Raw genomic sequence first — 144,179 nt, forward strand, 5'->3', positions numbered from 1 at the left:
ATGAAGGATGGGTCACTTCCATTTATTTTGTTTTTACACGTTCCCCAACACTCCAAAGCAATTATATTAAAGACAGTCTATAACCTCAAGTAAGGTGTCCATCTGGGTCAAAAAAAAAAAAAAAAAAAAAGCTGTAATTAATTTTGAAATAATGAACGTTTTGCCCCTATGGCGCTCCATAATTAACATTCACTTTGCATATCTTAGTGTTTGCCAGCCAGCCACTTCAAGCGCTTCAAGCTCATGTCTGAGTCTTTCTCTCTCTCTCTCTCTCTCTGTGTGTGTGTGTGTGTGTGTGTGTGTGGAGCAGGGTTTATGATGTTCTTCCTGAGCTTTAGTGCAATTGTGTCTACGTCCACTTCTCCCAGTGAGAGCAGAGGGTCTGTGTGTCTCCTTCCCCTAAAAATCTGTCCAAGTGTCACAACCGCTCATCAGAACAAGCTCCACCAGACATGAAATCAGTCCAACCGATCATGGCTGGATCATGACTGTGACTGTGGGCTGTTCACCACATGTCAGCAAGAGATTGTTTTGGAAAGTCAAAGGGTTATTTTGGTATTCTTTAATCGAAAACCGCACTCAGTTATCAATCAGCCTAACAGTGAATTAGCAGAGTTGGCGATACCATATACCAGGGCTAGTTGTCACACTTTTTAAAGCGATAGTTCACCCAAAAATGAAAATTCTGTCATCATGTACTCACCCTCAAGTTGTTCCAAACCTGTATGAATTTCTTTCACAAAATAAGTTATTTTGAAGAATGTCAGTAACCAAACAGTTGATGGTAGCCATTGACTTTCAACTCAGTCAGTAAGAATCACCTGAGATATTTACCTCCAGCGATTTCTCCAAATTCCTGTATTCTTGTTATCTCGTCTGTTCTCCGGCTCCCGCCTCCCTCCAGTGTTCCCGCTATCCCTGTAAGACAAAGACATTGTTTGTTATCTAGTCACTCTAATGGCAACCAAAAAATGTGTGTGTGTGTGTGTGTGTGTGTGTGTGTGTGTGTGGATTTACTTACAGTCTTCAATCGTAACCTGCAATCCTAAGAACTGAAGCATTATACTTGCACTGCACATCGTTTGGGGTCTATACTCACCTGTTCAATAAAAGCTGTGCGTTGTTATTCATCCATCTCTCTCTCGAGTCTGATATCTCCTGGCAATATAAAAATATAAAACCGTTATTTTAAATTGTAACGATATTTCACAATGTTATTGGCTTTACTATATTTTTGAAATGCAGACTTAGTGAGAATAAGAGACTTAGAGATTTTATGAATAAAATCAATTGAGATGTAGCCAATACATTATGTAATAACTAGCCCGTCAGTGTCCCCCAATCTGCTACCAAAACAAAAAGAACACATGCTTTCTTCTTGTCTGCAAGAACACAGATCTAAACATGTGTATCATCTTGCTAAGTTCCATTAGTTACGTGGGAGTCATTAGCAGTCCATCAGTCTTGCATGCTATCTGCAGTCATAACAATTCCAAATAACCATTATCATTTTGAATATGATCTTTACATGATTATTCTCTAAATGACTGCCCCCCTTCCCCCCTCCTCCTCTGAAGCTTTTGGGATGACAATTCTACAAAAAGCAGCGCAAGTTATGAGAAATGTCACTCAATGCAAACGACACGCATAAACAAATAAATGGATCACAGTGAAAGGAAAACCTAATTTCAGTGCCAGTAGTGGTAATACAATACAACCGGTTAACAGGATATTATGGTTCTGGTGGGTGGGCTTAACAGGGGGGGGGGGGGGGTGAGAGAGAGAGAGAGAGAGAGACACGTTTGAAATTCTTTACTCAATCAAAAAAATATATATACATTACACTTAACAGTAATACAAAAAAATATTAAAAAATATTCACCAAAAAAATGATAAAGCGTCATCTTCACAAAACACAAACAAACCACTATTTACACACCATTTGTACATGAATTCAACCAACTTTTTTTATGGTGCAACCGACAGCTAATCACGTGCCTCATATTCACATGCTATGGACAGTCACAAAAACACCATCTATAAACAGTAGGCTATGTTTCATCTTTGTGAAATGTCATTTTATGAACACCCAGGATTAATTGTTAACCCCAGGTTAATTATGAGCAGTGTAAAACGTGAAGCAAGATAACCCTGGATTCTGTTTACTCAGGGTTAACTTTTTCAAGTGTGAAAAGCTGAGTATCTGAACGTGAAAGCGTGAAAGTGAAGAATCACCATTCTGCTGAACAGAGTGAGTAAGACCTCTGCTTGGCCTGTGGAGATAGGGAAATGACAGAGAGCAGGAGAGAGACAAAGAAATATGCTTGCCATTTTAACTGGCTTCACTGGTTTCATAAACAGTTTGATTGTGGAGGACAACCAATCCAATATGTACCTGCTGGGCTCTAGCCAGCTAATAGCGCATTACAGCTTCTAATATTAAGAAAACTCCTCTGCTTTATGAAACAAAGAGATACAAGAAACTATGAGAAAACTAAAGAAACATTTGTGGTTTTTCCTTCTATCCAAAGGCAAAGACGTCATTTTTTTTCACCGTTGATCAAATGGGAAGATTGCCCAAGCTGGAACATCATTAAAGCCCATCCGGCATTCCATTGATCATCAGGGGCCTGGGAAAAACAAAATGCAGACGATGTGTTCATTACCGAAAGACTTCCTCATTGCAAGAACGTTAGCGGGTGTGTGGCGATGGAGGTGGGGTTGGTTTGGGGAATGGGGTGGAAGCAAAATGACTGAAACCATTGATCTTTGATCCGTGACAATAATTAGCATACCATTAGCATGGAGTGTAAATATTAAACATGGCGGAATGTGCCATTTTCTTATCGTCAGTGCTCTAATGATAGTAATCCCGGCTACAAAACAAGCGAAACTCAACTCGTAAAAAATACAAATCAAAGTGCAGATAAATCAGAATTTCATTAGCCGGCTGCCAGACTCTTGCGTCATTCTAGAGCATGACGGACCTCAAGATTCGTAATTAAAAGAATGTGCTGTGTTGTGTTAACGACATGGACTAGTTAATCATACATTGCAGGCCAAAGTCATAATTCTTCAGCCTAAAGCAGAGTGTAAATAAAGTTGGGAGAATTACCTGTTAGAAAAATGGTTTTCATAAAAAACACAACTGGAGGCAGCCTGTCGGTTATGGTGGTTCTAAATAGTATCTAATTTTATTTTATTTTTTTATGTGACCCTGGACCACAAAACCAGTCTCATGGGTCAATTTTTGTAAATTGAGATGTATACATCATCTGAAAGCTGAATGTATAAGCTTTCCATTGATGTATAGTTTGTTATGATAGGACAATATTTGGACGAGAACTATTTTAAAATCTGGAATATTAGGGTGCAAAAAAATCTAAATATTGAGAAAATCGTCTTTAAAGTTGTCCATTTCTGTTAGCGATTTTGCTGCATCCACTCGATATGTTTATGGTAGGAAATTTACAAAATATCTTTATATCTTTACTTAATATCCTAATGATTTTTGGCATAAAAGAAAAATCGACAATTTTGACCCATACAATGTTTTGTTGGCTATTGTCACAAATATACCCATGCGACTTATGACTGGTTTTGTGGTCCAGGGTCACATATTACCTGTAGAACAGAGGCACATAAAACCAAAAGAGGATCAGGATTTGGGAAACACAATGTGTATTTCCACACTTTTACTGTGTATTTAAGCAAAATCACATGCGCAAGTGAGTTGTTTAAGGCATTTATAATAAAATGTTGGCCGATACCAATACACAGATAATTATTTTGTTTTATACATGTTCTATACCATTCTGTCTGAATAAACTTTAAAGGCTACAAGTGAACTTAATATAATATAATATAATATAATATAATATAATATAATATAATATAATATAATATAATATAATATAATATAATATAATATAATATAATATACTGATGTGAGTCAGAGAAGAAATAAAAAATAATGAGTGGCCATTAGACAATGAAAAATAAGGGAAATGAACTTGGTTTGAATCCAATAAAGTTCAATGAAACATGAATAATGAATATTAAAAAAATAATTAAAAATGATATCACGTCAGCACTTTTGGAACAACATTCAACCAATCAAATTCAAGGACTGGAACTAACTATTGTTACACTTTTTTGTGTCTTTGTTTATGCAAGCATATGCACCTGGACTTGGCAAGGTTATGATTGCCTCCTTTCTTTTGCGTACATGCTGTAAAGCAAATCAGCTGTGTCCTTCTCATCTGCATCTGTTATGGCCAGCAATCTGTTTCTACTACATGGATGGCTTGGCAACATCAACCAACAAGAGAGATTAACTCTAGGTTTGAAAATTATTTATCTCAAGCTGGGTTAACTAGGTGTTAACTGGGGTTGTGCTTGACACAATTTCAGTATGCTAAAAGACTGTATTCAATGCAGACATGCCAATTAAACAAAATCCATAAAATGTAATGTAAACACAATGCTGTGGTTCATGTAACATTTCATCTCGGACATAAGCGCCGTCCGGAATAAAATACCACTGTTTACTATACTATTTTTGTAAATAATATTTAAAACGATATCCAATAAAGACATTTTTCAAACATTAATGCCACAAGAATACATTATATTACATGTTAAATTCAGCAGGGGCTATCCAATTATGTATTTTTTATATATAAAATAACTTATTCCAAGCCTTTAAAAACAACTCATTATAAGTCACTCTCAAAATGGAAGTGCCTTGTGGGATACTGTATGCCACACAGTGTTCTCTCCAGTATGCTGTACATTTTGGAAAATGTCCTCAAGGTATACAGAACATTTGCATATGTGGCACAATATAACCATGATACATATTTCTAAAAGTGTATGAGTAGTCCTGTAAAAAGTGCTACAGCAGCAGAAAAAGCAGTGGACTGAACCAGGGTACCACAGCATGCTGACAGCATTCAGGTGCATGTGTTAAAGCAGAGAATATTAATGCCTGATTACTTTATGGACACAGACAGAAAGCCCATGTTCTGTCTTATATCTGTCATGCTTAGCATCTGCCTGTCACACCTCTGTGATTGACATAAATAGTATCCGCTGCTTTGATGCCTGCTTGCTGTTGCCACGGAAACATGTCAAGCTGTTCGGTTGGTTCTCAAGAGGTTTGTGAACTGTGGCGGATTGTGAGTGCAAAACTGGTGCTCAAGCTTTATTCTTCTACACATTTTCATCCCTTGTGTCTCTCTACCTTACTGCCTGGTTTTCCATCTGTCTTTGTTTCTGTATTCCTGCATTTTCTTTTGTTGCACCTGATATTAAGATTTGTTTTGAGTGATCCTGACAAGGTATAAACATGGTCCTAAACATTCTGTGACCAGTTCACTCAAACCACATTCGCTGAGATCGCATTGCATTTGTCATGTAAACTGTAAATCTATGCAATATGTCATTATGAAATCAATGACCCATCACTCTGAAATCCCATCAAAAGAGACACATTTGAGATGCATATTATGGATCAACTGAGGATTGTGTTATCTGGGGACATATGTGTACATGAAAATATTTTCCACATTATTTGTAAATATTAGTATTATTATTGGATTGTGCTGTATTTCATGATGTTTAAGTGAGGTTTTAAGTGTTTTCATATTCTGCCTCACAAGCCACGTCCACACTATTTTACTATTTTGAGATATTGTTTGCAATGGAAACTGATGATGACACTGATTATGAAACTGAAGTGACACGTAATCAACTGTTTTATTATTCTGCTTGTCCTTTACAGTTTAGGGGAAATTGAGGTATTGTACTTTCAGACCTTTCCGTCCCATAATTCATGTTGAATGCAGGGTCAACACACTCTTACAGAAGCATTTATGAAGAAAACTGCAAGTCATTCACATTGCATTCAAGTTCTTTGTGTTATCAGGTCATGCCTTCCCTGGGAATCGAACTCATGGCCAATTGCTAATGTCATACTTTACCTTTTGAGCTACATAAACTCCACATCAAATGAAGATTTTATTTTATGCATCACCCTACAGCTTTGGTCAAGTTTGAATAGTATGTAAATGCAAGTAAATGTCACTTTAAAATCACTTTCACTAAAAATCACAAAAAATCACTAAAATAAATAATCAGAATAATGAACACAGAGTGAATTTTTAAAATAAGGAAGAAAAAGAAAGAAAAATCTATGACAGCACTGTGGTGAAGATATAGGCCTATACATGACTGCAGAAAGTAATCTGGAAGGGTAAAAAAAAAATCACTTCAAAGGAAGTAGTGAGCAAATGGAGTAAAGCTTTCACTTTGAATTAAGTCCCCCGTTGCTTTAAGTCAATTGTTTCAGAAGAATCAAACAATGAAAAAATGAAAGAGGAACATGCCCTTGCGACATACTGTCACGTTAAGAGAGCCAAGAATAAAATGAAACAAAGAAAACAGAATATAGTAGTTTTCATTTGCCTCCAAAAGTCTATTTGACATTTGTACAGCTTGAAATATGGATTAAGTTCTCCTACCTCCCTACAATAAAATATTATATTAATAATAAAAGGTAAACATTGCATCCTTCTCTCTCTTGATTTGTTTAAGCCTTTCTTGTAAAAAAAAAACAAAAAAAAAAAAAACAGGAAATATATAGAACTACTGTATGTTGATATACACCTATACCATGATTGTAGACTGAATATTCACCATAAATTACAACAAGAGTTCAGCCAAATGAAAACTGTCATTATCTCACTCTTGCCGCTCCAACCCACACTAGGAGATCTTAGATGGAATATCCTTAAGATAACCTTCTCTTTCATGTAATGAAAGTGGTTGATGTTGATTTTAAATGCCAAACTGAAAAAAAAAAAAAAAGTAAATCATAAAAATAATCCATATTACTGATGAGCAATATTCCAAGTCTGAGCAATCTTCTGAAGCAATAGCCTACACCAGCTTTGCGTGTCAGGCCACCTGAAGTGTAAAACGTTATTTTCTGAAACTTTCATTACCAGTCAATTTCACTTAAAAAATGGTGCCTTTAGGTTACGACTTGAGCCACAGTAGATTTTAGGTTCCCCTGAAAATCCCATCCCTGTTTATCTAGACAACAATGATGGGACTGGACAAGAATCCAGTCTACAGTCTAATTCAGTCTATTCTTTGAAGTATTTTTTCTTTCTCCCAATGCATTAGCAGACAATATACAATATTGGCTGTCACGTGCCACCTGCAGAGAAAATTGTCTAAATCCTAACAAGCACTAATAACAAAACTTTTCTGTTGAACCACATCGTGCAGATTTGCACCAATTTGTTGCTCTTCTTTAAATTACATAGACAGCAGACATAAAAAACACACACCCACACAGACGTCCACAAAAAGCGTTTGTCTGTGTCTGTTTCGCAGCAATTGAAGACAGGGCACTATCATTAGTCATTCTGTAACAGCGATGTCATTTTCCACGGATGAGCAAGAGTTGTCACAGTATTCACAGTACAGAAGCCTATAAGAGTCAATGGACAGCTAACTTAACGGATACTGACAGTGCCGAGAGTCCTCAATCCACTCAGATTCCCAGTCTCTTTCTCCGTCTGCCTCTCAAAACCCCTTCCCCTAGAAAAAAAATAAAATAAATAAAACCGAATAAATGTCTTCCTTCGAAGCAGCATCACTTTAATTATTATTTGACTATTTTATAACCTCTTTTTTATGTCTCATTATGCTGCAGTGAACAGATGGTCTCTTGGGTGAATCTAGTAATTTACATGGCTCTGACTAATTATTGGGAATCCATGGAAGCCATAAATTCTCAAGAGTGAAGGCCACGGTTTTGTGAGGCCCTTTACATTACCGAAGCTGTTAAAAGTGAGCATTATTTTTTCTTGAACCCCTTTTTGTGTAGTGAGTCAGTCTTTAGGTCACGCAAAGGGTTCTGGCTTCCTTAAAGACAGCAGAGAGTGTTTTACTCGACTTCAAGCGAGCCATCTTTCCAATTAGCATGGCTTCTGAGAAGCATGTGGAATATGTATGTGTGTGTGTGCATGGGCACAGTCTGGTGAGTTCATCTCCCACCATGTGGAGGGTTAAAATTATCCAGAGCTTGTTAGCTAAAGTCTCCCAAGAGCTGGTTAATTATCACATAATACGAAGTGGGTTGGGCTTCCAGCCTTCCACCCACAGACTGCTATTTAAGAATAAAGTTCATTTGGGGTAGTTAGGGGGTATATGATGAGGCATTATGTAGCATGTAAGTCAATCTTAACTTTGATACCATCAGAGGGCTGCTGATAAGGTTATTGATTGCTGCTTTCGAAACTGGATATCCATGACTGCGACACACTGGCAGACCTAAGATGGTAGCACAACAACAATTTGAGTTTATTGTGATATATCAGTCAGAGTGAGGGGGAAAAACACGCAGAAATAAATTGTGTGTCACGTGACTTAATAAAACATAAAAATAATGTTCAATGTTTATTTTATTGAGAATATAGCATTATAAACATATCTAGTGTTTGCCTCATGTGACCTCATGCCTGGAGATGGAGACAAACAACATCTGCTTTAAGTGCATATTACCTGAATATCTCTATAGACCTTCCATTTCGCCATTAAAGACCTCCCATTGGATTTACATTACCATGTCTTTCCTTGGAAAATTGCTTCTCTCTATTCATTCATTCTCACCATTCCGTGTCACTAAAGCCAAATTTTTCTTGAAAAAGCTGCCTTTTGATTATCCACTGTTTAGTGATGGGTCACAATGGTTAAATAGTTGTCAATAACCAAGTTAATTCATCCTTGCTGAATATCAGTTTTTGTCATACTGATCCCAAACCATTACGTATATAACCACACTGTACATAATACATACAAAACAGTTTTGATACATTGAGTGGTGCTGCTCTAATTATCATGCTTTAATTGTTAGATAGTTTGCACCTTAGGAAAACTTCAAATTGTGTCTTAAAACTCATCCTTTAAAACTTAAACTTAATCCATACCATTGCACCATGTCTCTATTAGAAATGTGTGTCCGATTGGAGTCAGGTGAACCGAACCCAGTCATCCGATTTGCTTTATCTCTACCATTTATCATGTATTTCTATTTTCATATATGGTTATTCCATGTTTTTCCTTTGATTGGTTTGTTTAATTCTCTCTGTGTGATTTGATTTTTTTCAATATGTTGACTATCTGTGCACTTGCTCTCATAAGGAAAGAGCTACTAGTTGGCTCTGTATTCATTTCAGTAGGCTTAAAAACCAGATGGTATCTTTAACAGGGGCCTGCTCAATCGATAGAGCCGAATGTCAGGCATGAAAGCTAGGATTTCCATGGTTTTAACCTTTTGGCTCAGAATGTCAAAGACAGTGATCACAAAGCTTCCCAGGGGTCGTCAATCTCTTATTCATTAATCTATAACATAATGGGTAATACATTTAAATTGAGCAGAACAAAGCTTTTATGGACATGCGTGGACACATTGCATCATGATCACCCATAATGTACAGACACTTGTGAAAACACATGCAGCTTTACTCCAGTGACAATTTACCATAAATGCTTGTGAAACATATGACTGGGTCATGCCATGAAACAGAACAGTCATTGATTTTGAGCCGGGCTCATTGATTGTGTGTGTGGGTGGGTAAGGTTAGGTTCTCCAAGGCCTATTCCTTTGCACTTTCCCACTTATAAAACCTATTAGCACTTACTGTGACTTCAGAATGCCTTGGACACCCACGCCCCTGCAGTCTTTTCAATGACACCCCAAAAAACTGCACGAATAAATACAATTTATAACAATAATATAACAGCTTATGCACATATGATTCAGCTTTAGTATTTCCAGATCTTTTTAACTACGGCCAGACTGTCACCATTATGTTCTGTTATTAGACTTTCAGTTTGTTTTCATTTCTCACTTGTGTTTCCCTGTCTGTTTCCCGCCACTAATCTATACCATGTATACTGATCACCTTCCTCACAGCTGCCTGTCGTTTGCGTTAATCATCACTGTGTATTTAAGTTCTGCCTGTCTTCAGTTCAGTGTCCGGTATTGTTCGGATGGACTGACTTTGATGGACTGATGAATAAGCTAGTCCTATCCAGATCAATGCTATTGATTTAAAAATTTCTTTAGTGGATATGACATTTTCCAGTAAGATATTGGTTGTTCACTGGTAAGAGCACCTCTCCTTTGTTAGAAGACATGCAAGAAATCGATCAATCATCTATTCCTGGTCATTCCTTTTTCTATTCTATTTTTAGTTCATACGTTTCTGTACAGCCAGATCATAATTAATATGCTAGGTTAAGAATTTGCCAAGCAACATTAAAAATATTATTGCACTGTTGCAGTTATGTCTAGCTTGCCAAATGTTAGATTAATAATGTTAAGATAAAAGTTAAAGTGTAATAATATTTCACAATATTACTGTTTTTATTGTATTTTTGATCAAACAAATGCAGCCTTGTTGAGCATGAGAGACTTCTTTCAACCAACACCAAACTTTTGAAGATGAATGTATTCTTTCCATTTCTTCAAGAGTATGTATAATACTAAACATCACTGACAACAAATTGTGATTTTTAATTTTATAAACATCAACAAGTTCAAATGTAGCCCAAAGATCTTCTGTGCTATTACAGTAGTTATTAAGAAACTTATTTTAAATGGTTTTGATTCAAACGGCATCTTACTGCATAGCCACACTTACTGTATCATTTTCCCCAGGTATTCTCATTCAAACTTTCCTATGTACAGGAAATTTAGCAACATCTGATGATGTTTATTAATGACGTTGGCATGTGAAAGAATGTCCGGGATCTGTTAATGTTATGCAACACTAGAACACACTGCCCTGGCCCCTACACAAACAGAGAGTAGGCCACAAAGCAGCTGGCCGACTATCCATATTTATACCAGCCTGGCCAAAGGGCCTCAGTTCCATTTCAATGTTTGTTTTTTTTTAGTTTTTTTTGCTCTTTGTCATATCCTGTCTTGAAATGTCTGTACATCTCTAGATAGCACTGTGTACATGGAACTGTACAGATATAGACATACAGATGTCTTACTGGGGACATTTTATGGCTCATTTTACATCCAACTCCCCCTTTCTGGTGGCTTTTATTATTATTATTATTATTATTATTAGTTTCAATGGAAAATAGTTCTAGAGCAAACATCCAGAATGCAATTGTTGTGATTTCATTTTACAGAAAGTTTTATGATATTTGTTTCCAAATTGGTCTATTGTAACTTGTTTATTTTATCTATTTATAACATATAATTTATTTGTTTTTTGTTTTGTTTTTCTGATTGGTATGACCACTGTCTCTATTATAAAAGCTAAAATAAATTATAAAAACTTTCATTCAATCATTGTACATCAGGAGATTTTGCCATTATTCTTTGGAAATATAATTTAAAACTGATTAAAAAGTGAAAATTATAGCTGTGTGTTATTGCGTGAAAATGAAGATGAAGGAACAGTAATTGGATATTTTCATGTATATCAAACAAGTACTTGTCTAAATTATATTATCGCTTCAGGTAGCTATATCACCCACAATATGGTTCAAGACTCTTGCTATAGACACAAATATCAAAGCACTGAACTGATACTGTACCTAATTTGCATATCTTTTTTTTAATATATTGGCCAATTACAAATACAAGTTTAGCCTCCAGGAACAAATCCTATTTTCTTTCTATTTATGTTTTATCTTTAACATGCAATGAAGATTTAACATAAGGAGGGTTACATTCAAATTAAACACCTATAATCCTTTTTAATTCTTTCCAGGCAAATTGTGTGTACAGTTGCTGGATTTTTACTATGGATTTCTGCCATGAAATTTGATCTAGTCTGTCACAACAATGCACAAACAATGACACTTTTTCATGTCTGTATTGAAAACTCTGTGTAAACATTCACAGTTCAAGGCGTGAAAAGTTTGTAAACTTGTGGTTTGATAACTGGTTGACCATTTATAACCTTCACCAAACATTTTCTGTTATTGCAGATTAGACCCAACGCTATCTCACGACCAATTCGTACGAATTCGTACGAATGATAAAAAGTTGGCTAATTCGTACTAATTCGTACGACCTCACTCGTACGAATTTGTACGATTTGTCTAAACCCACGTGATGGGTAGGTTTAGGGGCGGGGTCAGGGGTAGGTCATTCGTATGAATTCATACGAATTGGCCAATTCGTAAAATATGTACGATTTTGCAAAAAACGTACTAATTCGTACGAGTCAGGTCGTATGAATTCGTACGAATAAGCCACCTCGTAGAATTTGTACGTTTTCCCGTGAGATCGGGCTCATTAGACCTGCACAATAGTCAGGAAGAATGCACCATTCCTCTTTACAAAACAACAATATTCTCTGGTCATGTGGTGTGAATCACTCTGTTAAGGTCTTGCCAAAGCATTTCAATCAGGTTGAGGTCATAACTCTGACAGGGCCACTCCAGAAGGTGTGTTTTCTCCTGCTGAAGTCATTGTTGGTTTACTTTTTGCATCTCCAATTTCTATTGAGCTTCAATTTACGGACATATGTTCTTACATTCTCCTGACAAATCTTATTATAAACCTGATTCAAGGTTCACTGCAAAATCAGTGAGTGTTTTTATAGGGAAGGACCAACTCTAAGCAATGTTGAAGTCTCCAATGCTGTCTCTTTGATTCGACTCCAGGTTAGCTGATTCCTGATTCTTGTTAGCTTTGGAGAAGTCATTCACCTAAGGGTTCATATACTTTTTCCACCTTAGACTGTCAGTGTTTACTTGGCATGCTCAATAAATGCATTTGTAGCAGTATGAGTTAACTCATAACGAGCTGGCGTTCTTTTTACCAATTACTGCCACAGGCTCCCCCTATAAATACAGGTAGTAGTCCTTCTGACTGCCCTCTTGCTCGCGGGTGACGGAAGTGCGTCATACTTCCGAGTCACTCACTCCGGGTGTTGCTCTGCTGTAGGTAAAGTAGCGGCTTTGTTGTCTTTGCCCTTATTCCATTGGTATCGGCTGCCGTTATGTTTACTATGCATTGAATGCTTATAGATCTCCGGTTGGCGGGCCAGCCCTTTGTTCCGTCGTTCAACGCATTTAAAAGCGGATGTTACTGAAAGCTGCCTGTACTGTTTGTACCCTTTGAGCTGCCTCCTCCTGGGTGATACAAAACGCTGCTTGATCGGTATGTAGAATACATGATGTAGGATTTATTTGTTTGATTTGGGGTTAATTCACTTTTATTTTATAAATAACAGGAACTGGGCTGGTTCAACTGGAGATTGACGTCAGCCGCAGAGTATTTATTCACTAGCTGCTGTTTTGCCTGGATTGCTGTTTGTTTAACGCACATTTTGAATATTGTACAATCAACTTTAACGTCATCTGATTTCTGCACGTCCGTCCTGGAGTGTTGCTTGTTAACGAGTATATTTTGAATATTGTATCATCAACTCTACTTGATCGCTGCATGCCAGCCCTGGACAGCTGTTAATGTGTACGCTTTGAACATTCATACCAGCACTTGTACGCGATCGCGCTACCTGCTCGTCCTGGACAGCTGTGTTCTTGTGTGTTTTGAACATTACGTACCAGAAATTCTAACGTCACTCGATCACTGTACAGCTGTCTTTTTAATGCAGATTTTGAACATTGCATCATCAACTCTACTCGATCGCTGCCCGCCCGTTCTGCCTTCACGGCTACTGGGCAATCACGGCCACTGGACTCTCACGGGCCACGGCCGTACGTTTGACTGTGCGAGCCTCTAGTTTGACGTTGGGCCAGTGTTTTAACTGTTTGGATGCAGTTGAAGGGGTTGGCTCTTTACAGTTATAATTTGAGTTAAGTGTTTATATTTCTTTTCTATTACTTTGTTTTCAATTTAGTTAATTTGCTTTTTTTTTCTATTTTGTTTCTTTATCAGTGATTTTAGTTTATCTCATTAGATAAACTAATCCAGTTAATGTTTATTTATATTTTGTCTTATTCTGTTTTATTGTTGAATTTGTCTTCCTTGGCCAAGGTTTCATTGTACTTTATTCAATATTATATTGACTTTTCTTTTTTTCTGTTGAGTGAATCCCCCTTGATCGTGTGTGTCTGTTTCAGTGGCTGAGAGCCGAAGGTGGGGGTATTGGTGTCCGGGTGGTGGTTTCCCCTTCCTGCGTGCTGTGTCGTCTATTCTGTTTTACTTTGCTGTGTCCACTGTTGTGTTTTTTTAGTGTTTGTGTGTTCACGTGGTGACCTTTCCTGGGATTTCTTCGTGCCGTTGTGACTCCTTTCTCCTCCACCGGTAGGCCTTGCAGCAAGTATGAATGTGTTTCGAATTGTGTTTTAAATTATTGAATAAAATTTGTTATCTCTTTTAAAATTGAACCTCGTCTCTGGCTGAATTGTTTACTTACCTGTGTGTCCTTAAGTGAATCAATAGTATTGCAATTAGGAAATAAAGAAGAATCATTCTCTGGGTGAAATTCCCAGGGTGGCGTAGTCGGTGTTTTTGGGGCAGGTTCCACTTAGACTATAACCTCCTCAGTACTGTTTGGCTCTCTGTATCGCCACATTTTGGCGTATAGTCGGCAGGGTTTACAATTTAAAGCCGAGACGTGTTCAATTTTGTTGCATTTGGTTATTTCTGCTCCTTTGTGGTCCTGGGTGCATTTTGATTTGTCCAAGAGTGTTCACATTTTCTTTGTTCTGTGTTACAGGCAAAACAGCAGCTGGTGTTCTTTCTCCGCTTTCCTATCTCCTAACGGTAGAGTTTCCCCTTTATTGGGCAGGATAAGTATGGAGGGAGAGTTACAGGAGTTGAGGGACTTAGTTGAGCAGTTAAGAGCAGATAATGAGAGGCTGCGACTGGAACAGGCTGCAGCCGTGCCTGGACCTAGTTCTACACCCCCTAATGTGTTACCTACTGCTCTACCCATGACTAGAGCCCCTACAATTGAGATTGGTTTTTGTGCCCTGTGACCGAAAATGTCTTATGTTTAGGGGAAGATCAGGCATAGGGTTAACAGAATGGATTGATGGGTAGCCGTCATAGCAAGAGGACTTGTACCAAGTATCTCTCTTGTTTCTTGTTTAGTCATCATGTGAAGAGGACTTGTACCAAGTATCTCTAGTGTTTGTTGTAGCCGTCATGGCAAGAGGACTTGTACCAAGTATCTCTAGTGTTTGTTGTAGCCGTCATGGCAAGAGGACTTGTACCAAGTATCTCTAGTGTTTGTTGTGGCCGTCATGGCAAGAGGACTTGTACCAAGTGTCTCTAGTGTTTGTTGTAGCCGTCATGGCAAGAGGACTTGTACCAAGTATCTCTAGTGTTTGTTGTAGCCGTCATGGCAAGAGGACTTGTACCAAGTATCTCTAGTGTTTGTTGTGGCCGTCATGGCAAGAGGACTTGCACCAAGTATCTCTAGTGTTTGTTGTAGCCGTCATGGCAAGAGGACTTGCACCAAGTATCTCTAGTGTGTTGTAGCCGTCATGGCAAGAGGACTTGTACCAAGTATCTCTAGTGTTTGTTGTAGCCGTCATGGCAGAGCATTTGTAACAAGTGTTTCTTGTGTAGCCATTATGGTAAGAAGACTTGTAACAAGGGTCTCCCTCAGTGTTTGCTTTACTAGCGTCCCAAGATAGAGGTGAGTGTCTTGGAGCTAGTATATGGTATTCTTAATTTTATTGATTCATCGTCGGGGCGACAATCCAAAAGGTGGGGTAGATTGTAGCAGTATGAGTTAACTCATAACGAGCTGGCGTTCTTTTTACCAATTACTGCCACAGGCTCCCCCTATAAATACAGGTAGTAGTCCTTCTGACTGCCCTCTTGCTCGCGGGTGACGGAAGTGCGTCATACTTCCGAGTCACTCACTCCGGGTGTTGCTCTGCTGTAGGTAAAGTAGCGGCTTTGTTGTCTTTGCCCTTATTCCATTGGTATCGGCTGCCGTTATGTTTACTATGCATTGAATGCTTATAGATCTCCGGTTGGCGGGCCAGCCCTTTGTTCCGTCGTTCAACGCATTTAAAAGCGGATGTTACTGAAAGCTGCCTGTACTGTTTGTACCCTTTGAGCTGCCTCCTCCTGGGTGATACAAAACGCTGCTTGATCGGTATGTAGAATACATGATGTAGGATTTATTTGTTTGATTTGGGGTTAATTCACTTTTATTTTATAAATAACAGGAACTGGGCTGGTTCAACTGGAGATTGACGTCAGCCGCAGAGTATTTATTCACTAGCTGCTGTTTTGCCTGGATTGCTGTTTGTTTAACGCACATTTTGAATATTGTACAATCAACTTTAACGTCATCTGATTTCTGCACGTCCGTCCTGGAGTGTTGCTTGTTAACGAGTATATTTTGAATATTGTATCATCAACTCTACTTGATCGCTGCATGCCAGCCCTGGACAGCTGTTAATGTGTACGCTTTGAACATTCATACCAGCACTTGTACGCGATCGCGCTACCTGCTCGTCCTGGACAGCTGTGTTCTTGTGTGTTTTGAACATTACGTACCAGAAATTCTAACGTCACTCGATCACTGTACAGCTGTCTTTTTAATGCAGATTTTGAACATTGCATCATCAACTCTACTCGATCGCTGCCCGCCCGTTCTGCCTTCACGGCTACTGGGCAATCACGGCCACTGGACTCTCACGGGCCACGGCCGTACGTTTGACTGTGCGAGCCTCTAGTTTGACGTTGGGCCAGTGTTTTAACTGTTTGGATGCAGTTGAAGGGGTTGGCTCTTTACAGTTATAATTTGAGTTAAGTGTTTATATTTCTTTTCTATTACTTTGTTTTCAATTTAGTTAATTTGCTTTTTTTTTCTATTTTGTTTCTTTATCAGTGATTTTAGTTTATCTCATTAGATAAACTAATCCAGTTAATGTTTATTTATATTTTGTCTTATTCTGTTTTATTGTTGAATTTGTCTTCCTTGGCCAAGGTTTCATTGTACTTTATTCAATATTATATTGACTTTTCTTTTTTTCTGTTGAGTGAATCCCCCTTGATCGTGTGTGTCTGTTTCAGTGGCTGAGAGCCGAAGGTGGGGGTATTGGTGTCCGGGTGGTGGTTTCCCCTTCCTGCGTGCTGTGTCGTCTATTCTGTTTTACTTTGCTGTGTCCACTGTTGTGTTTTTTTAGTGTTTGTGTGTTCACGTGGTGACCTTTCCTGGGATTTCTTCGTGCCGTTGTGACTCCTTTCTCCTCCACCGGTAGGCCTTGCAGCAAGTATGAATGTGTTTCGAATTGTGTTTTAAATTATTGAATAAAATTTGTTATCTCTTTTAAAATTGAACCTCGTCTCTGGCTGAATTGTTTACTTACCTGTGTGTCCTTAAGTGAATCAATAGTATTGCAATTAGGAAATAAAGAAGAATCATTCTCTGGGTGAAATTCCCAGGGTGGCGTAGTCGGTGTTTTTGGGGCAGGTTCCACTTAGACTATAACCTCCTCAGTACTGTTTGGCTCTCTGTATCGCCACACATTGAATACAAGAAAACATGAGTTATGTGTTTACCCATTGGAAAAATGCACTGCTCAGTGGTTGCTTTTACTAAGGTCCACGAGCCGGGACTCGAATTTGGGTCTCCCGAGCACAACAGCACTACATGTCAGCGCACTTGCCCACGAGGCACAGTTAAAATATACCTAAAATATATTTTTAGAAAATATACAAAAGTACAATTATTTTAAAGTGTAAGTTGCATTTTTGTTAGTATATTTGCAATGTATTGAAAAAGGGAATATATTTCAAATACAATAAAGTATAACTTTTTTTTTTTTTTTTGCTAGAGTCTCCAGCTTCTCAGACTTGTCTCCTGAGAGAGAAAAAAATAAAAATAATATCGAACACTCACAATGGTCTCCTTTAAACCTTGACTACCTTTAGACCTTAACAACATCACACACTGTGCTCAGATTTTAATCGTTAACTAAAGATTCCAGTGGTTTCATATTTGTCGCCTCCAAAGTTTTAGAAGAGACCTCAACATCACACACTGTGTTCAGATGTGTCTCCTTAGAGATGCTGCAGCTCTCATATTTTAGTCTCCTCTAAAGTTTACAGATATCTCAACAACTTTCCAAAGTATGCACCAAGCCAAGTACTTGAAAGGCACTAAATGAAGTTAAAAAAAGTATATAAATTCAGAGCCTTAAGAGTGAAATGGTGTATAATTACTCTTAATTGTTGACAAGCTAAGGAGAAAATTCTAGCGTGTGATGTTCTTGAGATCTTGTCTGAAACTTTAGAGGAGACAAACATGAGACCACCAGAATCTTTAGTTTAGTAGAAAAATCTGAGCACCGTGTGTGATGTTGTAGAGATCTCTACTGAAACTTTAGAGGAGACAAACGTGGGAGCTCCAGGGTCTTTAGTTTAGGAGAAACATCTGAGCACAGTGTGTGATGATGTTGAGGTCTCTTCTACATTTTTAAAGGAGACAAATTTTTGAGTTACAGTGTCTCAAGCGAAGGTGTCAGAAGAAACAGAGGATCCAAGTGCAAAGGCAAGTTCTTGCAATAGTTTTTAATGAAGAATTAATGTAGGCAGTCTGTCATGCAACGACACAGAACTGGAAATAACTCAAAGTTAGTGTACAGAAGGTCAGCAAAAAACGGAAGACTCCTGTCTTGGTAATAGTTTGCAGAGCTGGTCATTCACGTGGCAGTAACACAGTCCTTGTAAGTGGCCTCAAAGCCAGAGAGAGAGAGAGAGAGAGAGGAGAGAGAGAGAGAGAGAGAGAGAGAGAGAGAGAGAGAGAGAGAGAGAGAGAGAGAGAGAGAGACTTTACAACTCTTTATTAAAACATATACTAAAACGCTAAAATATCATATATTTCACCCTTACAGACATACTGTTACAATATGCACATGCGGAAAAAGATTCCAAAATAAAAATAGAAACCTAAATAAGAAAAAATGAAAAAAGAAAAATGAAATTGACCATTAAACATCACCAATTAAACACTATAGTTTCATCTTCACATATTGACAATAAAGCACCATTCACACACCATTTAGACTCAAATTCAAGTACATTTTTTGTAATTTGATAGAATTCATATTCCAATCTGATTCTTGATTCAACCAAGGCAGTAAACATTTTCAGCGCACTCATATTTCTCCCTTCAGCAACCATTCTGCAAGTCTTCCAAATGGCTAGTTTAGCTTGTCCAACTGCAAAATTTGCTAAGGTACACTGTTCTCTGTGCGTTTTTGAATACTTGCATCCATAGATAAAGAATGTATTGTTAAAACAAAAACCTAGGCTTCCAAGTATTCTTTCCAACAAGGTAAACAGTGGTACTAGCCTTGGACATTCAACAAAAACATGGAACACAGTCTCTGGATTAGTACAAAAATTACAGAAAGTTAAAACAGCCGTATTAAACTTAGAAACAAAGCTATTGGTAGGTAACACACAGTGCAATATTCTCCACTGTAAATCCCCAGATCGTTTCGGAAGGGGACCTTTATACAAGAGCCTCCAAGAGGGAGCAAGATCATCAGAGTCCATAAAGTATTCCCTCCATTTTGTATCACATCTCTGATTAATATTCCCAAAATAATCAGTCTTTACACATATCTGGTAAAACTCTCTTTTTCCAACAGCTTGAAAATCAAGCTCCTGTAGCCCCTTAACTTTCAATAACTTCCCCTCTTGGTCATCCTCTGTACAAACCCTTGGAGACACAAATAACTTCGGGAAAGAGCATTGCATCGAATCACCAGACAGGAAACAATTTACAAAGTGGAGGAATTGGGAGGGAAAAACAGCTTTCAGATTGTTTATGAAATGTTCCACCATTCTCACAGACCTGAATCCCACCTGTTCACAAATTTCGGCTGCTGGTCTCCATTTTCTGGAAACAATATCAATCAGATGAGCAACTGTGGTCAAACCTTTGTCTATAAATGTTTTAACAATGATATTAGACATGCAAACATTGCCACCAAGAAAAGAGTTATAAAACAGTGGCTCATTCAGGCCAAAATGGTCATTTTCTCGTCCAGATTCCTTAAAAACGGTCCAGGAATTTAAAACTGTCACATAGAATCTTACATCAGATAGGCCTATAAAATTTCTACTATGCAAAGACATCAAAAACAATTGTCTATCAAGGGAAAAGCCGCCAAAAGTTCTGAGCAAAGCCAGGGCAAATGACACCCATGGTGTTGTAGAATAAAGCAAAGTCTGAGCAACTTTTAGCCTCATAGCTTTAACTTTAGCAGCCACATCAATTAACCCTTGACCTCCTTCAGTAACTGGCAAGTAGAGAACTGCAGGGGGAAGCCAGTGATGACCGTCCCAAAAAAAAATCAACAAAAATCTTCTGCAAACGTTGCAATAGACATTTTGGTGGATCAAGTACATTTAAACGATGCCACAGCATAGATGCAGCCAAGTTATTGATTATGAGTACTCTACCCCTATAGGACAAATGAGGGAGAATCCACTTCCACCTTTGTAGACGGCCAGACACTTTATCAAATATACCTTCCCAATTATTCTCCATATATTTGTCAACCCCCATAAAAGCCCCAAGTACTTTAAACCCTTCCAAGCTCCAAGAGCAGAGCTGAGGAAGTACTGGAGGGCCTCCATTCTCCCATTTGCCCAGCAAAAAGGAAACACTCTTTTGCCAATTTATTTTTGAGGAAGATGCTCTTTGATAGACATCCAAAGATTCAACCAATTTCTTAACATCTTCATCTGACCTTATTACCACTGTAACATCATCAGCATATGCACTTAGTTTAGCTGTTACCAAATCTGTACTATAAGGACACATTGTAGAAATCCCACTTAACTGACGTCTCAGAACTGCCAAAAGTGGTTCGATAACAATAGCATATAAAATACCTGAGAGGCCACACCCTTGTAGGATACCTCTGCCAACCAAAAATGGCCTCAAAAGGGTGCCATTTATTTTTAATATGCTATAAACATCTGTATACAGCAGCTTAACATAAGAAATAAATGATGAACCAAAACCAAAGGCATTAAGACATTTAAAAAGAAAGCCATGATCAACTCGATCAAAGGCTTTCTCTTGGTCCAGAGAAACCAAGCCTACATCAAGTTTATGCACTTTAGCAAAGGAAATCAAGTCTCGAACCAAAAAAAGATTATCAAAAATGGATCGATTCGGAATGCAATAAGATTGATCTGCATGAATCACTGAAGATATACAAAATTTAAGTCTATTAGTCAAAGTTTTGGAAAGTATCTTGTAGTCAACTCCTAGCAATGACACAGGGCGCCAATTTTTGATGTCTCCAAGATCACCCTTCTTAGGCAGTAAAGTTATCACGGCCCTCCGAAGGCTCACAGGTAACGTGCCTCTTTCCAGACACTCCAGGTAGACAGCAAACAGGTCCTTTCCGATCACAGACCAAAATGTTTTGTAAAATTCAGCATTCAGTCCATCCAATCCTGGAACTTTACCTGAAGAGAGTTCCTGAACGGCTACAGTCAGTTCATCAAATGTCAAAGCCTGATCAAGTCTAGATTTCTCCTCTTCTGCAAGTTGAGGTAAATCTTGAAGAAGAAAGTCAGCCAGTTCATCATCACAGGTTTCAGCCTTATAAAGATCCTCGTAAAAAGATGAAGCATAGGACATGATTCCACGATCGTCAGTCACTTTTCGTCCTCCTGGAAGTTTCAAATGACATAGAATCTTCCTATTTGCAGTCTTTTTCTCCAGACTAAAAAAGGATGATGTCGAAGCATCCATATTGTTAAAGGTGGTAAACCTTGCTCGGACAAGTGTCTCTTGGGCCCTTTTTTTCTAAAAGATTCCGTAAGAGAAATGTATTCCGTTCAAGGACTTCAGCAGTGTCCACACCATCCGCTTTATCATCAGTGTAAAGGATGTCTTGTTCAAGCTGTTTCAATGTACTTTCCAGAATGCTTTTATTATAGGCAATATAGTTCTGACAAAAAAGTTTAATTTGTGTTTTGCCAATATCCCACCATTGACTTAGGGATTTACATAGCATTTTACTCTCTCTCCAAGTCTCCCAAACAAAGGTGAAAGAGTGCACAAAGTTGTGATCTTGCAACAATCGACTATTAAACTTCCAAAGTGAGTGCTTAAGAGTGCTCTGTGTGGTAGAAACGTCAACAGCCATATACTGATGATCAGATAAAGCAGTGGGAATAATACAACTATTAAAAAAAAATTACCCCTAACATTTTTCTGCACATATATTCTATCAAGTCTGGCTCCGGATATCATGTTAGAATTTACTTTCAACCAGGTATATTGTTTGGTCTGAGGGAAAGCTTCTCTCCAAACATCTACAAGACAATGATAAGTTATCAATGTTTTAAGCTCTTCTGACGACTGCTTATGTGGTTCTTCATGGTTCCTATCTATAATATGATTTATGGTACAATTAAAATCCCCAGCCAGGACAACCATTCTATCCTGCAAAACATCACTTAAAGCAGTCTTCAGTTTTGTAAAGAAGAGAGTTCGCTCTGAACCTACATTTGGGGCGTACACATTAAATAGCGAAAAATTAATTCCATGAATCGTTACGTCCACACGCAACATTCGACCAGGAACCAACTCAAAAACACTCACAGGATGCTCCTTATACTCCGGCCCAAAGAGAATTGCAACACCTGCGCTAACACTAGAACCATGACTTAAAATCGCCTGCCCCTTCCATTCACTCAACCATTGTACTTGATTATTTGAGTCTGTATGAGTTTCTTGCAGAAAAACTATACTAGCCCTCTTTATCATAATAAAGTCAAAAAGACTAAACCTTTTAATAGCATCACGACAACCGTTGATATTTAAAGTGCCAAATCTCAAGGATGCCATGAAGAGAAAGAAGAGAAGATACCAAAAAAATTGCATGATAGCCATATCACCTTTTGCCTGGTAAGTGCAGTATACTTCTTACATTACTCAGGAGCTTTTGGTCTGTCTAGCTCATCAAAGGTTGCCTTCCGCATAGCCACAGTACAAGATACCAGGAAAAGTTTTAAATCCGGAAAGTACGACTCAATACTGGGCTTGCGAAGCCCCTTTGTATTGTCAAGAAAGGTGTTTATCTGTTGTAATGAGTAGAGTTTAGTCCTACCTTCAGAAGTATTCTCCAAGTCCATTACGTCACTCCCATATAGTTCCTCATCGTCCTTATCGAAATCCACTTCTTGTGAAACATTATCTCCTTGACCTTGACTCTGATCGAATGACTCATCATTGCTTATTTTAATCACACTTACTTCAGGTTGTGTTTGTTGTTGTTGTTCATCCTCGAGTGAGTCGGCCTCATGCGCGTCTTTTGCATTTATCTGATCCGAACTCAACTCTGACTGTGTGACTATGGGCATAACATCAGCTACCTGGGCAACCTCCGCTATCTCCACAGCACTATTGCTGGAGTTAGCCGACAGGGATCTTTCCCCATGCTCCTCGAGCGAGCCACTCGGCGCTGACTCCGCGTCGGCTTGTGGATGTAGTAGCCTAACGGCGCAGCGTCCACAACTTCAGAGCCTCGCGCCCTACCATCAACAATATTATCAGCCGAAACCTCATTAACGCCATTATTCCTATTGCGATTCGGGCAAGTCTGTCGAACGTGTCCGAAATCGCCACAAATGAAGCACTTCATGGACTCAGAACTAATGAAAATAGTATAATCCTTCCCTTCGATGGTTAGTTTCGCCGACAAGTTCAAAGGATCGCTCTGAGAATTCAAAATCATAAAAACCTGGCGCCGAAAAGACATTACATGCTTAAGTTGGGGATTTTTGCATCCAAGCGTGATCATCTTAATGGGACTCACTAATTTGCCATATCGCAATAGTATTTCCTCTAGCTTCTCATTTTTAACAAATGGAGGTACGTTTGACAAAACAATCTTCTTTGATGGGCTCGACAGAGGCAAAACGGGCACAAACATTTCATTTATTGTTAATCCGCTCTCAATTAAATCATTAACCATTTGGCTTTGACTCAAAAAAATTACTATTGCCTTACTCATGCGAGAGGCTGATCTGATGTTTACGCCGCCGACTGCAGCACTCACCCCCAATTTCCACCGGCTGCGTTACGGCTCCGGCACGGCGGCGGAGTCAATAGGTTTCCATTAAAGTCAATGAGTGTATTTCCACTGAATGCGGTACAGCTGCGTTCCGACTCCGGCGATCCGCAGCCCTCCGGAGCAGATACTTACCCCCAATTTCCACCAGATGCGGAACGGCTGCGGAACGGCTCCGCTGCGTGACAGCTCCGTGTTCCGTCGTCCGTCAATACCCACCAGGTCCGGATTTGTTGCGGAACGGCTGCGGTCATGACTGACAGCTGAAGTCACAAGGACCCACGAGATCTCGCAAATTCACGTATGATCGCGCGATATAAGTGCTGAATTGCTGCGGAGCTCTCCGGCATCCGGCAAAAATAGAAGCTCTGCGTATCTGCTCCGGAGGGCTGCGGATCGCCGGAGTCGGAACGCAGCTGTACCGCATTCAGTGGAAATACACTCATTGACTTTAATGGAAACCTATTGACTCCGCCGCCGTGCCGGAGCCGTAACGCAGCCGGTGGAAATTGGGGGTCAGAGCTTCTATTTTTGCCGGATGCCGGAGAGCTCCGCAGCAATTCAGCACTTATATCGCGCGATCATACGTGAATTTGCGAGATCTCGTGGGTCCTTGTGACTTCAGCTGTCAGTCATGACCGCAGCCGTTCCGCAACAAATCCGGACCTGGTGGGTATTGACGGACGACGGAACACGGAGCTGTCACGCAGCGGAGCCGTTACGCAGCCGTTACGCATCTGGTGGAAATTGGGGGTCACGGCCACCAGGCAATCCTCTACTGACACAGACGCATCAGGCATACATTTGCAACCGTGTCTGATAGTCAGTTGCGAGAAATCACCCGCATTTGTCCCCATTTCCCCACTCGCTGACCGAAGTCAGCCCAAAAAATCCTACCACTTAATAAAACTAGAAACAAGAAAAGAAGAAAAAAAAGAAAAAAGAAAAAAACTACAGATCAACAACACCTCTCACCCACGCCAAACTCCGTTCACTCGCTCCCAGCATGCAACACACACACACAGAGAGAGAGACCGACCCAGCTCATGACAGAAGGAAGCAGATATGAGCACAGTGTGTGATGTTGTTGAGATCTCTTCTGAAACTTTAGAGGAGACAAATTTAAGACCACCAGAGTCTCTAAGGAGAAAAATCTGACCATATTGTCTGATGTTGTAGAGATCTCTTCTGAAACTATAAAGGAGACAAATATGAGACTACTTGAGTCTTTGGTTCAGGAGTAAAATCTGAGCACAGTTTGTGATGTTGTTGAGGTCTCTTCTAATACTTTAGAGGAGAGATGTGAGAATTTTAGAGTTTTTGTCTCATATGACAAGTGAAAGAAGCAGGATGCTCCATTTAATGTTAAAGTAACTTCATTTCTGTCAAGGAGAAACATTTGAGATGTTAAAGATCTCATTTTTGATTTTTCTTTCCCCTGGGTAAGAACACAATGGCTGCATCTGAAAGCTTAGGCATGCTGACTTATTGCCTTGCTGCTCTATTAGGCAATGACTTCGTTTATGCACAAAAGTACCTCAACAAAACTGATTTCGGCCAGACTTCTAAGGCAGCGTAACGGTTTAATGATCTACAGCAAAATAGAGACACCCTGATGAAGGCTCATTATCTGATATGTGGTTATCTGTTACCTGTTTTTAATTTCCTAAGCCATTATTGAGTAAAGCCTTTATATATTTCCTTAAAATCTCGAGTGCCTTGGCTTAAAATGTTTTTATGAGCTGAACTATCCCTACACCCAAAGAGCACTGGGATATGGATTCTACACCCCGCACAGCCCTTTTTGCATTACTTGTTTTACAAAATAGAGTGATAACTTTGGTGATAACTATGTGAATATCTAATTACTATGACAGTCAGTTTTTTTTTTTTGGATTGTGGAAAATCAAAAGGCAGCAAGGATAAATCTATGCTGCCTTCAAAAATGTATCAGATGAAGGTATCTCAGGAGACAGGAAGTGAAGCTAACATTGGATTCGAACATGACCTTCCCACCTCGGTATGCATCCTCTGAAGGCAGCATTTTTTTAAGGATTGTTAGGATTGTTAGGATCAGATAAAATTTTAGGGCCATGCTACACTGAAATCCATTTCACATAATTTTTCTTGCAACTGTACATAACCTATGAAGGAAATGTAAAAAAAAAAAAAATCTAGTGGGATAAGGTATACATACCTGTAGACTTCTCAGCAGTGCCATTTCTTTACACAACACCACAGGAGAGTCTCTCATGTCACCGCTACAGCAGTATCACCTCATTATCAGTGACAGCAGTGACAAATAACAGTAGAAGAAAGAAAGAAAATGTGTAAAACAGGATAACTATAATTGAATGAATACGTTTTTTTTTTTTTATCAAAATTACTTGACACTGACTACTTCAGTTATTGCTTGCTCTACACATTGCTTTGACTTTGGAAAATGTTCTGAAATATTCAAAGGTGTTTGATTTTTCTGGGTTTATGTTTAATCTCAGAATGCTAAAGTAGTCCATATGTTCTTGTGGTTGTGCATCTACATGTTATCTGGGGTCAAACTATGTTTTGCATCAAATATAGAGGGTATGCATTTCATTTTGTAAACCTACTGACTGTTAATTCATTGATATTTGGTTTGCTTTTTTCCTGATCATTCATATTCTAGACATTCTCCTTTATGGTATTTGAAGCATCTGTACTTCTACTGTTTATAAGTGCACTCTTGGGTACATTTTACACTCTCTAATTGCCTATATTTTGTGGCACTGAAAAACAAAGTTTATTTTAGATGTGCATAGTGTGTATATATATATATATATATATATATAAATTATGCAAAATTATATTTAAAAAAAACTTGGAGCTGTGGTTGCCAGAAATTCAGTGAAAAATAAAGTGACAACTTTTAGAGCATTATTAGATGACATTTTATTTGTATATTTTGATATACTGATATTTCATCTATATCTTATTAATTGGTATAATGATCATATTTCAACCTATATTTAAAACAATTGATTTGTACTGGTTGAGTAATGGGTGTGTTTTGGGCGTAACGTGAAATAAACCAACCATAGTCTCATCTCCCATTCCCTTTAAAAGCCAGTTGTGCTCGTGCCATGGCGGATTCGCTATTTACATGGCGAAATCTGCAAGTGGAAAGACTGAACGCGTATCCAGTGCGCAAACGGATCTGCTCGTGCGCGAGGTTAAAACGCATAAGCAGACAATCTATGGGACATGCCAGATTTCACCATATCTTTATACACAATATACATTTTTTACATTGTATTCCTTTTAATTTTTAATATTTTACTAGTTTGTGGCAGACCAGGTTTTAGTTGGTCAATGGCACAGTTTATTTCTGTTGCCTCAAAATACCAATGCGCCAACAATGCGCCTGAACACACCTCGTTTTAGACCAGCACGCCCCTGAAACAATTCCTATTTAAACAACGTGGGGCAGGACGTGAAAATGATAAACTAGCAAAACACACTTGCGCCGCGCTTGGCGCTGCATTGCACTGGATGTATGATAGGGCCCTTCGACTTCATCGAAGTTCATAAAATTTGACCAGACAAAGACAAAACACCATCAGCTAAAACATGTGAAACCGAAATTAATAATAAACTGGAAAATAAAATGTTATTGATAACTAAAATTGCTGTAAATTCTATATAATGTTACTATTTAAATGAAGCTATTTATAATTATGATGTGTTGATATATTGTCTTGTTACTCTTTCGCTGTAAATTATAAGGTAGTTAATACTTACTAAACAAAAACAAAAAACAAATGCAGTATTGACCTGCAAAATTGCAGCATTGTTCTGTTAAGTCTAATAAAAACCCAAAAGATCACCAAGTAACATGTTTTTTTTTTTTTACTTTAGAGCTGCATTACTCAATTTTAGGTAAGAAAAAATATTATGACAAGATGGCAGGTCACAAAGGGCTACATATTGTGCTGAGACTCAAATAACCATGGAGACTAAACAGAAGCTGAACATATTGTCTTTGCAAACAAGAAAAAAAAAAAAAAAAACATGCATAAGTTATAGTTGCAGGTCATGAAAACCTGTTGCCCTTCTGTAAGCCTCCTGAAGATGTTATTTCTGTGCATCAACAGACATGAGCAACAACAACAAACTAACTTATGGAACATAACTTTTCTGACCTAACTTAGATAAATGGAAATTAAACAGGTGGTTGAATACAAAAGTAAATCTATGTCTTGAAACAAATATGTAGATGTTTTCTTAGATCATAATGAGCTACACAGCTCCAACAGATAAATATTATGTTTCTATTTGTTCTACTTTTGTTCCAGTAGATGCACCCATGGCAGAGGGTTAGGACTGATGAATACTGGGTCATAAAAGCAGGGCGGGTCTTCATGTACAGTGCAGCACCATCCTTAACCCACACGCTCCTTTTCCCATAATGAGGCCCACAGGCTGGTAAAATGTAAATACAGCAATTACAACATAGGAGCTCTGGCCAAAGGGGTTGCCCTTTACACAGAGCGCTGAAAGCTGGGTGAGTGTAAGAGTGACTCTGAAACCTCTGACCTCACAGAGGGTGTCAACTAGTCACGGTTAACGGGGTCAGAGGTTGGAGGCGAACTTTAGACATAGCTGTTTTTTCAGTGCTTTAGTATGTATAACTTAATTTTATTTTGTTCTAGTTGCACTTTACCTTTTATATTAGACTATAATATTTGCCCATGCACTTAAAGGTACACTGCATAGGAATTTCTCCCATCTAGCGATGAAATTGTATTTTGCATTCAAACGAATAGTGCTCTCTAGCGCCTCGCTTTTTAAAATGCGTGTTGCAACTACGGTAGCCGTTATGTACCAAGAAGCTATGACAACATCTCTTCCAAGAGCACTTCATCGAGTTTTCTTTCGGGTGATGAGGTTCGATATTTCGCTTTTTTGGCGATGAGGATTCCTTCTCCTGTGGCTTGGCATGAGTATGATCCTGCATTATGAAGTACCGTGCAGTGCAGCCTTTCAAATTTGCTGGGGCAGTGACAAGCGCCTCTCACTGATCTCCTTGTCCGTTTCAGCTGGTTTCAGTGTGACGAGTCTCCGGTTGTTCCTGCTGTTGTCGACCGGTGGGTCTGGCTGGGAGACTCATCAGGAGAATGATGTACACCTGTGCAGGGTCATCGGGAGACTGATGTGCACCTGTATATAAGCTTAGGCTTTGAGAATGTTGAGTGTTTCAGAGAGCTCCAGAGCTGAAAGACACTGAGACTTGTTTGCTCCCGTTCGTTTTGGTTTCGGTTTTGTTTGTTTATGTTCTCCTTTGTATTAACTTTGAGCATTGTTCTGTCTGACACTTTAACATTGTTTGTCAGACAGAAATTGTTAGTTATTTTGTAATTGATTTCTCGTTTTACATATTTTTCTACTTATGTTAATAAATATTTGTTGCAACTTTACCAACCTTTATGTTGCCCCCTGGAGGGGCGATGGCAGTGCTGACTACGCCACCCCTTGGACAAGACTGGTGAGAGCAAGGGGACTCTATTTTATAAAGAAGCACGCACAGGCTTGGTTTAGCAAAGTAAAAAGATACAATCTTTATTTTATCTTAGGTAAAAATGAGTCGCTTTAGGTTGTCAATAAAAAACACACAAATCCATCATTTAACATAGGGATAAGCCATAGTTGGGTGGGCCACCGGAATATAAGCTTAACCAGGCCTAGGTTTCGATACCACACGCGAGCTAAGGCACACCACTTTAGAGTAGAACGAACTCTACAAACTCAGCTTACACACCACGGCAACCATGCTCTTTGAGCTATTACAAAAGATGCACACTTCACAGCATTACACTGCACACATCGGTTCCAAATGGGTGAAACACTCTAAGGAAACCAAGCTAGAACCCGGTGGGCTAATCTATCCTATGGGCCCAATCCACACCAAGGCTATTAATAGGGAAGGGGGGAAGACAAACACAAAGAAGAAACCGCTAGCCAGTGGCCATAATCAGTTCACTAACACAAATCTCTTACAGCCCGCCGGCTAGTGGTAAAATAAAAATAAATAAATCAATAAACAAAACGAAAAAGTGTCTAAAAAGCAGCACCTACACATACATACACATTCAAACACATTCAAGAGAACAGCAGCCGACAATCGGATTGGCTGTAGCCTCTATAGAAAAAAAACAAGAAACAAGAGACCCAGTTGAGTGCTCTGTGCGCCTAAGATTCATAATCAGTCAGTCTATTTACATATAGCTACTAAACACACGCGCACACACGCCGAACACAAGACCCATAAATTAAATACTGTTAGGTCCTAACCAGACGTGAGCCGGTAGAATTACTGAGAGAAAAAAACCCTCTACCATTGCTTCTTTCAGCGAAGACAATGAAGCACATAACTTTGTTACAGGTTTTGCTTTTTACCAAACACATTATAATCAAAGCCATAACATACCTTTTTGCAGTCTAGCGATTGGGTGAGTAGACAGTGTTCCGGCGCTTCACGCATTCACCAGGGTCACTGAACGCTGGCGAACATAACAACGGAGCCTCATTACAACTAACGCAATAAACAAGCAGGGATACGCTAAAACAGATAGACTAAAAGTTTACCTCCTCTTTGCTTGTCACTCTAGGCATTCCAAACATGTTTTCGAAGCGTGCGCACACACACACACACACACACACAAACAGTAGCGCCGTTGGCAATCACTCGGTAACACCTTAGCCCATCAAGAAAACAATAAAACCTCCCTTGGTGCACTGAACCCAAGTAACCATTATAGTCATACAACAACAGATAGTTTGGACATACCTTGCGCTACAAACAGCACCCCAGAACACTGCTGCACTCCAGCGCGTTAGCAGCTAGCTACAGTGAATGGCTACCGGCATGAGGACCCCAGGTGCCTATACACCTGCCTGCTCTTAATTGCCAACCTCTCCCACCCACATTAGGTGACGTAGCAATACGGGGAAGAGTGAAAGTGAGCGAGAGGTGGAGAAAGAGGGAGAAGAGAGAGGGAAAAGAGAGCACCTCAAACCCACAGGCTACATTTACTATGTCCTCCACTTATTTGTCACGGCTTTGAGCCGGTCGTGACATCAATCACGTGACGCTGGCTCTGAACAAAAACGCAGGAAACGCGCTGAGGTAGGCTTGTGCTTTTAGTCCCCCTCTGTTATTATAGTTTTTCAAAATGGCGGAACAACATGGAAATCTCCTTGGACTACAAGGATAAGTCAGATCATTGGCAGAGGTAATTTTACACCAATGAGGACATATTTATGCATAAAGACATTGATTTTAGCTAATAAAATACTTAAACTACACAGTGTACCTTTAAGCTATGTTAGTAATAGTGTTAGGCAGTTGCATTGCTAAAAATAGTGAAGCTATTTGTCACTTTAATTTTTAGCTTTCACCACTATTGGCGGTAATTTCCATAATCTGTAAGAAAACGCTTCCCTGCCATAGATGGAATTTTCCAGCTTTCCTTGTTTTCACTGTTATAAGGTAAGGGGACGTGATTACACATCTTCTGAAAGAGTACTGAATCTCCTGATCAAAACACATTCGAAGAAGATGCAGAAACAAGTGATCTCATATGTAATCATGCATATTTAAAATAACACAATCAACAACATTAAACAGCATATAAATCAAAACTACCTAATGTTACCGAATTAAATGTCGACCCAGGATGAGATTTAGGGCTGTGCAAGCATTAGGGGTATTGATGGACTCAATCAACTCCATATACGTTTTGGTCATCGTTCTGAATTAGATCTAGATGTAGTCTGACAAAAACATGATTTTCTCAGCTTTTTGCTCAAAATGTTGTGTTTTTTTTTTTTTACTTACATTCAAGGGTTGATAAAAAAGAATGCATGTGTCATGAAGTGGCAGAACACAGACAGGTAGTATATACACAAAGGTTTATTAAAGAGCACAGAATCGACAATGATAGGTAAATAGTTGAATTGCAGATAGGTTGAATACTGATGGTAAATGGAAGTCTGACTGAGTCTCTTATCTGAACACAGGAATGAATGATGAACCGAAGAGACAGGATGATGACCAGACAGGAAGTTTAACCGGAGACAGAGTGAAGACCAGACAGGATGATCAACCAGGCGAGACGAGGAACCGGAGAGACTGGAAGGGGATCAGACGATGAACGGGTAGGTAGACAAGCTGGTAGAGTTCGGTTCAGGTTGCAGGTATCGACGAGTCCGGACAGTGAACTGATGGAAGTGCTGAACATAAGTAGTGCTTGAGATCATGGGTGCAGAGTGCAAACAGGTGGTGAAGGCAGGAGCAGACAATCAGAACTCAGGGGATTGTGAACGAGTGGGCGGAGTGAGGATGTCTGGTTCTGACAAGGGTGTATCCGTGCTGTACGTGTGCTGAGTCCCATACCCTCTCGCTCTCTTGGAACCAGTGATGGACTGCCGGGACATCAGAAGGCTCACCTGACCAGGGAAACAGGGGCGGTTGATAGCCGAGTATGCACTGAAACGGAGTTAGACCTGTAGTGGATTGTCGGAGAGAGTTTTGTGCATACTCGGCCCAGGGTAGGTATTGGCTCCAGCAGTCCTGTAGGTCGTGACAATATGACCGCAGGTACCTCCCGATATCCTGAATCTTCCTTTCGGTTTGGCCATTGGACTGGGGATGATATCCCGAGGTAAGACTCACAGTAACACCAAGGAGATTGAAGGACTTCCAGACACGAGAAATGAATTGAAGTCCTCGATCTGAAACTATGTCTTCGGGAATCCCGAAATGTCTGAAGATTTGATTGAAGAAGGTTTCAGCGGTCTCGAAGGCTGTGGGTAAACCAGGCAGAGGAATCAGCTTACAGGCTTTAGAGAAGGGATCTACAACCACCAAAACACATGTGGAGTCAGAGGAGGGAAGATCGGTAATGAAGTCCACCCCGAGGTGTGACCAAGGTCTGGTGGGTATTGGAAGTGGAACCAGTTTGCCTTCAGGAAGACGTCGAGGGACTTTGGCCATGGCACAGACTGGACAGCTTCTCACATATCAGGAGGTATCCTGGGTCATATTGGGCCACCAGTAGCGTTGTTGTAAGAGCGAGAGGGTTTGTTGGCTGCCTGGGTGTCCAGAGCCTGGAGATGTGTGTAATGAGTCCATGAGGGACAGACACAAGCGAGATGGTACATAGGTCCGTCCCTCAGGACCTCCCGGCGGGGCAGGTTCGGTTTGAGTGGCTTCGGCGATATGGTCATCCAGGCTCCAAAAAATGGGACTGACTATTACGGCTGGAGGGAGGATAGGTTCCGGATTCGAAGAGGTGGATTCTGGTTGATACAACCGAGAGAGGGAATCAGCCTTGATGTTCTTGGAACCTGGTCGATAGGAAACTGTGAAGTTGAATCGAGTGAAAAAAGTGACCAGCGGGCTTGACGGGTGTTGAGTCGCTTAGCATCTCGAAGGTACTCCAGGTTATGATGATCGGTGATGACTTCAAATGGGTATTTCGCTCCCTCCAGCCAGTGTCTCCATTCTTCCAAGGCCAGTTTGATAGCCAGTAATTCCCGGTTGCCGATGTCATAATTCTGCTCCGCCGGGGACAGCTTTTTGGTGAAGGCACATGGATGGAGTTTGGGAGGCTTCCCCTGCCGCTGCGAAAGAACCGCTCCTACCCCCGTGGTAGAAGCGTCCACCTTGACGAGAAATGGAAGATCTGGATCAGGATGACTGAGGGTAGGAGCGGAACAGAAGGAATCTTTGAGCTTTTCAAAAGCATTGGTGGCTTCAGTGGTCCAGGACAGAGACATGGCCCCTTTCTTTAACAGAGAGGTGATGGGTGCGCTGATTTTGCTGAAACCTACAGCTGATGATCGCGTATCCATTGAAGAACCATCTACACATGGCGGACGTGTTCAGACAGACTGGACGAGTAGATGAGCATGTCATCGATGTAGACGATGATGAACCGCTGAGATAATCTCTGAAAATCTCGTTCATGAAACCTTGAAAGACGGCAGGAGCGTTGGACAAACTGAAGGGCATGACCCTGTACTCATAGTGCCCAGAAGGGGTGATGAACGCCGTCTTCCACTCATCCCCCTTATGGATACGTATCAGATTGTATGCACTGCGAAGGTCTAATTTAGAGAAGATCCGTGCATCACGTAGTTGCTCCAAGGCGGCTGGAACCAGAGGAAGGGGGTACGGAACTTGACAGTAGAAGTGTTGAGGGTTCGATAATCAGTACAGGGGCGCAAGCCTCCATCCTTTTTACTTATGAAGAAAAAAACTGGAAGCGGCAAGGGAACGTAAATGGTTGGATGTATTCCTGACGAAGAGCCTCCTCGATGTACTCCTCCATGGCCTTCTGTTCCGGGATGGACAGCGGGTAGATCTTACCGCGAGGTGGAGTCGCCCCAGCCAGCAGGTCGATCGCACAGTCCCATGGCCGATGAGGTGGAAGTTTAGTAGCCAGTTGCTTACTGAATACATCCTGGAACGCCCGGTAGTAGATTGGGATCTCAGATTCGGTGTCAGTGGCTGGACTTTCGATGGTAGTTGAACCGATAGACAGATTGGAAACCGAAGTAGATGAGGAAGAGGAAACCTTCTTGACAGGATGTAGACAATGAGAAAAACAGTTCTCCCCACTGACAAACTTCTCCAGTAGACCAGCAAATATCCAGGGAATGGAGTTCCAGCCACAGGCGTCCCATGATGATGTTGGCCGTTGAGCCCTCCAGTACCAGAAAGGATAATTCCTCTTCATGCAAGCATCCGATTTTGACGGAGAGGATGGGACTGCAGTACCGGACGTTACCACGACCAAGCGGTTTTCCCAGGATTGATTGTACATGCAAAGGTTGATTTATGGATTTCCAGTGAGCTTGAAGTCTTTGAAGTGTAGAGAGAGATGAAATTGCCAGCGGAGCCGGAATCGATCAATGATTTCGCTGGAAAAGATCGGAGATATGTAAGCCAGACTGGAGTATATTTAATGGATGAAATGAAAAAGGGAAGATCAACTGTACTCACCGTAGATCGTGGTGGACGAATTGGACATGCGATGCGGAGATGACCAGTGGTTCCACAGTAAAGACAGATTATTGAGAATGCGATGTTGCCGTTCTGCTGAAGTTAAATGGGTTGAATCCACTTCCATGGGTTCTGGTACTGGAGGGTTGACTGTTGATATTGGGTGAGGAGGAGGCAGTGCAGGGTTATCATATAAGCAGGCAGTGCGACGCTGGGCTACTCGAATGGAGCATTGAATGAGACCTTCCACTCCTATATTGTCATCGTAGATTGCCAGTTGTAAGCAAATGTCTCGATTGAGACCCTGATGATAAGCGGTAATCAAGGACGTCTCATTCCATCCACTGTTAGCTGCCAGAGTGCGAAACTGCAATGCATATTCTGAAACAGAGGAATGTCCTTGCCGCAGACGAAATAACTGATCGTGAACAGACAGAGCGTTAAGAGTTTGAGCAAAAACTTCTCGGAAATGACCAATGAAATTCGTAAAAGACTGAGTGTCAGTACCGTTTGCAACCCATAGTGCTCGAGCCCAGAGAAGTGAGAAGAGAGATGATAAAAGCGATTTTTGCTCTTTCCGTGGGGAACTGTGAAGCTTGCATTTCCAGATACAGTTCGCACTGAAGCAAAAAACCACTGCACGCCCCCTCCTCGCCAGAGTAAGTCGCTGGTCGGGCCATGGGACTGACAGAGGCAGACGAAGAAGAATTAGTGACTGGTGGATGTAATTAGTGACTGGTGGATGGAATTAGTGACTGGTGGATGAAGAGCTTGACGAATCTCCTGCAAAACAGCGTTTACAGGAATCTGAGGCGAAGCTTCTTCATCGATATGATCCGTTGGCTCTTGCATGTTGGTCCGGTCTTCTGTCATGAAGTGGCAGAACACAGACAGGTAGTATATACACAAAGGTTTATTAAAGAGAAAAGGATCAACAATGATAGGTAAATAGCTGAATTGCAGATAGGTTGAATACTGATGGTAAATGGAAGTCTGACTGAGTCTCTTATCTGAACACAGGAATGAATGATAAACCGGAGAGACAGGATGATGACCAGACAGGAAGGCGAACCGGAGAGACAGAGTGAAGACCAGACAGGATGATCAACCAGGCGAGACAAGGAACTGGAGAGACTGGAAGGGGATCAGACGATGAAAAGGTAAGTTAGACAAGCTGGTAGAGTTCGGTTCAGGCTGTATCTTAATACTAGTTTTACTCGATCTTAGCGCTGCGTTCGACACTATAGATCACAAAATACTCTTAGATCGACTACAAAACTACACTGGTGTTCATGGACAGGCATTAAACTGGTTTAGATCGTACTTATCAGACCGCAACCATTTTGTCTGTTTAAATGGGGAAAAATCAAAGATAACATCAGTAAACTATGGAGTGCCGCAAGGATCTGTGTTAGGCCCTCTGCTATTCTCAATATATATGCTGCCACTTGGTAATATTATAAGAAAACATGGAATTAATTTTCACTGTTATGCTGATGACACTCAATTATATATTTCATCACAACCAGATGAAAACACTAAATTATCTAAATTGACAGAGTGTGTTAAAGATAAAATACTGGATGACGTGTAATTTTCTGCTATTAAATTCAGATAAAACGGAGGTATTACTTATTGGTCCAAAAAACTGCCTACAAAACCTCTTACAATACAATTTTAATTTAGAAGGATATCCTGTTACTTTATCCACTACAGTAAGAGACCTGGGTGTTATACTAGACCGCAACTTGTCTTTCGAAAATCATATTTCATGTTACAAGAACAGCCTTTTTCCACCTTAGAAACATTGCTAAGCTACGTAACATGCTATCTGTTTCTGATGCAGAAAAGTTAGTTCATGCATTCATGACCTCAAGACTAGATTACTGTAATGCTTTATTAGCTGGTTGTCCTGCATCCTCAATAAACAAGCTACAGTTAGTCCAAAATGCAGCTGCTAGAGTTCTTCCTAGGTCAAGAAAATATGATCATATAACACCAATTCTATCATCGCTACACTGGTTACCTATTAAGTTCCGTATCAATTACAAAGTATTGCTACTGACCTATAAAGCCCTAAATGGTTTAGCTCCTGGGTATTTAACGGAACTTCTATCGCCCTACAATCCATCGCACTCTTTAAGATCACTAAAATCGAGGCTTCTGGTCATTCCTAGGATATCTAAGTCCACTAAATACTTACCTTTTATACTACAGTTGAATCAGATCGAATGCATTAATATTATGAACAGCAGCTATGCTAATTATTTCCCATCTGCTTTTCTGTTGTTATCTCGGGACGCTAGTCGCTAGTCCCGAGGTAAATAGAGTTCGTCAGCTCCAGTTTGTATCCAGCCTCTCATGGAAACTTCAGATGCCCCAACACCTGTGAAGATACGACTCGACGCCTGTGAAGAGACGACTCAACGCTGCCGATATGTTATGCCCTAAATTAATACATGATTAACTAACTGTATTTTTCTATGTACATTTCTGAAATGCACTTTCTGTAAAGCTGCTTTGAAACAATGTGTATTGTGAAAAGCGCTATACAAATAAATTTGAATTGAATTCAGGTTGCGGGTAGAGTCGTGTAAGTCAGTGTGGTATCAACAAGACCAGACAGTGAACTGATGGAAGTGCTGAACATAAGTAGTGCTTGAGATCATGGGTGCAGAGTGCAAACAGGTAGTGAAGGCAGGTGCAGACAATCAGAACTCAGGGGATTGTGAACGAGTGAGCGGAGTGAGGATGTCTGGTGCTGACAAGGGTGTATCCGTGACAGCATGAAGCTAGAATAAAAGTTTTTTTTTCTTTGTTTGTTTTTTTTAAGGCAGAGGCTCTATTCTTTCTATTTACATATGCATGCATGTTGAGATATTCATACAAACAAATATTCTGCGGGCCATGAACTATTCGTGAAATTGATCAAATACACTGACACTGGTTGGCAACTTTTTCTTTTAAACTCAGGCGGTGAAAGAGTTAAATAATGTAGCCATTGCCATTTTCTTCTCCCTGATAATTTTTCAGTATATTGGCAATTAAGTCAGTGCTGTGCAGAATCAGATCAATGCACTCTTCAAAGTGATTCATTTGCCAATGTGAACAAATCAATGAATTGGTCAAAAGGGTTAGCAGTATAGTCTGAATCAGTTTGATTCATTCTGAATCATTTGGACAGATCACTGAATCTGTTCAACTTCAGAATAAAAAAAAAAAGATAACTGAAGGTAAGTTCCAAAATAATCAAAAGACTATCAAAACACTAACAAAGACTTTTACCAAAATGTAAAGTTATTTTAAAAAGTGCCATTATCTTAGTTTTCTTCCCTGAAAAGATGGGTCTCAGTCCGCTTCCAAGTGAACTCGGGTGCGATTCGACTGATAAATGAACACAACACGGACCAAACATATGTAAACTAACCAAAAAAAAGCCTAAAGGGGACAGAATGCTGAAGCATACCTGTTTTTTTGTTTTTGTTTTTTTCGTCATAGTAGCTACGTTGCCAATTACAGTTCGGTCTCCTTGCAGCAGATCTTCATTTGTGTTAAACGGAGGAATTCCTGCTGCTGTTTTGGGTCCTTTACACATTTGATAAACTCCTCATGAATTCTCAGCTGGTCAAAATACCATCACATGTATGCAGACAATGAGCGGATTTAGCCACACGCAACACGCGCAACACGGACCAAAGACATAAACGAACCAAAAACAGGTCAGAATGCTCAAGCATGGTTTTTCTCATCATACACTGTAAAAATAAAAGGTGCCTGGAGGAACCTTTTGGGGTTCTTCACTTTGCCACACCAGCAGAACCGTCTGTAGATCCTCTAGGCACCCTTTAAAAAGGGGCGGTTCTCTGAGGAACCACACAGGTTTCCTGAGGAACTCTTATATTAGGCACTGTGTGGAACCACTTTGGGTGCCTCCAGGAATCAAATTAATTTTTTTTTTTTTTATATTTAATTTCATGTTGTTACTATAGTTACCTTTGACTTCTATTATAATAAACAAATTGAACCAAATACAAAATAAGAATTGTTATTACATATTTGATATTCATTTTTATACATACACTTCCATGCACATGGGAAAAAAAGCTAACTATAGATTAATATCAATGAATACACAAAAAAAAAATAGAATAATACATAAGCAACATGAATAATCAACCATGTACTGTATATACAATAGATAAACAAGAAAAGACATCTCAACAAAATGCATGGAAACACATATGTTCCACTAAATAAATCAATGTAAAAAAAAATTACATTTTGACTAATTAAAAATGTCCATCTTTACTTAACTTTAAAACATTTGTGTTTCAGTCCGATGGTAAGTCTGACATCACTGTTTCCAAGTCCAAAAGCTCTATCAGATGCCAAAAACAAACAACAAACAGTGCTAATATACACTCATTGTGCTGTAATATTCCTGAAAATTATGATCCTAACCTTTATCTCTATACCGAAATCTCTGATGGTTAGTTATTCAGCTATTTTGAATCATAAAATGTTGAAGTCTGGGATGCCGTGAGACTGGAGACTGTAATGTACACTATGGCTTTTGAAAAGCTTAAATGTGTGACTTGAATCAACAGTGTTCATAAATGGTTGTTGAGTATTCTCATGAAACAAGACAGAGGAAGTAGAGGCTTCGACCTGGAAACAGTATTAAGGTGCAGTACAATTATCTGTTGTTCTGTGAATGTTCACTGGTGAATTCCAGTCATTTCAATAAGAATCCACACGATCAGCAATGTCGTTTGTGGTCAAAAATGTCACTATGGGACCAAGTTGGTGTGAGGTTGTACAGCAGATTCGTTTTCCGTTTGTTTTTTCTCTTTTCTGGTGGATGGTCCAGGCACTTCAATGATTTTCAGGTCTACAGGAGGATTCTTATTCTTGTTCAAACTTGTATTTCAGCTTACAGAGATCCCTGCAAAGTACAAAATGTACTGTTAGTAAGGTTATTAAAGTGATAGTTGTGAAATTTAAATAATTTCCTCAGCCTAGTGACGTTCCAAACCTGTTTGACTTTCTGTCTGCTGAACCCAAAAGCAGATCTCAGGCATAATGCAACCCCAGCCATTCAATTTCACTGCATGAAACACAAGCAGAAAAAAATTGTGTAATTCATTCATCAGGTTTTCGTAAAAAACATTCTACGGAAACTGCACTGGTGAAGGTTTCAAGTGATATTTTGATGTCAGCTGATTCTGGGAAGCATACAGTGTTAGTTTTACTGGACCTTACATCTGCCTTTGACACTATTGATCACAATATTATGCTTAATAAACTTCAGTATCTATTAGGGATATCTGGATCAGTTTTAAAATGGTTTTCATCTTACCTTACCGGTAGAAGTTTTAGTGTTTTTATTAATCAGATCATGTCAGATACTGCAGGTTTATCGAGTGGTGTTCCTCAGGGTTCTGTCCTGGGACCGATTATTTTCCTTCTGTATATACTTCCTCTAGGACAGATAATCAGCCAGTTTCAGGATGTCTCTTATCACTTGTATGCAGATGACATTCAGTTATACTGTTCTTTTAAGCCTACTGAGTTATATAGACTGTCATCTTTAATCAACTGCTTGAGTAAGATCAAGCAGTGGCTAAATGATAACTTTTTAATACTGAACTCAGCCAAGACTGAAACTTTAATCATCGCCCCTGAGCAGAGCATCCCTCAGATAAAACAACATATCGGTGCCTTAGGTTCGTCTGTTCAGCCGAGTCTCAGGAGCTTAGGTGTTGTTTTTGATGCGGCCATGTCTCTGGAGAAACACTCGAAGCAACTTATTCAAAACTGTTTCTTTCAATTAAGGAACATTTCTAAGATTAGAGCCTTGGTGTCAAAGGCCGAGTTGGAGATGATCATTCATGCTTTTATTTCGTCTCGTTTAGACTATTGTAACAGTCTTTTTACTTGCCTTAATAAGAAGGATCTTTGTCGTCTCCAGATTGTCCAAAATTCTGCTGCTAGGCTTTTAACCCACACGCGTAAAAGGGCACATATTACTCCTATTTTAGCTTCACTTCATTGGCTACCAGTGAAATTTAGAATGCACTTTAAAATTTTGGTTCTAACTTTTAGAGCCCTACAAGGACAGGCGCCCCCATACATCTCTGACCTGATACAGCTGCGTACGTCCTCACGTAGTCTGAGATCAACAGGCCAGAGATTTTTAGTTGCCCCCCTTACACATTTTAAAACCAGAGGGGACCGTTCGTTTCAAGTTGTGGCACCTCGGTTGTGGAACGCTTTGCCTCCTTCCATACGCTGCTTGGATTGTGTGGAAAATTTTAAAACCCAGTTGAAAACTCTTCTTTTTAAAGAGGCTTTTAACTAGACTGTAGGGTGGTTAGGCTGGTCTTATGTGTACTTCTGTTTATTTTGATTATGGGCTGTAATGTATTTATTTATAAGTGTTGTGTATTCTTCCTTTTGTTGTGAAGCACTTTGTGATTTTTATCTGTGAAATGTGCTATACAAATAAATTTTACTTACTTACTTACTTACTTACTTCATGAAACCATTCTTATGTACACATGTCTAGCTCAATTCAATGCAACAATTTATGTAAAAATGGTTAAGCTCCAAAAATGTCCCAGAAAAGATCCTAAAAATAATCAATGAGTTCACAACTCATGTGTTACGGGTTGTGTTGTAAGTCTTCTGAAGCCATACAATAGCTTTTTCCTTCTTTTTCTTTTTTGTCGAAAAAGACTAAACTTGAAGTTATAATTCAGAGTTAAAATGTATAGCCTATATTCAATATATTCAAATGCAAATGATAAAGATATAAGAAAAAATGCATAGCATTATTTGTGAACCAAACCTGTGATATTATTTTTCTGAGTAACATGAATGAGATTTGAGAGCATGAGGGAAGATTTTCAGAGAATAACTGATAAAAAACACAAGTACACAGTCAAAAAACACAATTTCACACAGAGAAAGTTCATAGTAATAAAGTACTTGCATGTGGTGCAACTTACTGTAATATAATGTTGCCACTGAAATGTTCAGATTATTTTAGAAATGTAATGGTTGTTCTGGGGAAACAAAAGAACAAAGCTGATTATTCACAACATAATATTTATTGACCAGTAAATGGCTTTAAAATGGTATGTGAGAGAATGAGGGAACATGTAAGTTAGGCTAGTAAGTAAAGTTAGGCTAAACAAAAACAGACCAAACTATATTAACCTGCTTTTGTTATTCATTACAAACGCCAATGACGACAGCAGGAATCAGCTAAATTAGTTAGGCTATATGTGACCCCTATCCTAACAAACCATACTTCAATGGAAAGATTATGTATTCAGCTTTCAGATGATGTATAAATCTCAATTTAAAAAAAAATACACATAAGACTGGTTTTGTGGTCCAGGGTCACATATCAGCAATTTGAAGACACAGTTGTACAGAATATGTTGAATTGAATGACTAAATCAATCTAAGACAGTAAGTCAATAATTTCCATTTGTTCATTAACATTAGATCAACGTAACATTTGTGAGCATCGCGGCTAAAACCTTCATACCAGATACTGTGCAATAAACGAGTGGTAAACACTGTAAAAACGTAGTAATGTATAATACATTTAGATTATATATGTGTGTGTTTGAATATATAGTGAGTAGACTCTGTATTTATATTTATTTGGCGAGTTTACAAACCTTGTAATGGAGAGCCGAACAAACGGCGAAGCTTTGATGAGGGGAGCCTTTACTTTCAAACCCGATGACGTCGATCAGCTGAGCTTTGTTGCGTGCGAAGCCGCGAGCACCGCGAGCATCACTGAAGCGATGATAGCAGAGGAATAGCAGCAGTTTTGTGACAGAATAAAACTTTTCTCCTCCTGGTTCTTCTTCTTCATATTATTCATATTATTATTATTTAGTGTTGTTGTTTAAGGTTTAAATTACTTAATAAAATAGGCTTATACTAAATAAATGTAAGCTACCCAAGTGAAAAAGACGTAGGCTACTGTTAAATGTATTAAAAATGCATTAAAGTATATTTGTATTGTCGGTCTACTAAAAACACACTCAAGTACATTTTTAATACATTTAATAGTACGTCTTTTTCACCTGGGTATGTATAGGCCTACTGAATCAAACTTAAGTAGCCTATAATAATAATAATAGTATAATAATAATCTTATTCTGGCCTCACTGAACCATTGGGTTCCTCCAGATGCTGGCTTTAACATAAGAGATCTTCCAGGAACCACTTAAATGTTAAAAGATCTTCCAATAACCCTTTTATCGCATTCAAGTTCCTCTATTTTCCCCCAAAGCACTTCGAGGTCTCATGGTAATGAAAAGGTGACTCCAGAACCTCTGAACTAAATACAAAGTGCTTATATAACCCTACTATAGGGGAAATAGCTTTAAGGCACCTAAATTACATTTTGAAGTTCCTTGAGTATCCGACAGGATATTTGAGGCTCCTTTAGTTTTTACAGTGTAGTCGCGATATTGTCCATTACAGTTCAGTACATGCGTCGAAATCATGACTTCTTGCAGCAGATCGTTTGTGTGTGTAACAAATTCCTGGCACTGTTTTTGACTCCTTTACGAATTTTATAAGATCTTCATGAGTTCTCAGGTAGTAAAAATACCATAGTATGTACGCACATACAACAAGCGCATCTGGCCATAGTTTTGGATGTTCGGTAAGTTCCGTCGCAAAATATACGTCATAGAGGCATTTTTGTATCATTAGGTTTGGTGTTAAAAAAGACGTGTGGAGTTAAGCGAACCAAGACTAAATTTATCTTTTTCCAAAAGAACCAAACTATAAGTTTGAACACCCATTTTATTTTCTGCTCTCATAGACACCACGGGCCCTATTTTAACGATAAACCAATCAGAGCATCATCTCACATTCCCTTTAAGAGCAGGCGCGCTTGTTCTCATTTTTTCACATCTTCATGGACACCACAATGATTTCCCTCGTGTGGAATATTTTTCCTTGTAATTATGTATGGTTTGCAAAAATGTCAACTGTGTGTAGATGAGAGAAGCAAAGTGTATGCACGTTGTGCACACGCTACATTATGGCCAAGCATGTGCCCTTAAAATAGCATCTGAACGCGCCACTGACTTTAGACTAGGTTTTTCCTGCATGGTCTGTGGCGGAATTGTTTTCTGGAACTGCAAAATAGCACCAGGGAACGTTTGCGCCGGAACACGCCTCCTCTTTTAGCTGAACCGCCCCTGGGAGCGCAAGTTCATTCCCTAATTTACTGATGTGCGTCTGTGGAGGGAAAAGTCCGCTGTGCGTCGGGTGCGAAATAGGAATGATACACGCGTTGATGTACAAAGTCAAATGCACTGGGTGCAAGACAGGACCCTAAGTGGTAATTTATTACAGTCATTTTAATAGTTTGTTTATTTAAAAAAAATAAAAAAATAATTAAACACCTTCAAAGTACGAAGATACTTTTGCTGTGTAGCTTGTGCAAACTGCTTCTTTCTCTGCTTCCATTTTATCTTGCCTAATTGTTGGTGGCTTAGCTACATTTTAGTAGCTCTCCCAACACTGATCATAGGCTATATCATTGGGAAATTTGTTGCTGCAATTTACAAGAATAAATCATATAAATTAGCAACAGGCACCTAAATCAAACTGCATCTCATAGATCAAGTCGCTTTTGTTTAAATGAACTGACGTTTGTTTGTGGCTTAAACTCATGTACGCACACAAATGTAAGGTGACAGTTCCACTGTACTCATATCTGTGGATGTTAGTGCCCTAATTGTGCCTAAACTACGCATGTTCACTGTCAGATTCTACGTGCTTTTAGACCACATAGCATTCTGCCCACGGGAAACCGAGGTGGATGTGGCATCACCACACCATAACTGAGCCGACTGACATTAAGTGCCCAAAACTCGTACCCACGGGGCAGTGGCCCAGCCTCAAACACATGCTGATGTATTATTTAGTCCAGGCGAAGTGCTTATTTGCATGCTGACGGACGTATGAGACTACTGATATGTGGCATGTCTAGTGCTCTGGGGAAAAGTCTTCTGATATGTGAAGAGTCCATAGGCCTTCCCTTTTCCTCTTGCCTGTCACAGCCTGTCCCATTCCTGATCATCAGGACTAGTGTCACAGCATAGGCACAAAATAATAAGAAATGCTAGATGGAGAAATCAAGTGAATGCACTACAATTCATGAACCCTGGAGCTGCTTTATTAAAAGTCTGAACATTTGTTTTTCTTTCCCTTGCAAAATGCAGTGAGGGCGTCAACACCTTGTCAGTGAGTAATAATATGTGATGTTAAGGTGCATTATTATATTTGCTTAAATAACACACATTACTGTTTTAAACTGACATGAATGTGCTGAAACATGCATTTAATCTGTGATTCTCAAATATTTTCATAGCCACTACCATGCAATTTGAGGTGTTTTCATAACCACTGTCTGTTCTCTTCAGTGACAGCTACATCGTTGAAGTTTTTGAACACACTTTATACCCATTAAAAGCAGTTTGAATTCACTGCACGCAGTCTAGAACTATACTTTCCTCTGCCCCCGCTTAGCTTTGATAACACACCTCCATTCACACACACATGCACACAAACATCAGTCCTTCTGCAGCCTGTCACTGACCCATGTCACCTAGTCCTCTGTGAGGCTGTCGATATTCTCTCTAAGCTGAGCCACTGGGCTCTGGGACTGCTGTAGTTGGGCTGCCAGCACTGCACCTCACGCCCTTTCGTACCCAGCATCCTGCCAGCCAGTCTTGCCTGCCCTAGACCGATAGCACCAGTTCTCTTCTCTTCTCCCCATATCTGCTCTCAGCTTTTGCAGCAACACCTCCCCTTCACGCTCTTCACCATCACTGCCACATTAAACTCTGGGACTGCAAACAGCTGTTGCTGTGGTTTAAACTTTCCTCAAGCATACATCCATCTACAGTTGCTTTTAGTGCTTCAATTCACAGTGAAGGATTGGAGCTGAAAATAGATAGATAGATAGATAGATAGATAGATAGATAGATAGATAGATAGATAGATAGATAGATAGATAGATAGATGAAAAAATCTCATTTTTTTGTTCAACGGAAACCTAATTTTATGTTTAAGGATAAACGATGAAGGGGATGAGCACTTCCTGTGAGCTGTGAATCTCTGCTACCGGATCATTAAATCGGTTAACAAAATCAGTGAATGAACGGTTATTTTGAGCCTGTTCTTTAAAATGAACCACTTAATCAATTTCTTTACAAATCAGACTGATTCATTCTCAATATAACTTTCTGATCCATTGAGTTGACTCAGCTCAACTCACTGATCACTGATGAGTTGAGTCAGTGTTCTGGTGGTCACTACAACTATTTACTGCTGAATCACTGAATCAGTGAGTTGACCTTGAGGAGCTGATTAGTGAATGAATCATTATTTTGAGCTGTTTCTTTTCAATTAACCAGTTGTAGCGTATGGACAATCTCACGGTGACTTGTCATTTTTAAGATTCAGAAAAAGCTTTTAACCGTTAACCCTTAAGTGTAAATCACAGCTTAGCGCCTAAGAGTCTGAATCAAATGACCCTTTTTGACACGCTTATTGCCTCAAAACTCAAAGAGACAGCTTCAAAGACTTTTGTTATCAGTCAAAACCCCCTCTCTCTGCAAGAGAGAAATCCAGGTGGCCTCTGACACACACACACACACACACAAACTCCTTTGTATCTAACACAGAATATAAATAATTCTGAAATGTATATGACATATTCTGTATGCATGCATGTTTCCCCCTTTTTATTGACTGTAATGGTTCCCTAGTTGTGTGAATTGAAACTCTAAGTCTAACTTATTTTAAAGAATGTATCTCTAACAGAACGCGGTCCTGTTACAGGACCCATTTTAGACTGATAAGAGTTTTACGACCCCAAAAGGAATCTGCAGAGAGCTGCTACAGCTTACTCCAGTTCTTTTTGAGGATTTTATATAAACCATGTTAATTATATATCCACTTGAGGAATATATCTAAACATGTCTCTCATTTTCTCATCTAATGATTTTCCTTCTATGTGGTTTGGTTGTTGTGTTCTTGTAAACTTTTGGATTAATGTTTTAGGCCTGTTTACATACTATGGTTTATATAAATCATATTTGTGGCATGTTTGGTCTCTTTAAACTCCAATCTTCGTTCCCCATTTGTTAATTCACATCACATTTTGTTAACTTTATGACGCATTAGGATTATAAGCATCTAAAAGATTTGTGTGTTAAACATCCAGTCAAATTACATGATTCAGAGGTCTGCCCGAACAATGGGTCATAAAAACGTTCCCGACAAAGGAAAACGGTTCTTATTGGTTTGCATACGCCTAGAGGTGTGTTCATTTCACACTTTAAATGTTACGGATCACAAGATCCGAATGCTTGTATGAGTCTCGTCTCGTCTTCTCTCCATTTTGTTTTGTGTTTTACTTTACTTTTTATAGTAGTCGTATCTCCGAGTTCTTGCCTTGTTTAGTCTCGTGTTCATTCATTTCTACCTACGAGTGAAACAAACTTTAAACTAAGTTTCTAGCAACTCTTACAAGTAGACCGTTTGAACTTCCCGCGAACTGCACGAGCTCCGGAAGAACCGCAAGAACATTTCCAGCTAAATGGACACATAGAGAAAGGACACGCACACGCACACATTTCTGTTCAGCCACAACGACCAATGCAAGTATTCTTTTACCAAGATTTAAATGCTTAAGATTATCCACCCCTTCTTAAGGTGATTCTGTTTCTTGCTGGTTCGCCAAGGTTCATTGTCTGTCATTTGTTTGCCACGCTGTAATCTGCTCTTTCTTCCTTTATTTACTTTCATTATACTTCATATATGTATTCTTCGTTAGATGTAGTTGTACGTTTATAGTTTAATTTATTAAAACCCTATTATACACTTGATTGTTTCTGTTTGCTGCTCACGGAACAAAGCCTCTTAAATGTGTAAGATCTTTAGCTACAAGCTGTATTTGTGATCAGACAACAAGTTAATAATTTTGTAAAACAAGAAAGTTCTTCCTCATGGCCAGAGGAATAGCCTTTCTTGAAAGTTTATAAGAAGAATCCTCCTTGAGAGTCGATAAGAAATCGCATGATGCAAACGAATTATTCGATGTAATATTAACTTTGTAGGAATTCACAAATTTGATATATAGCCCATCTGTATTTCCATAATTAATTGTAATTCGTTGTGGTTAATTGTTTATATATAGAGATACAAATATATGGGCTTTGTATTCCCTTTTTGGGCGATTTAAAGTGTGTAAGTGATAGCCAGTATGATTAGTTATTGATATTGATTATTAATAATTGATCATTAATAATCAATAATTGTACATTCCCCTCATTTGAGCTGGTGTCGCTACACAGTTTATTCAGTTTATAATTAGAAGTGAATGACTCATTCACAAGTCATCACACTTTCTTCAGAATAAATAAACATCAAGCGTAGCGTTAGTTCTGGCAGGTCACGTAAGTCAAGCTCGCATCAGCTGACCCTCAGCTGATCCACATCTACCTATAGGAATACGACACCTATCACCGTATACATATATAAGCTCCTTCAGTATTATCAGCAGCTATCGCGTTTCTCAGGAGCTAATTACCCTCCTCCATCCCCAGCTCCTCCTCTCGCCCAGTCAGGATTTGACATTCTGATTCCCCTTGAATCAGAATAATTATCGAATAATGCTGTACTTAAAATCTTGAATTAAATATATTTGCAAATTTTCATGTTGGTTCTGTTCTGTTTACCCCTAGGGGGATTATTGCTGCTCTCCCTGCTCTTATCCATGCTAGGCTGCATGGATGCGCAGGGAGTTCTCGCCCAGAACGGAACCATACCGCCAATCCAAACTGTAGGCTAATTGTCAATCATATTTGACGGTAGTGGTCCTGACAGAAAATAAAATTATTCAAAATATCCAAAGTTTACCCAAAGCATTGTTTTGTGTGTGAACTATTCGTTGAAGGACAAATGATGTCGCCAGTGAGCAGTTACATATGAGCGGGCGGGTGCCGTTATAACAAGCTGTCCCTCCTTATCTGGCATCCCTTTTCTCTTGCTCTGTTGGCAGTGGAGTAATTACCTAAGCCAATTCACTCAGAAGTGTGAGGGCGACCCAGGCGGCACACATAAATTGTAGAGGTGGCAGCAGATTGCCACTGTGCATTTGAGTGGGCATTGGCAAACTAGAGAGTAGATACAAATGGCAAGCGGCCCCAGCACCTTCCTACAGTGAAATCGATGAATGGAGATCAATAGCATAGGTTCATTTTCAGGTGTATGGAAATACTGATGTGGTAGGACAACATGTCACCGTTTAGGGCAACAGTATACTAATATTGGTAATGTGTCAGACTCTAAAAGTCAGTAATTGGCTCATTTGTTGTTTGCTCTTGTTTATTTCGCTGGTTAAACTCTCCATTCCTCCATCCTTAAAGGGCAGTTAGTCTTTTATTTGCTTCCTACTTGAGCTTTTTTCAGCCTTTGCAGTCTTCTAGCCCAGCTCGATGCATTCGTGTTCATTTTCATTTCCCCTTTCATTTTCTTCCCTCAACCTCCCTTTCTGTTTCATTCCTTGGCAAGCTCATTCTCTGCCACCCTCCATATACGTCCCGGTCTTGTTTATATCCTCTGTGTAAATGTCACATAAAAGGGCACCACCAATCCGGCACAACCTCTGGGAAACGTCTGTTTAAATGCACTCAGACTTTATCATACGCCATCATCACGGTGTGCAGGTGGCCAATGAAAAACATTCCCAGAGTTTAATGAAAGCTGAGGTTTTGAAAGGTACCCCATGAGAAGTACTATTTAAGCTGTAATTGCAAGCTATACGATTTCTGCACTACCCGTGCCTATGGTCATGTAGTCTCTGACTAGGAAATACATGGCATTTTCTATTTACACATAATAAATAACTCCATTCCTCCTTTTCAGTCTGACATGTTAGACAGAAAACACTTTTCAAATATCAGCACAGCAAAATGACTTTATGCAGCATGGGAAAAGATTGAGATTATTTGACACTAACATACGCTGCCAATGCTGTTGAAAGTTGTTGTGAAGCGGAAATTGGATGAAAGAAATTAAGAGAGAGAGAGAGAGAGAGAGAGAGAGAGATACGTGTGTTTTTCATTTTTTAATGGCTGTGCTTTTACACACATTTGTATTATTTAATGCTTAAATATTATTGTCAATAAAAAATGACAATAAAAACTGGACTGAGTGAGAAAAAGAGAGGGAGAATGAAAAAGCACTTACCGAACAGTTTTATGAGAAATCACAGCTGAGAAGGTCAAAGCTTTTCATTCCATCTTGCTGGAAAGTGACTCTCCCACACACTCAAACTGACTGTGAAACACAAAGCGCTGAAGCAACAGTGAGAGACTTTTAATCTTTCAAGGTTCTCTTTGAGTCAGTAAAGCTAAATACACCTTCACAACAAAAAACACATTTTCTATCTGTAAATATAAGTGACATTACACTTTGATATAATTGATATTGACAAAAAAAATAAATATATATATATATATATATATATATATGAGGAAAAAATGCACATCACCTGTAGCTAAAAAACAATAAAACTCTTACGTTTTAACATTTCCAAAATTGTATGTGGTTAGACCTCTTAGATAATAAAGCCCCACAAAGTACTTTATAAAAAAAAAAAAAAAAAAAAAGATACTCACTTTAATTGTAATCAATAATCCATACAGATAATGTTAATGTTTGGTTGATGGACATATTGCAATGTAGATATAACTTGGGAACAAATTCAGAAACATTAACAACATCTTTATCATAAAACAACTTACAAAGGCTGTTATGCAGGTTAAGCCAATATTCAATTAAATATAAACAGCATCCACTGAGTATTAAAACAGACATAAAAAACAAATCACTTTTTCCTCTTAATATATTTAACTTACTATTAATTTTGTCCTCTGGGGGCAACTAATCAGCCAAAAGGCTTTTTTGAAAAATGTAATTACTGTAGAATGAACTTTGTTCCTCTCTTGAGCCTTCCAGCTTTTCCAAGATCAACTGCTCAAGAGATTGAAAGTATCTGTCTAGCCTATTAACAATCATGGCCTGCTAAGTTCTGCCACCTCTAGTCCTCAACCAGCAACTTTTTGTTCTGATGGTAAAATACATTACAATCTCAACAGCAACAACTGGGCTTCCTCAAAGATTTTTCTCAACAGGAAAGTGATTGAATAGCTCAGCAACATGTGGACCATCTATCTTCTCTGCAGAAAATGATTCTGCAAGACAGAAACAGAGGAGAAAGCTCTTTAGTCATACAGGCTTAAAGGGTTAGTTCACCCAAAAATTAAAATTCTGTCAGTAATTACTCACCCTCATGTTGTTCCAACCGCGTAAGACCTTCGTTCATCTTCGGAACACAAATTAAGCTATTTTTGATGAAATTTGAGCCATGTCTCACTCCTCCATAGGCTTCTATGTGACCGAAACTTGCTGGCCCAGAAAAGTTATTAAAGAGATCGTTAATATAGTCCAAGTGACTCCAGTGGCTCAATCTTAAGTTTATCAAGCGACGAGAATACTTTTTGTGCGCAAAAACAAACAAAAATAACGACTTTATTCCACTATTCATTTCCTTCTCTCTGGACCTCTAGTTGGTTCGCGTAGTGTTTTTGCGCAGCGCGTCTGTGTTACACGTCACCACGTAGGCTCACTATTGGCCGACGCCGGTCATGTGTGTGATGCGTGATGACGTGCAACACAGACGCGCAGCGCAAAAACACTACGAGGCCCAGAGAGAAGGAAATGAAAAGTGGAATAAAGTCGTTATTTTTGTTTGTTTTTGCGCACAAAAAGTATTCTCGTCGCTTGATATACTTAAGATTGAGCCACTGGAGTCACTTGGACTATATTATCGATCTCTTTAATAACTTTTCTGGGCCAGCAAGTTTCGGTCACATAGAAGCCTATGGAGGAGTGAGACATGGCTCAGATTTCATCAAAAATATCTTAATTTGTGTTCCGAAGATGAACGAAGGTCTTACGCGGTTGGAACAACATGAGGGTGAGTAATTACTGACAGAACTTTCATTTTTGGGTGAACTAACCCTTTAATCATGCAACCTGCCAATCATGTTTTTCATAAAATCAATAGCCGTGTTTTAAATTGAATCTGGGCTGATGAAGAGAATCCAGAGCCATTTAGGCAAATTAACACAAATGTTTTGATAAACAAAAAGGGGGTTCTCCCATTAAAGATTTTTTGGTATTACAGTATATTTGGTTGTTTGTTTTTAATTCAAAGCATTGTGACCTGCCTTATGTCTCATTGCAAAAGGTGGAATTATTTTCTCTGTTGCCGAGTAAAAAAAAAAAAAAAAAAAATTGTATCTCATAGTAGTTTCTCCTCTTGCTCTCGCTTTACCACCCTCTAAAAGTACAGGAAAAAAAAAAAAAAAACACAAGCTTACTGCATATTCTTCAATTAGACACATCCAGGGAGAAACAGGAAAACCTTTTCTTTATAGAACGATTATTTTTTTTCCTAATAATAATAACCAATCAGATAAGCAAACATTTTATTAATTGAAATTTAAAATAAATTCTGATGTCTCAATGGCAACCACCATCTGACTGTAGAAGCTTATTTGAGCAGAACCACATCTACTTTGTGTCCAGAGAAGTGTGTCTGTCTAGCCAACTGAACTAAACCAAGTCTAGCCAACTTAGCTTAACTAAAAAGTTTGACTTTAGCAGGCAAAGTTCACTGTATTTGTGAAACTGAAAAGTGAAAAAAAAAAAAAAGAAGCATAGCCTTTTCTATATGCTTTTTTCATACACAAAAATAAATAAAATCCAGGACCTGCCTTGCCTTGTCAGGCATCCTGTCAGTTCTCCATTTAAGGGGAGGGCGTATCCCATTTTTGGTGGTGCTTTTAGTCCAAGCAACTGCACAGTCATCTGGAAATTAGGCTACCTATTGAGAGCCAAATCCAATTAGATAATTGAGGCAAGATGTCTGATCTTCTTTCACTTCTCTTCCAAGCTCCTTACGTCAAATTGGCATATATCACCCCTTCCTCCTCCCCAGAGCAATTTCAAACTACATTTAATAGAACAATAACTTCCCTTATGTAATAACTCCCTTTTATTTTCTTACCAGTGAATATGCTGATCTAGTCTATTTCCATTATGTAATAGCCTTGTCTTTGAATAAATAATGCAATTAAAACATCCATTACATTTTTAACAACCTGGATGCAGCAAGCAAACATTCTCTTTCTTCTTGGTCTTGACCTCTCTATTTGCTTTTGCTCAGTTTCCATGAAACTGGAAATTATGCAGATGATTGTGCATTTGATATAGCCTAGCATGTGCTTTATTAATATTAAATATACAAATGTTCTATAGAGATATGCCAGACCCGTATCCCCATGCAGGGATGCACGCATTGCTGGCGTCAGTTCTGAGAATGATTGGGCCGCCTTGCGCCGAGGTCCTTGGGAAGATGAGTCCCTGGAGAAGCTGCCGCCCCTAGCGTCCTGGACCGAAGAGGAGAGTGCGTGCAGCCGCAGGGACCCTGCACCCTTTACCTGGACCAACCCATTTGAGAACTATACTTTTCGTATATCTTTATAATGATAAATGCATTTTACCATCTCTATCATGTGTTTGTGACCAAGAGAGAAAATAGACACATATTGCAAACCTTCCCTGTGTGGAAGGATTATGGCCTGGTTAATGTGCATATCTGCGCTTCACACTTAAAAACGAAATAAAGTTTTTTTTGTTTTGTTTTTTACTGGATAAATCCAGCCATAGACTAAAGGGGAAGTCTGACGCTTCAGAAAAAAAAAAAAAAAAAAAAAAACCTCCATGTCTCCAGGTGGACTCCTTTGTCTACGGCCTTCATTGTATGTTTCTGCACTTCATGTTTCATTGATTACCCTCATCTGTTTCCTCCAAATGTTTGAAGAGACCTCCTCAACTTTCCTCAGACACTTTCATTCCTAAACGTACCATGGGCTTTCCCATGATGGATGAAATCTTTGTTTTGTGCCATAGAGCTCATAACCACCTCAAAGGGGCTTTTAACATGGGGGTGGCTTGTCTGTGAGGACTATCTCTAGAGCAGATGCATGGCCTTGGGCTGGCTGCTCTGGCATGCTCCCTTGTTGTCCCAGTGTGGACGGGACTAGCTTGGGATCAGGTCCAGCGCTGGCTGAAAGGCCTGTATTGATCATGGAGGCCTTAGAGAGAAGGTCATATCCCTGCCCTGGAGGCAAGTCTGCACTCTGTACAGCCCAAATCCTACTTCTTAAGGGTTATTAAAGCCCTATGGAATGTCATCTGGCTTCATTTTCTCTTTCCCTTTACATTTTTACTTCTCGAAATACACTATAGTTATATTCTTCCGGCTGTTTTCATTGTTTTCCATGGAAGTAGGTGCCAAGAAACACTTTTATTTAGCAAGAATGCATTAAATTGTTCAAAACTGACAGTAGAGACATTTATAATGCTAGTAAAGATTTCCATTTAAAATAAATGCTTTCTTTTAAACTTTCTATTTATCAAATAATTCTTAAAAATGTGTACCGGTTTCCACTAAAATATTAAGCAGCTCAGTTGTTTTCAGTTTTGATAAAATGTTTCTCAATGAAATGTTTCTTGGAATAAATTACATTTTAAAATATTCAAATAGACAACAGTTGTTTTCAATTGTAACAATAAAAAAATATATATATAAAAAAATGAAACATTAAAAAAAATCTTATCAACCCCAAGCTTTTGAACAGTGCATGTAAATTCATGACAGACTCAGAGCTTGAGGGTTTTTTATTTAATGCATAAGATCTGTTGGTGGCGATTCTGAGAACTGAAGTAAAAAGACTCCAGATCTTCTGTGTCTTTGCCACATCATTCAAACTTGAACATAGCTCCTTTTTGAAAAAGTCAATAGCGATAACTGTTCCAACCAGACATATTCACCAAGCACTGTATTCACAAGCCAAGCAATGAATTAACACACAGCTTCTCTCTCAAACATCTAGTAGTCTCATCAATGCTTTTTGATGTTGTAATGTCTCCCAATTCAGTTAAGAAATCAATGCTATCCATTTTACACAAAGATCCCAGAATAAACATTTAGTAGCCTCTTGTGGCCCCCTGCCATCCCTCCCTTTGCAACAGACCTATAAGGAAAGGAAACACTCCGGCATGGCATCGTGTGCTGAAAAGATCTGTTTTCTAAAGTGAAGGGCAAGTGTGCTGCTTCTCATTCACCAAAGAAAACACTACATAATGCAGACAGATTGAATCTTGTCATGCATTATTTATGTTTTGAGCTTCTTTCTCCTCAGCGATTCAGAGTAAAATCATATAATTCTCAGTGCTTTTTAAATATACAAAAGTGCTCAAAATAGTTCAAGTTGCCTCAAGCTAGGATCAGCATTGGGCTGAATTAGTGACTGACTCTTAGAAGAGTTTTGATTAGTCTATGAAATCAGTTCTAATTCTGTGGTGAATCAAGTGAAATCACTAACAAAAACAAAGCAACCCGTTCAAAGAGACATAATTTTATTTTGTTACACACAATCTTAGCATATTTTAACAGTTAAATAAGGGCCAAAACAGAACTCTGTGTGCAGTGTGTATAGAGGGTTTTCACCGACGTCACGTTCTGGGCGGTAACCCCGATGCCCATTATGGAGGCACTCTGTGTAAACAACTGAACAACTGAGTACAATGGAGTATTGTGCGCTTTGGATACTTTAAGTGAATGTATAGCCATGTCTAAACAACAGAAAAGCTCGTCAAAATGTGTCCAAGATGCAAATGCATATAGGGAAGGACTTGGACCACAAGAAAAGGTGCGATATTTTGAGAAATTACGATTTATTGGCGGTGCAGAATCAGACAAGTCCATACTAGACTTCAGGATTCATATTGAGCATGTGATTGGTTGTGTGCGCCAGAAATATACTATTTTGGGGGGAATATTGCCAATTGATTTCAAGATTGTGATGGGTATTGTACCATAGATAAGATTGGACTTGTCTGTCCAAGCAATAATTGTTTTTACTATTTAAAAATATTATTATCATTGGAATACAACTGGAACGGATCGACGGACTGCATCCGCATGCAGTGTGAAAGCTCTAACCTGTTAACATGGGTACGGGAAAAAATACGCACTGCATACCCACTGCAAACGGAGTATGTGTGAAATGGGTGTAAGACACACTTTCACTAATTTATAATGGAAATGCATTTCTGTTGTAAATTTCTGAGGTGTTTTATAGCTTTTGATGCCATTTTAAAAAGGAGACATTTACAAAGCGGATCTGAACTTAATTGAAGTTTCAAACATACAATTGACAAAAACAGCTATCTCATACCTTTTCTCTTTTCTTTTCTTTTCTCATACCTTTAAACAAAATTTTAGCGGTGTCCTGGCTGAAGGTGGCGTTAACCGAACCGGACCCCTCAGCAGCATCGTGGCTGAAGGTGGCGTTGACAGAACCAGACCCCTCAGCAGCATCCAGGCTGAATGTGCGCTCTCAGAACCAGACCCTTCAGCGGTCAAAGAGGTCTGCAAACCCTTTCCTCCAGTTACTCTCCCAACATCACTAGAGAAGTCCAAGGAGCCATCTTCAACTGGGGAGCTGAATACTGAGAAACACAGATATAAAAAAAATTAAATAATGATAATAAAAAATAAGGACTTACCTTGCCATGCAAATGATAAAGAACCATCAAAACATTCATTTTAATCAAACCCATTCTATAACACAAACCAAGATACTAAGAACACCAATCTAACCATGCAAGCTAAAGTTTCAAACCAACCAGGGCTACGTTTCCCAAAAGAATAAAAGCCTAAGTTGATCATAGAACAATTGTCTCCAATAGTCTCTACGGTCAATTTAGGCTTATTATGCTTTTGGGAAACGCAGCCCAGGGGCCTATTTCAGAAAGGAGGTTAAGTGAAAACTCTGAGTATGGTAACCCTGAAATGAGGGAAACTCTGGGTTTTCCGTTTCAGAATGTGAGGTTTGTCAAACCCAATAAAGAAGTCCGTTTCTGAAAGAGAAGTAACTTATGCTCGGAGTCAGTTACCATGGTAACTTACTCTGGGAACCTAACCTGGTGTGCACCTGGTGTGGCATGCATCTTGATGTAAGAATTTTTAGATATTTTGACTGGAAACAACAAGACAAAAGGCTAAGTAAGAAAATAATTTCTGCAGTGCAGTACATTCATTTATTGTGCATATTTCTATATAACATCGGGGATGCAGAGCACATTAGTAAGACCACTGTATCAGAGCGGGAAGGAAAGTGTGCCTCGCTCTCAAGCTCTTTCTGAGAGTTTTTGTGTTGTTTCCTGGACACAAACCTGTGAGATCCATCAAAGAGGAGATTCACAGGACTGCAGGTTAGTGGTGGCAGTTTAAATGAGGTAATCTGATAAATGACGTTCACTTGATAACATCTTGCTGTGACCTCTGAAAGTAACCGAATAATTAGAATTTCCTTTAGGATTTCCATTGTAGTTGGATGCATTGATGACACATATTCCCATCATCGCTCCTGCCGAAAATGAAACATTACTGAATGGAATGGGAGGATGCCAGATGGAAGGGTAGAGATATATGCCATAATCACCACCACAGCTGTTAAATAAACACTGATTATTCACAATTTATTGGGTCATTTTTATTTCCTACAAATACAAAAGCAACAGTAATTATTTTTCCTGTTAGATTTTAATATTCTTCCAATATTGTGTATCTCTGCTTCATCTATCAGAGGTGGTGCAGGTCCTCTGCCTTCTTGCTATTGGCGGAGGAGAACTCACATGTTAATTTCATTAGCCTAATTAAAAAAATGTAACAGGTTGGATTAGAGAACATTTCATTATGTGAAAAGAGCGTTATACTACATGGAAACAGCTGCGGCACATTGACTTAGACACTGAATTATATTTATTTAATATGTCAAATGTTTGTAAAGTCATGTCACTATGTCACTATTACAACCATGAACCTTTTATGCTAATGATTTAACTGATTGAATTATGGTTTTATTGTTAAATTTTAGTTGCTGCCACATTTTTATTTTATTTTTTTACCATGAAATACCATGAAAATGAGTATTAGTTAAATAACTTACCTTTCTGCCAGTTTTCACCTATGATATTATAACAGTGATTAAGAATTATACTTGCGTATTGACTCGGAAGTATGCAGATGTCTTTTTGTCGGGTGCTGTTGCCATGGTGAATCATGATTTCAGAGCTCCATTGATCATGGCTTTTCACAGTCATGGTGCACATGCTTAACTCAGAGTTGATTGAACTAACTCAATTCAGCTGTTCTGAAACCGAAAACTCAGAGTTTCCCATCTCAGGGTAAATCAACTCAGAGTTCAAGTTTTAACTCAGAGTTGGTTGAACCTCCTTATTGAAACAGGCCCCTGGTCTTTTAAAGCCAAAACAGAAAACCATTTGTATCACCTGAATGATTCGTTAACTAATTACTGCGGCAAATCTGCTAATTAATGTGATCAATAATTAAATAATCATTAAGCATAGCTGATATCCCATATATCCCATAGAACTAAAGTTTCAATGTTTATCTCTCTTGCGATTCATTGAACTCCCTTGAATGAAAACGTACTCGGTTACTAACGTAACCTCGGTTCTCTCTAGAAGAGGGAACGAGTATTGCGTAAGTTGCTTACGCTATGGGTAAAGTCATCTTTTCTCGAGATATTGAAGCCAAAAATTATCCTTAATTTTGTATTTATTGTCAACGCGTTGCAGCAGCTAGCAGACCTAGAGCGGGCTTACTAGTGCGCCCATTGGCTGCCCTGCGGCAACTGCAGCAGCCTATCGCTGAGCCCTGCGTGACGTCGCGCCAATACTCAATACTCGTTCCCTCTTCTAGAGAGAACCGAGGTTACGTTAGTAACCGAGTACGTTCTCTTACGAGAGGTTCTCTCGTATTGTGTAAGTTGCTTACGCTACGGGAACCCCTTGTCAACGCCGTGCGCGCCAGCATCAACCACATATAGTCCCAAGGGGACACCCGGGGGACACAGATCAGTGGGAATAAGACGGCCAACCTGAGTGGGCCAGTACATGTACATAAGCACACAGTAACCTGTGGCAAAGAATACAGAGCGGCACAGCCGGTCCATACTGACACGTGGATAACAATCCTCACAGTGTAGTTCAGCCAGGGGAGCTAATATTAGCGTGAGAGCAGCCTGCGCGTGATCGAACCTGAGCAGAACATACTCACAACTTAGACTGACAGAAGTCTAGCCTGCAGGGCGGGGACTTCTAGGTTGTAGAACCTAACAAATGTAGAGGGGGAGGCCCAGCCTGCCGCCGTACAAATGTCGTGAATAGAAATCCCGCTGGACCAAGACCACAAAGAGGCCATGCCTCTAGTGGAATGAGCCCTAACGCCCAAAGGGCACTGCGTGTCTTTAGACGCATATGCTGCCGCAACAGCGTCAACAATCCACCTGGACAGACTCTGTTTCGAGGTGGCGAGACCCTTAGTGCGTCCACCGAACGAAACAAATAACTGCTCCGAGCGCCTGAAGGCGGCGGAGCGTGTGATGTAAATCCTCAGCTCTCTGACAGGGCAGAGGAGGTTAACATCGACTTCGCTACCGGACCCCGGCAGGGCCGATAACGTAATAACCTGCGCTCTGAAAGGAGTGCCGAGCACTTTGGGGACATAACCATGTCTCGGCTTGAGGATGACTTTAGAGTCATTAGGCCCAAACTCGAGACACACGGCGTTAACAGATAACGCGTGCAAGTCACCCACGCGCTTAACTGATGACAGGGCTATCAGAAAAGCGGTTTTGAGCGAAAGGTATTTCAGATCCACGGTCTGTAACGGTTCAAAGGGATGTGCTTTCATGGCCTCCAGGACCACAGAAAGATCCCAAATCGGAACCGATGGGGGTCGCGGGGGATTCATCCTCCTGGCTCCTCTAAGGAAGCGGATGACGAATTTGTTCCTTCCTATTGCCTGGCCGCACGTCGACTCAGCGAACGCCGCAATGGCCGCAACGTAAACTTTGAGTGTGGAAGGGGACCTGCCCTTTTCCAGCAGGTCTCTGAAGAAAAACAAGTACCTCAGAGACCCCACAGGTTTGTGGGTCCAGGTCTTTCCCTGCTCTAGTCTGCGTGATCGTGTTCACCACCCCTTCTGGCAGGACAACGGGTACCCATTGATTATCCATGCATGCAGAGACCAGCGCTCTGGATGAGGATGCCAAATTGAACCGCCGGCTTGAGAGAGGAGATCCCTTCTCACCGGGATTGGCCATGGGGCTAGATCAGTCAGCTGCATCAGCTCTGGGAACCAGACTTGGTTCTCCCATCACGAGGCCACGAGGAGCACCGCATGGCCCGCCTCCCTGACTCTCCTGATTAGCTAAGGTAACAGCGAGATCGGGGGAAAAGCGTACAGCGGGCAGCTGGGCCACACTTGTTCTTTGAAAAGAACCGTGGGCAATGAGCGTTGTCTTTTGACGCAAATAGGTTGGCTTTCGCTTTGCCGAAAACGGCGCCACAGCAGCTGGACTGTCTGAGGATGCAGGGACCATTCTCCCGTGGGAACATTGTCCCTGGACAGTCTGTCTGGACCATCGTTTAGGCGTCCAGGCACATGCGCGGCTCTCAGCGAGAGCAGGGAGTGCTGAGCCCAAACGAGAAGGCGTTCCGCCAGAGCATTGAGATTTCTGGATCTGACACCGCCCTGGAGGTTTACGTAGGCTACCACTGACATATTGTCTGTGCGGACTAGCACATGGTAGCCCCGTAGGTGTGGGAGGAAGTGCCTCGGCGCATTCTCAACCGCCATCATCTCCAGACAGTTTATGTGAAGGCATTTCTCCTGGTCTGACCACTGGCCAAAGACCGGTCTGCCCTCGAACAGGGCACCCCAACCTAGGTTGGAGGCGTCTGTCGAGATAACCTTTCGGTACGAGATGACTCCCATCGTCACCCCCGACTGGTACCACTCGGCCGCTGTCCAGGGCTCCAGAGCTGAAACACAGCTCTGAGTCACTCTGATACACAGACCACCGGAAGCCCAAGCTTGGTGTGGTACTCGTGCACTCAGCCAGCACTGTAGCGGGCGCATACGTAGCAAACCCAGCTGAAGCACCGCTGCGGCTGAAGCCATGCAGCCTAGCATTCTCTGAAAAATTTTCAGGGGAACAAAGCTGCCCGTCCGGAATGAAGCGGCTAGGTGTCAAACGCAGGTGGGCCGTCATAGACACAGAGTCCAGATCTATCCCCAGAAAAGAGGTCGTCTGGCTGGGCAGTAATGAGCTCTTGGTCCAGTTGACCGTGAGACCCAAAACTTTCCAGGTGGCTGAGAAGCCACGTTCTGTGAGATATCAATTCTATCTCCGACTGCGCTAGAATCAGCCAATCGTCCAAATAATTCAATATTCGCATGCCCTGACTTCTGAGGGGAGCGAGAGCCGCGTCCATGCACTTCGTAAATGTACGGGGTGCTAGGGACAGGCCAAACGGGAGGACGGTGTAGTGATATACCTGACCGTCAAAGGCGAATCTCAAGAATGGCCTGTGACGGGGCATTATCTGAATCTGAAAATATGCGTCTTTCAGATCGAGAGATATAAACCAGTCCCTCGGGCGAATTTGCGCGAGGATTTGTCTGGTCGTAATCATTTTGAACGGTCACCTCATGAGGGCTTTGTTCAGGTGTCTCAGATCTAAAATGGGTCTGAGAGTCCCATCCTTCTTTGAAACGAGGAAATAGCTTCTCTAGAAGCCTGACTCGCTCTGAGAGGGTGGTACTGGTTCTACAGCCCCTTTGCATAGCAGTTTCGCTATTTCTGTGCGAAGTAGGTGTGCTACTTCTAGATTCACTTTCGTTTCGGTCCAGGCTCAGAAGCGCGGGGGACAACGAGCGAATTGCAGCGAATAGCCTTGCTTCACTGTATTTTGCCTCTGCGTGCATGGCTAGGGGTAGAATGGTCTCTTGGTCCCGATCACCGCACAGTGTGGGCTCGTGAACCTGAATTCATACCCTGGGGCATTATGTGTGTGTGTAACACAGATACTGTTGTGTTCATAGGCAGGGGTGAGCACTGTACAGTGGGCACATTTCCTACACTTAAAACATGAACGGCATGAGCCGGTTTGACTGACATAGACCCCGGGGTGGTGTGAGACACTGCATGGGTGATGCCTATGTGTAGGGGTGAACACTGGGTAGTAGGCACTCTTTCTACACTTAGCGGTCGAGCGGCATGAGCAAGCTTTATTGTTTTCGACCTTGGATGACACACAGAGAGGGTAGTGTTTACGTGTAGGGGTGGGCACTGGGTAGTGGCACATTTTCTACATTCAGAACACCTTCGGCCTGAGCCGGAATATGACCAGACATAATGCTCTTTTGAGATTTATGTGGGTAGCCGTGAGAACGGCGTTTGTGTGCAGGCGAGCGAGTTAAGAGACCGGCTCGTTGGCTGCTGAATACACTCTTCGAATCACCTCTGCTGAGGGGACTGAGAGAGCGAGTTGTGCCGATTTCGATGATGGTCCGGCCGCAGCGGGACTTAGCCTTCGGCGCCTTCCTAGGGGGGCTAGGAAGATTTATTAAGTAGTATAATTTATATCTGCCGCCAGAGCCGGGATAGAACACGGGTCTCTGGTGCGAAAGCCTAGATTTCGCCACAGGGGAGAAATGACGTAAGCTTTCAATTAGCTTGAGCAGATAAGAGAGCGTCATATGAGTCATGCGGAGAGCACCGGCGTGGGCTCATATGTTTAAAAACGCTCATAATACTCGAGCTCTGCCATTTGACCGGGAGGGCGCGAGGGGCGGGCTCGCTTTCTTACGTAAGAAAACTGGCCGCGAGCTCAAGGAGAACACATAATTTATCTGCCGCCAGAGCCGGGAATCGAACAGGCGTGTTCCGGCGCAAACGTTCCCAGATGCTAGTTTGCAGTTCCAGAAAACAATTCCGCCACAGACCAGGAAAAACCTAGTTTCAAGTCAGTGACGCGTTTTCAGTGGCACGTTCAGATGCTATTTTAAGGGTGCATGCTTGGCCATAATGAAGCATGTGCACAACGCGCATACACTTTGCTTCTCTCATCTACACACAGACATTTTTGCAAACTATTACAAGGGAAAAATATTCCACATGAGGGAAATCATTGTTGTGTCCATGAAGATGTGAAAAAATAGGCATAAAGCTAGCTTACACATTTACCCAAATTATTATACACCTGTTTAACCTAAGCTAATTTGGGTGGGTTTCTCCCATCCCCATACAGTGTCACTTCTCTGTCTTTTACGGCCCTGACGAGAACGTCGGTCTCCTCGTCTGTGAACCGCTCCTGGCGTGCGCCTGGTAAATCCGCCGTTATAATAGCAATTCGCCATGGAACAAACGCGCCTGCTCTTAAAGGGAATGTGAGATGATGCTCTGATTGGTTTATTTCACGTTACGCCCCAAACCACACCTATGAGTAATGTAGCTACTTCAGACCTACCCATTTTAGATTTGCGTCGGAGATCCGCCAACACAGTGTCTTGCGTTTTGCGTTTGATACTTGGGTTTCAGATCGTTAAAATAGGGCCCCCTGAGTGAGAAGAGTGTAAACAAAACAAGTGGTGCTACCACACTAGTGATGCTAATGGGCTAAGGCTTGTAATGGATGTTCGGGAAGTCAGATAAAACTAGCAATGTCAGTGAATTCCGATTGTTTTTGATATAGAATACTATCAGGGATATGTTCACCCACTTTAAGAAGATAAAATAATAGGTTATAAAATTGATTTAAAGAAGGGACCGAGGATTAGGAATCAAATTGATGGAGCTCCAAACTCAAACCATGTGACAGCAAAAAACACGAAGCAACATGCGTTTAGTATTAGATATTAGATAATAAGATGTTGCTTAATATTTTGTGGAAACTTTTTATTTATTTAGAATTCTTTGACTCTGTCTTGGAGTCCACCAACACATCTTCAGCACCAAGTCCTTCAGCTCCACCCATCCGCTCACAATCACCCGAATTCTAACCAGTCGCTCCTGTATCCACTTGATTACCTCTCTACACTTACCAGCCACACACATCTATTTGCATGTCTGGTCTCATCGATCCTCGTGAGAATGATCATGCCTGACTCATACTTACCTGCATACTCACCTTCTTCCTTCTTCCTGCTACAGGCTTCCTTGGAGTAGAGTTCCCCAACTTAGGTGTGTGCTCATTCATAACCTGCAAAAAGAAAGAAAGATCAGTGAGCTAAGTGTGACTCTCTGCAACTTGTCTCGAAATTACTCACTTACCTGATTGTCTGCTGTTCATGCGATCTGCTACCTGTTTAATAAAGTTCCTGCTTAACGATACTTGTGTTCCTTCTCCTGTTTATCTGTGACAGACTTTTTAGATTATTTGAATTTAAGTCTTTTAAACATTATGGGCCTTATTTTAACGATCTGAAACGCAAGTGTCAAAGCGCAAAGCGCAAGTAACTTTGTGGGCAGGTCTTGGCGCTGTTGCTATTTTCCTGGCGGGATAAATTACTCTTGGTCTGAAGTAGCTTCATTATTCATAGGTGTGGTTTGGGCGTAACGTGAAATAAACCAATCAGAGCGACATCTCACATTCCCTTTAAGAGCAGGCGCGCTTGTTCTAAAGCGGATTCCTATTATAACGGCAGATTTGCCAGGCGCACGACAGGAGCGGTCTATCTATCTATCTATCTATCTATCGTAATAATGTATGATTTGCAAAAATAACTGCTGCGTCTGTGTGTAGATGAGAGAATCAAAGTGTATGCGCGTTGTGCACACGCTACATTGATTATGGCCAAGCATGCGCCCTTAAAATAGCATATGAATAACATGCGCAACGCGCCACTGACTTTAAACTGTTTTTTTTCGGTCAGTGGCGCAATTGTTTTCTAAACCTGTAAAATAGCATGAGGGAACGCTTGCGCCGGAACACGCCTCCTCTTTGCGCTGAACCGCCCCGGGGAGCGCAAGTGTATTTCTTAGTTAACCGACGTGCATCTGTGGAGGGAAAAGTCCGCTTTGCGCGGGTGCAAAATAGGAATGATACATGCGTCAGTGTACAAAGTCAATTGCGCTGGGTGCAAGATAGGGCCCTAGAAGTCTTTTGATCAATTTAATTCATCCTTTCTGAATAAGGGTAACTTTTTTTTTTTTTTAAGTCTTACTGAACCTTTTTCTTTTTTTTTAACTGTCTGCTTTGATTTTAGGCTTTCATATCCAAAAATCTGAGTATGCATGCTGTGGTCATTGGAGCCTCTATTGTCCTGTTTAAAAAAAGAAAAAAACATTATGTGTCTATCGCTGACAATAAAATAATAGACATAGTCTGAACACTTACTCATTGACTCGCTCTTTCACACATACCTTCCTGGTGATTCATTTATTCAGCACTTCTCTCATTTTATCCCTCATTCCATATGGCTAGAGTCTCAAATGTGAGTCACTGCAGCCTGCCAGCTTATTGTATCTGTCAGTGAGGACTCTGAAGTGACAATTAAGCCTCCTGAAATAGCTCCAGCTCACTCTGCAGTTATGAATTGGGTATACACTTAAGCTCACCTACTGCAGGGATCAAAGTCTCATATTGATTTGAATTTGTTGGACAATAATAGGCAATGTGTTTGAGGCTAATGCCTCTAAAGGGTATGTATCTCTTTTTCTTGCTTTTTTAAGTTTTCAAAATAGAATCGTTATCACAGCCAAAATTCTTAGATCAATACCGTGAGTTGTTGTGGATGCTAATATAGTTCTCGTTATAGTTATATTTATAGTTATCATTATTGGTTTGATTGGGCATAATATAGCAGCAAGAACACACTAACACATACAATGACATGGTCAACATGTAAAATAACAACAAACAACAGAAAGAGAGATCTTTTCAGAATTCTAACATAAGCTTGATTAAACCTCATGGTTTTGAGAAGCTTGAAGCTTGAAAACACTGGGTTGCTATCGGTGGAAATATATTGAAGGTGTTGGATCTCCTCCTGTGATTGGTTGAACATTAGGGCCTCAGGTAAAATCAAAGATTTAGGTCGGCCGTGGGCTGCTTGTCTGTTTGTGTGGCATTCATATAAAGGATTTTGGTGCCGTAGGCTAACTCTTACTTCAGCTGTTTGACTTTGACTTGCCTGGTATCCACCTCCACCCCCTCGTCAAGGCAGGCCATTGTGTTGCCTGTTTCCTTTCTTTTTAACCCTCCTTTCTCTCTGTCTTCCACTCTCTTGAGGCTTATAGCTCACATATCCCTGGGAATCCCAAATTTCTCATTTATTCATGTGCCAACCCACTCTCTCCTTCTCCTTCCATTGCTTTTTTCATCTTTTTTCCTCTCTGCTCCCACACATATTTCACTTTCTCCTTCTCACTCTCTTCATGTTGCCTTGTTGCAAAATTACAGTCTGTTATTGATGACTAAAGCACAGTTTTAAAGCCAATGTTCCCCTTGGGTCACCCTCCTTTAGTTAAATCTATCAATCACTCTCTCTCTCTCTCACATACACTGACAGTACAACTTGCCAGAAGCAGAAGTTTTGAAGTGACCAAACCACAAACCTCAGTGGAAGAAACACCTATGAGTACACAAAAGAACAATGTAATGATTAAAATTAGAAGAAAACGAGAGACACCTCAAACCCTCACACAGCCCGCGGCTCATGTACTTACAACAATCTCTAACAGCTCAAATCTCTGCCAACGCTTTCCAATTGCCTGTCCTCATGAACTCATTTCACAAACAGAAAAGACAATCGCTCATGTTTTTCCTTTCCCTCTCGACTTCTCTTTGTTGGAGGGACCCTGCTGAAATGAGATTACGGCGCTTGGTGTTGGTGGATTTTGCCTACAGGGGGCTGGGGTTTGTGAGAGGAGAAGATATGAGGAAAAAGACTGATACGCTGAGGGACGGCAAGCACAATCGCCTCTCTGTGCCGTGTAGCACCGATTGGACACGGCCCTTTGTAAGTGGGTAGAAATGACGACTCGTAGAGAATCCGGTATTATTACACTTTTACAATCAAGCAGCCCGACTCGCCACAAATGGCTTCGACACAACATCAAGATGTCTTCATTTGCCTTCAGTCCCTGAAACCAATCCAGAGACACTCCATAGCACCTTCATAAATAAGCAAAAGCACAAATAATACAGATAACATGAATTATTCAATGTTCTACCGGTAATACAGAGAGGCAACCTAACAGACTTTGACAGAGGACTCAAGATACACAAGTGGGTGGGGGGAAAGTAATAAAGATTCAAATAACCTTGCTTAGGCTACAATCAGCTCAGCTAAGCCAAAAGATGTTGTGTTTTTTACTGAGTACTGACACGTACTGTATGAGACTTTAAATTAGTGTTGTGCAGCACCCTGAATTTTGAACAGGCTGCATGCGTGTAGCGCGGCAGGCCTCGCATCGATTTGCTCAGGCCGCAATAGTCTCCCTCAGCACTTTTAAATCACTTAGCATCGCTCCATCCCATTATGACTCCTATATGTGCAATTCATAAATTATATGTCAAAGAAGTCTGATGCAAACCCTCCGTTGGATCAGTAGCCTCCCGGAGGTGCTCATATTATGATTTACAGTCTGGTTACTAAAGGCAACCTCTTGGCTTTCAGGCTTAAAACTCCTGCATGCAATGATGTAATGAGGGTGACGCAGAGATAGATGGTCAAGCTAAATGGGTCCTGTCTGAAAATCAAATGAGCTCATGTCTGAATGATGGCGTGGTCTCCTCCTCTGTGGTTATCAAGAGTGTGGCTCCACTGGAAGTAAAGTCACAGACACAGACCATCGCTCTTCCTTCAGGATTCATTGAATGAGAGCAATTACTTTTGAGTAAAGAAAGCAAAAATGTATTGATTTCCTTTTAATCGTTTGGATAACCTTCTAGCTTAAAACATACAGATACACTCACAGACACAGTTATCATCTTTTTGTAATTGATACTGAATACTGTAACAAGATTGAAGCCATTTTTGTACATTGGTTCCCTGTCAAAAGCTACTCTCGATGCTGCGTATTCTACCGGTTGTGAAGCATGTGTGGCAAACACGCCAAGACTTGGCTTTAAATGGCCTTTGACGATGACGTCATTGGAATGTGCGTTCGTGAGAGGCTATAAATAGACGTAAAACAGGTGTGCCTTCAGGTTTATTTGTCTTCAGAGACCGCATTGTGCATGTGTGTGTGTGCTTCCTCCCAATCTGTCCTTTGTTAGGAGTTTGAGTACCAGTTGTCAGTGTGCAGAAATTTCTGAGAGTGAAAGAAAAGAGTAAAAGAACATTATGTCCCAAAAAATCAGGGGATGTGTGCCTCTCTGTTCATCGCGTGCCCATCCCTGAGTTCGATACACATGAGTTCTGCTTTGAGTGTTTGGGGGAAGAGCATGCTGCTCTTGCATTGCGAGCACTCTGAGCTATTCTCTATTAAAGTGATTCATGTTCGTCTCTTATTTTCAAGGACAAGCCCCCATGTTAAGGTCATGAGGAAACCATATTCATTGCGTGTCTTTGTGCCCTCGACGTCTACTTATTAGTGTTATACGATGATGCTTCAGGTGGACGAGATGCTTGCGGGCTATCTCTCCCGGGAGTTCATTGTCATTTAAAAAAGCCAGCGATCCCCACCAGCCGTGCAGAACAACATCCACGCTGGTGGGGAAATCGTTTCATGCAGGAGTATAGATGAGGCGGCCTTCTCAGAACTAAGCCGGGGCACAGATCTGTCTCTCCGGGCAACTAAGCAGACGGTCTGTGCTATCAGCCGTTCTATGTTGGCTTTGGTCACCATCTGTGGCTAAACCTCACCGCATCAAGGACAGGGACAAAGTGTTCTTTCTTGATGCCCCCATCTCACCTTCCAGACTGTTCAGCGACTATATGAACACAATCGTCAGCTGGTTCCAGGAGTCAAAGAGGCACGAGGAGGCCTTCATTAAAGTGCCCCTATTATGCTATTTTAAAGGTTCCTAATTTTGTTTTGGAGGTCTCCTACAACAGGTTTACATGTATCTAAGGTCAAAAAACACTTTCATTTTCCCATAATATACAATGTACATCAGCACATTTTTCAATGATCCTCAAACCACTCGTCCTATGATTTAGTCTCTCTAAATCCCTCCTTTCCACGTGCCTACTCTGCTCTGAAACGAAACTCCCATTACCATAACTGAACTTCAGCTCCAGAGGCTTCCTAAAGCTCAGCGATTGTACTAACTGTAAAGACAGTAACGATGGCATCGATTTTACCATATCAATCCAAGTGCAAGTCCGATGATGAAACATTGGAAGAACTAGTTATTCAACCCAAACCTCCATCACAAGGATGACTTGAGCAGGACGTTCCTCAGTGATGTGCTACTCAGTTTGACATACATTGTGAGATGTTGCAACTGTAATTCCTCCCCATCAGCATCAACAAGTGTATGTCCATCAACAAACCGATGTGCATATTTCTAATGTATTGCAGTGCACATTTGGAAGCTTCATCAATAATGGCACATACGTTAGCCAAACACTAACGTGAATGACTGATGTAACATTAAAGTTTGTACCTAAAGTAGAACGACAGACAATCTGCATCAATAGATACAATTTAGGTAATAGTGGGCCCACAGCTGATTAGCATAAGTATTTCAGTAAGACAGTAATAACTGAAAGTTAGAGACCTACACAATATAAAACACAAAACTGCATATTTTAAACACTCAGTAGAAATATATATACATCAATAATTAATCATACTTACAGGTTGTGATTCTGAGGAGCTCATGCTCAGCAGCCTAAAAGGAGGCAAACATATATCAAGTAGCTCTTTCCCAACACCCTCACTACCCTATCCATTCCCGCCACTTTCTGTGTTTCGGGGGGCAGCGGTTTCCAGCGAAATGTTGAATGTTTAGTTGCTTCCTGCTATCTCCCAGAACCCAGAACATTTTACATCCCCCGTGGTCTGAACCATTCTCTCAGAACATACAAGTTCAAGATGCTAACGATCAAGATGATTGTGTCTCAGATCCAACACAAAGATTCACAATCTATCTCAGGGATGCATATTTTCATATAGAAATTCTGCCACAACACAGGATGTTCCTGAGGCTCACTTTTGGTGGCGAAGCTTACCAATATCGGGTTCTTCCATTCGCTCTAACCTTGTCACCCAGCAGTACACAAAATGCATGGATGCAGCTCTGGCTTTGTTGCAACTCCAGGGCATCCGCATTTTAAATTACATAGATGATTGGCTGATTTTGGCCCTGTCTCAAGAGCTTGCGCTTAGACTTTGGGATGTCGTCCTCGCTCATCTTGTATCTCTAAGACTCAGCGCCAAGAAAAGCGTTCTCTGTCCTGCCCAGAGGACAACATATTTAGGGGTTGTATGGGACTCGGTCTCCATGCAGGCACAGCTGTCTCGTGTCGAGTACATCTTAAACACCCTGAGCGATGTCAGGTTAGGTCAGGAAATTACTTTCCATCACTTTCAAGAGTTCTTCCATCACTTTCAAAGAGTTCTTTTGACAGCTGCGTCCACGGTGATACCTTTGGGCCTTCGGCACATGAGACCGTTTCAGTTGTGGCTCAAAGCCAGGGGATTTCATCCAAGGGCCATTTCCCAGAGGCAAATAAGGGTTACTTGCTGCGGGCTTCGTACCCTTTCTATGTGGCTCATACCCTGGCTCCTCACCTTGTGTCCCACTCTATGTGCGTGTTGTCATTGCAAGATGTTAACGACATAAGCTTCACATACGGGCTGGGCTGTGATCTTAGATGGCTATCCAGCCCAAGGGATCTGGATAGGTCATCATCTCGATTGACATATCAATTGCCTTGAATTCTGGCCCTGAAGTACTCCCTCCAGCTTTACTGGGGCCCTGAAGTACTCCCTCCAAATTTTGGACTAAACCACTAAATTCATATGGATTAGTTTTACAATCTCTTTATGTACTTTTTGAAGTATCACATTTTTAGTTGCTTGGCTGTCTATGGAGGGAGAGAAAGCTCTTAGATTTCTTAAAAACAATCTTCATTTGTGTTCTGAAGATGAACAAAAGTCTTAAGGGTTTGGAAAAACCTGAGGGTGGGTAATTAATGAGAGAATTTTCATGTTTGGATTAACTCTCCCTTTAACCTTCTGGGGTCTGAGCTGTTTTCTGGGCCCTGGAGGTGTTCTGACATGCTCTGACATTTGTGCTTATTTCTGTTACTTGTGACATTTTCATGGCTAAAGTCTAATTACACTGTATTCAGCACAAACTCTGCTACAGTAATATATCAGCAGCATGTGTGTAAAAGTTTGTTGTTTTGAGATAATGACATTTATGCGTGATTTGTGAAAATACCAAAAAAAATTGTCACTGAAATAAGGTCATGAAACCCATACTGATTATTTCTTCACAAGACTTTTGAAAATTGTATGACGTAGCCTAGAATATTTGCTCTAAAACTATGTGAAAATCACCCTGACTGCTCATTCAGATAAGACAATATATTGATTGAAAAATTTTACGACGTGTTTTGTGTGAAAAAGCTTTATGCGGGAGCTCATTAATATGTAAGCTTTTCACACCTGAGAAAGACAAAGACCCTCCCCTAACAGCCCTATTATGAGCTATCAGGCCCTATCATTCTGAGCAACCTTGCACAAAGAATGAGGAGATTTAAAAAAGAATGGCTTTTAGATTTTTTGGATTTATTTACAACACAACATAATCCAAAGATACACAACAAATGACAAAAAAGCACTCGTTGAAAACAATGATCCAAAGACAGAGACCTTTGTGCCATTCTTAAAAACATTGTACATACCTTTCATTTCCAAGGTGTTTGATTTTCACTTTACCATGTTCATGTACAGAGACTCATGTGAATGTTGAAGTTAGCAGGACTCAGTGTCATCTGGGCCCTGAAAGAAAAAAAAAAAGTGAACATACTGATATCAAGAGAAAGGCCTGCACGATTTGGGGAATAAATTTTAGATTTTTCTGGTTAAAATTGCTTTTTAAAATTCACAGAATACACACACACACACACACACACATAAATGTTTCCAACAATATATAATATAGTGAACACCAGGTTTGTTGTGCCTTGTAGGCATAGGCTATGCGCAGTGCTGCATAAAATAATAATAACAATAACCTATAGCAGCCTATAAATCTTCCAAAATATTTCAGTAACAACTAAGCTAGAGAAAAAATATTGTGAATCATGTTACTTCAAATGTTTCCATTCGTTATGATGATATGAAATGAGATAATGAAGCCGTTTGGTGCTTTTCAAACGCGATCGCGATCCAAAATATGATACATTCAAACGCGATCGCGCACAAATATAAAACATTATGGTTACCATATACATATCTACATTTGAGCAGATATCCACAAACACAGTAACAGTAAACATGGGTCTAAATATTATAATATTCACCATATCTAGCAACAGTTCAACTGCAATGTGAAATTTATGCAACAATAACAAACTAATATGTAAGAATTTCTTACCTTACATCTTTCGCGTTCTTCTTCTTCTGAGGTAGCCTAAATCCAATGTAAGCTCACGGCGCGTCTTTCAAACTCGACGAAAAGCAGAGACTTGTGAAGTTTTTTGGTGCTTTGTTTTTGAGGTAATGAGCGCGTTCGCGTTCCATGTGGATATTTGCATGTGAATGTCTTTTGCGCGAGTGGGCGTGTTCAAATTAAAAATAATTAGGAAGCGTTTGAGAAGCTGGACATCTTGTTGGTTTTATACAAATTACTTAAACAGAGAATATTTGTTTTCAGTTTGAATCCGATCATTTAAAAGTACACACTTAAATGTTTATAAAGGTATATGGCTCATAAATGTGTGACAAGTATTCGCTGAGTTTTGTTTCAGTTTATAGACGTGCTCAAGAAAAAAAAGTTCACCGCGACGGAGAGGCAGAATGCACACCCTGTTTATTTTCTTTATTTTACAAAAGCACAATGTTTTGATTTGATTGTAAGTGGACACATACAAAAGTAAAAATATCACAGATTCTTTTTTTATATTTCTTTTTTCTGTATGACCATAAATGACGGAGTAATTTAAGTTTATAGTGCTACAATGTGAAGAAAATCCAGCAAAACGCGCCGGCGCGTTTGCCGACCTCAGAGGGTTAAACGGATGATCAAAACTACAAAAAGTATACGCTTTCATTGAGGGGGTCAAAACTTTAACACATTTGTCAACTATGTATCTATCACTAACAAAACTTAGCAACTAGTTTAGGACATGTTATCAATGTGTTTAATCATGCTAGCAACATTCCTATTCATGCTAACAACATGCTTAAACACGTTAAATCATGCTTGCAACATGCTAATTCATGCTTGCAATGTGTTAAAACATGCTGGCAACTTGCTACTTCATGCTAACAATGTGCAAACACATGCCAGCAACATTATAGTTCAGGTTAGCAATGTGTAAAAATCTGCTAATTCATTCTAGCAAAATGTTAATTCATGCAAGCAAAGTGCTAAATCATGTTAGCAATGTGGTAAAACATGCTAGAAAAATGTTAATTAATGTTAGCAATGTGTTAAATATATATCAGAAAAAATGCTAAATCATGTTGCCAATGTGTAGCATTGCTAGCAAAACGCAAAATGAATTATCATGACATGTTACTACAAAATTAACATTACAGCATGACAGCACATTAATAACATGAATTAGCATGTTGCTAACATGATTTAGCATGTTACTAGTATGAATTAGCATGTTGCTGGCATGATTTAGCACATTGCTAATGTAGTAATTCATGTTAGAAACATGCTAATTTGTGTCAGCAAATGTGCTAGAACCACACTTTACGAACAAATACCTCAGATTAATGAGATCATGTTGTTTAGCCATGACTTATTGTCTCTCTACTGTACTTTCTTGACAAAAATCTGGAAATGTTTCTTCTATGTGCTAACTTGATGTATAGATGCTGTTTTCTCAGGGTGCTGGGGTTCCCAGGATACTGGGGCATGACTAATTATGGTGGCATTGTTTGACCATTTGCCATTTGTATTTACATCACTGCTGATTTTGCTGTCACGTTTATAATAACTTGTTGTCTCACGATGTCAGGGTGAGTTTGTTCCTCACCACAAAGTAATCTTTGATTGTTACCCTTGTCAATATTTCAGGCAGCAATTGATAAGGTCTGTGTGTGGTGTTCATGTGTGTTTTATCTCATGAGTGTTCATGTGATGATAGTTTAAATCACTTTGCTCACCATGAAAATGTTTTAAAAGAAAACATTAGATGAATCACATAATATGAAAAAGAACATAAAGAGAAAAGTGCATGCTAACTTTTAAGTTCAGTCAGATGCTTTTAAAATAATGAATTAATTTCCAGAAAGTTGTGCAAAATGTTGCCTTCATTGTTCTAAAGCTCTATGAACACAATTTTGCACATTTCAATGCTTGCCTTAATGAAACCGATTGAAGTGACAGTTAGTAGAGTATTTATGATCGCAGTGATCCCACTGGTGTCAATTACTGACCAAAGGCAAGAGTTAACAAAATCTCAAAACAAAAGAGGCCAATTACAGTTTATCACAAATATTTCAGCCAATTTGCATTAGAAGGGAGATGGGTGGAATATGACCCCAGAGAGAGAGAGAGAGAGAGAGAGAGAGAGAGAGAGAGAGAGAGAGAGAGAGAGAGAGAGAGAGAGAGAGAGAGAGAGAGAGAGAGAGAGAGAGAGAGAGAGAGAGAGAGAGAGAGAGAGAGAGAGAGAGAGAGAGAGAGAGAGAGAGAGAGAGAGAGGACAATCATGCATGCATGCAGAATAACAAGAAAGTAAACATTAATGTTGGATGCCTTGCTTAATTAGTTGCACATGACGCATACAAATGCATGTTTATATAATACCATTATAAGGAGAATGTCAGTGGATGAGTTTATGTAATTCATTAGTTCATCCCCATACAAGTCTTATTTTTTTTTGTGTGTGTGTTACAATGGTGTTACAAAGTGTTAAAATTAGATTGTTATCTAACTTAGTGTAAAATATATTATTTGATTTTTTTACAAAAACATTGGACAAGCTTATTACAAGTTTACCTACAGTACAACTATGTTAACTCATTATCAAACCTATAAAAATAGCTGTCAAGTGGTAAATAAGTGGCTACATTTGATCTGCTAAAATTATAATTATTACTCAAAGATCCAGTTTGTGCTTTCGAGTTTGTACTTTTTCCATTCATTATGTCACTTCTCCTAGAACATTGCCACAGGCGAGAATGACATGGTCCACCCTTGCTCACAGATGGGTAATTGTAAGTGGGGGAACTATGGAATGATGTGTAGAAATCAATAACACTAAAAGACTTGTTCAAGCGAGGGATGTGAGATGATACCATGATACCAAAAAAAAGGTCTCTTTTCAAGAACACTCTTGAGACAGTCTTCTGCTTCAGCTCCTTCAGTGATGAGAAAGCAGAATGTCACTGACCCAGAGTCCTCCAGCCTCCTCCGGAGGAACACATTGTGTTTTATGCATTCTGCTCAGCGTGACAATATTTCTACCATAATATGAGACCATTAAACCAAAATGCTGCTTTTTGAACGTGCCCTTGCACAACATTACCATTTAAATGCTGTATCTTTTATAATTCTTCCTTCAAAGGGAAATGTTACAGTCTTGTTTGACATCTAGCACACAGGCCATATACTCACCCATTGTACCTTTCTGCCAGCATACAGCCATGTGTCTGCTGCCCTCAGTAACATCCTCTTTCTTCACAGGCACATTAGAATGGATGTGTTTTTGCTAATGGCCCGCTCTACACCTCGCCCCCACAATGTGGAGAAATGCATTAAAGCTACACCAATTCAACTATACATATTGATGCCAACTGTGGGCCACATGCTTTTCCCTTTCATCCACCCCCTTCCATCAACTCTCTCTTCAGTGATGAGTGTCATCCAGTTAGACTGGCAATTAGAAAAGGAAAAGGTACATGTGCATTTGTTCTAAGAGGAATTTGATTAAACAGTGTTGGGTGCATGGGATTATTGTACTGTTCTTAAGGTATTATTATAATACATTGTTTCACTGCACAATGTGTGTGTGTGGACATGTTCTGTTGTAAGTTGCTGCACTTTTTAGAACTTTTCACCAACACTTAAGCACTGTATTTTAAAAGGCTGAACTATTTGCTACTTGATTTGCAAGGGCTGATTTGCACATTTAACTGGATGATGCTTTGGGTTTAATTGTAAAGCTGCCAGAGTGGCACCAGTGTGGTAATTTATAAATGTTTTGAAACTGTATAATGGCTCATTCAGAAGACCATTAGCATTCTGGTTGAAGCAGAAATGGTGAAACAGAAAGAAGTACAATTTGAAATCTCAAAGAATGTATAATTTTTTTTTTAAAAAAGTCAAGTTACCCCTATAGGTACATTGCTGCAGAGAAAGAACTGAAAGTTGCACTGCATGCATGTGATGTCATTCTTTCAACTACATGTAGCCTAGATTACATTTTGCTTTATGAATTCATTGTGTCTTTCATTGCCAATATATTAATTAGATTAGATTAGATTAGATTCAACTTTATTGTCATTACACAAGTACAGGTACAAGGCAACGAAATGCAGTTTAGGTCTAACCAGAAGTGCAATAGCAGCAAGTGCAGGATATACAGTGGTTCCATAAGTGCAGAACATGGATATGTACTGAATAAATATAGAGTTGAATACTATTATAAACAAAAATTTACAGATAGATTGTCCTATGAATATAATATACAGATAACTATTACTGTGAACAGAGTTTACAGCTAGATATGTACTGAATATAATAATATACAGATGGCTATTACTATAAACAGAATGTTTACAGATAGATATGTACTGAATATAATATACAGATGGCTGTTACTATAAACAGAATTTTACAGATAGATATGTACTATGAATATATATACAGATGGCTGTTACTATAAACAGAATGTGAGCATAATATACAGATGGCTATTACTATAAACAGAATTTAACAAATAGATATATGTATAAGTTAGGCTAATGAGCAGTATAACAATGGATTTAAAGTAGTGCAAATAAAGTTTGGACAGAAGCTATCCGAGTGAAAGTGCAGTGGAAAGTAATTGCATATTACAGTTAAGGTACGATATTGCAATGTATATATAAACAGTCGGTACTGTAAATAAACAGTCGGCAGTGCAAATTGAGCATATTCCAGTCAAGGTAGTAGTGCAAGATGCATATGTAAACAGTTGTTACTGTAATAACAGTCAGCAGTGCAAATGAACATTATAGTATTGCAAATAACAAAATGGAGGCAGGTGTGAGGAGGGAGAGGAGAGTCAATCAGTATATGAGGGGAGTGGGATCAATGAGGGTTAGAGTTTAATAAAGAGACAGCTCTGGGGAAAAAACTGTTCTTTAGTCTGCTGGTCCTGGTCCGGAGGCACCTGAAACGCCTGCCGGAGGGCAGGAGAGAAAACAGTCTGTGGGCTGGGTGAGAGGAGTCCTTAAGGATGCTGCGAGCTCGATGCAGACAGCGTTTCCTCTGGATGTGCTCGATGGCAGGTAGTGGAGTCCCAGTGATGCGCTGGGCGGTTTTCACCACCCGCTGCAGTGCCTTGCGCTCTGCAACAGAACAGCTCCCATACCACACTGTAGCACAGTTGGTCAGGATGCTTTCTATTGCACAGCGATAGAAGTTCACCAGGATAGTGGAGGAAAGCTGATTCTTCCTCAGTGTCCTCAGGAAGAAAAGGCGCTGGTGAGCCTTCTTGACCAGGCTGGAGGTCAAGAATAAGTATTTATTTAATAAGTATTTATTTGAAAAAATTTGTATATGTTTACTGTTCAATGACTTGCTCTGATGCTATTTTTTTTTTTAAGTTAGATCACAGATTTAAACTATGATGAACATGTTTTAAATTTTAGATTAAGAATAAGAAATTAAAAAGTTAAACGTCCATAATTGTATCATTTTTTTTTATTATTTTTTATTGGCTTAAAATAAAGTTATTGTAAAATATATGTATTGTAACTGTAATGATGTCTTTAACAATTTTATTAGTTTGTATTTATTTAAATTATAAAGTATTTTTGTTTTTAAATTTTACTAATTTTAGAGAATTTATTTTTCAAATAAACTTACAGAAAGCCATATTGTGTCATTTGACTAGATTTGTTTTCATTCAGTGGCTATACCACTTGACATTTATTGAAACACATTTTTGTTGAGAATTATTCTAAAAATAAATATGACTACATTTCTATGGAATTAAGTGACATTTAGAGTGAAATTCAGAGTTGTTTTTTTTTTTTTTTTTTTTTTTTTTTGCAGTTTTAACTTGCTCATGCATATCTATGATCTCATGTAAACATTATCCTAATTTTCTTTGACACATACATAAAAATTTATTTTGTCAAACATTTACGGAATGTGGGGATTTTCATGGGTTACAGCACAGATGGAACCTTAAATCAACTTGTGAAAGCCACACAGTATCAGAGTGACATCCCCTTATCCTTTGCATTACTCTTGGCGAAATGAGGACTGTCATGTACTCAGGGCAATGTCATAAGTACTGAACCAAGGAATAGATGACATGCCCATTATTGTTGTTGGCAATACGTATTTATATAAAGCCTTTAGTGTCTTTTTTGCACCAGGGGTGAAAATTAATGAAAGCCTCACTTTGCGAATCAGGGCAGAAACAAATTTACACTTAGCAAAGTTCAATTTGTTGCACGACAAAAGAGGTTGCTGTGGTAAACCATTATCATAGATTATTATGCAGAATGTATCTTCCAGGGGTTTATGATCCATGCAAATGGAGGCATCAGCATATCGTTGCATATTTTTGTGCCTAATGGATGCCTACACATCTATGCGATAATAATGATTATAATGCAAAATTTCCCCCCTCCCTGTCAGCTTAGCCAACCTTTGGCACCTTGCATAACCCAGTGTGAGTCAGACTGGGCAGGCCCAAAAGCAGAGAGATATCTCTATGGGTGTGTGTGTGAGTGTGTTGAGAGCGAGAGGTAAGGGATAGCTGTAGAAGGGATGGATAGGGGTGCAAATGGTGGTCCAGAATTTGGCTGTGGTGATATTTTACAAGTGAGAGGAGGATCACTCACACAACAAATGCTAGTGAACCTCCAGTATACTATCCACATCTGCTAAATCCCAGAACAGTTATTTACAGAAAGAGAGAGAAAGACAAGTATAAATTATTTCATGGCCTGTACTGAAACCATCTCAGCTCATATAAAGAACAAGTATGTGTCAGTAATTAGCAAAGATGTGTTAAAAACATAAAAATGCACTAGAAAAGGTCAAGTCATTTGGGACGACTTCATTAGTTTTGTTTCTTCTTGCTGAGCAAACGTGTTTTTTTCTTTTTTTAGAAATAACATCTGAAAGGTTAGTCACACTGTCATGAAATACATCATAGCAAATGAATATGTTTTTATAAATATATATCAGTGGTCTTTTATGTATCATCTATTTTTATAGATGTATAGATTTTATAGATTTTTTTTTTTTTTTTTTATAAATATTGTTTGGCCACTGCTTCATGCTATCAATAGTGACTCTGGCAGATGAGAGCAGAATGTTTAGAATATACTTAAATCAATGCTTTCATTTAACTTCTGAATGAAAAAGTCAAACTTATTTTTCAAGTAAATAAGTACCTTACCCGTGTGTATTTGAATATCTGTGCTGCAGGTATTCACAGCAATGTTAATGTTCAGCCGCATGACCATAAGCGTGAATATTGCTATACAAAAGTTAAATTAACAAGACGTCAGTATTGATTAACTTACATTTAAATACAATTGTCAGGAACTTTGTCTATTCTTGCTTTGCCAATGAAAATATTTTCAAACAAAGCTACAGCAGAGTTTACGGTTTGGTGTCTTTGAGCAACATACAGAAGCCTAGTGTTTCTTTCCTAAATGAATCAGTGTTTTTGAACGAATCGCTTAAGTGAGCAATTCAGTGATTCAATCACTATTTATTTACAAAAATGTATTTATACACTATTATTCTACTATTTATACTACAAAATGGCTTAAAATAGTGCATATACACAAACTAAAATGCATTTTATCCCTTAATGAATCAGTGTTTTTGAATTAATCGATTGAGGGAATGATTAATTAATTAAAAAAATAAAGTCACTTGTGTTTTTACTGAACGAATCAGTGTTTTTGAATGAATCGGTTGAGTAATTAATTGACTCACTCATAAACAGTCATTTACTGATGTAACATAACAATGTAACATTGTAGAAAGAGTCACCGAAATATCCTCAACAGTAATTCACAGACAAGCAGACTGATTTAACTATAATATAATATAATATAATATAATATAATATAATATAATATACTATAATATAATATAATATAATATAATATAACATAATATAATATAATATAATATAATATAATATAATATAATATAATATACAAATTAACAATTGTATAATATAATGTCATATTTAGTATTTGCACACTTGAAGTCAAACTTAAAATACATGTATGCCATTGTGTGCAAGACAATCATTTTCTTTAAATGGCTAAGGGTTCAAATACATTTGGGGCCACTGTATATACCGACATAGACTATTTGTATTGTTATTGTATTGATGATACTATAACCTAGCATTGATCAAATGTCGTCTCAAAGCCTTCTGATAACAGACTCAGAACTACCTGCTGTAAAAGTGTATCAGCAGAACAGAGGGTGGGGGCACAGGAAGTTTTTTCTCCCCCTTCATGAGCACAGAAACATATCAGTCATTTAAATGAATGATCTCCCTCACGGTGCACAGACAGCCAGGACCCAGCGGGAGACCCTAATGTGCCTGATTGAAAATGAACAGAGCAGGAAGCTCGCTACAGTGCAGAATCATAATACAATTAGCCAGGGAAGATTGCCACATTAGTCTTCCTGCCGTCATAGAGCACAAAAAGAAGGCCCTCTTTGTTTCTCTCGCTCTTCCTCCTTTATTGTTCATATACAAGAGTCATTATTGCAGTTGGACAAGAGAACAAAAATATTTAAACGAAAAGTGAGAGTGCACAGGTTTCACCTAAGGAGAGTGTTCAGAATAATTTTGTGTGTGCATTAAAACATGGCTGTGTGCCTTTGAGTTATTTGTCATTTCATTATTTCTTTGTACCTGAGATGGAAATGGATTTCATTATTAATTAGATCAAATGTGGTTTGTGAAACACACCAAAGCGGTAGCGGTAGACTTTGAGGAGTTTTGAATCTTGTTTTTTCCTCTGAGACTGAGACATAAAAGATAGACTGCTGATAATCATTATTCAACCTGATGGCACAAGCAATAAAATTTGTTTATCTTTTCACTTTTTTTCATTCATTCCTTCATTTTTTTTCTTTTCACTCTGATATTTCAGTCCTTATCGGTTCAGGGTTTTGGCTGCGAGCCAAGTATGGAAATCTTATTAACTCAGCTTCCACTGTCTGGTTATCATGGTGAAAAATCTGAATTCTCTTTGTCATTGAATGACACATGTTGAATAGTCCTAAGTGAAGAAAAAGTACTTCAGGGTTTTGATGCTTTCAGGGCTGTCTTTGAGTTAGACCTTTTCGATTCAAGGGTGCTGTGTTAGCCCTTTTTTTGTGTTACAGTGCATAGCATGATGGGTCTAAAAATGTCAACATTAGCAACAGATGTGACTGAAAACAAATTACAGAAATTTTACCTCAAAGCTTCATTTTTTTACTCTTTAAAACTTTCACAGAAGCATTCTACCCTGCTAAGAGAGCAACTAGTAGGAGAAAGAGAGCAGCGCAGTGTAGCATCATCCTGTTCTACTAACAACTCCTCTGCAGCTCCCTCTTTTGGTTTATATGAGAGTCTGATGCTTGCTAACGACTCATTGTCAGCATGTGATACCAGGCCTCTGCCATGACTACAGTAGTTTGAGGGTTGAACTTGAACAGACGTACATTTATTAACAGCCCAGCAAGCATAAATTTATAAAGTTATTTGGCGTAGGCCCCGTCCTTAGCGTGCAATGCGAGGGTAGCGAAAGCTGCATATCCTGCCTGAAGACGAAGGCAGGGGAGCAGCCGACCCCCTGGAGGTAAAGGAAGGGACCATCCTGGTGGTGGTGGGGAGGATGAAGGGGATGGTACCATCTTGGTGGTGGTTGGGGAGGATGGAGGTAATTGGCAGCGTCAGAATCTGCAAACTCAGACAAATGTAAGTACCAATCTTTTATACTTCGAGTGTTAACACATGATTGGATAGAAGTGAGGTAATACATGACGCGCTGATTGAGTCTTCCTGGCAGAACTTATGCTAAAGCTTTCATTTCTTGACTCAGTTTTAAAAAAGCCTTTATGCCAAAGTTCTATATAAGTACTATGAAGCACCTACTAAAAATGGATGCGATTTTCTTGCACATACGACAACTTTGTCAAAATCGCTTTGACAAAGTTGTCGTATCACATGGATCTGTGAAAAAGACTAAAAACACTGTATTATGCATGCCATGCCAGTAGCTGGCAGTCACTTAGTAAAGAAACACTATGCGTCTATAGACTGAACACGTATTATGCATATGCATGACGTCACCATTTTCACAAATTCGTATTTTGTGGCTTACACAGAGACAGAGAGTGAGTCATTGAATAATTTACTCAAGTTATTGGTTGATTCATTGGTCTATTTAGGACTAAAACATCACTACTGTGTTGCTTGGAGATGCAAAATTTGTACTGTGGCTTCTACTAGCAAAATTCTGTCTAAATGTGTCTTAAAAAACAAAACAAAGTACAATGCAAATGTAAGTCTAAAATACAACAGCCCACATTGTGAGAAAACAGAGAAAAGTTGTGTTAGCAAAAGAATGAACTTAAGATCATAAAGACATTTAAAATAGCATGCAAAGATGATCTCTACCCAAAGCCCCTGTAAAAGAAAACAAATAGGGCCTTCCATTGTTAATTTTCAGAAACTATTTCAGAAACTATAAACAATATTTTAAGAGTCTCTTAAACTCATAGTCAGCCACAAAAGAAATAGTTTCAGATGAAATACTGCTATGCCAGCTACTGATTCCCAACTATATATTGTTATTCACTGTGCTTTAATTAGCTGGCTATATCTCACTGTGCTCTAATTATATTAATATCTTCAGTGTTTCATTATTTTCACAGTCATGTACATTTCACAGCATTAAAAACAGTGTGTTAATCATATTTTGGTATTTACTTAGTTCCAAATTCTGGCATGGGCATTTAAAGCATCTTACGGTTCTGTCCAAAAAAGCCTTTATTAATATTGTAAGAAACATGACTCTTGTCACGGAGCCATCTACGTCATTACTCCCGCCCACTGCACCCAATCATTACACCAGATCACAGTCACCTGATTTCTGATCACCGGCACCTGCACGTCATGATTGCACTCACTACTTCAGTCACAGTCTCCCGCACCTCAGTGTCTGGTCTTGTCTCTTGACGCTACAGACTCACCTTACCTGAATCCCGACCTGAAGATACTTCCCTGTTGTCACGTGGTGTCCTTTGTCCTTTGTCATCGTGTTTATCATCATTCTATAAAGACATTGTTCACAGTCAGCTAAGTGTTCACCTTATCAGTCATCGCACTCAAGTATTCCTGCATCGCTCACTCTGCACTCAATAAACTTGTTATTTGTTTACATCTGCCTTGTCTCCTTCTATGGATGTGACAGAAGACCAGACCATCACAATGCAGAGCACGAGCACCGATGTCACGGATCCCTTCGTTGAGTTGGTGAACGCAGTTTGTCAATCACTTCCTCCACCACCCACCACTTCTTCACCTGCTGCCTCTGCCAGTCCCATGGCCCGACCAGCGACATACTGCGGTGAGGATGAGGATTGCAGCGGGTTTATCCTTCAGTGCAGTCTACACTTCAAGATGCAACCCCATCTGTATACCACCGATCGAGCGTGTACTGCGTTCGTAATCTCACTTCTCTCCGGTCGAGCTCTTCAGTGGGCTCAAGCGATGTGGCAAGCGGAAGTTCCCGTGACCAAGTCGTTATCAGCATTTCTTCGGCATTTCAAGGAAGTCTTCGGTCAAACCACGTCCTCTCTAACCGTCCATAATCAGCTTTTTAACCATCAACAAGGTACACGATTGGTGGGATCCTATGCCCTGCAATTCCGCACACTCGCCGTGGCAAGCGGATGGAATTAAGCGGCTCTCCTCACAGCCTATCGCCAAGGTCTAAATCCTGAGATTCGTTCACTGATGGTTATACACGATGATAACATGGGGTTAGAGAACTTCATCCAGAAATCGATCCGAGTTTCCCAACGACTTTCTGCTTGTCCATCATTCCAACCCGCTTTGCATCCTCCGTCTCTAGTACCATCTGCCGCCCTTCCAACACCAGAACCAATGCAAGTAGATACTCACCGACTAACACCGGCGGAGCGTCAAAGAAGATGGGTTAATCATTTGTGCTTGTACTGTGGGGGAGAAGGACATGTCATCTCTAACTGCCCAATTCGACCTTCATGCCCAGCCAACTTTCTCCCAAAATTGCATCTCTGACCCGTACCACTGTCTAACTTGTAACATCCTGTTCAACTGTTCCAGCACAAGTTCTCATTGATTCCGGTTCAGTGAGCAACTTCATCTCCCACAACCTCCTTCAAAGGCTCAATGTCAAAAGAAAACGCTGTCTCCAGTGGGGTACCTCCTGTCATCAGACCTGTTTAACCCCCGTGATCAAGGTTCCTCGTCCTTCTTTTCATTCCAGTTCTACCACTTTGTCTATCGCCATCAATTCCTCTACCATCGAGAGTCCAGAGTCTGGCAAGAAGATGGAGATTCCTCCAGAGTACCGGGCATTCCAGGATGTGTTCAGCAAGCGGTTGGCAATGCAATTACCACCTCATCGGCCATGGGACTGTGCCATCGACCTGCTACCTGGGGTGACTCTACCCAAGGGTCGAGTTTATCCCCTGTCCATCCCGGAGCAGAAGGCCATGGAGGAGTACATCAAGGAGGCACTTCGCCAGGCACTTCGCACTTCATCCGCCCTTCAACGTCCCCTGCCGCTTCCAGTTTCTTTTTTGTGGCGAAGAAGGACGGAGGCTTGCGGCCCTGCATCGACTACCGGACTCTCAATTCACAGACCATCAAGTACAGCTATCCCCTTCCTCTGGTCCCCTCAGCCCTGGAACACCTACGTGGTGCCTGTATATTCTCCAAGCTAGACCTACGAAGTGCCTACAATTTAATTCACATCCGTAAGGGTGATGAATGGAAGACAGCCTTCGTGACGCCCTCAGGGCACTATGAATACAGGGTCATGCCCTATGGACTGTCCAATGCTCCTTCAGTCTTCCAAGGTTACATGAATGAAAAACTCCGACTTCCTCCAACAGTTTGTCATTGTCTATATCGACGATATCCTGATATTCTCCAAAAACCTCACAGAACATCAGCACCACGTGAAACAGGTCCTCCAGCGCCTCAGGGAACAACATCTCTATCTGAAGCTAGAGAAATGTGAGTTCCACACTTCTACAGTTCACTTTCTTGGGTACATCATTGACCAACAAGGCATCCAGATGGACCAGATGAAGGTGGACACAATCCGGACCTGGCCTCAACCAACAACCATCAAAGAACTACAGAGATTCCTTGGATTCTCAAATTTCTACCGCAGATTCATCCATAACTACAGTCTTCTCAGCGCTCCTCTGACTTCACTCCTCAAGACCCGGCCCAAGTCTCTGTCCTGGAATCCAGAAGCCACCACCGCCTTTGCCACTCTCAAGGAAGCCTTCGTCACCGCTCCCATCCTCACCCATCCAGATCCAGAATTGCCATTCACCGTGGAGGTGGATGCTTCCTCCACAGAGGTGGGAGCGGTGCTCTCACAGCGGCAGGGCAACCCTCCTTTACTCCATCCATGTGCCTTCTACTCTAAAACGCTGTCCCCAGCGGAGCAGAACTATGACATCGGCAACAGAGAGCTCCTCGCCATCAAGCTTGCATTGGAGGAGTGGAGACATTGGCTGGAGGGAGCAAAACACAAGTTTGAAGTCATCACTGATCATCGAAATCTAGAATACCTCAGAGAAGCTCGCCGTCTCAATCCACGCCAAGCCAGATGGTCCCTCTTCACGAGGTTCGACTTCCTAGTTACTTACCGACCTGGATATAAGAATTCCAAAGCTGATGCTCTTTCACGTCTCCATCAACCTGATCCAGAACCTACCAATCCTGAGACCATCCTCCCTCCAGCCATGATCGTCAGTCCCATCCTCTGGTCTTTAGATGAAGACATTCGAATTGCTACTCAAGCAGAATCTGCTCTGCCGGGAGGTCCAGAAGGGTGTATCTACGTACCTACATCTTGCCATCTGCCCCTTCTGGACTCAGCTCACACCTCTCCGGGCTCTGGACACCCAGGTAGCCAGTGAACCCTCTCGCTCCTCAGTCAACGCTACTGGTGGCCCTCTATGGCCCAAGATATCTCCCGATATCTCAAGGGTTGCTCAGTCTGTGCTATCACCAACACTCCCCGTTGACTGCCCGCTGGCAAACTGGTTCCATTACCCATCCCTCATCGTCCGTGGTCCCATCTGGGAATTGACTTTATGACTGACCTTCCACCCTCAGAGTCCAATACCTGCATCTTCGTCATTGTCGACAGATTCTCCAAAGCCTGCAAGCTAATCCCTCTCAGAGGATTACCCACAGCCTTCGAAGCAGCCGAAGCACTCTTCCAAAGCGTCTTCCGTCATTTCGGTCTCCCTGAGGATATTGTATCCGACCAAGGTCCTCAGTTTATCTCCTGTGTCTGGAAAGCTTTCTTCAAGCTCCTTGGAGTCTCCATCAGTTTATCCTCTGGTTATCATCCTCAGACCAACGGTCAGACTGAGCGCAAGATTCAAGAGATCGGGAGGTACTTGAGGTCATACTGCCACCAGAACCAGAACAGCTGGAACCGGTTCCTTCCCTGGGTGGAATATGCCCAGAATTCTCTCCGCCAGTCAACCACCGGACTCACGCCATTTCAATGCATCCTAGGATATCAGCCTCCCCTGTTTCCCTGGTCTGGTGAACCATCAGAGGTTCCAGCTGTTAACCACTGGTTTGAGCAGAGCGAGAGGGTGTGGGACCCACGTCCATCTACAACAGGCAGTGCAAAGACACACCACACAAGCCAGAAGATCAGAGACACCCCAATACCAACCTGGACAAAAGGTATGGTTGTCTACCCGAGATATCCGTCTTCGCCTGCCCTGTTGTAAGCTGAGTCCCCGCTACATAGGTCCATTTACCATCCAGAGGCAGCTCAACGACGTCACCTACCGGCTCAACCTACCTGCACAGTACCGTATTTCTCCATCCTTTCACGTTTCATTGTTAAAACCTTATTCTGAACCCTTGTCTCCACCCCACACAGAACCCGGTGAACCTGACGTACCTCCTCCTCCTGAAGTTGCGCAAGAAGAACTAATCTACAGAGTCCAATCCATCATCAACTCGCGACGACGGGGCAATCGACTGGAGTACCTAGTCGACTGGGAGGGGTACGGCCCAGAAGAGCGTTCCTGGGTAGCCCGTGATGACGTATTTGACCCCTCCCTATTAACCCAGTTTCATCAAGATTATCCCACTCGTCCTGCGCCCAGAGGTCGTGGTCGTCCCCGTCGTCGCAGTTTCCGGTCGTCTGGAGCCGACCGTGGAGGAGGGGGTACTGTCACGGAGCCATCTACTTCATCACTCCCGCCCATTGCACCCGATCATTACACCAGATCACAGTCACCTGATTTCTGATCACCGGCACCTGCACGTCATGATTGCACTCACTACTTCAGTCACAGTCTCCTGCACCTCAGTGTCTGGTCTCGTCTCTCTACGCTACAGACTCACCTTACCTGAATCCCGACCTGAAGATACTTCCCTGTTGTCCCGTGGTTTCCTTCGTCCGTCGTCCAGTGTCCTGTGTTCCTTCGTCATCGTGTTTATCATCATTCTTCAAAGAGATTGTTCACAGTCAGCTAAGTGTTCACCTTATCAGTCACTGCACTCAAGTATTCCTGCATCGCTCACTCTGCACTCAATAAACTTGTTATTGTTTACATCTGCCTTATCTCCTTCTATGGATGTGACAAATCTATTACAAACACTTCATAGGTTTGATTTAATTTTCCGAGACTAGAAATTCAGTTGAGGCTACAATATAAAAACTGAATTGTTTGCATATGAGTTTGGTTCTTTGTTGCAGAAAATCAAAATTTACAGAACAGAAAAATAGTTTTGGCCTTTGGTCACTATTGCCTTTGTTTTGGTTTTTAGCCTAATTACACAGGTTTTTCGATATGATGTCATGCAGTGATCCTCAACATGACTAAAAGGCATTCATTATGCTAGCTTCATTTCTGTCTATCTCTCTTTCTGAAGATATCCCAGGGCCACCACTATTTTCATCATAGATCGGCATTAATATTCATGTTCTTAATTGACAAGGACATTGACATATTGGTGTCCTCCAGCAGTGCATTTAATCTGCAATGTTACAAAACAAGATCTAAAGTTCAAGGTCTTTTTGATCTGTATCAAAAGCTCAGCTGAATCAAAAAATGATGGGTGTACAGATGTTCAAGTGTTGAGTTTTTATGTTCATTGAATATACAAAGACTGCCTACAGAGAAATAATTATTTCCATTCATTTTACAGAGTTGTCATTCCATCTTACATTTTTAGAGTATTTTTGCAGCCTCTGTCAGTGAAGGTGAAATAACAATGCAGCATATTTTACAGGAATCAATATGAGCATTCATCAAAAACCTTGGCAACCTCTTGAATCAAAAACCATGCTGGGACTCTTCAAAATGGTGCAGAGACAATGATAACATCATTTTGACTCTCTTTAAGGCTTTTATTCACTTTCAGTCTTATGTATTCTCTTTTATTTTAGGATTTTTTTTTTTTTTTTTTTTTTTGGACTTGTTGCTTGTTCACTTCTATTACAAAGTGTTGTCTTGTCGACTTTCTGTGCTAAACGTAAGGTTAGGGAGATCTGTCTTAATATTAATACCTATTGATTTTATTGAGAGTTTACGCTCTTAAAAAAAGGTCCAGTGCGGGACTGGCAATAGTTTTGTCCGGTTAAACATAACCCCACAACCTTGTGTTCATCTGCCTACACATATGTCACTTCTGTTTCATCGTGACTTTAATGTTGTAGCATTTTAAGAAATGTATTGTATTGTACTGTACTGTACTGTATTGTAATGTACTGTATTATAGCTGAAGACTTTACAGACAATACATGTATAATGAAACATGCTATGGCTAAACAAGGGAATAGCACAGTAAATTTAAATAATGTTCCCTTTCGCAAGGGAACTCCCGCTGCGTTGATACTCGACACTTTGGGGAATGTCTTCGGCATGATGCGTCTGAAGTCTGTAGTGGAACTACTCCAATCTTGATTGGTGCTGTGTCTTTCGTCACTAGTGACGTTGCATGTGACGGTGATCCGGAAGCTATAAAAGGACACCAGCACATAGCCGCGTCAGCTTTCTGTCTTCAGCAAGCATTCTGTGTGACTGTATTGTCTTATTTGGTGTTGTCTGTCTATCTCAATTGTTACAAACTCTTATGATTTGCAAGGTCAAAAGAGGAAACATTGAAGTCGTGACACTATTTGGTGTGGTTAAGGTGGCAAAAGACAACATGGCAACAAAATAAGGCGGAAAAGGATAATTTATTATACATAATAAGTGAAATAACTATACAAAAGTAAAAGATAACAATATTAGTAATAATGTTGAACTAATATAAACAATGAAACAACAACAAGCGGCTTATAAATCAAAAGATACTAGAAAGGTAAATAAACCAAGAGTAATGAGAGGACGCTAGTAGTGAAGCCAAAGAAATGAAAGTAACAAAACAAAACTCATTCTAACTCGTAGTTAAACCTCTTACCTAACTAGTAAACAAAAGAAAAGAAAAGACAACAACTCTTCGGCGTCACACGCCCTAACTTCCTTACTCTGTCTCACAAACAAAACATACAGGGGGTGGCGTTCACTTCCTTACCTGATGTTCTATACAGATCGAGTTACCTATGTGTTTGTAATGTAGGTCACGTGACATATAAACTGTCCTCTTAACTCTATACTCTTTCCGTAACACGTCAAACAAAAATCAAAACTGAACGAAAAGGGAAAATACAAGGCAACAACAAAACCAAACGGCAGAAAACAAGTTGCCTCCACGCTCTCTCTCAGCGTCGTTTTAACTGCTGTCGAGGAACTCGATTGGCTGCGGTGGAGGTGACGTCACGCCACTGATAGCAAACGATAGCCCTCCAGCAAACGGGAGGTGGAGCAAACCTAAGAGCGCAACAGAGAGAGAGAAAGAGAGAGACACACACACACAGGCACGCACAACCACTCAGGGACGTAACACTCCCACCCTTAAGAACAAACCTGTTTGTAAAAAAAAATAAGAAAAATAAAAATGAAATAATCAAACAAAGAACATTTTACACTCTCGAAAGAGCATCCGCCAAAACATTTTCAACACCCTTTTTATGTTTTATCTCTAAATTATAATTTTGGAGCACTAGCGCCCAGCGCATTAAACGCTGATTTTGATTGTACATTCGAGATAAAAACACAAGAGGATTGTGGTCTGTGAACACTATGACGGGAAGATTGCTAGAACCTAGATAAACTTCAAAGTGCTGTAGCGCAAGCAAGAGAGCTAGTGCTTCTTTCTCAATCGTAGAATAATTAAGCTGATGCTTATTAAACTTACGAGAATAATAACTAACAGGATGATCTATACCATTTCTATCTTCTTGAAGAAGAACAGCTCCAGCACCAACGGCACTTGCATCGACTTCAAGCTTAAACGTGTGTGTACAGTCAGGGGCAACAAGAACAGGTGCATTACATAAAAGAGTCTTCACACAGTCAAAAGCATACTGACACTCCACAGACCACTCAAAAGGTTTAGACGGGCTGAGCAACGCAGTGAGAGGATTAACAACCGTTGAGAAATTTTTGCAGAAACTGCGATAATAGCCAGCCATACCTAAGAACCTTCGTAACTCTCGTCGAGTGGTAGGAGCTGGAAATTCCGCAATAGCCATGACTTTAGCCTCCACTGGTCGCACTTGGCCCTGTCCAACCTCTTTACCGAGATAAGTGACCGTCCCCCGACCAAACTCACATTTTGCTAAGTTGAGGGTTAAATTAGCTTTACGAAGCCGTTCAAAAACTGTTCTCAACACACACACATGTTCCTCCCAATCCACTGAATAAATAACCAGATCATCAAGATATGCACTGCAATTCGGTACATCAGCCAGGACAATATTTACAAGACGTTGAAAAGTGGCTGGAGCATTTCTGAGACCGAAGGCCATCGATGTGTACTGAAGGAAAGTATCTGGAGTTACAAATGCTGAAATTTATGATGCTTGTGGAGTCAGTGGTACTTGCCAGTACCCTTTAAGCATATCCAGCTTACTAACAAAACGTGCCGAGCCAACATTATCGACACAGTCCTCCATTCGCGGCAAAGGATAACTGTCTGGGACTGTTACGGCATTCACCTTACGAAAATCGGTGCAAAATCTAAACGTGCCATCAGGTTTAGGAACGAGAAGACACGGAGAGCTCCAGGGACTACAACTAGGCTTGGCCAGATCATTCTCCAGCAAATAACTTACTTCCTGACGCATAATATCTCTTTTAACTGCATTTACACGGTAAGCATGCTGCTTAATAGGACGAGCACCATTTATAGCAATATCATGCTGCAAAACATTTGTTTGTTTAGGAACATCACTAAACAGACAGTGAAAATCAGATATTACATTAACAATGTCAGTTTCCTGGTCCATAGTTAAATGATTAAGATAAGAGTGCAGATCATTTAAAATCTCTGAGTTGGGCAACCTTGCGCTCTGCTGAGGAGGATTGCGAAGCACGACACCATCTTCGTCAGCCCCCGAAGTACCAGAAGGTGGTAACAGTTCCACAGCGACTGCGACAGAAGAGACAGCGGGCCCTGCAGTCTTCTCTGAAGCTTTGACCGCAGAACTCTCCCTGGCATGATAAGCTTTCAACATGTTTATGTGACAAACACGGGTTTGACGTTTCCTATCAGGTGTGTAAAGCATGTAATCAGTTTCACTCATTTTCTGTTTCACCACATAAGGACCAAAGAAACGAGCCGACAAAGATGATCCAGGAACAGGCAAAAGCACCATCACTTCATCACCAGACATAAAAGAACGCGCAACTGCTTTCTGATCATACTTACGTTTCATACCTTTCTGAGCATTTGCTAGAGATTCTTTAGCTAGCGACCAAGCAGTATGCAAACGATCTCGAAATGTACTTACGTAATCCAGTACATTAGTGTTCGGAGTTGATTCAGTGTTCAAAATGTGTTCTTTAAGAACTTTCAAGGGTCCTCTCATTTGATGTCCGAATACGAGTTCGGCTGGGCTAAAACTAAGAGATTCTTGTACAGTCTCTCTTACTGCAAATAAAACCAAGGGAACTCCCTCATCCCAGTCTCTAGCAGTGTCCATACAATACTTCTTAAGCATTGACTTAAGTGTCTGGTGAAAACGTTCAAGTGCGCCCTGGGTCTGCGGATGGTACGCACTTGAAACTCTGTGAGAAATTGCCAAAGACTCCAGTACCTGCTTAAAAAGTCTTGACAAAAAATTCGTGCCTTGATCACTTTGTATGATTTTAGGGAGTCCAAAAGTGGAAAAGAATTTTATCAATGCTTTGATAATCACAGGTGCAGTGATTTTTCTTAATGGAACTGCTTCCGGAAATCTAGTAGCCGCACACATTATGGTTAACAAGAACTGGTTACCAGATTTAGTTTTAGGCAACGGTCCAACGCAGTCTATAATCACATGTTCAAACGGCTCACCAATCACTGGTATGGGAACTAATGGAGCAGGACGAATCACCTGATTCGGCTTCCCAACAGTTTGACAAGTATGACAGGTACGACAGTACTGAACAACGTCTTTTTTTAATCCTGGCCAAAAGAAATGTTGCAATATCCTATTATATGTCTTAGTAATTCCTAGATGACCAGCAAGCTGGTGATCATGCGCTAGACATAACACATGTTGACGATAAGGAGAAGGAACAACCACTTGATATACAACATTCCACTCCAAATCGTTAGTGTTCGCAGACCACTTTCTCATCAACAAATCATTTTCCACAAAATAAGCAACTTTCTCATCCTTAGCCACATCAAGAGAGACAGCAGAATTAAAAGAAGTGATAAGGGACTTATCGTGTTTCTGTGCAGCACTAATTTTCTCTCGTGACACAGATAATGTTAAGGCATCCGCGTCAGACACAGTTACACTGATGTTCTCTAACTGTGATTTTTTTTGCTTTGAAGTAGCAGCAGTACACGGTGGGTCGTCACCAACAAGGAGAGGAAGAAACAGAGTGTCAGACAAATCCACGATATTACCTACTTTGCGCGACTGAGCACGAGTAACCGCACATGCGGGAAAAACGTCAGGGTAATTATCAGACAAACTTCAGAGTGGCTAAACGTGTCTGGTTTATCCACAACCTCTAACACAGGCAATATTTTCCCTCCAGCCAGGTCATTTCCAAGAATAAAATCAACACCCTGAACAGGCAGAGAAGGACGTACCGCCACTCTCACGAATCCCGTACATAACTCACTCTGCAAATGTAAACGATGTAATGGTACATTTATGCAACTCATTTCAATGCCTTGTACTAAAACACTTGAGCCACAAAAGGTATCGTCAGACAACGGTAACCTATCTGCCACAATAAACGACTGCATTGCACCTGTATCTCGGAGCATCCTTATCTCTTTCTGATCCTGACGATTACCAGTTAAAGAAACTAAACCTTTCAAAATAAAAGGTCGGTAACTGTCATCAATTTTCTCCTCACCAAGTACAACATCAGACGGCTTAACAGCTTTCAGAAAACCTACAGTTTTAGTTTGTGACTGTTGTTTGCGTTTTAACGTCAAACAGTCTGCTATCACATGCCCCTGTTTATGACAATAAAAACACTCACGATCCTCTCTAGTACGAGGTGGGCTGTGTCTGGAACGTGACGTTTGGTTTTGCAAAGTAACAGGCTGTGACTTCTCTGGGCGTACAAATGCAAAGACATTTTTGTGGGTTAAAACAAACTCATCCGCTAGCACGGCTGCATGGGACAATGAAGTTACTTTCTGTTCATTAAGGTAAACCACAACACGATCAGGCAAGCATCCCTTAAACTCTTCAAGTAGTACAAGCTCTCGCAACTCATTAAAGTCACTCACTTTACTGGCTATGCACCATTTGTCAAACAAAATTCCCTTGTCCCTTGCAAACTCCACGAAAGTCTGGGTAGCGTTTTTTTTATGTCCTCTAAATTTCTGCCTATATGCTTCTGGAACTAATTCATAAGCGCGAAGAATAGCAGACTTCATAGACTCATATTTTAAACCCTCCTCTAACGATAAAGTAGAGCAAACCTCCTGAGCTTTACCAATCAACTTACACTGTAACAATAAAGACCAGATTTCCTTAGGCCAGCGAAGCGAAGTAGCGATGCGTTCAAACGCACTGAAATACGAATCTACTTCTGATTCTCTAAATTGAGGTACTAACACAATGTGCTTACTTATGTCAAATGTTACCTGGGATGAATCAGAGCGCGGAGGAACCTGAGAGAGCTGCCCTGGATTCGACCGCGCAGCTGAACCGTCAGCAACCCTCATTGCTTCCAGATCAAGCTGTCGCAGCTTCACCTGAGTTTCAGCCTCTATTTCGAGCCTGCGTACCTCCAGCCGCAGATTATGCTCAGCCTGACGTGCTTGGGCTTTCTCCTGTGCCTCATATTGCAAACGGGCTAGACGAACTCTCAGCCGCGCGCCGTCTCTGGAATCAACAGAACTTGGAGAGAATGGATCAAACGGGGGCAAGCCGGCCTTAGCATCGGCGCTCACCTCCGCCTCAGCACTAGCTCTACCACTCCGCCTATCCTCATCATCCATAAAGTTGAGATTTGCCACTGCAACGTCACCAATAACGACATTTCCTCCTGCCTCACCATCACCCACAACATTTGCCATAGGAAGAACACTGAGCTCTCTTAAACGCTGTATCAGCTTACTCTTTATTTCACTCTTAAGAGCCTGTCTACTCACAACAAACTGATAGTGGTCAGCTATCAGCAATAAATCTTGTTTCCTGCACAAACTAATCTGTTCTAAGGACGGATTGGCAATAAACTTCTGCAAGTTAAACATCTCCATAATGCACAACCAGCAAACGAGTGCAACAATACCAGTCCGCATAAATACGCCGCTAAAATAACGTAACATCAGTTGCCACCAACACACACACAAAAGTATCACAACTAATTTATTTGGGATTGAACGATCCCGGACGAGCCCCCATTAAATGTTACAAACTCTTATGATTTGCAAGGTCAAAAGAGGAAACATTGAAGTCGTGACACTATTTGGTGTGGTTAAGGTGGCAAAAGACAACATGGCAACAAAATAAGGCGGAAAAGGATAATTTATTATACATAATAAGTGAAATAACTATACAAAAGTAAAAGATAACAATATTAGTAATAATGTTGAACTAATATAAACAATGAAACAACAACAAGCGGCTTATAAATCAAAAGATACTAGAAAGGTAAATAAACCAAGAGTAATGAGAGGACGCTAGTAGTGAAGCCAAAGAAATGAAAGTAACAAAACAAAACTCATTCTAACTCGTAGTTAAACCTCTTACCTAACTAGTAAACAAAAGAAAAGAAAAGACAACAACTCTTCGGCGTCACACGCCCTAACTTCCTTACTCTGTCTCACAAACAAAACATACAGGGGGTGGCGTTCACTTCCTTACCTGATGTTCTATACAGATCGAGTTACCTATGTGTTTGTAATGTAGGTCACGTGACATATAAACTGTCCTCTTAACTCTATACTCTTTCCGTAACACGTCAAACAAAAATCAAAACTGAACGAAAAGGGAAAATACAAGGCAACAACAAAACCAAACGGCAGAAAACAAGTTGCCTCCACGCTCTCTCTCAGCGTCGTTTTAACTGCTGTCGAGGAACTCGATTGGCTGCGGTGGAGGTGACGTCACGCCACTGATAGCAAACGATAGCCCTCCAGCAAACGGGAGGTGGAGCAAACCTAAGAGCGCAACAGAGAGAGAGAAAGAGAGAGACACACACACACAGGCACGCACAACCACTCAGGGACGTAACACAATATATATGGCGAATATAGAGAAACGACTCAGTGTTCCGACCGTGTTAAAGACCCAGTGTTTGATTTATCTGGCTCCGAAGAGTTAGATATTATCAACACCGAATCACGTGGATATGGGGATTCGCCACCCCATATTCCCGTTATTGAGTTGCTGGAGGTTGTGACCAGGGCAGTGGCTAAATTAAACGTTGAATGGCCATTTAATAAGCAGGAAGCGACTAAGAAAAATAAAATGGATGAGCGCTTCCTGCAGACCCAGTCACAATCTTCGTGTCAGAGCCTTCCCTTTTTCACTGATCTCAATACTGAGGTATCGAGATCGTGGGAAAATCCATGTTCATCTCAATTATTTTCCCCCCATGTATATATTTACTCATCCATTAGGGAATCTAATGAGAATGGTTATGAGGTGATGCCTCGGGTTGAGGAATATTTTGCGAAATATTTTCTCCTCGACATTGCGTTAGGCCTTGTTTTGGATCTCAGGGGACTGGATCAACCTCCGAGGGGGTTCAGATTAAAGATACCGACTGTCAGTCAGACCAGCTCCGAGGACTGGTCTGTCGTGATAGATCCACAAGCTCCTTAACTCCTCGTTCCCTTCTAACCCCATCACAGGAAGTTTCTGAGATCCGCTTTTGGGGGAAAAGCGCATCAGTTCTGGACTCTTCCATTTAGTATTGTATCCCCGCACCTCCTCGGAATGCATGGTCACTGTCCTAGCTCCATGGAGTCCTCAGGGCATCCTTATTCCCATCCATTGACTACTAGAGCAGTAGTGGACCCACTCCGCATGACCAGAGTTACGCGTATATGCCCTCGTTTTCTGATCATGGGGAGGAAATTGTGGTTTCTGCTCCTAGAACCTGTGTTGAAAACACAGGGTCTGAGGAGATTTCAGAGAGGCCATCAGGTTCTATTTTTGACAGACAAAACGTCTGTGGTCTCTCTGATCAAAGAGGGGGCAGTCATCCTGTCGAGGCAGGGGCTGCGATCCGGGGATTTCAACCTCCACCCCAAGTTGGCTTTAGCCGGGATGGAGGTAGGTTTGTCGGAGGTGGTCCCGTTTCCCCTTCATGCGGACGGCCACCTTCTGCGCCACCTCTCCCGTGCTCTTCCAGCTCCGCTGGGTCTGGATATCATGATACAGACATGGTTGAGGCCACATCTGTGTATGTTTTCCCCGATTGTTCTGCCCCCAGGGGTTCTAGAGTGCAAAAGGGTTCGGCAGTACGGGATCAGCTTACTCCTAGTAGCCCTGTACTGACTGGCCCGAATATGGCCTCCAAATATCTGGGCTCTCCTGGCAGGCCTTCCGCGGTAAATCCGGATCAGGATGGTCCTCCCTCCTCAGTCCGAGGTCGTGATATTTCACCCTTGGCTGAAGCCCAAGAAGCTGCTGGATTGGCCCCTGAGGGGGACCAATTCACAAATGCTGGTCTCTCAACCGAGGTTGTTGAGACCATTCTAAACTCTAGAGCCTCCTCATCGAGGAAACGATTTATGTATTTAAATGGAAAATTTTCATTTCATGGTGCAGAGAATGTCAGTTGGACCCAGTTAACTGCCCAGTGGCTTCAGTGCTGGAGTTCCTCCAGAATCGTTTCTCTGACGGGCTCTCCCCGTCCACACTTAGGGTCTATGTGGCGGCTATATCAGCCTTCCACACGCCTTTAACAGTGGGCACTCTGGGGACACACCCACTCATAATTCGTTTCCTTCGTGGAGCCAGGAGGATGAGGCCTGCCATCCAGCCTAGGGTCCCCACGTGGGACCTGGCAGTGGTCCTCGAAGGGTTATCCCTGGCACCCTTCGAACCCCTGGATAAGGTGTCTGAGAAATTGTTATCCTTTAAGGTAGCATTCCTGCTCGCTATTACTTCCCTGAAACGAGTTGGCGACCTGCAGGCGCTATCTGTGGCTCCCTCTTGCCTCGAGTTCGCTCCTGGCAGAGTGAGAGCCATTCTCCACCCTAGACCTGGCTACGTGCTTAAGGTGCCCACGAATGTGACACGGTCTATAATCCTTCAGGCCTTTCATCCTCCACCGCATGTGTCGGCTGATCAAGCTAAACTACACTTGTTATGCCCAGTCCAGGCTCTTGAGGCCTATGTACATAGGACCTCGGGCTGAAAGAAGTCGGACCAGCTGTTTGTGTGTTTTGGGTTATCCAAGAAGGGCTCCCCGGTCTCCAAACAGACTATTAGCAAGTGGATAGTAGAGGCTATTTCTTCAGCTTACGAGGTGCGCAATCTGCCTTCACCTCTCCTGATAAAAGCCCACTCAACTAGAGGAGTGGCATCCTCTAGAGCCTTGCTAGCAGGGGTTTTTCTTCAAGAGGTCTGTGATGCCGCTGGTTGGGCCTCCCCACACACCTTCATAAAACATTACAGTCTGGATCTGCCCTCTACACCAGGTTCACAAGTTCTCATGTCTTGAGTGTGCCAGATTGCTTCACACCAGGGCGGGGTCTCTCAGTATGGTGGCGTGGGTATTTGTTCCCCAAAGTGTAGAGTATCGACGCAGTGGGAGTTCCCTTGCGAAAGGGAACGTCTCGGGTTACTTTGTAACCCTCGTTCCCTGAGTAGGGAACGAGACGCTGCGTCCCTCGGCCACACTTTCGACCCTTCAAAAGCTGACGTGGGTATGTGCCGGTGTCCTTTTATAGCTTCCGGATCACCGTTACATGCAACGTCACGAGTGACGAAAGACACAGCACCAATCAAGATTGGAGTAGTTCCACTACAGACTTCAGATGCATCATGCCGAAGGCATTCCCCAAAGTGTCGAGTCTCGACGCAGCGTCTCGTTCAATTTATTGTTTCACTGAGTACTGCTGTAATTACTTTTGGTTATTTGCTCACACTGTGTTAGGGTCTTTTAGTTTTTATAATAATTTCCATTGCCAAAATAGTTTTATTTATTTTTTTCTATTCTTTCCTATTTCCTTTCTTTTCTCTCTTTTTTTTTTTTTTTACTTTTACTATTTATATTGTTATATGGCAGTAGTAATGTGGTTCAGAATTCAGCAGCAGTGCAGCGACAACTAAAAACTTGAATTTTTATTTATTTTTAAACTAATCATAAAAGTAATGGCCGTTACACACATCCTAGAAAATTCAGCTACTAACACCCTCTGTCCTGACCACAATGATGACTTAAACTTTCGGATTAATTCAAAAAGAAATCTGAGAGTCTATTAAATGAGGGGATTGACTGAGACTTGGTCCAGTTCCAGCATCACTGACAAATTTGTTCAATGCTATATTCATTGTATTGTTGTATTATGGATAATGGCTAGCAGTAGAAAGACCACATGGGGAGACTAGCGACTCTTTATCAAGAATGTGCAGTGCATTGGTGGTGAGGTCTTGTCTCAGGACTATTCATCAAACTTGCATCTGATGATCAAATGCTGGCCTTTCCACCTGCCTTGGGAATTTTTCATCATTAATTTGCTTGTTATTTACATTCTATTGTGCCAGTGGAGGCTCTGGCGCAGTAACACCATCATCAGACTTTAAAATCTTTCAATGTGAATTTTATCATAGCGGGGTTGACCAAGAGAGGCTTTTTATATAAATGTTTACCTATTTGGTATATAGTTTACAAAACAAACAGTTTTGGAAACTATTGTTCTACTTTTAAAATGCCTTTTATACAAAGATTTTGCTTTACTCCAGTTCCAGACCATCAATCTTGAATAAAATAAAATAAACAATCTGTTGTAAAAATTTATATTTTTAAAAACTATAATAATCTAAACAAATATAAACAAAGTGAAATAAACAAACTATTTCAATGATTGTGTGAAAATGACTTGTACTGTACACTTTTGCACATAAATCTAACTAACACAGGTTCCTTAACTGTGTTAGTGAGATATTCAAAGAAATTAAAGAAATATTGGTAAAAATGTAAATTAATATTTTATTGTGTGCCATTTACTGCTGTAAGTTTATCAAAATATTATAATATATATATATATATATATATATTTATTTTTTTTTATTTATTTTTTTTTTTTTTTTTAACAATACCAGTAACACTTTTGAAGTTGAGCTATCAAAATAATTAGAAATTATAGAAAAAAATATATATATATTCTGTTAATTTCACCAACGCATCAGGGCTAAAATATTGCAGGTGCACAAAGACTCAAAACACAAAATTCAAACTTATTAATAACCAATAAGAAAGTCAGATGGTCTGGCATCCACCAATCACATAACACATCTGGCAAGCGATCACACATCAGGCGATAGCCATGTTCTTATGTTGAGCTTCTAAGCAACATCATATTCAAGGCAGAATAAAAGACATTGTGATTTTTATAAAGAAAATCTTTTTTTAATTCTTTATATATATAAAGAATTAAAAATAAATGTATGTCTTTTTATGTATTTTACTATACATTAAGTCAATATCACATCCTAGTTTGTCAAATTATGCATAAAGTGGGAACATATTGTATATTATATAGTGGGAATCAATAGTATGATACATACTTTCCAATGATCCACAGAAGTGCCCTACTAATCAGTAGCACAACCGAATGTGTAGTTTAAAACAATCATTCTCACTTATTATGCAAACATGCTCCCACAAAACCACAGTTACAACTGAAGGCTAGCACCAGTAAAAGTGGTATTTTAATATGGACAAAAACAAAGCGTTCATTGCTAACTTAATAGCCCTAAAGGGATTCTACATGGCATTAAGTACAGATAGAGCAACAGTAGGAAAAAAGCTTCTTCAGGTTACCTTTAGATAGTCTTTGAAGTACGGCAGGGGGTGCTCAAGGGGGCAGAGACCTCCTAGTTATCGCTAAAATCAGGCCAATGGGGAGCTACCCAACTGCTCCTCGGAATGTAATTTAAATGTTTTATGGTAGCAGAAGGTCGACACCTCCATGATGTCGGACTGATATTAATGATTTAAACTCATTTTTAGAATTGTTAATATTAACTAAAATAGTCCTGTCATAGATATAGTCTATAATGGCTCATACTAGTATACATAATTTTCCGTGTTTCGCTCTATCTCACTGTTTCGGACTGCTATGACTCCGACCACAGACTCTTCAATTTGGGTTGAAGATCCAAATGCAGCTGTATTGGGACAATACAGAATCTTAATCAATATTACAGGCAAAAGGTCAAACACAAAGGCAAACAATCCAAAATAGCAACAGGGCAGAAAACACAGGCAAAATGGTAATCTAAAAAACAGCCAGAGAATCAAAAAACCAAGACACACAGGAAAGCAGGATAATGCAACATACAAGACTTTGCAATGAATGAGTGAAAACACTGGGCTTATAGGCAGAGCTAACCAGATAATGATACACAGCTGAATGTAATTACACATAACGAGAACAGGCCATGGATCCTGGGAAATGGAGTTCATGATGAGATAGCCCAGGAGACTGAAGGAGTGGTTATCATGGACACTTCATGCGAGCAAATATTTGTTTGACCTTGGCTGCATTAATATGGCTACTTCCCTAATATATAGTAGGTGAAAAACAGTTAGTGAAAAGAGTAGTATATCTGAATTCACAGTAGCCTATTCATAAAACAGTATAGGCGAAATGTACCCGATGACATTCTAATTCCAGCTAGATTCTGAAATGCGCATCCAATGGACTTTGTAAATGTCATGCTTGATTCTGAACTGCATACTAGCATACTGCTTTTACTATTTTACCATGTTGTTATATGGCAGACGTTGTAATGTGGCTCTGAATTCAGCAGCAGTGCAGCGACAAATAAAAACTTGAATTGAAAAATGTCTTAGAATGGTATGTCATTTGGTATGTTCCCCCTTTGCTTTAATAACTGCTGTACTCAAGCTGCATGAACAAACCTGATGATCATGTTATTTTAAAATGATCCAAAGACAATTTTGTACTTCAATGAAGACATTTATTTAAATTAACCAAATCCCATCTTTTCAATGTGATATCAGACTTTATATATTAAAAAAAACAGTGTGAACAAGTATTATTCATACATACCGCTTTCACTTTTTACACTTGACATGGCAAAAAGAAACAAGGTCCCCATATTTGATCCATACATTTGAGTAATGTATTGCCTGCCAAAATATAAATAGTGTTGCATCAATGAAACTTCAGTAAATTGGAGGAGTAGTGATACACTGAAAACATACAAGCATATAAGATATCAGTTCATTAACAAATTTAGGAAGAAACTTACACTTAGATTCCTTTTGACATGTTTTTGTGAATGTGCTGCTGTGTACTACTTTCCACCAGAGCCTAAACAACCCTATTTGACAAACCTACTTGTTAAGATGCCAGACAGAATCTTAACAAGTTTTTTGGCTGCCAAGAACAATCTGAAAACAGACTAAGAAAAAAACATGAATTTATGCAACACTGAAATACTGAAATATGCATGCTAACAACGAAATAACCGATAACTCAACTTTTTGCTTGAAGTACAATTCTGCTTTTTAAGATGTTGATTTTCTTTATTCAGGTCCATTTTGCTGTAAAAAGGAGTGACAAAGTGAATGACACAGCAGGAAATAAGAGGGAAACAGATTGCAAGTATGATACCTTGAAATACAGAGAGCAAAAAAAAAAAAAAAAAAAAAAGAGAAAGGCAAGGGGAATATTTGCAAATGACACATTCTGGGCCCTATTTTAACAATCTAAGCGCATGGTCTAAAGCGGACGCTGCAAGTTCACTTAGGGTGTGTCCAAATCCACTTTTGCTAGTTTAACGAAGGGAAAAATGGTCAGCGCGTCAGGCGCATGGTCTAAAAGGGTTGTCCCTATTCTCATAATGAGTAATGGGTGTGTTTTGGGATTTACGTGCATTAAACCAATCAGAGTCTCATCTCCCATTCCCTTTAAATGGCAGTTGCGCTCACACTATGGCAGATTCACTATTTACATAATGGAATTTGATATTGGAAAGACCGAATCCATCTCCATAGTGCAAACGGATCTGCTTGTGTGCGAGGTAAAAGTGTGCAAGCAGACAATCTACGGCATAAGCCAGATTCCACCATATCTTTATGTACACAATAATAATCTTTTACATTGTAATCCTTTTATTTTAAATATTTGGCATGTTTGTGTGCTGCTGCGCATCCCTGTGTGTAATAAGCAGAGTGTACGCATGTTGTGGACCTGCCTATAGGTGCACATTACTAACGCGCTCATTAAATAACCCCAAAAAATATTGGGCCATAGACTTTAGACCAGGTTTCAGTTGGTCAATGGCGCAGTCTATTTCTATTTCTGTAATAGCAACGCACCAACAATGCGCCAGAACACACTTCATTTTCAGACCAGCACGTCCATGGGCGCACAAATGGGCGCAAATGCATTTGCTATTTAAACAACGTGGCGCAGGACGTGAGAATGATAACTGCGTCAGACTGAAACTAGCAAAAAAAAAAACTTGCGTTGCGCTTGGCGCTGCATTGTGCCTGGAGTAAGATAGGGCCCTTAGTCTTTTTTCACCAAACCCGGACTTTCAGAGATCAAAATATTGTTTATCATAATAAATGTCAGTTTCACAGCACTTTTTTATGCTAATAGTTTTAGCTTACAGCATCCACACTATGTTTAGTCTTGCATAGTCAGACCTGATGACCTCAAACTGACGGCAGAAGGTCTGGACTCCATCGCAGCTTTCATTGGCCAAGGACCGCCCAAGAGGACGTATGACCAACATTTAAAGTAACCAATCAGAGTTTGTTTTGTTCCGCGTCATGTTTAGGGGTGTCCTAAACATGCCAATGTCCCTACGATAACATCTAATAAATTACTCATTAAAGAACGTTGTTGCAAGTTTACTACAACTGTGGCACCACAAACTTCACATACTTTTGAAAATCCAGCATTTAGTTACATGATGTCTTTCCCTTTCAATGAAGGGGTTTGGCATCACGACCATGTTCACGGTGGCTTCGTTTCCAGGTGGACCGTTAAAGAACACGACATGCACGTCTCCCGGACATCCTGTAGAATTCAACCAATCAGATCATGACTTCAAAACTACAAAAAGTGTTTCCGATTTTGTGTGCCATATGCATCAGATGTTCAGCCAACAGTCTGTGGGCATTGCGTCTGAGGCTGAGACTCAGCCTGTATAAACAGTTCAGTAATAATAATAATAATAATAATAATAATAATAATAATTCATTACATTTATATGACGCTTTTCTCTGCACTCAAAGCGCTTTACATGGAAGGGTGGAATCTTCTCAACCATCACAATGTGCAGCATCCACCAGCAGAAACTCAGTCAAGCCTGCAGTTCTAGTTATAATGATAATCTTGTGCATAAACTAAACTCTTCCACTCATTCACTCATTGTGTCCAATCATCACCTCTGCCATGCATGTGAGACTTTTAATTTTCTCATTTCATTAAATTTTCAAAAGCTGCTTTTATCATAAATCTGTTTTTACAGTAATAAAATATGTTGATTATAACACTTCTTAAAGTCACAGTCTTCCTGCTTAACTCCTCTTTGCTGACCCTGAGCAGCTTGGCACTCACTAAGCCTGTATTGCAAAGGGTTATATCAGACATGTGGATCCAGATGCTGAAAGTTAGAAAACAGATTGCTTTGCTGGGAGACATACAGAAGAGTGGGGGCTGGGACGTGTCTAACAGCTCTAAATGTCTAAAGACCTCTCTCCTTTCCCTCTGTTCGATACAAATTTGAAATACAGCAGATGTATTACTTTATAAACAATATCTAAGACCTTTTCATTGGATTACATCAATCACTGAGGCAATTGCTGAATGAACATGGTGAGGAAAACAAAGCAATAGCGTTCCCTAATCCAACTACATTGATTTGTTGGACAGCTGCTACATAACAGCATGTTTTTTGTTTTTTTTTCCTTATTGAATCTGCCGATCTCAACAGTGACATATAACCAACAACTCTAGCAAAATGTCTGTGAGCTACTTGGAAGCCAATGGGAAAGTACTGCAATTAATATAGGAAATTAATGCAAAGAATACAAACAAATATTAATCAGTTACCATAAGATATGAGGCACATAGGAATAGGATTATACTGCTTGTTTACATGACCTTGACAGTAATATCTCAATGCTTAAAATACTCTACTTATTTCCTATATATAAAGGAATAAAATATATATATATATTAAATTGCAGCTTTACAAATAGAAAGGACACTGAGGTAAATAACATGTCTGTGAGATGTTGCACAATTGATTTGAAGTGTTTGGTTGATACATAAACTTTTGTAAAACCATATACATTAAGGTAAGAAAGCATTTGCCAATAAGGATGTAGTTGTAAAAAATCAATTAAAAAATATTTATTATAAACACCTCGATTGCCGAATTCTTCATTTAAGAAGAGGAACAATTTATATGTATCTTGAGAGATAACCTGGGAGAAAGAGGACTTGAAGTAAAAGTTGGTAAAAAAAACACATTTTCCAAAGGCAGTGTTGTGAGTAAACTCTCATTTACACCACTTTCTTTTGGTTTAATCATGTGAGCTCCCCCTGAGTGCTCGTGTTCTTCCCCATTTACCCAGACCAACATTGATTTGCTCTTTCTTACAGAGCCAGGAGCTCATCAATGCCACACCCCCAAGAGAGAAGAGTCCAACTTCTGACTGCAAAACTCTTTTCTTCTCACAATTAAAAGACTGGTGATGTAACCTTTAGGGAAGAGAGGGAGCATTGATCAATGAGGACACATGGGGAGCAGTGGCGTGAAAAAGCTTTGATGAAAAGAAAATGCCACTCTTGCTGGTACTGATGATGTATCTCCAAGACAATTAATATCAAAGGAGCAAATGTGAGGCAAGGCTGTGAATCGGCTGCAGGTGAAATGCAAGTTTGGCATGGATGCAACTCTGGCCTGCCCTGGCAAGTCGGAGGACCAAAACAGTGTTAGACGATGACCGGTAATTTCTAGACATCACATTTAGATGAAAAACTAGCATTCCAAATGTTACAAATTGTATTTCCATTACATCATATTGTTATCATTTGTCATGAGTTGAATAAATATGGAAGACTTAGATAAGTTGTCGCAAGGTCAATAGCTAAGTAAATTTTAAGATCTGTTAAAATCATCATGAAATCAAATTTGACAATTTTTTTTTTATTTTTATTATTTTTATGGAATATTGCAGTAGTGATTATGATTTATCCGTGCACATCATTATTTTTTTATTTTTTTTAAATCATGTCTTTAATCAAAATACCTTCCCCTCCCTCTTGCAATGACATCTCATCTTTTCTCTTATGACTTAGAGTTCATTAAATCTTAGCGTTGAAGTAATGTGGCTTGTCTTGCAAAACAACTCTAGTTTTGGCAAGCTGCTCAAAAAAAAAAGATAGAGAGAGAGAAAATTGCAAAATATGAAAGGCAAAAATATCAAAATATCAAATATGAAGGCAAAAAGAAGCTGTAATTATAATAAATTAAAGTCTTAAAATAATAGTTTTACAGCACCTAATGATTCAGTGTGTGCGTGAACTGTCTTGATTTAGGCTGAATCATGAAGCGATTTAGACCATTTCACTAACTGGGGCTGTATCTAAAATCACCCTCTATACCCTTAAATAGAGAACTATTTGATGGGACTGTAGTGCATTTGATGTCCGAAACTATAGTGGAGTATACTCCAAAGCATAATATCATACAGGCATAAATTCCTTTTTAATTGATTATTAAAATGTTTAATTTATACATGCTAGTTTTCATTACCGGAGCTGACAGCTTGCTAAGTTTCAAATGATTATTAAGCACAAACTATGCAAAAGTGGCAGCTCTTCTGGCACACTTCACTCAAGTGGACTATATTAGTTGAGTAATGTAGGGAATAGTGAATGAGGGTATAAGGGGCAATTACAAACACACCTAGAACCGACTCGAGTCATCCACCATTGCTATCATTTTTAAGGGTGCGCCCTCTGAAGTTTGCATACCTACACGTCACTGAGACCTCTAAAGAAAAGTAATGATTGTAAAACTGATATTTCCTCACGGTGTGTAAAATATTCTAATTATAGTAAATTATTATTAGTGGGTGCTTGCCAAAGGCAATGCACTCACTATTGTTATTGCTCATACTTATTATTATTTTATTTTTATTTTTTAAGCCGAAAAATCCCATAGACTTAACTTTGCGACAAACTTTGACGAGTCATAGCTCCGAGCGAGAATTTCACAGAAACTTGTGATTTGCCACATTTGAAGAGGCTGGCAGGCTCTGTAAGAACATACCTCATAATGGGGTAAAAGTTACACCCCTGGGGGGCAGGAGCTGCCCAAAATTTCCCATTGACTTACTATGGAGTAAGGAAAGTAACGGCCCAGAAATGCATGCGTTTCACATACTATGGTAAATTGCATAGGGATTTTGTATTGAACATAGCTCTGGATCACATTGTCATAGAGACAAGGGGGCGGGCTCATTTTACTCAGACGACCAATCAGTTTCTCAGGATCATTGTGAAGCTATCAAGCCACGCCCTAGCAACCATTTAGAGCACCTTAGCAACAAGTTCCATAGACTTCCATTGAAAGAGATCAAAAGGATATCTCCGGACTGAATGTCACAGAGGCATGGGAGTTGGTTTATATCATTCATAGTGACAAGAAGCCTTTGCAGTTTCATCATTGGCAGCTGCCAAGCAACTCCATAGCAACCAAACAGAGTACCCTAGCAACCAAAATCCAAAGAGGGATAACTTCCATTCTGAATGTCACACAGGCATGGGAGTTGGTTTATATCATTCACACTGACAAGCAGCCTTTGGAGTTTCATGATTGGCAGCTGCCAAGCCACTCCCTAGCAACCAAATAGACTACCCTATCAACCAAAATCCAAAGAGGGATATCTTCCATTCTGACTGTCACAGAGGCATGGGAGTTGGATTATATCATTCATACTGACAAGAAGCCTTTGAAATTTCATCATTGGCAGCTGCCAAGCAACTCCATAGTAACCAAACAGAGTACCCTAGCAACCAAAATCCAAAGAGGGATATCTTCCATTCTGAATGTCACAGAGGCATGGGAGTTGGATTATATCATTCATACTGACAAGCAGCATTTGAAGTTTCATGATTGGCAGCTGCCAAGCCACTCCCTAGCAACCAAACAGAGTACCCTAGCAACCAAAATCCAAAGAGGGATATCTTCCATTCTGAATGTCACAGAGGCATGGGAGTTGGTTTATATCATTCATAGTGACAAGAAGCCTTTGTAGTTTCATCATTGGCATCTGCCAAGCAACTCCATAGCAACCAAACAGAGTACCCTAGCAACCGTTTAACAAAACGTATATCTCTGCATCAAAATATCTTATAGAGATGGGGCTTGGCTCTTTTGACTAAATCATGGTAAACTATGGTAAGTCATGCTAGAATTATGGTAAATCATGGTAAACTATGGTGAATCATGGTAAACTATGGTAACCCTTACGAAAAAGAAGTTTATTCAAGTGTGCTATTATATACTTCTTTTAAACTAAAAATAAGAAAGTTTACTTTCAGTCTACTTGTTATGTACTTCTCAGAAATATACTTTATGTACTTATCAGAAATATACTTCAAATTGCACTTAAGTATACTTGACTTACAGTGAGAGAAAAGTCTAAGTACACTCACCTAAAGGATTATTAGGAACACCATACTAATATTGTGTTTGACCCCCTTTCGCCTTCAGAACTGCCTTAATTCTATGTGGCATTGATTCAACAAGGTGCTGAAAGCATTCTTTAGAAATGTTGGCCCATATTGATAGTATTCAAAGTATACTTGGCTTGTTGTGTTAACTCTTTTGAGTAGCCTATTAAATATACTTTTTTTACATAGTTTTTCATATACAGTCTTATGAAACTTACATTGTTTGAAAATATTGATTAAAATATTGATATAAAACAGATATGTTTGTAATTCTGTGTATCTGAATTTTTGTTTAGGCTAGTCCACTGGTAGTGTATAGAAATTTACTTTAATTCTACTTTACTCTTTCCCCGCCATTGACTGAATTTTCCAGCTATCCATGTTTTCACTGTTATATGGTAGGGGGCGCTATGACACATCTTCTAGTACAGAATCTCCGGATCAAAACACAGGAGAAGAAGCTGAAACAAGTGATAGAAGATCGCTCACTCAAATGTAAAATAACGTGATCATCAAACATTAAACAGCGTGTAAATCAAAACTGCTTAATATTACCAAATGAAATGAAGCGTAACCCATGAAGAGAAAACGACTGTGAAGCTTTGGGGGTGTTGGACTCAATCCACTCCATCTGTGTTTTTATCATCGTTCTGAATCTGATCAAGGTGTAGCTTAGTCTTTGACCAAAATGTGATTTTCTCAACTTTTTTTGTTTAAAATGTTGCCTTTCTTTATGAAACTGACCAACATTCAAGTGTTGATAAAAAAGGATGCATGAAGCTAATAAAATGTTTTTAAAGTTTTTAAAATTTTTAAAGTATAAAAAATACAATTTGAACATAGTGGTATAGACTAGGCCTACTGCAAGTGCAAAAAATAATATATAAATAGTAAACTATAAGTATAATGTTAAGTTCACTTAAAGAAAACTTGTAGTATAAAACTACTAAACTAGTAGTTTCCTGAGAGTACACTAAAAGAGCAAACATAATATATAATTAGTAAACTACAAGTATAATGTTAAGTTCACTTAAAGAAAACTTGTATAAAACTACTAAACTAGTAGTTTACTGAACGTATACTTCAAAGTGTACTTGCATAAACAAAAAAATTGCTACAAGTATTCAAATAGTAAACTACTAGTATACCCATAAATTCACTTGCAGTACAAATGAGAAATGTAATTATGAACTAGTTGTGCACTTAAAGTTTACTACTGTTACACTTACAGTGCACTTAAACATATACTTTTATATACTAAAAGTGGGCCAATTTAGTCCCAAGCGGTGTTGAAATAGTACACTTACAAGTTTACTACAAGTACATATTGACATTAGTATACTTACTGCATAATGTATACTTAAAAATTTACTTGAACATTACTTAAGTATACTTCATAAAATGAACTTGAAGTATACTTCTTTTTCGTAAGGGAAATCATGCTAGAATCATAGTAAATCATACTAAAACATGGTAAATCATGGTATACTATAGTAAATCATGGTAAACTATGGTAAATCGTGGTAAATCATGGTAAATCATGGTAAACTATGGTAAATCATGCTAGAATCATAGTAAATCATACTAGAACATGGTAAATCATGGTATACTATTGTAAATCATGGTAAACTATGGTAAATCATGGTAAATAATGGTAAATAATGGTAAACTATGGTAAATCATGGTAAACCATGATAGCAACGTGGTAAAACATGCTAGCATCATGCTAGCAACATGCTAATAATGCTAACAAAATGCTAGCTACATGCGGATCATGCTAACAACATGCTAATAATGCTAGCATGATGCTAGCAACATGCTAATCATGCTAGCATTATGTTAGTCACATGCTTATCATGCTAGCATGATGCTAATTGTGTTAGCATCTTGCTAAAAATTGGCCAACCTTACCCTAGCAACCGAGTGGCGAGTTTTTCCACTGCAAGCACCCACTCACATTTTCTTTAGGAAATGTACAATCTAGTTATTGTAATTATTGTATTCTTACCCCTATGGTTCAAAGTCTATTCAGGATAAACATGTATACAGTCGACAATGTGTAATATGAGGATCAGGACCGGGAAAGGTCCATGAGCTGGGACTCGAACTCAGATCTTCCGAACCACAACGGAGCTACATGTTGGCACAATTGCCCACAAGGCTATCGGTGCCGACCCAAAAGGGATTTTTAATAGTATTTTCGTATCGTGACCATGGGGGCAGGGACATGTGTGATGTAGTCATGCGCATTTGAAAAATGCCCACCTGACAGACAAACAGATTTTTTTTTTAATGATTAAAGTGTAATTGATTGTTTTAGGAAACTAAAGTTCCAGACCATTTAAATTGTTTAACATAAAAAAAGTATTAGAAAAGTGAAAAACTTGTTTTGTCCTAATAAATTATCACAAAAAAAAAAAAAAAAAAAAAACAGTTCACAGTGATTTACCGTTCAAAATCATCTGCTAAACAAAACACACATATATTGTTCTTCTCCCCATAAGCTCTTTAAGTTTTATAATCTGATGTAAGACACGCTTATCCACTCTCTTCATAATCTGATATCTGTGACCTGCTCCCCACACACACAACTGTGCCATAAATCCACAATGAAAGGCCTTCACAATTGGTGTGAGTAGATCTCTTGCTGTGGCTGGGTTGATATAGCGTAGACCACCTTGTCGCCAACTGCGAGGTCGATGGAATTAACCTCACAAGGCATCAACAAGCCAGTCTTCTTCCCATTATTGACGTCTGTATTTGGAAAGGCAGTACTTATTGAAAAAGGGAGAAGACTGAACATGAATATCGATTGTGGGGGAGAGTGGAACCGAGGATGCGTTAAAAAGCTTCCTGCGGAAAAGAGATTGGGCAGAATTTTTGTTTAGCCTCTCTAAGACAGTCCAAGCATCACTGAGTAAAGATCCACTTTTGGATGCGGTTTCCTGGCCAAAGGAAGACCAGGAAACCTTGCCTGTTGTTTTTTTTTTTTTTTTTTTGAGCCCGGGGTGTTGACAAGAAGGTTTTGCCTGTTTGATCTATATTGGCTTGAAACTATATATTATGTGCATTGGTTTTCTACAATTATGTTTTTAAATGGCATGGAGGTCTATAAAACCTGGAGAAAGATGTTAGAGTTTCCATTTATCTTAAGACTTTCAGAACCAGTCATTGGCAATCTACTTTAATAATGATTTATAGTGCTTATATAAAAATTGTAAAAAAAACCCACTGAATATGGACCATTTCTGAATGACAGTCAATGGAGAAATGTTTTTCCTCCACAGATAGTTACAGCATCTGTACTGGGAGGATGTACACTGTCTTCAACTCTGCATAGCCTTGTGGAACGTGCTGATGATGTGTGATGTCTGCACAAGCGGAGTACACGGAGGTATGGAAATACAGGTTGAGAGGCAGGTAGGACATCCTATCATTCGGACTGAATGAAAGAGATGGTCAAAGGACCAAGGAACAGGTGTCAAGGAACAGGAATAATTGAGAAGAACTGAAACCGTAGACCGCATATTATTGCTGACATGATTTAAAATCATATATTCATATTAATAATGGACTTTTCTACATCATCTGGCTTTATATACACATAGGAATTATTGTAAGCAATTTCAAGAGAAATCCTTATTTATTGAGCTTAAATATGCATAATGCATAGTTTGCAACCTGTAAATGCAATATAATGAGTTTACTGAACCTGAAATCATATCACACCTACTAATTATTGCAAGCAAAATTAAATTGCTTGGTTTTCAGAATATATTAATGCAAATTAATTAATTTGGTAGACAACTGCATGCTGTGGGAGGACTGTTGGCATCTAATAATGTGGTGCTAAATATTAAAACCAACCTCATATTTTGATGCAATTTATCATTTTTGCTCTCTCTATCTCTCTCGCTTCGCCTTGAAGAGGAAATACTCAATGAAATTTCCATTCAGCTTTTCATGCAATCACAAACATAACACTTTCACGTTTCCAGATAAGAAAGTTTAATTTGCTTTTTTATTATAATGCTGCATTGAAACTTATAACAAATGAATGTTAAACGCAAATGTTATCAGTGTTAATTTGTTAAACCTCTCACATAATGATCCGAGAACTGTCATTGTGAATATATCTGCAAGTATTATAAAATGTACTATTAGAGCCTCAAAATAATGCTTCTATTTATATACGAATATCATCAGGGGAAACTTGAAAAATAAAGAGAGACTCGCACGGAAACACACCTGACATGCCCTAACCAAGAAGAGCTAGCAGCTGTAAAATCTGATCTGAAGATTTTAATCATACACACAAAGGCAGTCTTAATAATTAATTAATCCCTCTCCATAACTCTGAGGGGGATTCTTTTTTTAGGGACTGGCAACAAAAAACAGCTGGCAAAGACCCGCCTCCCTCTGTAGCTGAGCAGATTGTGTGAGATTTTTAGTGTTTATTACACTCCCAGTGCTCTTCTCTGTCACAGCCAGAACAACGTGAGAAGGAGTAACATGTCCAGCAGCTATTTAGATAAAACCTGTTAGAGTTTTTAGCTCCACCAAACACACTGTGCTACCAACTCATTTGAGGATCATGTGTGGTATAGTGTGCTTATTTACAGGGTTTAAATGCATTTATGTATCAGTCTGACAATGAGAAATTTGATGCATTTATTACAGAATAGAATGCATTTTACACTATTAGAAGAAAAGGTTCTGGATAGAACTTTAAAGGCTTCTGTCAGGTGCTTCATCTTTAGGGGTTCCCATCATGGGATAATATATATATATATATATTTTTTTTATTAATTTTCCATTTAAATTACATTTTATGAATTAAAAAACTTTACCATACTAGCATTCTGGAATCATAAAAAAAACCTCAAACCTTAAAATGGAATCAAGAACCCCACTGAATCTTTTCTAGGTTGAAAAATACTTTTGTAGGTTACTATTAAATGTTTTGCACTCTCATTTCTTATTTATTTCTTATCCAAAATACCATTCTTGACTCCGTTGTAAAAAAATCTACCCCTTCCAGATTTAATGTGTTCAGTGGTGCTTCCAATTACATTTGTGTTTTCAGCATATTATTGAAAATAATGATGACACTTGGATTAATTACTAATTGACTTGGTATAGCAGGAGTCTTAAACTAAAACTACCTGGGTGTAAGACTAAAATACAGCAATGAATGTTTAAAATGAAAGATTTTCAGTCATATACAGGCAAAATATAAAGTAGCTGTAACTGTGCAGTAATATAAATAGAAAATGTTATTTCCAGCAACTGAATTACAAGCGCATCACAAAGTGTTTACAGATCCGTTGATTATAATGGGAGCAATCTAATTTTGTCGTGTCTGGTGAGATGCGTGTAACTTTTTAGACAAGTGCAAGCATGCATTTTTTAAATCCTTGCTATAGGGACAAAATACCAAAATGCAAATGAAATTAAACATTAAAAGTAAAAGAACAAAACAATAATAATATTAATTAACCACACTCTTAAAAATAGAGATTATTTGGTGTCATCACTGTTTCCAGAAGAAGAGGCACTTTTAATACCCATAGAACCTTTCCATTGCACTACATTTTCTTTATAGTGAAAAAAGTACTTTAGAATTATAATTTTTTTAATTTTTTTAAATGTTCTTTACACTAAGAACTATTCACTGAAATATTCTATGGAGAACCAAAATTGTTTATTATATGGCATCACTGAAAACACCCTTTTGGAACCTTTATTGTTAAGAGTGCAAATATAGTGAAAAGGTAGACATCCCTGAAATGGAATTTGATTAGCAAAGTGCTTTGAGAGAAGGGTTAATTCAAAGTAGGTTGTATCAGAATAACATAGCTCATAGATAGCAACATGTAGACATAAACACCTGCTCAGGCGGAGGAGTGTGAGAGTTCAACACAACACCTGCTCTGTTGGAATATGAATCATCAGATGGCAGTGTGGAAAGCTCGAGATGCAAAGACTCTTCAGTGTTGATAGGGTTGAATATCACACCACTCACAGATATTAATACATATAGCACATGCAGACTATGCATCAGTCCATAATGCAAACCACCTGTCCTATGTAGGGTCGCAGGGATGATGGTCGCTGACATGAAATTATGTCAGTTGTAATTTTTATAGTTATATTTTTATATTGATAGAAATCATTTTTACACAATAGTAAGGGGTTTATGTTTAGTTCACTCTTTGTTTAGCTTATCATAGTTTGAAAGGCAATAATATATATATATTTTTTATAATGGTTGGGATTAGGGTAAAACAATAAATTCTATAAAAAAAAATAGCAGGTAAATGATGAAGAGATGGTAAAAATGTGAATATAACTATATATTGAAATATTAAAACATAAAAGTGCCCATAGTTGAGGAACAACTATGAATAATATTCAGAATAATGTAAAAAGCAAATGCAAGTCCAAGGGTGCACGCAGTTTGTTTTCCTGTTTTCAGTAAGTTTATATTGGTAATCCTTGGCAGCAGGAACTAATCCTTTCCTGCAATCTCATCCAATCTGGTGATCTCAGCAGCTTTATCTTCCCTTCTTATTGTGTTGATAATAATAACCAGTCACTGTCCTTTCATCTTTCTCTCCATTACTATTGTATCCTCTGCCTTTTGCAGGATCAGAAAAGCAGATGGCCTTTTTGGCTTTGCTTAATGTAATCCCACTGAAAATTCACTTTAAATACGAGCTCAAAATCTTTAAGTAGGTGGTCTTAGGTCCAGTGCCGCATGTTTTCAATAAAACCTCAGTCTTTTTTTCTCTCCATTTACTGATAGTTAATGCAATGTCAAAATGCTGCATAAACAGATAAAGAAATTCTATAATACCTGCATTAAGCTATCTGCTTCATTCCAGTTCATCTCAGTGGCTGATGCTCGTATGCTCGCACAGAATCCAACGGAACTATACAATATGCAGGTTTCGCTTACTGGCGGTCGGTTCCACTGTCAATCCCCCCAAATGTAGTTATGAAATCCACCAGCAGGGGCTAACTAAACCAGATAACAGATACTTTTTTTATGCTAAACCCTCTTAAAGAAATGGCCTAAAGATGCAATTAAGAAGAGTATTATTTTTCCATCTTAACTATTTGTTTTAGGGAAGCTTGTCTTGTTTTCATATAAAAAATTCGGAATATTTTGCTTCATGTGAGCATGCATTAATACATTAGATCTGGCTCAGTGATTATTTGCAAGCTTCATGCTTATTCTGTTGTTAATTGACTTGCCTTCTTTTTCCAAGCTCTGGGAATGATTTCTCTTTTCCAAAGTCGCTTCTGTCTAGGTTGTAATGTCACACATCAAATTCCTTAGAACATTAAGCCCTTTTTTCTCCAGTAAGAAGACAAACTCAGATTTCAGTTTCATCAAGGATTTATTGCATAAATGTATAAAAGATCTTTGGAGTTGCAGTCATGTATCCTCTCCTTATCTCTCTCTCTACCCAGAATCCCCCTTTTTCCCCTATAAGTGAGCCCTCTTTGCTGGTGGAAAGGTCAGGCCTCAGCTAGGCGATGACCCGCAGGAAGCGCTTTCATTAGAAATCAATTGCTGAGACCTTTTCATGGGGAGCAGTTTAGCTTATGAAATGCTCAGAGAGAGAGAGAGAGAGAGAGAGAGAGAGAGAGAGAGAGAGAGAGAGAGAGAGAGAGAGAGAGAGAGAGAGAGAGAGAGAGAGAGAGAGAGAGAGTTGTCCTGAGGGTATCTCAAACATGAGGCTCAAATATGAGCAAATATGTTTAATGCTCATCCCACTACTTCTGAAGTGCTAAAACACACCCACGTGTACACCGTCACACACTACAGTAATTCTGTTGGAGCTAGGTGGCTTTATAGGTGTCCATTTTTTTATTTATTTTTTTTGCCACATTCAGGGGTGTATTTAACACCTTTTGGGGTGTTACATTTTTTATACATGTGGATGGATTTAAAACAGATTTTCAGAGAAAATAATAGCAGCATTTTAATCACACTCAACAGGATTCTTGAAATTCTATGTGAATCTGCCACTATGGTGAAGCCTCTGCATTGCATATTTCAAATGGGAGATTGCCAGTATAAGAAGAGGCAGATTTACATTTCAGTAAAACAGTGCTGCCATAATTACCCTGTGTGTTTCTTGAAGGAAAGAGGATCATTTGTTCCAGAAGCTTTTCTAAATGGCTCATTTTATAGGTCATAATGGCATTTGATAGAAACCAAATTAATAATAATAAATATATTAAAATATGATTTATGATGAAGAAGGTGATTATTATTATTATTTCTAAATCATGATGTTATAGGTGTTGGTAAGTCAGTTATTTTGGAAAAAAAAACATAAAAGTATTATTTTATCATTATTAATTGTTATATTGTTATTGACTATAATATAATGATGACATTATGACCATTATAATCATCATTATGATAATGAGGATGATTATTAAGCATTATTATTTCAATCATAATATCAATCATTATTTCATTTTATCATAATACTACATTAAAATAAAACAAAATATTATTACAATTATATCAATATAATAATAATAGGGTCACACTTTATTTTAAGGTGTCATTGTTACAGTGCAATTATATATTTAAGTACTGAGTAATATTAAGCAACTACATGTACTTACTATATGGTTAGGGTAGGATTAGGATTTGGTTGAGGCTTAGTTGCATGTATGTAATTATGCATAATTTATTGTTATTACTATGGTAAGTACATGTAACATGTAATAAGGACACTGTAAAATAAAGTGTTACCAATTATAGTAATAATAACATAATGATGATGATGATGATTAATTATCTGCTAATAGTCAATTAAATCATTGTGTGTTCCTCTTTTCACAGTTTTTCTAGGTTTTCTTCAGAACAAAAAGTACATAAAAAGAGCAGAAGAAAGATAGAGACTCTGTGTGTATTTATGCCTTCCTCATTATCATTAAAAATACTTAGCGAGATATAAGTATCCAGATTTGGAAATGCGTCTACAATTCCGAGTCAAAAGTTTACGCGAGTATGAACATCGACTCTCTCTTTCTCATAAATGAAAGCAGTTTGCTCATTAACTACTAAACACAAACATCTTCAGTATACCCTTTGTTATTGTTCCCCACCATGCCATACTGCAATTACTGCAGGCAGTTTGTGATATTACAGCCCTGATTATAACTGCTATTCCACTTGTGCAAGAGCTTCTCATCATAATGGAGCGTCCAGCAAAACAGCTCAGCCAATTAGGTTTCATTTAGACCCTTATTGCAAATGTCACATGAAGAGCGATTGACCCCGGGTCTGCACCCTCCCTCATACAAAACTAGTCTTGGCACAGCCTAATACTTCTGATGCTCATTCAGATACCAGCCTTGTATTCCCGCAACAGTTTCCAAGGGCAACTAGGCCAGGGCTGCCTGTCTGATCTGGTTAATGTGGCTGTAATCAAATGAGGGAAATGGCTCTTATGCAGGTCAATTATGTATCTGCCGCCCTGCTGAGGAGACGTGGCCTGAGTGGTAACAGGGGCTCGGATGGGGCCAAAAGGGACGGCGTCCTCCCACTCATTCTCTCTTCCTGCTGTGCATCAATATTCAGGCAGGGCAGGAGCAATGACAGGACAGAATGTAGTTGGCTGTCATTCAATGCTGTTCTCTCTCTAGTATTCCTTTTAATTGTCATCTTCCTGCTACTCATACTTTAATAAACACCTATGATGATTCCTTCTGTGGTTCATCAGGTGTGAGTTACTGTATACAGTATATTGTCTTGCACTTGAGTTTTATGATTTGCAGGTGTCACCATAGATAGACCATAAAGCCCACCATATGGATTGCCCTGCACACCATACTGTAAGTGTATAATTTACTTAATTATGTATAATAATAATTTACTAAAGAGTGTTCGGTTATTATGATGACGGTCCTTATTATTATTATTGTTATTGTTAATGTTATTATTATTATTATCATGTCGTGGTATTATTAGTAATATATTATATTAAATATTCATTGTATTTATACAAATAAGAACATATTTTTATTTGTATGTATTATTACAATAATGATGATGATAATAATTACAATTATTCATTATCATCATTATACATTATTAATAAAAAATAATGAATAATAATAACAGTAATGCAAATTAATTATGTGGATATAATTAACAGTATAATTAACAGTGCTGGGAGTATTGATAATTATGATATATTATTATTTTTATACACTATTATAATGATAATGATGAGATAAATAATAATGCTTAATAATAATCATTATACAATAAAATAAATAAAAAGTAATATTAACATCATCATCAATAAGATGAATCATGTGCAAATAGTCATAAAGGTGTGTTTCTCTTTTCACAGCCTTACTTTTTTTTTTTCTAGAAAAAAAAGAAAAAAAGGTAGGCCCTATATTATTACCCAGAGAGTGTTGCAGGCTTTTATAAACATAAAAGATGCTTATTTATTCGAAGAAGTGCAAATTTAATTAAGTTTTCATTTTTTAAGATTGTTTATGATCTTTTCCTAATTGACATCAGTGAATCACTGCCGCTGAATGCCACAATAAATTTAATCACACAAACCTTTAAGTCAATTACTGTCAAGTCATTTCTGAATACACAAGAAGTCAATTAGCAAATTATGGTGTTTAACAACAGCTACTGATGTGTGAACAAATTTTAAAACATGCCTGTTAAAAAGGGCCCCATGACACCTTTCACTACAAATGTTTTTGCAAACATTTTATGCCAATCCACTGATATTTTCAACAATTTTTTTCTTGTTCTCGCCATATAAGTCCCACTTTGATACCTGCTGCTAGTACACTGGGGCATCGGCTAATGATGCCGAAAGCTGACAGAAGTCTGGATATCGTCTGATCTAGCTAAGGATTTGGCAATGAAGCGTGTTTTGGCAGATAAGGTATTTTGTGATGTAGCCAGGGGGCAAGACATCTTCCATTTGGCTATAAAGTGCTCTGGGAGAACAAAAAGCCCCCATATGAAAACAAATTAGTGTCACCTTCATCCTCTTGACCTGTTGTTCCAAATAGACCAACACATTTTTAGTCAGTTGAGAAGATTTCCCTGTGCTTCATGCAGCGCTCCCAACTGGCTTCTCTCACAATCATTACACAGTTAGCGATTTCCAGGCGTACATGTTAGCATGCACAGCAAGCATGTCGGAACCCCATGGAAAGCTTTTAGGACTAATGTGACAGTGATGCACTGATGTCCTACAGGTAAAGAGACATTCATCATCCTGCCTTGAGACTGGGTGACCCCAAAGAGCTCGCTCAGGAAAAAAAGATTGAGCTTCAGTTTTTCATGGGAGATCATTTCATAGCCCTTAGCCCTCTGGCTCCAGGGTCAGTATGAGAACTGTGTCTGGAGAAGTCATTCTATATGTTGATATAAGAGCGGAGGGTCAGAGAAAAGGAAGAGTCTGTTAGGATAGGAAGCACCAACAATTCTGCATCGATCCGTTTGGTCTCGAATGGAGAGACATGTTTGGTCAGCAGGAACACACTATCATTCATCCATGAGGCCACATATAGAACGTCAATGGCATCAGCGGCCTCATAAAACAAAACATGACATTTGATCTTACATAAAATATATATTGCAAATAAATGGATATCTTTGAAGTTTTAACAGAAATGAAATGTGTGACATTGACCATGTGAGCAAAGATGTTTTAATCTCAAATGCCCATGGGCATATAATTTTTTTTTTTTTTTTTTTTTTTTTTACCTACAAGTTTGTTTAAACCATCAAAACATGAGGTAATTATTTCATACTTTTTAAATATTTTAAATATGAGGGAAGATATTATATTATATTATATTATATTATATAAAAAAGTATATATATATATATTTTTTTTTTTTGCAAATATATGTATGTACATTGACTGCAACATAATCAGCTATTAGTATTCCATTGGTTCTCTCTTGTTTTTGCATGTGTTCATAATTTCTTTGTATGACAGCTTGGCCAAAAATTATGTCCGCTCAATTTGGCATGTTTCATTCCGTCATCACAAATAAAACTGTTGACTCCAAGCACAACTACGTAATATGCTTACAATTTTTTGTTTTAATATATTATATTTTAATCATATTTGGATAAAGGGAAAAGATGTGAGTTTTCCTATGGCTGGACATCGCTTTTGGCCACTACTGTAATCGAATTTGGACATTTTCATTTTAGTGGGTGGACTTATACTGTTGCTAATTCGACAAGAAGGTTCGAAAAAGAAAGGATTTGGTTTTGTTTTGTGGGTCAAAATCCAACATGAATAAAAATTTGGTTAATGCGCTCAGGCAGTAAACATGTCTTCACATCATCTTGCATCATGCCTACTAATGTGGATCACAGCCAGACATGTATTTGTCTTTGAAGAGTTTTTGCTCAGCTGGTTCAAATGTTTCATCATTTTCATTCTGCCGCTGCTGGCTCGGACGAGACACTTTTGATTCTTAAAGGGAAGCTGTTGTGAGTCTAAAAGAAGCGCTAAACAACAATTATGTTCTGCAGTCATTTACGAATGCAAATTTAATAGCAAGTCACAGCTTTTAACATAATGCCATTCGACTTCCATCAGGTTTATCCACACAGATACAGTATACCAGCTTGTCATTAAATGTGATCACTCCCTGTCCGCTATTTCATCTGCATGTAAATAATGACATCAGACAGCTATGACCATACTCCATTGCAAATGAATGTTGATTTCATCGTGAGCCACAAGCTAATACGATTGTATTGTTTAATTGCTGCTTGATTGACACGTAATCAGCCGTTACAGAGAAATGTCTCCATAAAACCATTTGCCCTGAGTTTTCAAACAATACAAAGCAGATGATTTGGAAATATTACCTGAGCCATTGTTAAGCCCTCTCTCATTACTCAGCTTTCATTAGCATAGCTACGCTGCGCAATGCTACATGGTAAATGGGAGATTAGGGAGGCTGCTGAAGGGGATATAAGGGAACAGAACTGTAATGAGTGTTAACCATGTAGGCTGCCAGGTCTTATTGAATAAATAAGTAAGAAGATTAGGGACTACTTAAATATCTTTGTGCACCTGTGCGCCATACTGCCTGAGCACCTCATAAGAAACATCCCTGCTAATAAATGAGCAGCTCTTATACAGGTAACGTTTCTTCTTTCAGCTTGTTCACATTTAAATATTACCTTTATTCCAGCTCATATTTGGAAATGTCTCTCTAATGTCTTTCTTGGCAGATTTAGCCTAGTTGTACAAAGCCACAAAATGTTCGTGTGGCCAGAACAATTCAATTTACCCATATGAAATTACCCTGGGCTTTATTGAATCAATGACACCCTTTGCTCTCATATGTGCAATGGTTTACGTCAATTCTGAGGTCACAGGTCTTTTTATTAGGTTGATGCTACAGCATTTTGATCAATGCGGACACAGTCAGGATAAAAACAATTGTACTGAGCAATTCAACAATGTTGTATCTTTTCTTTTACATTTATGCATTTTGCAGGAAACCTTTTGCATTTTAAGGTATTACATTGCATATTCAAAAACTGAACTCATGGTCTTTGCTTTACCAGTGCCATGTTTTAATGTCTGAGAAATACCCTGTGCCTCATACTGTAATTCTATATTGTCTTATGCGTATGAGTGTGCGACACCTTAATGGCTTCTAAGTAAATTTGAACAATTTTAAATCTGAATAAATATAAAAAATACTAAATAAATGAATGCCAAGCTTTAAACGCACTCAGACATGTTAATAAAATAAAATAGAGAGCATAAAAAAAAACATGGATTGACGTGCACCAAATAAATATATTGATGAATAATACAACTGTACAACTTATTAATTAGTGTAACAATTGGTTGAAGCATAGGAGGAAGCAGGATCCACATGCAGCACACTTTATTTAAACAAACTCAAAACTTGACAAAGACATACTCAGACTAGGGAACATGACTCAGAAACAGAACAACCAACATACAACATCAAGAACTCACAAAGACTGAAACTAGACAGAGGGCTTAAATACACAGGCAAACAAGCTAAACAAGATAACAAGGGGGCGTGGCTAATTAGAAACACCTGGGGAGACTAATAAACAAGAAAAACTACAAAGGACTACAAAACATGGCACAGGACAGGAAATGACAAAAGTCTACACAAGACAAGGGGAACACAAGACAGGAATCAATTAGTGTTATCTAGTGTTCTAATCTCAAAGTGGTCCATGGTAATAAGCAGGCATGTTGATGTTAATTAAAAGTTTTTCTTAGATTGCATCAGTGATAAATATCTGGAAACCATAATTACCGTGGTTCACTTTTGAACAAGAATATAATGAAAGTTTGGATTTGGCCTTTGGTTGTGGGACTGAGTCCAAAGTACCAGTAAAAACATTATACTGCCACCCACTGAATGTATTAAAATGCAATATGCGGCAATCTAAGTGAAGCTGAAGTAAATATTAATAATAGCAAAATAGCAAGAAAGTTACCCCATCTGTGTCTCAGGAGCATAAAGCACACTGAAGTGCTAAATTATCTAAGAAAATCTTTGACTATGCTATGACACACTATTCTGAACTTTTAATAAGACAAGCTTATATTCCCTCATTACCATGAAAATTCATTAGCCTTTTTGAAATTTGATCCTTTATTTAAGACATGCAGAGTTAGTTTGGAAAGTTTCACTGTGCATCTTGTATAGTATCAAAAAGGCATTGGTGTAAGTACTTGTGTGTGTCAGTATCGCCCTTACATGGGTGTGATCTGATCCTTTGCTGTCTGCTGGTGAGTTGAGTGTACCGTGGGAGCGTTTTTCCCCTCTCATTGCCTCATGCTGTGAGGATTGTCTGTTTGACTAGAGATTCCCAGTATTTCTCTCTCCCGAGCTTACACGAGATGCTCCGCTCCATTCAAAGCCCATTTTCTGCATTCATTTCATGGTCGTGCTCCTGTCAAAGCTTGGATTTCAAGGATGAATCCATTCAGTTCTACCCGGGTTTACCAAGCTAAAATAAATTTCTACATGCTATGACTTGCCGTGTATGAATGTGTGTCTGTGTATGTATGTGTGACCTGAAAGTATAAAGAATTCATCAAGAAGGTGTTGGTCAGGCTTTCACTGCTAATGCACATCACTATTCATCTCAGATTTCTGCTGTGACCTTAAGGGCAGATGTATTGTAAGTCTAGAACGTTAGGAAAAAGTGTGTTAAATATCACTGTTCTATACTGAAATTATATCTTTCTTTTGGGTATCCGAGACCTCAACCCAGACAGAGGCCTGAGGTCACGATCAAGGCCTGCTTCACCCTTTGGATAGACCTTTAATGCTTCCTTCACTTTCTTTAAATATTGCTGCTTAACTTTGCACTGTATTTTAAAATTATGTAATATATAGTGAAGCAGAATATGTATTTTTCCCAAAGAGAAAAAAATTAAAAGAGAAAAATGGTAATACGAAATGTGTGGTTTTATGTATTGTGAGGTCAAGATGAGGTGTCATCCATTATCCTCTTTCACTTTTTCTCATTCTATCGTGCATTTGATTAAGACAGAGCTCTCGCAGCGGGATTATGGAAGGATTAGGCTGTTGAAACACTTCTTTATTCTGTAATGTAACATTTTGAATGTGTCTGTTCTCTTGCTCTGTCGGTTTATGCTATGGTAAATGGGACAGTTTCAGAAAGTTAATAGAGTACAAAAAGTCCTCTTGTTATCAGGAATTGTGTCTACACACTGTATCATAGATAAATATAATTAAAAAACATGGAATTATCGTTTATGTTTAAGTTGAAGACACACAGCTTTTTTAAAAAAAGAAGAAAATACAAATATATTTCACACTTTTAAGACCCCTCCAAAACTGGTCACTGGCATATTTAATACAATGCAATGCAAATCAGAGTACAGAGAAATATGTTTTAATGGTTCAGAGTGGTGTAGTAATGTTATCTACCAGCAGGGGCTAACTGGGAAATGTTAGACAATCATGCATTGTTTTATGGGAGAAAAAAGGACACCAAACAAACAAATAAATAAATAAAATATATATTTAATTGGAAAAAACAACCCTTGCTCTCTTGCTCCAGACCACAGAATACATAAATTCTGACATACCAGCGGTATTCACTGAACCCAACACTCATAAAGATGATTGTTCTATATAAAATCTTCGTACTGTGATGTGCTGTTATGTCATCTTCTACAGGCAAGGACCTGGGTGTCATGCTTGAAAGCAATTTGTGTTTTGAAAAACACATTTCCAATGTCTCTAGAGCATCATTCTTCCACCTTATAAACATTGCTAAGTTATGACACATTCTCTTTTCCTGATGCAGAAAAGCTAGTTCATGCATTCATGACCTCAAGACAGGATTATTGTAATGCATTACTGGCTGGATGCCCTGTAGTCTCCTTAAACAAGCTTCAGTTGATTCAAAATGCAGCAGTAAGAGTTCTTAGCAGGTATAGAAATCTGATCATATCAGCCTTATTTTATCATCACTACATTAGCTGCTCATATCAGTGCTTTGTTTTATTTTTTTTTATGCTATTTTCTATGAAGCTAAAATGTGTAATTAACTGTAATTAAGTGATCTATCACACTATAATTAGTCATACTCGTTAAGATCACTTATTTCTGGTTTTATTACTTATTGCTCTTGTTTGAAAGTACAAATATCAGAATCCACAAATGGAGGTAGAACCCTTTCCATGATCTATAATTATAATGTATTAAATAAACATACGACTAGAGTTTTATACAAAGTATTGTGAAATGTGCGATAAGAAAATAAATACATAATAAAATAAAGATAATAAACAGATAGATATTGCTTTGTCTTGTAATCTGAGTTAACTTAAATAAATTAAATGACTTGAGTGAATCCTGAACGTATTGCAATGTCAAAAATTTCTCCATTGAGAACTGTAATTATAATGGAATTGGCATGTGTTTATTTTCATGCTTATCTTTTGAAGTATGCATAAAAACTTCTACTGTTCCTTAAAAAATAGGAATACCTATTGACTTTCTTACAAGTAGCAAGTTTCATAGTAGCTAGTGACTGACATAGTCAGAATATCAAAACTTCAAGGTCATGTTTTATTTATTTATTTATTTATTTATTCATTCATTCATTCATTCATTTATTTATTTATTTATTTATTTATTTATTTATTTATTTATTTATTTATTTATTTATTTATGTGTGACATGTAAAGCACATTGGTCAACTTGTGTTTTTTTTTATTTTATTTTTATTGTGCTACATAAATAAAGTTGCTATTGCTATTGCTATTGCTATTATCCAAACTGAAATCGAAAGCACTGGGCTGATTTATTATTTAAGACAAACGCTCTCAAGTTCAAACAAAAGCAGTAGGCTACATAGATTTTAAACTAAATCAAATAAGCTATGCTCTAGTAGATGCTGATTAAAGTTTAGTTTTGCCACAGTATTGACAATTATTTAATGAACAGGAGAGTACAGCAGATGTTAAAGGTTGACTTCTGTTTGTTAAATTAAATTGTGCAACCATTTCGCTGGTGACATTTAGGGGAACAGAAACAAAATGGCTTGGCGGATTACAACCAATATCCATGTGCAACCCCCCCCCCCCCCCCCCCCCCATCATCCTTTTTCAGTGAAAACCAAGTGGTCATGGCCGTGCTGTATTTTCATTTTTGCATTTTCACTGCTTTGCACTGCAACACATTTTATTGTTCTGTTTACTTTGGGAGAGACTGTGAAAAGAGCAAACCAGATTATCAGATCAAAGCACATGTGAATGAGACTGTCTGTCGCTTATGATCTTCCATCTAGTTTGTCATTTACCCCGTTCCTTTCTCTCTTTCTCACTCCTTTTTCTTTCCCAACTGCTCAGTGACTGTCTGAGCTCTAAACATAGCTGATTGATCTGGCCCTGAGGGCCCGGGCACCAAGCCTCCCTACGTGTGTCTCCATCTCTCACTCAACTTAAGCCTGCTGGTAGCTCAGCACTGGGAGTCATTGCTTATGAATCTCCAGCTCTACCAAAAGATCAGCTTTTCACTCTCCATACCTGCCTCCCTGCCCACAAAGAGGAGGAGGTGATAGAATAAATCAAAGCCCCCTAAGTCAGTGACACACACCATCCCAGCAACCATTCTCGACCTCCTTGATTTTATTAGCTCTCTCTATGACGAGAGCGGTATGGGAAAATTAACAGCGGAAAGAGAGTAACTGTGAAAATTGGAGGCCGTGGCTTGAGAGGAGTAAAATATGAGTATGGTGTAAAAAACCTTTAGGTTATGCATTATGAGAGTGCAGTTGTAAATGTTTTAAATGTTTCACAGCTCACTAATGGGATGCTAGTGAGCAGCTTTATATATTGCATATTTTATCAGGAAATGCCATATCTCAAAAGCCCTTTAAGCCAATCGGTTTCACTCAATATATTTGCGATGCATTTATTTATTTATTTTCACAAAAGCCATTCAACTGCTTATTCAAATTAAACCTTTCTAATATCCAGACGAGGCAGAAAAATGCACAGGTATCGATTTCCCGGGAAAGTTGACAAATGGAAGCTGTGGTGCGTGGTATCGCTTTTACTCACTGAAGGAGCGAGAGGACATTTGTCAAGCTCTGGTGAGGCTGCAAAACTGTGATAGTATGGAAGGGAACATAGCCATGGGGACAGTTCCTCTGGCTAATTAACACACACACACACACACACACACACACCTTCACTGACATGTTGTTATCGTACGCCATTTCTAATCTGGACAGAAAAGAAGTTATCTCTGAAATTAATTACACCAATAACAGAAGCAGCCTGCAGGACCAATAAACAGGATAATTAGGAAAAGCAATCAAGCTCTTATTAGATTCCCAAGGAAAGGAAGACAGGACCACTTGAGAGTTTGAAAGCTGTAAAGACGAAAGAAACAAATGAAAAAAAAAGAGAAAAAAAAAAGAAAGAAATTCAATAAAAATGCAAGGAACACAAGATCATTTGTCTGTTTTTTTTTTTTGTTTTTTTTTTCATTTCCTTTATTCAGTCAGATCTGAGATAGTAAAAAAAAAAAAAAAAAAGGTAGGCAATAAAATAGGAACTTAATTGCTAGAAGTGGCACAAAATGACATCACAATACCTAATAAAAAAATAAAAATAAAACCACCTGTAGAGAAAACAAACCACATGGAGGTCTCTTATTCAGGACCACAGAGAGCGAGATTGGCAGGACTGATTCAGCACCATTGACCGCAACACTCTATGCACATTTAAGAGCCATTGGTGGTCTGGTCTGGCTTCAGTACCATGGACAAAGACAGAGCCTACAACACAAACTAAATTCAGCACAATGGACATCAGGGAAAGTACAATGGCTTTAGCTACTGCTAACCTGTAGGCCAGCAGTTCTCAACCTTTTTGAAAAAGACAGTGGTTCCCAAACTGGGGGGCGCAGCCCCTGGGGGCTGGGAGAGTTATAAACACGGGGGCGTGGCAAGGGATAGAAAATGTACAGTCAAAAATGATGCGAAATTATCCTGCTTATTATGCGGCTACTTGTCGCATAAGTAAATAATTGAAAACAAAATATTATTTTATTACCTCAAGATTACTCACTGTCACGGTTCATAAATTCATTGCTTCCTTCTTGTCTCGTGTAACTGTTGTTCTGTGTATGTGTGTGTGTGTGTGTGAGTGGGCGTGGCACTCATTCCAGATGATCAGCGATCCAGCTGATCTCATTCAACACTCCAGCTGCAGCTCATTCAACCACCTATAAAACCTCACCGCACTTTTCTCTCATTGTCAGATCGTTGGTTGATGTCTCCCGTGTGTGATCCCAGTTTGTCGACGTTCCTGTTTCATGTTCCCGTTCCTGTTCCTCGTTCTACGGATTTCGTCTTCACCTGGGTTTCACGGTTTCAGCACTTCACCACGGACATCTCGCTGACCATCCAGTCCTTGTGTCACCAGCTACTCACTCATCACCGGATCATCACGTTCATCTTACCAATAAACTGAGTTTACTTGCATTATTGCTTCTGTCGTTTATTCGCCATGACAGAACGATCTGACCATGTTATGGAAGCAGCAAGTGACCCATCAACTCTCGAGACTTTTGTCAACACAAGTATACAACGTATGGATCAGCAGGAGCAGAATCTCAACGACACAGCTCGGGCAGTTCAAGCGCTGGTGACACAAGTGTCCGAGCTCACCCAGCAATTACAGATCTTGCGAAACCCCACTGCGCCACCCACACCGCCCGTTCCCCCCACACCACCGGAGAGTGCTTCCCAGTCAGAGCCGCGCCTTCCCGTACCTGAGGCTTATGCAGGTGAGCCAAGTTTTTGCAGAGCGTTTTTGACTCGCTGTTCGATGCATTTCTCCCTGCAGCCAAGAACCTTCTCCAGCGAATCGGCCAAGGTGGCCTTCGTTCTCACGCTTTTGACTGGGAAGGCAGCACTCTGGGGAACGGCGGTGTGGGAGAATCAAGATCCATGCTGCACCTCGTTCCAGACACTCTCCGCCGAGATGAAGAGGGTCTTCGACCGCGCCAGCACCGGGAGAGAGGCGGCCCGCATCCTAGCAGAGCTCAAGCAAGGAGAGAGGTCAGTCTCTGATTATTCGATTGAGTTCAGAACCCTGGCGGTAGAGTGTCATTGGAACGAGGAGGCGCAGTGGGACATGTTCCTGCATGGGCTGGCTGACCGCATCCAGAAGGAGATCTACGCCCTGGACCTGCCCACGTCCCTCAATGGACTTATAGAACTGGCACTTCGAGTAGACGCTCGTTTATCCCGTGTGGAACGACGGAGGTTGCCTGGTCGAATGGCGGAAGGAGCCGAGAGTCAACGGTCCAGCGGCGGGGATGCGGTCAGCCCTGTCTACGATCACGAGCCCATGCAGGTTGGGCGGGCTCGGCTTACTCGGGAGGAGAAGGAAAGGCGGAGATCCCAAGGACTCTGCCTTTACTGCGGAGCAGCAGGACACTTCGCCTTCGGATGTCCGGTAAAAGGGCAAGCCCGGCAGTAATTCTGAGGCTACTGTCGGGTGGGATCTCCGCCGAGAAGACCTCATCAACATCTACGCTCCTCCCAGTAAGACTGAGATGGTCAGCTCACGAGCACGACGGGCAAGCACTGGTGGATTCAGGGGCAGAAGGTAATTTTATGGACTACTCGTTTGCACACAGATTTCAAGTTCCCCTCTTATCACTCACCCGCAGGATTGAAGTCCGCGCACTCAATGGCCAGGATCTACCCAACATTTCATTCACCACCGGACCCGTCACACTCATCACATCAGGCAACCATACGGAAACCCTGTCATTCTACATACTGGACTCCCCTCTCGCACCCATAGTCTTAGGACATCCCTGGCTCATCAAACATAATCCCAAAATAGACTGGCAGCAGCGCACGGTGTTGGAATGGAGTACCAAGTGTCATGAGTCTTGTCTTGTCTCTGCTTGTCCGTCTGTTTCTGTCTCTGTGTTTCAGGAGGAGGCAGGGGATTTATCTAACGTGCCCACGGAGTACCTGGACCTGAAGGAAGTGTTCAGTAAGTCTCGGGCTGCTTCTCTCCCTCCGCACCGTCCCTATGACTGTGCAATAGACTTACTGCCAGGTAAATCTCCGCCTAAGGGCAAGTTATATTCGCTTTCTGTTCCGGAGAGGGGGGCCATGGAGAAATATATTTCTGATTCTCTAGCAACAGGGTTCATCCGGCCTTCCTCTTCTCCAGCGGGGGCGGGGTTCTTTTTTGTGGGGAAGAAGGACGGTTCTTTGCGACCTTGCATTGATTACCGAGGGCTGAACAGCATCACGGTAAAGAATACCTATCCTTTGCCGTTGATGTCTTCAGCCTTTGAGAGGTTGCAGGGAGCGTCCGTCTTCACTAAATTGGACTTACGTAATGCTTATCATTTGGTCCGCATCAGGAAGGGGGATGAGTGGAAGACTGCTTTTAACACCCCCAGGGGGCACTTTGAATACTTGGTCATGCCCTTCGGGCTGTCCAACTCCCCAGCAGTCTTCCAAGCACTCGTCAATGACGTGCTGCGAGATATGGTCGACCAGTTTCTATATGTCTACCTGGATGACATATTGATTTTTTCGTCTTCTCTCCAGGAACACGTGCAGCACGTCCGACGAGTGCTTCAGAGGTTGTTAGAGAATGGGCTTTTTGTCAAGGCGGAGAAATGCGATTTTCATGCACAGTCTGTTTCTTTTCTAGGGTACATTGTGTCGGCTGAGGGAATTCGGATGGATCCGGAGAAGGTTAAGGCTGTGGTGGAATGGCCAACTCCAGATTCCCGTAAGGCCCTACAGCGGTTCCTGGGGTTCGCCAATTTCTACCGGCGGTTCATTCGCAACTTCAGCCAACTAGCCTCGCCTCTGACTGCCTTGACCTCCCCCAGAACTACGTTCAGGTGGTCAGACGCAGCTGAGGCTGCGTTTGCCAAACTCAAAAGTCGCTTTGTTTCGGCTCCCATCTTGATTACCCCTGATCCATCACGTCAGTTCGTGGTGGAGGTTGATGCGTCAGAGGTGGGGGTAGGTGCAGTGATCTCTCAGCGTTCTCCCTCAGACGATAGAATGCACCCATGCGCGTTTTTGTCCCATCGTTTGTCTCCTGCCGAATGCAATTATGACATTGGTAACAGAGAATTGTTGGCGGTCAAGTTAGCATTGGAGGAATGGCGTCACTGGTTAGAAGGGTCGGGGGTACCTTTTATCGTCTGGACAGACCATAAGAATTTGGAATACATTAGAACTGCCAAAAGATTGAACTCCAGGCAGGCTCGGTGGGCACTTTTTTTCGGACGTTTTGATTTTACACTCTCGTACCGCCCGGGTTCCAAAAACATCAAACCCGATTCCTTATCGCGAATTTTTGATCGTTCCGTACGCCCGTCTACTCCCGAGTGCATTTTACCCGAGAATCTATTTGTCTCCACACTCATATGGGAGGTCGAATCGAAGGTCAAGAGAGCCTTAGAAGGGGTAACGCCCCCGGTCGGTTGCCCACCGAACTGCTTATTTGTACCGGAGGGATTACGGTCCGACGTTATTCAGTGGGGGCATTGTTCCAATGTGGCTTGTCATCCAGGAGTTAATCGTACCAAGTTTTTGGTCAAGCAACGATTCTGGTGGCCACTCATGGCTCGTGATGTTTACAGTTTTGTTTTGGCTTGCTCAGTTTGCGCCACTGGTAAGACTTCCAATCGTTCCCCAGATGGGTTACTCCAACCGCTGCCTGTCCCTTCGAGACCCTGGTCCCATATTTCGCTAGATTTTATCACCGCCCTCCCACCCTCTCGGGGTAACACGGTAGTTTTGACCGTGGTGGACCGGTTCTCGAAGGCGGCCCACTTTATTCCCTTGCCCAAATTACCCACAGCCAAGGAGACAGCGTTGACCGTCGTTAATCATGTCTTTCGCTTACATGGCCTCCCGACAGACGTGGTTTCCGACAGAGGACCTCAATTTGTGTCCAAATTTTGGCGAGAGTTTTGTAGATTACTAGGGGCGACTGTAAGTCTGTCCTCAGGGTTTCATCCCCAGAGCAATGGGCAAACTGAGAGAGCCAACCAAGATTTGGAGAGAACGTTGCGATGTCTGGTTTCCAAGAATCCTTCCTCGTGGAGTCAGCAATTGTCTATGGTGGAGTACGCACACAATACGTTACCAGTGTCATCTACGGGCCTATCTCCGTTTGAGTGTAGTGTAGGTTACCAGCCACCAATGTTTCCTAGTCTGGAGTCCGAAGTCGCGGTTCCCTCTGCCCACGCATTTGTCCAGAGGTGTCGTCGCACCTGGACTAGAGCCCGTGAGACTCTACTCCAGGTGGGAGCGCGCACCAAGGCCAAAGCCGATCGCCACCGGTCTAGGCCTCCCGTATACGTCGTTGGTCAAAAAGTGTGGCTTTCTACTAAGAACATTCCGCTCCGCTCCGTTTCTAATAAACTTGCTCCTAAATTTATCGGCCCGTTTACTGTCACCAAGATCATTAGTCCGGTGGCAGTCCGCCTCAACCTCCCTCCAGTGTACAGGAGGATTCACCCCGTGTTTCATGTATCCAAGATTAAACCCGTGTTTTATTCCCGTATTAATCCGCCAGCCCCGGTTCCCCCACCGCCGCGTTTCGTAGACGGGGAACCAACCTATTCAGTAAATCGTATTCTGGACATGAGGCGGAGGGGACGCGGATTCCAGTACTTGGTGGACTGGGAAGGTTACGGTCCGGAGGCGAGAAGTTGGGTACCTGCCAGAGACATTCTGGATCACTCCCTTATTGATGATTACAATCGACAGGTAAGGGAGCCTAGGGACGCCAGGAGGCGTTCCTAGGGGGGGGGGTACTGTCACGGTTCATAAATTCATTGCTTCCTTCTTGTCTCGTGTAACTGTTGTTCTGTGTATGTGTGTGTGTGTGTGTGAGTGGGCGTGGCACTCATTCCAGATGATCAGCGATCCAGCTGATCTCATTCAACACTCCAGCTGCAGCTCATTCAACCACCTATAAAACCTCACCGCACTTTTCTCTCATTGTCAGATCGTTGGTTGATGTCTCCCGTGTGTGATCCCAGTTTGTCGACGTTCCTGTTTCATGTTCCCGTTCCTGTTCCTCGTTCTACGGATTTCGTCTTCACCTGGGTTTCACGGTTTCAGCACTTCACCACGGACATCTCGCTGACCATCCAGTCCTTGTGTCACCAGCTACTCACTCATCACCGGATCATCACGTTCATCTTACCAATAAACTGAGTTTACTTGCATTATTGCTTCTGTCGTTTATTCGCCATGACACTCACAGTACACACTTGCACTGTCTGTTATCAGCTGTAACGGTTGTTGTTGTGAAATAACAGACCACTAGATGGTGAGATTGAAGAATCAGAACTGAGTATTGCAGGGAGCCATGTGAAATATCAATGAATGATGGTTCTGGACAAGGTAGGATTGGCAGTGGCAGGTAAACATACGATGAATCTACTTTAAACGTCACAGAAACAAGATGTCTACAACAGACGCGAGCAGAGCAATGCAACAAAAACAAATAGAACCCATTATAATCAGTGATGCTGTCAACACTGACAAATTCCTGACAGTCTTTATGTGGGCGCATGTACTGTAGGTGGGGGGCTTGAAAATATGTCTCTCTACAAAAGTGGCGGTGGTGTTGCTATAATCTATAAAGATATTCTTACTGTTACTCAGAAAACAGGTCACAGGTTTAATTCGTTTGAAGTACTTGTGCTAAATGTTACTCTCTTAGATGTAAGAAAGAAATCCACATTTTCTCTAGCCTTGGCTACCGTATATAGACCGCCTGGGCCTTACGCTGATTTCCTAAAAGAGTTTGCAGACTTTCTCTCAGATCTTTTGGTCAATGTCGATAAAGCATTAATTGTTGGAGATTTTAACATACACGTAGATAATTCAAATGATGCTTTAGGGGCTGCGTTTACAGATTTATTAAACTCCTTTGGGGTCAAGCAAAACGTAACTGGTCCCACTCATCGTCTTAATCATACGCTAGATTTAATTATATCACATGGAGCCGATCCAACCGATATAGATATTATACCGCAAAGTGATGAAGTCACTGACCATTACATGGTCACTTGCATACTACGTACCGCTGAAATTTGTCATGTTGCGCCGCGTTATCGACCAGGCAGAACAATCCTTCCAACAACTACAGATCATTTCTCAAATAGCTTACCTGATCTGTCTCAGCTGCTCAGTGAACCCAAACAAACAGATGAACTAGAGGAAATGACTAGCACTATGAGCACCATTTTCTCTAGTACATTAGACATCGTTGCACCAATTAGATTAAAAAAGGTTAGAGAGAAAACTAAAGCACCATGGTACAACAGTGTTACGCATGTTCTAAAGAGAGAAACTCGTAATTTAGAGCGTAAATGGAAACAAACTAATCTAGAGGTCTTTAGAATCGCATGGAAAGACAGTATGTCACGTTATAAAAAGGCCCTAAAAGCAGCCAGGGCTGAGCATCTCCGCAAACTAATAGAAAACAACCAAAACAATCCAAGGTTTTTATTTAACACCGTCGCTAGACTAACAAATAAACAGACGTTACCGGAGCAAAATATTCTGTCACAGTGTAGTAGTAATGATTTTATGAATTTCTTCACTGAGAAAATAGAAAGCATCAGAAACACAATTGTAAATGTACAATCTTTAATGGTGTCTTATGATTCAGCCTCAATTATCACCCCGCAAGAACAATTACAGCGCTTTGCAACTATAGGACAGGAAGAGTTAAATAAACTTATCATTGCATCTAAACCAACAACGTGTTTATTAGATCCAATACCAACTAAACTACTGAAACAAGTGTTACCTGTAGTGGAAGAGCCTCTTCTCAATATTATTAACTCGTCTTTATCCTTAGGTCATGTTCCAAGAATATTCAAGTTGGCAGTTATAAAACCTCTTATTAAGAAACCACAATTAGATCATAATAACCTAGCAAATTACAGACCCATTTCAAATCTTCCATTTATGTCTAAAATACTAGAAAAAGTTGTGTCCGCTCAACTGTGCTCTTTCTTGCAAGAAAATGATATCTATGAAAAGTTTCAGTCAGGATTCAGACTGCACCATAGCACAGAAACTGCACTCGTTAAAATCACAAATGATTTACTTTTAGCTTCTGACCAAGGCTGTATCTCAATACTAGTTTTACTTGATCTTAGTGCTGCGTTCGATACTATAGATCACACAATACTCTTAGACCGACTACAAAACTACACTGGTGTTCAGGGACAGGCATTAAACTGGTTTAGATCGTACTTATCAGACCGTTACCATTTTGTCTGCGTAAATGGGGAAAAATCGAAGATAACGTCAGTAAACTACGGTGTACCGCAAGGATCTGTGTTAGGCCCTCTGCTATTCTCAATATATATGCTGCCACTTGGTAATATTATAAGAAAACATGGAATTAATTTCCACTGTTATGCTGATGACACTCAAATATATATTTCATCACGACCAGATGAAAACGCTAAATTATCTAAATTGACAGAGTGTGTTAAAGATATAAAATACTGGATGACATGTAATTTTCTGCTATTAAATTCAGATAAAACGGAGGTATTACTTATTGGTCCAAAAAACTGCCCACAAAACCTCTTACAATACAACTTTAATTTAGAAGGGTGTCCTGTTACTTTATCCTCTACAGTAAAAGACCTGGGTGTTATATTAGACCGCAACTTGTCTTTTGAAAATCATATTTCATATGTTACAAGAACAGCCTTTTTCCACCTTAGAAACATTGCTAAGCTACGTAACATGCTATCTGTTTCTGATGCAGAAAAGTTAGTTCATGCATTCATGACCTCGAGACTAGATTACTGTAATGCTTTATTAGCTGGTTGTCCTGCATCCTCAATAAACAAGCTACAGTTAGTCCAAAATGCCGCCGCTAGAGTTCTTACTAGATCAAGAAAATACGATCATATAACACCAATTCTGTCGTCTCTACATTGGTTACCTATAAAGTTCCGTATCAATTACAAAGTATTGCTACTGACCTATAAAGCCCTAAATGGTTTAGCTCCCGTGTATTTAACGGAACTTCTATCGCCCTACAATCCATCGCGCTCTTTAAGATCACTAAATTCGAGGCTTCTGGTCATTCCTAGGATATCTAAGTCCACTAAAGGAGGGAGAGCTTTTTCACATTTAGCTCCTAAACTGTGGAATGGCCTTCCTGATATTGTTCGAGGCTCAGACTCGCTGTCCCAGTTTAAAACTAGATTAAAGACGCATCTCTTCAGCCAGGCATTCACATAATACTTACATTTTATACTACAGTTGAATCAGATTGAATGCATTAATATTGCGAACAGCAGCTACGCTAATTATTTCCCATATGCTTTTCTGTTGTTATCTCGGGACGCTAGTCCCGAGGTAAATACAGATCGTCAGCTCCAGTTTGTATCCAGCCTCTCATGGAAACTACAGATTCTCCAACACCCGTGCAGAGACGACTCGGCGCCTATGAAGAGACGACTCGACGCGGGCGATGTTTATGCCCTAAATCAATACATGATTAACTAACTGTATTTCTCTATGTACATTTCTGAAATGCACTTTCTGTAAAGCTGCTTTGAAACAATATGTATTGTGAAAAGCGCTATACAAATAAATTTGAATTGAATTGAATTGAACAAAAGGGGGGCCCGGAAGAAAAGGTTTGGGAACCACTGGACCCTGTTGTCCAACACAATATTTGAAGATCCCAAAAACATTACTGGTGTGCATCTTGAGACAAAACAAAAGTTGTTTTCATTTAAAACGTGCATTTTAGTCTGGGACTAGGCTTAAGCCTTGTCTTTGAAACCGGGGTTAGCCTCTTATTTAGATGCAAAAGAGACCAGAATAAAGTTGCCTTTGAATGAATTAATATTGAGATGCTCATTCTGGATGCATTATGCATTATATTACTTATTGTAAAGATGAGGTTTGTTTCAAAGATTCTAATAGAGTAATGTAATGTCATCCCCCTCCTTCACTCCAGCAGTTTCTCGGTTATCTTGTATAAAACCTTTGAAACATTTGGACTAGATTTCACAGCCAGGCTGCCCAGAGGGAGGAAATCATAACAAAGAAATACACCAATTTGAGTCAAACTGTTTTCAATTACACCCAGCACACTAGCGTGCATAGATATAGCTTTATGTGCTCATTGCCAATTACCAATCCCTACCATACTAGGATGCAGAGTGAATGGGAACAGCTGGTGGTGAGGGAGACAAAACACACGCACACACTTTTATACCGCAAATGGAGTCACATTTGTATGCAGAGTATATTGATATCAGCATGATGCTATGTGGTCTCACACCAGGGTAGTGCTGGTAATATCAAACCCATGGTGGTACATAATGAGGATTAATATTACACCATACTCAGAGAGAAAGAGATGGATTGATGGGGAGAAGAAAAGAGGATGGAGGTGTAAGTGAGTTAATAGTTGTTGTTCAGTTGTTGCTGTCTGCATTTGAGCTGTTGCTGAAGAGAGAAACACACAACTTCATTCACAGCAATGCTTGCTTCCTATCTTTTAGTTTATATTCTCTCGATTTATTTTACTGTTTGGACTATCAAGAGCTTAAAAGTGCTGAAAAATGCAGAAAAGAAAGTTGTACACTCTGTTTGGACTTTTCAAGCCATATAAGCCCCTCTCTCCATCTCTTCTAAAAAAGTGTGCATGCAAAGACCGTTTCATCATGATTTGATCACAGAAATATTCCCATGATTCTTTCTGTCACATAAATGAACAATTAAAGGGCTGGTGACAGGTAGGCAGCTTTCAGCTACAGAATAAAAAAATGTCTGAGCCATCAGACGGACAAGAGGGTTCAGTAGCCATGCTGCCTTTTTTTTTTTTTGGAAGCTTGTCTGCAGCATGAGTTTCCCGTCTAGGCTTGTTTTTTAATGATAAAGAAAGCATTTGGAGGATGATGGCTTTTTGAAGGGAAATGTGGGGGAGAAAGCATGTCGTTATTTGAATGAAAAGAGCTTCAAAGCAGTGAAATCTTACCAAATACATCTTTGTGTTCTTTTTGTGCCTTTTTTATCTCTCTGGTTTCAATTTGTGATGAATTGTGACAGGTTAAGAAAGATGTGTAGGGTACACATGCTCACTTGTGCACGCACACACACACACACACACATACACACACACACACAAATATTATAACTAGGGATGCACCGACATGGAAATTTTGGCTAACACCGATAACCAATAATTCTTTATATTTGAAATCCGATAACTGATACATTGGCCGATAAATCTAAATCCAAATTTTTATATAATTTTTGAGAGCCTGGTTACAAAAATAAATGTCTCACCAATAAAAGTCATGTCCCAAACACACAATTATAATGATGTGCTTGTTATAATTTTTTGTAGTCTATATGACGGACTTGTCATAATGTTGCACTTAACTGTAGTTTCCTTTTCTTTTAAGTGATTCCAATCATATTTCAAGCAATTCAAAACCATCATGGCGAAAAGTGCACATCTCAAGTGTCTCAGCTGAAAGAAATAATCCATTATTTATCAGCTTTAATATACTGGCCACTTTTTTTATCATTATACATTATAAATGAACATATATTGACTAATACCGATATGGTGGCCGATATATTGTGCATCCCTAATTATAACACAACAATCTTAGTAGAGTTAAACATCTCGGTTGGAGTCTGGACCATTTCTTTAATTTCCACTGCATGCTTCTTTTGGAGTTTGATAGATGTGGCCTACTGGATGAGATGTAGAGTCTGTCATATGAGCACCCAAGCTTATATTACCATATAATCATCTAAACACATTTCAACTATTACCTCATGCTTTTATGGGTCTCACATAACTACTCCTGGCTCTGTGCTCTTGTAGCAATTTTCCACATCGTCCACCATCTTCAGCCCATTTTACAGCCTCTGTCTGTTTTTATCTCCTCCTCTCTCTGAAACATTAATTATGCTTTCAAGCAGCCGCAAACTAGAGGCTGCCTGCCGATGAACTCTCTGTTTCATACATGAGCATGCATTGATGAACATAAGGCTGGCCATTTGTATGAGACACAACATTGCTGATATGGAAGCATGCAGGAGTGAACAAGCAGCTTGTGATAATCAGACAGGGGTACATCATGGAGGGAGGTGTCTGCCATTTTTTAATCACTTTCTACTCCTTATTCTGACAGTGTACAAACTTGATAAATAAATATTGTGGTGAAAAGTTATTCACTTTACCAAAGTGTTATTCTGAGTACCACTTACGGCCTTTAGAATCTCCAGTACATCCATACAGCAATGATTTCCACTTTTGGTGACACCCTACTCAAAAATGTTTGCACCCCTTACACTCTAAAAAATAATTCTGTGGCTTAGTAAATATCACAGTAATATTTAACTTTATTAACTTAATAAATCTCTGAATATCATTTACTTGATTGTTTGAGTTAAACATACCAAAATAATTGACTAAAAATCCAACAGTTAATTTTATCTAAAATTTACAGTTATATATATATTTTTTTTTTCACTAAAAGAATTTAGTATTTGATTAACCAATTATTTATTTATAATATACTTCATATATTTGTGAAATTTCTATCAACATATTTGAGAATGGAGAATTAAACTGATCTGTTTCAAGAACCACAAATATTACTTAATTCAAATCAATATTATTAATATATTTAACACACTCTTTAGAAATTGAGTAAGTTTACTCAATTAAAACAATGCACCCCTCACCCACCCTCTGACTTGACGACAACTCAATGGTTGAGTGAGCACGGGCTGTTTGAACTCTCTTCAGTCTCCAGAATAGTTCTCCCTTCTCAGCATCGCAGAATTGGTGCATTTCCTCTGTGAAATTCAGGTGTGTGTATGTTTTATTTTATCTTTTATATTATAAAATCATTAAACATGAATGTTTAAATGTTTCATTTTTACTTCTAAAATGTTTGTTACATGAGTTTAAATGTAGGCAATAGGCCTATTGTATACTTGTTAAAACTGTGTTAAATATGCTGTATTTATGTAACGTTACTCATCGACAATAAAGGCCAATGTCATGTATACCGGTGGTTGTATGTAATACTATTTTACAAAGGTTTAGAGAAAATAAAAAAGTTAATATTACTTATAAATATATTTTTTAATGTTTTTCCCCAATTATTTCTACTTAATTTTATTTGTTAATGTACCAGATGCAGTTACTCAAATCTACCTACAGTGTATTGCAATTGATTTCACTGCTTTAAAATGTAATCAATATTTTTAAGTGTAAACAAGTTTCACCAAAAAAATTGAGTAAATCATAGAAAAACTTTTATAATCTGAGTGTCTGTCCATAAAAGTTAAATAATAATAATAATAAACACATTTACATATAAAAAAAGGAGCCTATTAGTTATGGTAAAATAATTGATCACAACTTGACAAATAAAATGTTTCTTTTAGCTTTTTTACTCTGCTGAATAACTAAACAGTTTAATTTAAAAATGCAAACCTGCATGTTCTTTCAGTGTTTTGTTGAATAATGTTACACTAAAGAATGTTGAATAATCACACTATTCTCTGTAAAAAAAAATGTATATATATATATACAGTATATATATATATTTTTTTCTTACAGTTATTTTTTTGCACAAATGTCAATACCTGAATACCAAATCATTGTTTTTTAATAAATAAATAAATAAATAATAATAATAATAATAATAATAATAAATGTAATACTCCTTTGCAGAAGCAATATGAAAGAAATTGGATATCCTATCAAGTATATCAGGGCCTTTAATAGCAAAGACATTAGGGCCTTTCCCACCAGAGGAACCTTTTCATAGTTCCTAGAACTTTTGGTGGAAGTTCCCGGATTTTGGTGTGTTCGCACCGCAGGAACTAGGAACAATTTTAGTTCTAAGAACTCCTTTTGGAGGAACTAATTTAGCTCCTACTTCAGAGTAGGGTCTAAACCAGGACTATAGGAACTACCAGTGTAGGCTACGCTGATTGGCCGAATGCACGCGAAACACCAGCACCCACCATTTTTAAAATAGCTGTGTAAACACACAGATTATAGCCTATATATTTACTCCACAAACTAACTACCAACATGGAAAACAGCCTCTAAACCTTTACGCTAAGGAGAAAAACTGACGCAACTTTGAGGGGACTAAGCCAAACATGAGGTCAGGCTCTGACGTTCTCAGTGCCGTCCAAATAAAGGTCCACCGAGCCGTAAAAATAAAAGTCACATAAACAAGCGCGGCTTAAGTCACTTCAGAGTTCCTACTGGTGGTGTGAATGCAACCAGGATAATGCTTCTAAGGGAACCATTCGTTTTCGGGGGAACCCCCCTGGTGGCTAGTTCCTAGAACTACCCGGAACTACTCAACTGTTAAACTATCAACTGAGATTTGAATCTGTGGCAGAAGGAAGTTGTTCCCCATAAATGATTGTATTTAAAGACACTCTGTTGTTTTTATTTTATTTTTATCTACACTTAAGCCTCTGTTACTAATGACGCTTTGGAATTAGTGAGGCTTAGGATTATATGTGTAAAAAAATTAGTCCTATAGACAAGAGCATTTTAAGGACAAAAACCTGACAAATGTCTTGAAACAAATCATCTGAACAATGTTTTGAGGTGTGGTTATTGTATAAGCGGAATAATTGACTCCGCTTCACATCGTGCCTGCATTAGCCTACTACCTTGGGTGTGCATTATTTTTCTAATAATTCAACGGCCCGTTGTCAAGTATTCCTTATCACATCGTGGTTAATTTTGCAATATGACTGGCAGCCTGTACCTTATTGCTTACATGTTTGGTGTGTTTTCATGGAAGACATCTTGAAATTTATATGCATGAGCTGTGTCCCAATTCAGGGGCTGCATTCTCCGAAGGCCACATTTGAAGGCCGATTGCGTCACAGCGGCACGATGAAGGCTGTCCCAAGACGAAGGATCCTACAATGGCAAATGAATGTTCAATGTCCACTACAGCGGCAAAACTCCACTCAGTGCCGCTGGCAACGCTATAACGTCTCCGCTTTGGGGTGTGTCTGTTGCGAGTGTGTTTAATCTAAGTTTATTTTCAACACACACACACAGTATAATCATCAGAGATGCACGCGATTACATTCGGAAATAGACAAGCTTTGTTTCCAAATGATCCAAGCAGAAATCCTGTCAAATTTACAAACTTTTATAAACCCAGCCAGTATAATCACAATGAAAACATCCAAAATGAAATATTTAACATATATAACAACTGCAAAGCATCTAATTTGTAAACAAAATGATTTACGCACTAAATCCAGCATAAACTCCGGTACAATTTGCATATTTTTAAACTCTCAAGACAGACATCACATCCCGAACCTCACAGCAATTGGTTGCCGACCACGTTTTTCGCTTGAACTGCCCAACCTTTTGACGCTCTCAACGCTTTCTCCAGTCCGCTGTTAATCCCAAAATGCACTGCGAGCGTGAAGCTCGACTTCCATAGGAATTAATTGAAAATGCTCACCCCGAATTTATTAAGTGCATAATAAAGCCTAAAGAGTATAAATGTCTCGGGTTACGACTGTAACCCTTGTTCCCTGAGAAGGGAACAAGACACTGCGTCGTTGAAAACGACTCTTTGGGGACGCTCCCTTAGCAATGCGCCTCTGAAGTATGAATTAAACTAATCCAATCCTGATTGGTGTTGCATAATGACGTAACATGTGACGGCATAACTGGATGCATAAAAGTGACGCCGGCACACACACACATTAGCCTCGCAATGAAGCAAGCCGCTCCCAGGCATTAAGGGGCGTGGCAAGACGACGCAGTGTCTTGTTCCCTTCTCAGGGAACAAGAGTTACAGTCGTAACCCGAGATGTTCCCTATCAAAGGGAACTCAACACTGCGTCGTTGAAAACGACTCTTTGGGGAACGAATACCCACTATGCCACACACCGAAAAAGGCCTGTCCTAGAGTGAAACTGATCTCAGGCACTCGTGCGCCAGGCGTACTAGGGAGGTGCAGACTATAAAACCTGATAAAAGTGTGTGGGGTAGCACAACCGGCTGCCTCACAGATCTCTTGGAGGGGCACTCTCGAGTGGAGGGCCCTAGAGGACGCCATGCCTCTAGTAGAATGAGCCCTTACGGCCAAAGGTGAAGGCAAATTGCGCACCTTGTAGGCCGAAGCAATAGCCTGAACAATCCAATTACTGATGGTTTGTTTCGATGCCGGGAGCCCCTTCTTAGG

The sequence above is a fragment of the Rutilus rutilus genome (genome assembly GCF_951802725.1).
Source record: "Rutilus rutilus genome assembly, chromosome: 14".
Taxonomy (NCBI): Eukaryota; Metazoa; Chordata; class Actinopteri; order Cypriniformes; family Leuciscidae; genus Rutilus; species Rutilus rutilus.